At 45.0% G+C, this 121,896-nt stretch overlaps 2 protein-coding genes across 4 annotated transcripts; both read left to right on the forward strand.

Annotated features, from left to right (window-relative positions):
• The first annotated feature begins 28,156 nt into the window (after positions 1-28,156).
• On the forward strand, positions 28,157-52,954 carry TMC8 (transmembrane channel like 8). The gene is made up of 16 exons (XM_063961291.1): positions 28,157-28,231; positions 29,677-29,816; positions 31,501-31,649; positions 32,915-33,061; positions 33,883-33,947; positions 37,861-38,000; positions 38,357-38,504; positions 38,588-38,758; positions 38,839-38,990; positions 45,774-45,894; positions 46,135-46,232; positions 47,279-47,462; positions 47,605-47,735; positions 49,507-49,665; positions 51,342-51,420; positions 52,226-52,954. Exons 2-16 carry the CDS (start codon positions 29,701-29,703, stop codon positions 52,325-52,327), a joined length of 1,962 nt encoding a protein of 653 aa, XP_063817361.1. The 5' UTR covers positions 28,157-28,231; positions 29,677-29,700; the 3' UTR covers positions 52,328-52,954.
• A 6,384-nt stretch (positions 52,955-59,338) lies between these two features.
• Positions 59,339-121,092, forward strand: LOC135056314 (uncharacterized). Of its 3 annotated transcripts, XM_063961292.1 has the most exons (9): positions 59,339-59,444; positions 59,882-59,956; positions 64,690-64,809; positions 75,654-75,767; positions 84,050-84,316; positions 86,733-86,999; positions 89,574-89,765; positions 90,137-90,189; positions 113,183-121,092. In XM_063961292.1, exons 1-8 carry the CDS (start codon positions 59,402-59,404, stop codon positions 90,166-90,168), a joined length of 1,110 nt encoding a protein of 369 aa, XP_063817362.1. In that variant the 5' UTR covers positions 59,339-59,401; the 3' UTR covers positions 90,169-90,189; positions 113,183-121,092. The 3 variants fall into 3 exon arrangements, with proteins under 3 accessions (XP_063817362.1, XP_063817364.1, XP_063817363.1); XM_063961294.1 differs by lacking the exon at positions 86,733-86,999; XM_063961293.1 differs by lacking the exon at positions 75,654-75,767.
• Positions 121,093-121,896: the final 804 nt, after the last annotated feature.

Here is a 121,896-nt window from a genome sequence, read left to right on the forward strand (position 1 = left end):
AAGCTGAAATCTCTTCTGACCATGCTAGACAGTGCTTGTCATATATTGTCACAGCTTCTCACTATATTAAAGAGGTGACTTCTGATGCCGGTATTCTAGCAGCCAAGGTCTCTACTACGTCAGTCCTGGCTCGCAGGATATTGTGGCTGAGATCCTGGTCCGTGGATCTGGATTCTAGAAAAACCCTGGAGGTACTCCCTTTGAAGGGAGATATTCTGTTTGGGGAGGACTTAAATAAGATAGTGGCTGATTTGGCTACTGCCAAAACTGCCTGTCTGCCAAGTACTGCTCCTTCTGTGCCGAAGGCTAAAAGTACAGATGTGTCCACATACAATTTTGCCATATCCCACCATGTATGTGCCATGCCAAAGACTAAGAGATTTAGCCATGCATTGTGTTTTTTTCTTAATTTGCTTCTTTAATATGTTACTTTATACATATTCTATTATGGCAAACTAAAAATTTAAAATTCATCCACTTGCTACTCGTGAAAAATAGCTTAGCCATGTTTTGCATGTCTGTACTTCCTTTCGTCTTTCCGCTAAAGCAAAAGGTCAGGCGTACCACAAACAGACCCGCACTTCCAAACCTGGTAAGCCAAAGCCCAAAAGAGTCTGGGCTGCCCGTCAGCCAGCTTCCAAGACCGATAGCCTGCCGCATGACGGGGCGGGCCTCCCCCTGGGAGACCCCAGGGTGGGGGGACGGCTTCTGGGGTATAGCCAGGAATGGTTGAAGACCACTTCAGATGCCTGGGTACGGGAAGTCGTCATTTGAGTTTACGCCATAGCCTTCAAAAACCGTCCCCCTCATCGATTTTGCCTGACAAACGTCCCTTCGGATCAGGTGAAGGCAAAGACTCTACATTCGGTGGTACAGACCCTCCTGGACACAGGAGTGGTAGTACAGGTGCCTCTTGCTCAGAGAGGCCAGGGGTACTATTCTCCGCTGTTTCTAGTCCCGAAACCGATTGGGTCCTCCTGGCCCATTCTCAACCTCAAGGCATTGAACAAGTTTGTGAGTCTCCAAGTTCCGTATGGAAACCCTTCGCTCTATTGTTCTGGCCTTGGAACCTGGGGATTATATGGTCTCCCTGGATATACAGGATGCTTACCTGCATATTCCTATAGCAGTGTCGCATCAACAATACCTGAGGTTTGCGGTTGGCAACCTCCATTACCAGTTTCGGGCATTACCTTTTGGTTTAACCACGGCTCCGTGAGTCTTCACCAAAGTTATGGCGGTGATGACGGTGGTACTCCGCCGTCAAGGGGTCAGGATCCTACTGTATCTGGACGACTTGTTGATCCTGGCAAATTCCCCAGAAATTCTCCTACGTCACCTAGATCTGACTGTCTGGTTTCTGCAAGCCCACGGGTGGCTCATTAACTGGAAGAAATCCTCCCTGGTCCGTACTCAGAGCATGGTGCACCTGGGAGCGCTATTGGACACTCACAACCAGCGGTTGTTCTTGTCTCAGGAGAAAGACCTGAAGCTTCAGGACAGGATTCGTTGCTTCCTCTCTTGTCCGCAAGTGTCAATACATTTGGCGATGCAGGTGCTGGGCCTCATGGTGTCAGCATTCGACATGGTGGAGTATGCTCAATTCCATTCTCGCCCCCTCCAGAGGCTGATTCTGGCCAAGTGGGACGGCCTGCCTCACCGGATCAGGTCTCACATGATCTCATTGACTCCAGAGGTCCGTCTGTCGCTGTACTGGTGGCTCCAGGACCAACGATTGTGCAGGGGCCGTCCCTTCTGAATATCCGACTGGGTCCTGTTGACGACAGATGCCAGTCTAAGGGGTTGGGGCGCGGTGTTGGAGCAACACTCCCTTCAGGGTCAGTGGACCAAGGAGGAGTCTCTCTCTCGATCAACATTCTGGAATTGCGGGCGCTCTTCAACTCATTGAACCTGGCCCAGCATTTAATTCAGAACCGTCCTGTTCAAATACAGTCGGACAACGCCACCACAGTGGCTTACATAAATCATCAAGGCGGCACTCGAAGCCGCTTGGCAATGAAGGAAGTCTCACGGATTCTTCAATGGGCGGAACGCCATCTACCGGCCATATCGGCGATATTCATTCCGGGAGTCCTGAATTGGGAACCGGACTTTCTCAGTCATCAGTACGTACACGCTGGAGAGTGGGGCCTCCATCCAGAAGTGTTTCAACTCCTAGTGGAAAGGTGGGGCCTTCCAGACGTAGATTTGATGGCGTCTCGACACAATCACAAGGTTCCGGTCTTCGGAGCAAGGACAAGGGACCCTAAAGCAGCATTCGTGGATGCGCTGGCGGTGCCGTGGAAGTTTTGGCTTCTGTACGTTTTCCCTCCGGTGTCGCTCCTGCCCATGGTAATTCGGAAGTTCAAGCAGGAAGGAGGAATCCTGCTTCTCATAGCTCCAGCGTGGCCTGGACGGCACTGGTTTTCAGACCTCCAGGGTCTCTCGTCAGAGTGTCCAATTCTACTTCCACAACGCCCAGACCTCCTCGTTCAGGGTCCCTGTGTCTACCAGGACCTGGCCCGGCTGTCTTTGACGGCGTGGCTCTTGAAGCTTCCGTCTTGAGGGCTAAAGGGTTTTCTGAGGCGGTCATTCAAACTATGTTACGGGCCCGGAAACCGGCTTCTGCTCGGATTTACCATAGGGTCTGGCATTCTGAATTTGGTGCGCATCTAACAATTATGACGCTTCCAAGTTTAGTACAGCCAAACTTTTGGCTTTTCTTCAGCAAGGCCTGGATTTAAGCCTGCGTCTGGCCTCCCCCAAGGTTCACATTTCTGCCTTGTCGGTGTGGTTTCAGAGAAATATTGCGACCTTACCTGTGGTGCATACCTTTACTCAGGGTGTGTTGCGTATCCAACCTCCCTATGTCCCGCCTGTGGCTCCTTGGGACTTGTTGGTGGTTTTGGAGGCATTACAAGAGTCTCCATTTGAACCTCTTGGTTCAGTTGATCTTAAGTGGCTTTCTCTTAAGGTGGTGTTTCTGCTGGCTATTGCCTCGGCTAGAAAAGTGTTGGATTTGGGTGCCTTGTCTTGTAGTTCCCCATATCTGATATTTCACCGTAACCGGGCAGTTCTTAGGACTCGTCCCGGATATTTACCTACAGTGGTTTCTTCGTTCCACCTTAACCAGGAGATTGTGGTTCCGGCACTTGTTTCTCCTGATCTGTCTCCCAAAGAGCGGTATTTGGATAGGGTACGGGCTTTCCGTATCTATGTGAAGAGAACTGCTTCTATTGGGAAATCTGATTCTCTCTTTGTTCTGTTTGGATTTCACAAACGGGGCTGGCCTGCTCACAAGCAGACTTTGGCCAGATGGATTAGAATGGTGATTGCACATGCTTATGTGAGGACTAGTCTGTCAGCTCCTGCTCACATTACGGGCCATTCTACTCGGTCCGTTGGACCTTCTTGGGCAGCCCGCCGTGGTGCGACCCTTGAACAATTGTACATGGCGGCTACGTGGTCCTCAGTGAACACGTTCATAAGGTTCTATGCCTTCGATACTGCCGCTTCCCAGGATGCTTCCTTTGGACACGGGGGTTCTTGTGCCCGCTACAGTGCGTCTCCTCCCATAAGGAACTGCTTTAGGACATCCCCAATGTCTATCCTTGTGGAGCCCAGTGTACCCCGCAGCAGAAAACGAGATTTATGGTAAGAACTTACCTTTGTTAAATCTCTTTCTGCGAGGTACACTGGGCTCCACAAGGCGCCCACCCTGACGCACTTAGCTTCTTTGGGTTGGTGTGGCTATAGCCACTGACACTTTCTCCTGTCGGGAGAGTGTGGTGTTTGTGGCAACTTGCAGTTGTCGTCTCTTTTACTTGCTACTACATTGGGCTGGTTAACAAAACTGAGCTCCTGTGCACGGAGGCGGGGTGATATAGGAGGCGGTGCTATGCATCTTGGGAGGAAGGTCAAAGCTTTTAAGCCTGTTGGTGCTTCGGATCAAGATCCTACTCTACACCCCAATGTATATCCTTGTGGAGCCCAGTGTACCTCACAGAAAGAGATTTAACAAAGGTAAGTTCTTACCATAAATCTCGTTTTTTATTGAAGAATAAAAAGAGTTTTACATTACAGATCTTTCACATCAGTGTAAACATACATATGCAAAATGGCGAGTTGATCGCTCGCTAGCTGCGTTTAGCAGCAGTGCACATGCTAAGCCGCCGCCCTCTGGGAGTGTATCTTAGCTTAGCAGAAGTGCGAACGAAAGATTAGCAGAACTGCACAGGAAAAATGTCATGCCGTTTCTGAGTAGCTCCAGACCTACTCCTATCTTGCGATGACTGCAGTCTGTTTAGTTCCTGGTTTGACGTCACAAACACGCCCTGCGTTCGGCCAGCCACTCCCCCGTTTCTCCAGCCACTCCTGCGTTTTTGCCTGGAACGCCTGCGTTTTTTAGCACACTCCCTGAAAATACCGAGTTGCCGCCCAGAAACACCCACTTCCTGTCAATCATACTACGAACATTCGAGCGACTGAAAAACGTTGCTCGAGCTTGGGTAAAATTACAAAGTTTTGTGTGAAAGTACTTAGCGCATGCACGCTGCGTACCATGCGCATGCGCAGAATTGCTGCTTTTTCACTTGATCGCTGCGCTGCGAAAAACGGCAGCGAGCGATCAAATCGGAATGAGGGCCATTAACATCTGATCTGTAATAGCATAAAAGTAAATAAAAAAGGGAGGAAAAGGAGAAGAAAAGGGAAAGGGGAAATTACAAATACAAGTTCTAAAAATATACGTTATGGTAAGAACTTACCGTTGATAACGGTATTTCTCCTAAGTCCACAGGATAACATTGGGATATGATGACGCAACAGAGTATTTGCACCAATCGGTCAAAGCTTTCGGCTTCCCATCATGCAACGGGCCTGTCCATATATCCCCGCCTCTTGGCTCAGGCAAATCAGTTGTTTTTCCAAAGCTCAAGGCAGGAACATCACAGGGAGCCCTAATCAGGCGAGAAGAACACACATGCACACCCTTCCGTACAAGAAGGAAGAGGTTAGTAATTGAAAGGCTCCTCAAATTCGGTGCATCATGGTGGGATCCCTGTGGATCCTGTGGACTTAGGAGAAATACCGTTATCAACGGCAAGTTCTTACCATAACGTATATTTCTCCGGCAGGGTCCACAGGTTATCCACAGGATAACATTGGAATGTCCCAAAGCAGTTTAGTGGTGGGGACACTCCTGATTGGGGAGGAAAAATTTTCTCCCGAATTCAGCATCCTGAGAGGCAAAGGTATCAAAGGCATAGGGGTATATGCAATTGCGGTCGAATTGCCGCAAATGTCGAAAAACGGAGCATTTTCGACACAAAAAATGATTTAACAATGCAATACAGTACTTTTCGACAAAAAAACGGGCGTTTCAAATTCGACTTTTTGCAATTCGACAGTTGTCAAATTCGACATGTCTGCAATGGTAAAAATGCGTCTTTTCGACAAAAGTATACTCAATTGAAGAATGTCGATTCGACAACAGTGCTTTTCGACAGTCATTTCGTCAAATTTCAGTCCGCCTCATTTTGCTGGCGGGATCTAATAAAATTATTTAAAAACATGTTTTTGGTGTGTTTTTTTTATTGCTAATAGCATATCTATTTATATTAGAAGGGATTATGTACTTGGTTTGTCTATTAGGAGCCACAAGTATTATTTATATATTTTTTAAAAGAATATTTTTTTTTTTTTTACTGACTAAAATAATATGGAGAGATCAGAGCATGTTTTTCAGTGGGAAGGGGTGGGAATGTGTAAAAAATCCTGGAAAAAAATGCGTTGGGTCCCCCCTCCTAAGCATAACCAGCCTCGGGTTCTTTGAGCCGGTCCTGGTTGTAAAAATACGGGGGGGGGGGAAATGACAGGGGATCCCCCGTATTTTCACAACCAGCACCAGGCTCTGCGTCCGGTCCTGGTGCCAAAAATACGGGGGACAAAAACCGTAGGGGTCCCCCGTATTTTTAACACCAGCACCGGGCTCCACTAGTCAGAGAGATAATGCCACAGCCGGGGGACACTTTTATATCGGTCCCTGCGGCCGTGGCATTAAATCACTAACTAGTCACCCCTGGTCGGGGTACCCTGGAGGAGTGGGTACCCCTTAAATCAAGGGGTCCCCCCCTCCAGCCACCCAAGGAACAGGGGTGAAGCCCGAGGCTGCCCCCCCCCCCCCATCCAAGGGCTGCGGATGGGATGCTGATAGCCAAGTGACAAAAATAAAGAATATCGTTTTTTGTAGCAGAACTACAAGTCCCAGCAAGCCTCCCCCGCAAGCTGGTACTTGGAGAACCACAAGTACCAGCATGCAGGGGGGAAACGGGCCCGCTGGTACCTGTAGTTCTACTGCAAATAAAATACCCAAATAAAAACAGTACACGCACACCGTGAAAGTAAAGCTTTATTACATACATCCACGCCGACACACACACACATACTTACCTATGTTCACACGCCGACTCGGTCTCCTTCACCAGTAGAATCCATGGGGTACCTGAAAATAAAATTATACTCACCAAAATCCTGTGTAGATCTGTCCTCTTCTTGTTTGTAATCCACAAACTTGGCAAAATAATAAAACGCAAAAACCCGGACCACGCACTGAAAGGGGTCCCATGTTTACACATGGGACCCCTTTCCCCGACTGCTGAGACCCCCCGTGACTCTTGTCACAGAGGGTCCCTTCAGCTAATCAGGGAGCGCCACGTCGTGGCACTCTCCTGATTGGCTGTGCGCGTCTGAGCTAGAACTTTGCGGTCAGCGGTTGACCGCGAGTAACCTCACCGCTGACCGCAAAGTTCCCACCATTGAAGATAATGGAGCGACGTGGCGAAGGGTGAAGGAGACCGAGTCGGCGTGTGAACATAGGTAAGTATGTGTATGTCGGTGTGCATGTATGTAATAAAGTTTTACTTTCACGGTGTGCGTGTACTGTTTTTATTTGGGTATTTTTTTTACAGTAGAACTACAGGTACGCATGCTGGTACTTGTGGTTCTCCAAGTACCAGCTTGCGGGGAGGCTTGCTGGGACTTGTAGTTCTGCTACAAAAAAGAATATTCTTTATTTTTGTCACTTGGCTATCAGCCCCCCATCCGCAGCCCTTGGATGGGGGGGGGGCAGCCTCGGGCTTCACCCCTGGCCCTTGGGTGGCTGGAGGGGGGGACCCCTTGATTTAAGGGGTCCCCACTCCTCCAGGGTACCCCGGCCAGGGGTGACTAGTTAGTGATTTAATGCCACGGCCGCAGGGACCGATATAAAAGTGTCCCCCGGCTGTGGCATTATCTCTCTGACTAGTGGAGCCCGGTGCTGGTGTTAAAAATATGGGGGATCCCTACGTTTTTTGTCCCCTGTATTTTTGGCACCAGGACCGGACGCAGAGCCCGGTGCTGGTTGTGAAAATACAGGGGATCCCCTGTCATTTTCCCCCCCGTATTTTTACAACCAGGACCGGCTCAAAGAGCCAGAGGCTGGTTATGCTTAGGAGGGGGGACCCCACGCATTTTTTTTCAGGATTTTTTACACACTTTTGTGCTGTCCATGAAGTCGAATCCAGGACGCACACTATTGTCAATTGGTCCGTTTTTCGACAGCGGGACTGTCGAATATGTTTTTTATTGAATATGTCGAATTCGGGTCCCGGCGGGAGGGTGTCTGACTGTCGAATTGTGCCGAATTTAAAAACGGTCGAATTCCAGCCGGAATTAGACCGCAATTGCATATACCCCATAATGTCTAATGAATGTGTTAATGGAAGACCATGTGGCTGCCTTCCATATCTGTTTTGCAAAAGCACCACGTTGTGCTGCCCGTGATGGACCTACCTTATGAGCAGAATGAGCAGAGACATTAGCCGGAACAGAGAGATCAGCTTGAGAATATGCTTCTGAAATTGTCATCCGAAGCCATCTCGCCACTGTCTGCTTGTCAGCAGGTTTTTCTCTTTTGTGAAATCCGTAGAGAACGAAGAGAGTGTCTGTTTTTCTGATGGCACTGGTACGATCTATGTAGATGTGGCATACTGGAATGTTAACAGATATTGGAAAGCTCCAAAAGCCATTTAATTCTTATCAGTGAGTGGGGGAGTTTTATGGCCCCAAAACCAGTTCTGGCAGACCCTGCCACATCTAGGGGGTTAGGACAGGAAGTGCAGGGGGATTTTAGCAAAAGGAACAAAGCACAGGACAGTGCAGTGTGAACTGAGGACTGAGATGGAGGGCACAGGCTAGTGTCCAGGAGAAACGCAGTCTGGGGACTGTGGAACAAGCATCTATAACTCCACAGTCCCTGGCATTATGGAACAGCATGTAGGTGCTGCTAGGAAGAGCAAGAGATATCCAGATTTGCAGTGTGAGAGCAGCTACAGCATGAGCAATCAGTGGAAGAATAAAGGGGATCCTCACCTTCAGGGGTACCCAAGAAGCAGGACGGGAGGTGTGAGTCTGCGGGAGAGGACGAGCTGGGTGAGTGATAGGAAATCACGTTTTGCGGAAGGCCCCCAGTAACGTGTCCATGAGAGATCCCGTTTAGATAGAGCCCCTAGAGAATGGGGGAGAGCACACTGAAATTAATCTCAGTTTGTGGAAGCCGCACTACTGATTCCCAGAGACTGCGCTGGTATGTACTGTACTGTAATGCTGTCACATCACTGTTAATGCTGTTATTGCCAGTGAAGCAAATGAAAGGAGATGTAACCTGATGGAACCCATATGAATATTATGCTGGAGAGAAGAAAAAGAAGTTAAATGTTATTGTCGTGATAACCCTGTCTGAACTGTGAATAAACTGCTTGCTTATGTGATGAAACGGCCTGGTGTGCAATGTTTTTTAAAATCACTGATGGACCGGCCACTGCACGGCTATCACAACTTGGCGTCCACGAACAGGATCGGTACCGAAGATTTATTTGACAATTTGGGGAAAACTTTATTGGGAGGGGCCCATGAAAGCCACCAACCTCTTCTGACCCAGCGAACTGAGGAAGAAAGGGCCGGCACGGGCAGGTTCTAAGTATTTGGCATAATTGCCAGAAGATGTTGGAACATTCATGATCATCTGTGACCCAGGATTGTAATTCACAGGAAAAAGGCAGCAGTATATGTGATTTGTATTTCATGTGATGTTTTGCATGCCATGCTTTCTGCTCATGTGATTGTTATATTGTGTTTGCATGCCATGTTTTTCTGCTCATGTGATTGTTATATTGTGTGTGATATATACTGTAATTATTCTTGTTTATTGTGTGTTATGTTTTGACCTTGCTGTAGAGTATAAGAGACTGTTCCTTGCTAGACTTTTTGCAAGCTCATAGGTATATTGTGTGGGGACACGCAAGATTTTAGCAGGGGTGTATGTGGCATACTGGAATGTTAACAGATATTGGAAAGTTCCAAAAGCCATTTAATTCTTATCAGTGAGTGGGGGAGTTTTATGGCCCCAAAACCAGTTCTGGCAGACCCTGCCACATCTAGGGGGTTAGGACAGGAAGTGCAGGGGGATTTTAGCAAAAAGAACAAAGCACAGGACAGTGCAGTGTGAACTGAGGACTGAGATGGAGGGCACAGGCTAGTGTCCAGGAGAAATGCAGTCTGGGGACTGTGGAGCAAGCATCTATAACTCCACAGTCCCTGGCATTATGGAACAGCATGTAGGTGTTGCTAGGAAGAGCAAGAGATATCCAGATTTGCAGTGTGAGAGCAGCTACAGCATGAGCAATCAGTGGAAGAATAAAGGGGATCCTCACCTTCAGGGGTACCCAAGAAGCAGGACGGGAGGTGTGAGTCTGCGGGAGAGGACGAGCTGGGTGAGTGATAGGAAATCACGTTTTGCGGAAGGCCCCCAGTAACGTGTCCATGAGAGATCCCGTTTAGATAGAGCCCCTAGAGAATGGGGGAGAGCACACTGAAATGAATCTCAGTTTGCGGAAGCCGCACTACTGATTCCCAGAGACTGCGCTGGTATGTACTGTACTGTAATGCTGTCACATCACTGTTAATGCTGTTATTGCCAGTGAAGCAAATGAAAGGAGATGTAACCTGATGGAACCCATATGAATATTATGCTGGAGAGAAGAAAAAGAAGTTAAATGTTATTGTCGTGAGAACCCTGTCTGAACTGTGAATAAACTGCTTGCTTATGTGATGAAACGGCCTGGTGTGCAATGTTTTTTAAAATCACTGATGGACCGGCCGCTGCCCGGCTATCACATAGATCCTTAAGGCACGGACTACGTCCAACGATGCATCTCCCGCAGAGAGGTCCGGTCCCTGGAAGGCCGGTACTATAATTTCTTCGTTAAGGTGGAATTTAGACACCACCATAGGAAGATACCCAGATTTGGTTTGAGAATAGCTCTATCTGGATAAAAAATCAGAAAAGGAGGGCGACATAACCATGCCCCTAAATCTGAAACTCTTCTAGCTGAAGAAATAGCCAGTAGAAAGAGAACTTAGCTGTCAACCATTTGAGATCCACTCATTTAAGTGGTTCAAATGGGGCAACTTGAAGAGACTTTAGGACTAAATTTAAGTCCCAAGACACTGTAGGAGGAACAAAAGGAGGCTGAATGTGCAGCATTCCCTGGAAAAAAGTGCGCACATCCTGTAGGTTAGCAATTTTCTTTTGGAACCATACAGTTAATGCTGACGCTTGCCCTCTCAAGGTAGCCACCCGTAGACCTTTGTCCATTCCTGCCTGAAGGAATGCCAGGATTCTGGAAACTCTGAACGCCTTAGGGTCAAATTTTCCAGTCACTGCACCATTGAATATAGGTTTGCCATATTCGGTGATAAATGCAAGCAGAGGAAGGTTTCCTTGCTCTGAGCATAGTTTGTTTTACCTGTTGTGAGAATCCTCTTGCTTTCAGGATGGAAATCTCAAGAGCCACGCCATCGAATACAGTTGATCCAAGTGCTTGTAATAGCAAGGACCCCGAGCCAGTAGATCTGGATGATGAGGGAGTAGGAATGGAGCATCCATCGACATCCTATGTAGATCTGTAATACTGCCTTCTGGACCAAGCCAGAGCTATTAGTATCACGGCACCCTTACCTTGTCTTACCTTTCGCATCACCCTGAGTCACAGGGTGATTGGTGGAGGCACATAAGCCAGATAAAAGTCTCAATTTCACTGACAAGGTCATCCACAAAGGTCGCTCTGGAATCCTTTGTTCTTGACCTATATGCGGAAACTTTGCTGTTCTGACGAGACGCCATGAGATCTATCTCCGGTAAGCCCAATTGTCTACCAAAGTTTGTAAGACCTTGGGGTGTAAAGCCCATTCTGGCAAGAATGTTGTGTCTACTGTGAAAATCTGCTTCCCAGTTTAGGAGTCCCGGATTGAATACTGCGGACAAGGCTGGATAATGAAGCATGGGCCCACCTTAATGTGTGACTTACCTTCCTCATTGTGTTTTTGGCTGCGAGTTCCTCCCTGATGGTTGAGGTACACTACTGCCATTGTATTGTCCGAGCGAATTTGAACAGGTTTCCCCTGAAGGATGTTCTTTGCCCGAATAATTGCCATATATATAGCCTGAAGTTCCAATATTTTTATTGGTAGGCAACTTTCTTCCTTGGTCCACTGCCCCTGGAAGTAACTTCTTCATCACACTGCTCCCCAGCCCCGAAGGCTGGCATCCGTTGTCAGAGTTTTCCAATCTGATGACTTTGCCCAATTTATGAGCCAATCATGTCACTGCCAACAAGCTATTGTCTGTTGCAGATGACACTGAAGCCATTCCTGAGATTGTGCCAGGATAAATAAGTCGTTGAGGTATGAAAAATCCTTATCCCCTGCTGACAGAGATAAGATGCCATTACCACCATAATTTTGGTGAATACTCTGGGAGCTGTGGCCAGTTCAGATGTTAGGACCTGAACTGAAAAATGCTGCTGGAGGATAGCAATCTTAAGATAGGGCTGATAGGACAGTGCTATAAGCAAATGTAGGTAAGCCTCCTGAATATCCAGGAATGCTATAAAAACATCCAGCTCCATGGCCAAAATAATGGAACATTAAAGTCTCCATATGAACCCGAGGCAGCCAGATTGAGTATGGGCCAGGACGACCCATTTGGCTTCTGGACTAGAACCATGTTGTAATAAACCCTGTCCTCATTGTGCAGGAGGAACTGAATTGTTACTCCTGAATGAAGCAACTGCTCAACTGCCTCGTGCAAAATCCTAACATTCGTTTCCATTGAAGACGGGCTGGTTCAAAAAAACCTTTGAGGAAGGTGTTTCTTAAAAGCAAATGCATAACCGTGAAATACCACTTCTTGTCCCCAGGCATCTGTGGTAGACTGCTACCAAATCTGTGCAACTGAAGAAGTCGGCCTCCCATCCTGGAGTTCCCCAGGTGGAGGCCCGCACCTCTTCTGATTTGGATCCGGTCCTCCGGTAGTCCAACACTTTTTAGTCTTACCAGACTTGTTGGATTGGAACTGTTTGCCATCACCCTTTTTTTGTGAGGAAGGAAACTTCACTTTCTTGGAGTCTGCTTCTGACTCCAAAATACTGTTTAATTATTTTACAAAAAGAATATCTCCAGTAAAAAAGGCTAAGACTCCAGAACCTTCCTGGATTCTGAGTCAGCTATCCATGTACGTAGCTAAACTGCTCTGTGAGCTGCTACTGCTGAAGCTGATGCCTGAGAGGCAGTTGTACCCATATCCAAGGCCGCTCCATAAATGTTGCCGCCTGTTTGTTATGTGCATATGGGATTTTTGCTCTCTAGATGATATTGAAGATCCTCCTCCCGTGCATCAGCCCAGGCTGCCACTGCTTTCGCCAGTCAGACTGAAGCCATGGCTGGTCTTATGATTGCCACAGACAAGGAAAAATGGTTTTAAGAAAACCTTCAATTCTCCTATCCCTGACATCATTTAACGATGTTGACGGCAGAGGTAATGTAGATTTTCACACCAGTTGAATGACATGCGTATCTACTTTGAAAACCAACTCCCTTTTTTTTAAACAGAAAAAATGGTGTTGTGGATAAGATGGCGCTAACGTTCACGCAAAGGTGGAATATGTGAGGGAGTCGAAATACTTAGCTTTGTATATCACCGTGGTAGTCCGGAGAGGCTCTATGTTCGGGTCCCCGATGTTGTGTTCGACCACGGACAGAGTAAAAAAGATAGATAACACACAATGTGTAATATTGTTACATGAACAATGGTAGAAAACTACACCAATCTCATCCGGCGTACCTCACTTACAGTGTGAGTCGTCGGATGATAAATATAAAGGTGTCTTTTTCGCATAAAGGATGATACTTTTTCACATGAACACACCTCACTTACATCAAAGCAGGCGTGTATACTCCTATAAAGGTATCTTTCTTGGCCATAGACACTTCTACACAGAGATATGGTTGAAAAACGTTGGTACTTAGTTAGCGTACCTAACACTCACTGTGATATCTGTATGGCTCCTCGCATCATGGTTTCTTTAAAAGAAGGCTCCGTCCAGAAGAGGTAAATGAATGAAAATTTATTCAATAATAAAAAATATGTATAAAACTGAAAAAGACTTGAATCAGCGTAGGAGTCAAATTCCGTGGGAGGTAGGAACCGTCTTGGAACATAGAAGTGGCCAACTTATGTAAGTCCCAAAAGTATAAATAAGACAAGGTCCTACCTTCCCTTGGAGTGAAAGACTGGTCCGCTGATGCAGAATCCCCTCTTACCCGACGCGTTTCGAGTCAAGACTCTTTTTCAAGGCAACTCAGTTTTGCTCCTCTCCACGGAAATCTTTAGTAACTCTGACTCCAAAATACTGTTTAATTATTTTACAAAAAGAATATCTCCAGTAAAAAAGGCTAAGACTCCAGAACCTTCCTGGATTCTGAGTCAGCTATCCATGTACGTAGCTAAACTGCTCTGTGAGCTGCTACTGCTGAAGCTGATGCCTGAGAGGCAGTTGTACCCATATCCAAGGCCGCTCCATAAATGTTGCCGCCTGTTTGTTATGTGCATATGGGATTTTTGCTCTCTAGATGATATTGAAGATCCTCCTCCCGTGCATCAGCCCAGGCTGCCACTGCTTTCGCCAGTCAGACTGAAGCCATGGCTGGTCTTATGATTGCCACAGACAAGGAAAAATGGTTTTAAGAAAACCTTCAATTCTCCTATCCGTGACATCATTTAACGATGTTGACGGCAGAGGTAATGTAGATTTTCACACCAGTTGAATGACATGCGTATCTACTTTGAAAACCAACTCCCTTTTTTTTAAACAGTGTCCAGCTGGAAGAGGATATTTGCAATTCCGTTCCCTTGGAATTCTAAACTTCTTACTGGGCGTAACCCAAACCTCTAGCATAATTTCCATCAGCTGTTCTGATCCAGGAAACTCAGTCCTAGCTGTTTTAGGATGTTTAAACACAGGTGCCTTGAATTTTAACCCAGGCCCTGCCGCCTCTTCTAAGGAAAGATTGGCTTTCATTGCAATAATCATCTCAGGTATGTCTACCGAGCTGAGTCCTTCCTCCTTGTCTTCGTATGCAGACCCTGAGTGTGATGAGTCCTCATTCTCCGACGAGTCCTCATCTTAAACATGTGTAGACTGTGAAGATGTTGTTTCATATTTATGTGATTTACTTACCAACGGCCTTTCAGCCTGTCTTTGTTGACAGGCTGCTGCTTCCCCTGCAGGTGGAAGGTTGCATGTAAGGGTTAACAGAGTAACCTGTCCCTGATATTGGAGCTGGCATTTTCCGCTCAGCTATACTGAATAATGGGGGGCATTCCGAGTTGATCGCTCGCTAGCTACTTTTTGCAGCCGTGCAAATGCATAGTCGCCGCCCTTTGGGGAGTGTATATTTGCTGTGCAAGGGTACGATCGATTGTGCAGCCGAGCGGTACAAAAATAGTTTTTGCAGTTTCTGAGTAGCTCAGAACTTACTCAGCCTTGCGATCAGCCTGTCCAGTCCCAGAATTGACGTCAGACACCCGCCCTGCAAACGCTTGGATACGCCTGTGTTTTTCCAAACACTCCCAGAAAACGGTCAGTTGACAACCACAAACACCTTCTTCTTGTCAATCTCCTTGCGATCGGCTGTGCGAATGGATTTTTCATTAAATCCATCGCACAGCAACTATCCGCTTTGTACCGGTCACGACGCGCCTGCGCATTGCGGTGCATACGCAGTAACCTGATATGTCTGTGCAAAAGTAGCCCATGGGGGTTCAACGTGAACCTGTGCCTGCCTTGGATTATTTAAAAGGCTTCTGTGAAAGCTAAATCAATTTGCATATAATCCATATTGAACCAGATCCTGAGAGGTTAACCCAGCTTTGCAAGACAAACATGAAATGAGTGTTGGTGCTGCTGTGGAAAGTGTATTTTCCTAACCCTTGCCACTCTTTGACATGATAAATAAATCACACACCTTTACAGTGTTACTACACGATTTGTGACTGCAATCACTTTAAATTTTGTTAAAGTGACACACAATCCGACCCTACCCTGCTTTGCACTAGCATTGAGGATCGGAATACAGAAAAACTGACAGAATTATAGTAAAGTCAGCAATCACACTAGCAATCAGTCACAGGTTATACATTAGTATAATAAGCAATATGAGCACATAATTCAACTACAAATACTGTACATTTCAAGTATGTAGGAGAAACATATTACTGCATTACCTTACATAGGAGTTTTAACCGTATTCAGTCGCACAGCGAAAGAAAACAGCAGCAATAGTTTACAGACTCATATGAATGAAGCACTTATCCAGCTATTCGTACTCACAAGGTAGATAGAGACTCAGTGCTGTATTGCACAGCTCAGTAGAGTGGGATACAGGGAAACTTTACCCCGCTTCCTGGATCAATCAATAAGTTAGCAAATGCTGAGTGGATCTAGACACTATAAGTGTACACACTCGCCCCGTGAACTTACAGTGAACACAGACGCTCAAGTGAACACTGACGCACCAGTTACACAGCCGCCTATGCTGCGACTTGGTCCTTTTAGATACACAGCGTCTCAGACAGCAGCGGTAACTCAGTTCATGGCGGGAAACTCGGAAGAAACTGGTCATGAACCGGGAGAGGGATTACCAAGGGAGCGTCTGACTCCCACTGCTGACATCAACCCTAGGGATCGCGGCCTCATACTATTCCCTGCAGCCTATGATCCCCTAGGGCCTAGTGCTGGTGCACCCTAGGTGGCAGCCGCGTCAGCGAATGTTTGGTAGTCTCCTCCCAAAAGTACGGCTGTGTCCATGTTCCCCGTCTAAGCAGAACCAATGCCTTACCGTCTCCCCGTGCTCCGGCCACAGCCTGGTAACGTCTGCTGGACTTGCTAGTACATCCCAATGAAACAGCACTGTACACGTGGATAAGCGTTGTCGTGATCCAGGACGCTCAAAAAATAGTAAGATTATAAAAATAACAAAAAAGCTTATAGCTGCTAAAACCCAGCAGCCCTTTGACCATTGTCCGGCTCCTGAGGCACCAAACAAAAATCTGATTTGCCTGAGCCAGGAGGCAGCGATATATAGACGGGGCCGTTAAATGCAGGGCGGCCAAAAGCTTTGACCGATTGGTGAAAATCCGCTGTCGCTTCATCATATCCCAATGTTATCCAGTGGATAACCTGTGGACCCTGCCGGAGAAATGTATATTAATTGATGAGTATGCACATGCCCTTAGGGACTGTTTTTTCAGACACTCAGTTAGTGGTGCTGCCTTATTGGCAAAATCACAAATAAATCTGCGATAATAGCCTACTAGACCTAGAAATGTCCTAAGTTGTGACTTACATTTTGGTTTAGGCCATGTGATCACTGCTTTTACTTTTATTAGGTTAAGGCTTAACTTGTCCTCTTCCTACAATATAACCCAAATACTTCGCCTCCACCATTCTGATGACAAACTTCTTTGGGTTACACTGTGAAACCCTGTACCTGTAGAGACTGTAACACGGCCTCCTCCTTCAGAAGGTGTGACTCCCAGTCAGAGCTAAAAATAACAATATCATCTAAATATGCCACAGCATATTCTTTATGAGGTTGGAGCAACTTGTTCATAGCTCTTTGGAAAGTTGCAGGGGCTCCATGTAAACCAAAGGGCAGTACTTTATACTGAAAGATGCACTCTGGGGTGGAAAAGGCTGTCTTGGCCTTGGCAGCTTCAGTCAAAGGAATTTGCCAGTACCCTTTTGTTAAGTCAAGAGTAGTGAGATATTGACTTTTTGCTAAATTTTCGACTAATTCAGCAACTCAGTGCATAGGGTTATTTAATTTTCAGGAAACATTACAGAATCTTAAGGATCCCGAAGGCTTAGGCACTAAAACAATGGGATTATTCCATTCACTGTTTGACTCCTCTATGACCCCTAGACGCAGCATCTCCACTTCCAATTTTACTGCTGCCGTTTAGCCTCAGGTATGTGATATGGCCTTTGTATTATCACCACCCCAGGTGGAGTAATAATATCATGTTGTATGATTTGGGTTTTTCCTGGGATGGCCGAGAACATATCCTGGAACTGTGCTGCCAGGTCTACCACTACTTGTTTCTGGCTGGAATTCAAGGTGATGTCCATAGGAACCTGACAATATGGGGTTTTCATGGCCACTAAAGAGGGTTGACTGGTATTTTCTTTTCAGGGTTTTAATAAATTCACATAGTAGATTTGGACTCCTTCCTGCTACCCTCTTGCCGAACCTTGTATTTAACAGGTCTCACTGCCTCTATGATCTCATAAGGGCTTACATTTTACTTTCAGTAGTGGGTAACGTGAACCAGTATCTTATCTCCCGGTTTAAAGGACCGTTGACTATGTTTTTGATGCTTTTGAGCCCTGTTCATGTGCTTGTTCAGAAGTGGCTTAATTTGCCTGGGTCACAAACTGATGTTAGGCTCTTGGGGTGACTGCTGCTCCCATCCTTCTTTTACCAGATCTAAAATTCCGCTGGGTTGTCTACCATAAAGACATTTGAAGAGGCTAAACCCCATAGAGAGTTGGGGTACCTCTCAAGCTGCAAACATCAGATAGGGTAGAAGTAGGTCCCAGTGACACTTCTCCTGAGACACCACCCTTTTTATAATTTGCTTAAGGGTTCGGTTAAAGCATTCAACCAGGCCATCTGTCTGTGGTAAACTGAAGTATTAATTCAATTCATCCCTAACAGACGACAAAGATCTTTCATTTATTTTGAAACAAAAGGGGTACCCTGGTCCGTCAAGACCTATTTTGGTCTTCCCAACTGGTTCCATAGAATTTGTAATTCCCAGGCAATACTACAAAATTTCATATTAGATAGTGGTATGGCCTCCACAGAGATAATAGGCAGGGAAACCAAGGTGCCCTAAATTCTGGCCAGAGTACAGTCTTTTAAAACAATGGACATTCTTGACAATATTTATTTACTGCCACATAAATGCCTGGCCAAAAGAACCTTAACTGCAAACGCTGGAGAGTTTTCCCCTCCCCTAAATGTCTACCCCACAGATGGATGTGAGCTACCCTGATTATAATTTGCTCGTGTTTCCACGGAACCAACAAATGGACTACCCTTTTACCCTGCAAATAAGCAACACGGTACAATAAATAATTTTTCAATATGAAGCATTGTACATCTTTTGGTGGTAAAGCAGTAATTACATTATCATTTACTTCTGCAACACTTTCAAAGGCATTTATCAAATTTTCATCATTCTGTTGGTCCCAGCCAAAGGTGGTCATTCCGAGTTGTTCGCTCGCTAGCTACTTTTAGCAGAAATGCAAACGCAAAGCCGCCGCCCTCTGGGAGTGTATCTTAGCATAGCAGAATTGCTAACGAAAGATTAGCAATTCTGCTATTCAGTATTTCCTTGCAGTTTCTGAGTAGCTCCAGACCTACTCCTAGAATGCGATCACCTCAGTCCGTTTAGTTCCTGGTTTGACGTCACAAACACGCCCAGCGTCCGGCCAGCCACTCCCCCGTTTCTCCAGCCACTCCTGCGTCTTCTGCTGGCACGCCTGCGTTTTTTAGCACACTCCCAGAAAATGCTCAGTTACCACCCGGAAACACCCACTTCCTGTCAATCATTCTCCGATCAACAGAGCGACTGAAAAGCTTAGTTCGTCCATGAGTAAAATAGCATCGTTTTGTGTAAAATTGCTTAGCGTGTGTGCCCTGCGGTGCATACGCATGCGCAGAACTGCCGGATTTTAGCCTATTAGCAATTCTGCTAAAAATAGCAGCGAGCGAACAACTCGGAATGACCACCAAAGTCCTGTAAAGACACTCTTTCACCAATGGGAGAAAATGTGCCCTAGTCTCATTGTCCGCCTGCTGCTCACCGGCCAAGGAGGATTTTACAGTGACAGAACTTTGACACCATGTAGATCTTGGTTCCTGGGATCCCTCCACCTCTGTCTGCCTGCCATTGCCATGCCAGCTTCTCACCTCCTGCAGTAGTGTAAAGTCACGGCCTAAAATCAGCAGATAAGGAGGTCTTGAGGTTACCACAGCTACCACTTTCACTGGTCGCCCTTTCATCACCACTGGCAGGTGCACTAGTGGACATTCCTCTATATCACCATTTATGCATAGCACCTTTACAGGGGCTGATATCTGGACAGCCCTGGGAGGAACCAAGTTATCAGAGATGATGGTCAATGCACGGCCAGTATCAACTAAGGCCCAGACCTGTCGGTCTTCAATTTGTACCAATAGACAAAACAGAGTTGTATTCCACTGGGGAATTGCTTTCAGCAGCCATGCTGACCACAGGTCGACTGGTTTTCCCTGCGCTGCAATCCATCAGCTCAACCTGCTTTGGACAGTCTCTGCATATATGACTGTCCTATATAAAAAAATACGCGCCCAATGGCATGCTAGAAATGGGGCAGAAGTTTGAGAGATCACCTAGTCCGCACAGATACAGTGCATCCAGAAAGTATTCACAGAGCTTCACTTTTTCCACATTTTGTCATGTTACAACCTTATTCCAAACTGGAATACATTCATTTGTTGCCTCAAAATTCTACACAATACCCCATAATGACAACATTAATTATTTTTTTGCAAATGTATTAAAAATAAAATACTAAGAAATTACATGTACATAAGTGTTCACAGCCTTTGCTCAATACTTTGTTGATGCACGTTTGGTAGCAATTACAGCCTCAAATATTTTTGAATATGATGCCACAAGCTTGGCACACCTATCTTTAGCCAGATTGGCCCATTCCTCTTTGCAGCACCTTTGAAGCTCCATCAGGTTGTATGAGAAGCGTCAGTGCACAGCCATTTTCAGATCTCTCCAGAGATGTTCAATCAGATTAAAGTCTGGGCTCTGGCTGGGCCACTCAAGGACATTCACAGAGTTGTCCTGAAGCCACTCCTTTGATATCTTTGCTGTGTGCTTAGGGTCGTTGTCCTGCTGAAAGATGAACTGTCACCCCAGTCTGAGGTCAATAGCGCTCTGGAGCAGGTTTTCATCCAGGATGTCTCTGCACATTTATTTCTCTGCACTATTATTTCAGGTATTCACTCCCTCACCTCTAATCTTTCGTTTTATGTTGATTCACATTTACAGCCACGGGTCCCTTTCCTTCGTTCTCACGTTAAAGATACCACTCACTTTTTGTCACTAATCTCAGGCGTTAAATGGAAAGACTCATATGCCTTTCTCACCATGGACGTACAGAGTTTGTATTCAAATATACCGCACCAAAAAGGGCTGTCAGTTATATCCAACCGTCTTAAACAAGATGGAGATCTTACTGATATTCACCAAAAATTTATTATAGATTCCATTTCATTTATATTACGTCACAATTATTTTTGTTTTTGGATTCACATTATTTACAAATTCTAGGTACCACCATGGGGACCAGGTTCGCGCCTAGCTACGCCAACCTTTACATGGGTCAATTCGAGAACCAACACGTGTGGGGCGGCGGGCATGGTGCGGCCCTGGTCCTCTATGGCAGGTACATTGACGATTTATTTATTATTTGGGATGGGGATGCACTTTCGCCAAGAGCATTTGTTAATTCACTTAATCAGAACTCTTATAATTTAAAATTCACGCACCAGTATCATCCGCACTCCATTAACTTTTTAGATTTAAATCTAGAGTCACGTGATGGACAAATACACACTACTAATTATGCTAAAGAGGTAGGAAAAAAAGCCTATCTCCATTTTTCCATTGCACATTATCCACCCTGGAAAAAAAGCATACCTCGGAGTCAATTGATTCGTCTTAGAAGAAATTGCTCTGACCTAAAGCTGTTTGAATCACAAGCCAAACTCATGGTAGAGTCCTTTGAACATCGGGGGTACCCGACACCCCTATTACAGAAAACATTAGAAGAGGTGAGAGAGATAGATAGAGATCTTTTATTATTTAAAGAAAAGAAATCAAATAACGACTCTGAAAGAGACAAAGAATACCATCTAGCCTTTATCACTACCTATAATGATTGTTGCCCTAAGATAAAATCTATAATTAAGAAAAACTACAATATATTAAAACAAGATAATTTATTAAGGGATATTCTCCCAGTTAAACCCACATTTATTTTTCGGAAGGGGCGATCTTTAAAGAACTCCCTAGCTCCCAGCCATTTGAGGCCTGAGAAAAGAACAACCCCCAGTAAAGATCCTTGGCTTTCCCCAATAACGGGTTTTTATAGATGTGGCGGCACTAGATGCACTACGTGTCAATATATAGAGAAAACACAGTATGTAAAAACTGATAAAGGGGAAAAGCAATACAAAATTAGGAGTCATATTAATTGTAATTCGACTTACGTTGTATATATTCTACAATGTGGTTGTGGTCTCTATTATGTAGGCCGCACCACCAGAAAACTCTGTATTAGATTTCTCGAGCACCGCAGGAACATTCTAAATCGAGTATCCACACATAGTGTCTCTCAACATTTCAATCACCACCACAATGGTGATCCTAAAAGCCTCAAAATAATAGGGATAGAACATATTCCCATGACAAATAGGGGAGGAGATCGCTTCAAAAAACTGTGCCAACAGGAGGTCTACTGGATGTTTAGGATGGGCTCTATTCACCCAGATGGCCTCAATGAGGCAGTGGAACTAAATATGATTATTTGACATAAAGACTAATTATTATGGATTTATATCCGTCCACTTGTTATAAACATCAATCTCCCTACCTCTCCATAGGCACTCTTGCCTAATATTTCTATTTAATTCAGCCTATTACCCCTATTCCCTCTATCAAAATTTTCCTCTATATATCAAGTTGTTTCTGTCCTCTTTCCCAGGTGTCAATAATCTTGCCAGCCATACAAATATTTCATTGTTATTCCTTGGCTGACCTAGATTTTTGTGTAGTAACCTAAAAAGAAAATTACCAGGCACCAAGTTAGAATATATAAATTTAGTCCAATTTATTTTTCCTGTCCATTCTACTCGGAGAAATAATCTATTTCCCAATATATTCAGTTGTTAGGGATCTAAGCTTATTAGTAATTAAATAGTTTTTTATAATATAAGATGGATTTTAAGAGTTCCTAAGAATAAACCATTAGCTCCCCTAGCTGAGATGTAATGATCTATTATCTGTGTTTTAGTCATGTATAAGATCTGTCTATATGATGTCTGTTGGCCTAATTAGATAAAAGTAGGTTTTCAGAACAGCAGCCACTGAGTTATATACAGATTAAAAATATTAAAAAATATTTGAGTGTTAAATAGAGAACCTATTAGCATTTCAGTTTTATATGATTGCCATGGTTACCGGCTTAAATGTATATACATTCTGCTGTTCACTCAATTATAATCCGCTTGGCAAAGATGGGTTAGCCTAGGTTTCCATGGAGACCGGCCGGAAGTGACATATATATATCTTACACTTAATACCAATCTACCCGTCCTTACGTGAATACCAGCCCGTAAAGGACGAGTTAGCCAGGAAATGACATGTAAGTCTCCCACAAAAACACAAGCCCTCCAGCCGAGGAGGACGCGGCTGAAGGGCGCGTCGTCATGACGACGGGGAGGGGAGGGGAGGAACTAAACCTCCAGTCACGTGGGGACCACCATCCGCCCACCCCAAGCGGCGTCACTATGGCGACGGCTCGGGAATGCCCATTGGCCGCTCTAGACGTCACGTCACTTCCGGTCGCGGTTGCCATGACAACGGTCCGGGAGTAGACGCCGAACCTCCGTGGCACTTCCTCTAGAAGTGCTATGAATCAGAGATCAATCTTATTAGTCAGTAGCTGTCACTGTTCACAAACCCACAAACAAAAAGCACTTATTCATTATACACTGTGTAAATACATCTGATGACATCCCATTTACCATGTGACCTCGGTCACATGACTGATACTGATCACATGATTTGTAATTCAACCTATGAAATGACCTTTTGGAAAGATTTCCATGACTACAAAGTAATAGACAAATCCTCTGATTGGACCAATGTATTCCATGTTAAAATTCTAAGGAAATGAAAAGTATGCAAAAGCAGTTGAAATAACAGTTTTGCATCACTATAAGTTCTTTTATATAAGTAGGTCTGTCTCCTATACACATTTTTGTTGTTTTAATGATTAGAAAGAGATATGTTAGAGTTAAACAGGAAGTGTGCATCCAGGTGCCAATTAAGCCACCATTTTGTCTAGGGTATATAAAGCCAAAACCCAGACAGCAGAGTACACCTTTGAAAAAGCTGCAAGGTCTATGCAGCGAAACGCGTCAGGTACTTACCCTTTGGAACAGGACATCTTTGAATTGGACCCGAACCAGCCCAAACCGTTGACCAGCTATCCAGAGGAGTCCGAGAGAGGCACCAGCTTATTTCCGCATTGCATGAGGTACTCACCATTTATGGGACACTGCACTAATCCTCTAGCGGCATATGGAACTTATCCATGGACTCTCTTTATCACCATCTAAAAGGGACTCTCCATAGTGGATTATAACTGGATGTAATACTTATGGGCAAAATGTGGAACGGATCCTAGAGAATACAAATCATCAAATTTTCTTGCATATACTTGGCATATTATCTTGCACAGAAGTACTGTTTTTTTAAAGAATTATTGTTTTTTAATAAAAAAATTTAAATTACACATTCAGTGATTTATATTGTTCTTTCCTCTGTCAGCACAGCCTCCTTCTTTTTCTTAATTTCCTTCCTGGGAGTGACTTCCCCATATTATTGGCTGCTGCTTAGCTAATCAGCTCGCCTCATAGCGCCCGAATACCTTTGGGTATTTTTTACCTATTTTTTGTCTCTGCACATTGCTGCATTCATCTTTCCCTCTATTCTGACTAGTCTCCCAGTTCCTGCCGCTGAAAAACATCCCCACAGCATGATGCTGACACCACCACGCTTCACTGTAGGGATGGTATTGGCCTGGTGATGAGCGGTGCCTGGTTTCCTCCAAACATGACGCCTTGCATTCACGCCAAAGAGTTAAATTTTTGTCTCATCAGACCAAATAATTTTGTTTCTCATGGTCTGAGAGTCCTTAAGGTGCATTTTGGCAAACTCCAGGTGGGCTGCTATGTGCTTTTTACTAAAGGAGTGGCTTCCATCTGGCTACTCTACCATACAGGCCTGATTGGTGGATTGCTGCAGAGATGGTTGTCCTTCTGGAAGGTTCTCTCTCTACAGAGGAATGCTGTAGCTCTGACAGAGTAACCATTGGGTTCTTGTAACCTCCTTAACTAGTGCCCTTCTCTCCCAATCGCTCAGTTTAGATAGACGGCCAGTTCTAGGAAGAGTCCTGGTGGATCCAAATTTCTTCCATTTACGAATGATGGAGGCCACTGTGCTCATTGGGACCTTCAAAGCATTAGATATTTTTCTGTACCCTTCCCATCTCGAGACAATTCTGTCTAAGAGGTCTACAGACAATTCCCTTGACTTCATGCTTGGTTTGTGCTCAGACATGCATTGTCAAGTGTGGAACCAAATATAGACAGGTGTGTGCCATTCCAAATCATGTCCAATCAACTGAATTTACCACAGGTGGACTCCAATTAAGCTGTAGGAACATCTCAAGGATGATCAGTGGAAACAGGATGCACCTGACCTCAATTTTGAGCTTCATGGCAAAGGCTGTCAATACTTATGTACATGTGATTTCTTAGTTTTTTATTTTTAGTAAATTTGCAAAAATCTCAAAACAACTTTTTTCATGATGTCATTGTGTGTAGAATTTTGAGGGAAAAAATTAATTTATTTCGTTTTGGAATAAGGCTGTAACATAACAAAATGTGGAAAAAGTGAAGTGCTGTGAATACTTTTCGGATGCACTGTATAACTGACCACAATAAAAATAAGAATTATTTTGGAAACAAAAAACCTGGACGTCATCGGTGCCCGTCATATACCACATGCAGTCATCTAGTAAGTGGCCACTTCTTCCAACATCTTCATATGGGAAAGAAAATGTAAATCAAACATGTTCTCACTTGTACAACAAAATTCGTCATCTATATTATCATCTGCCCATGTGGTCTACATTATGCGGTTATGACATCCCGCATGTTTAAAGAACGTATGGCCCTACACTGCTCAGCAATAAAAGCAGCAGTGACTGAATCAAAACTGACAGATCAACCAGTGGCAAAGCACTTCAAGGAACAAGGCCATCAATTATCGACAGATGGCGGTTGGGATTTCGTTCAAACATTTTCGCTCCCCCATAGGGTAGTGAGCACTTTTGGGGTGAACAGAGGTGCAAATCAGCCAAGCATAGAGTGTGATTTGACCTGCCGTTGCTGGCAATTTAAACACCACAGCAATGGTAATTTGCTTCCTTCACTGGCACTTGAATTCCCCTATAATAGCTGAACATAATTAAATTAAGAAAATAAGTAGATTTTTTTATTCCTATTGAGGGGAGGATTATAGGCCTAATTCAGCATTAGTTGTAGTTGTGCAAATAGTCGCACAACTACAACTCATTACACTAACATGCGGGGGGACGCCCAGCACAGGGCAAGTCCGGGCTGCCATGTTTTCAGGTTGCAGCTCTACGTTCTATGTCTGTCTTCACCCCCCTTATGAGTTCTACCCTACTATGTTCCCAGCATACTCCAGGGGAACGTAAGGTCTACTAGTACACTGGAGTTTGCAAGAGCACTTTGTAGCCTGTCCCCAACACTATGGGGTCTATGTACTAAGCTGTGGAGAAAGATAAAGTACCAGTCGATCAGCTCTTAACTGCCATCCTGTATTTGAAAAATGGCACTTAGGAGCTAATTGGTTGGTACTTTAACTCTCTTCACTTTATCTTTCTCCAAGCAAAGCAAATAGACCCCATAGTCCTCATTTCCTGATCATACAGGGAACTTCAAACTTGAGAGCACTGGCAATGAGTATTGTTTTTGTGAAATATCGTCCTTGCTGTTGTCTTTAGAAGCCATCGTAATCACATTTCCAATCTTCTCATTAAAGCACAATGGGTCCGATTCTAATGTTGTTGTTGCTATTGCACAGCCACAAGGAAGCGGGCCCCAAACATCAGAATCGTACGTAAACCAACTGGTTTGCATATGAATCTGAAGGGTTGGGTATGGGTGACCGGCGCTTGGGATCCCGCCAGTCACCATACAGACGCCGGGAACCCGGGGACTAGAATGACGGCGGGAGAGGGGGGCAAGCGCAACTAAGCCTCTTGCAGGCGTACTGCGCTCACCATGCTGCGGGCTCAGTGGCCACAGATTCTATTCCCACTCTGGGTGTCGTGGACACCGATGAGTGTGAATAGTCCCGCTAGTCGGCAAGCCGACTGTCTGGATTTTGAGGTGGCGGGATGTAGGCTTAGGTATCGTGACCGGCTACATCTTGAATCGGAATCAGGCCCAATGTACGTAAAAATTCCATGTTAATTCTACTTTATCATAATCCACCTGTTTGTTGTAACCATTATGCAGGTGCAAAGTAAGAGAGTAGAGGGCCCTAGTGCAGGCTCCATGTAGGCCCCCCACCTCTTGTAGCGGCCATAGGCTGTGTGCCAGAGCATATTTTTCTGGTGATTTATGTCTGCAGCGCTGGCTGCCGTGGGACTCCTGAGGGGTAAGTATAAGCATATGTGTGCATTGCCTGCACTTATTATAGATATGCCAATGTCATGTCTGGCAGTGCTCGTAGTAATAGTAAACTAATATATCTAAAAAGTAATGGAAAAAAAGTAAACTTAAATATTCTGCTTAATAGTTATGATGAATAGACTAGTATGTGAACACACTATGCTGCTAGCGATTTGCACTGGCTAAATCTGCAGCACAGAGTGGACCCTCAGTTTTCACCAAGGACTCCGCAAGGGAGTGTTCGGACTTAGCTGCTGGGAACCCACAGATGTCTGGCTCCCAGAACTGGTCTTGCCAATATTCCTATGTAGAGGAACCAAGAAAGAAATTGGGTTCAATTTATAGTTCAAGATCCGAGCAGGCAGGAAAGTTTTGGAATGGTAAACAAGCCCAGGTCAGGGTTATAAGCAAATGGTCTCAGGCATAAGGAACTGTGATAACTATCAGAAGGTCAGACAGAACTACGTAGACTTAAACACATGGCATGCAAGCACAAAGGCTTCTCAGGCACCAAAGTAAAGTCTGAACAGATTCTATAAGAGAGCACCTGATATAGTGGGCATGAGTGTAATGATGTAATGGGCATTGCTGTAATCACTGGGAGCACCTAAATACACATATAAAATGTCTGGGCATACAGTAGCTACTGTATATAAAATGTTCTTATATTGGTGTCCACACTCAGTGAAAGGAGACAAGCTGGAACATTGCACCTGTGATGACAGGAACACAAGAAACAGTGAGGTTGTATGAGCTGCATTTACTTCTGCAGGTTACAATTTTTAGTTGAATGCATATTCATTTGAAGGGGCCTAGGACGACGCTGTCTAGAAACACAGCCCCACGTTACCCCAGCCTTTATAGCAATATTTCCTTACCTTTTTGCAGCTTGCTTGGTGGGTATACCGTGTTACTCTTTATGTGCTAGTAAATTTTCAGCTGTGTGTGTCAGTCATTGTCTTCAGAATAGACATATTTGGGTTATCTGTGGGCTGTGCTATCCAGAAGCTTGCTGCCAGATCTGCTTGTGAAAGCTACAGCTGTGTTGTATCTCTTGTGGTTTCCTGTACATGTATGTGCATCATAACTTCCTGCCCCATCTCTCCCTTGCCTTCAACCTGCCGAACACACAAGTGTAAACAGAAGGGAGAGGTACCGAAAACGGCTAAACAAGGTAGGGGAGCGTAAAGCAGTCAGTAACGTTTATGCAGCATACTATAAAACCAGGTTTCCGAGGCATTACTGGACAGGTCAAGCCTTACAACTTGTGTACAGGATACACTATACTGGCATAACATAGTACACCCACAGTTAGAATGATTTACAGTTGACATTTTGGCACTAAGCGGATGCATCTCTGCACAACATGTGTGACACAGTCTCAGAAGACATTTGAGGATGATAACCCCACTTATGTATCGTTTTTTAACTTGTTTAAAATGTTATTTATTTGCATTTTGAGTGCACTTGATCAGCAACTGTAAATGTGTAAGACCATAGAATAAGAACGTACACTGATAATTGCATTCAGTATGTAAGAATACAAAGAATTCAAAATATTGAAAACCAGGACATTTCCCCATTGAACTGAAATGTGCTATTGAAGGAACTCTCTGTTTATTACATCCAGCTTGTGCACGCAAATGCCTTGTTGTTGAGATAGATGTGCTCTGCAGTTCCCAGGTGTGGTATACAAGAGCGACAGTGTCTAGGTAGACAGTCATTAGGTCAAACCCATATGGTCGACATGCATTAGGTCGATGGGGTCAAAAGGTTGACAGGGACAAGCTAGACGGTTGGCAAGATCGACAAGTACAAAAGGTCAACAGGGCCAAAAGATTGACGTGACAATGGTCGACACATAGTCAACACAATTTATTTTTTACTTTTGCTTGATTTACTATCCATGTGGACTACAATTGGGAATAGGTGTCAACCATTGTCATGTCAACCTTTTGAACCTATCGACCTTTTGTACATGTCAACCTTAATGCATGTTGACCTTTCATCTGCCGACCTTTTGTACCTGTCGATCTTACCAACTGTCTACCTTTTACCTTTTCACCTTTTGCCTCTATCGACCTTTTGACCCTGTTGACCTAATGCATGTCAACCATATGGGTTTGACCTAATGACTGTCAACCTATATGCTGTCCACCTACCATCTGGAAACCACGGTTCCATTGGGCAAGTCACATAAGTATTGTTTACTTTTTCGCTACAACTTCAACCTAATTAAATTGCGCTTTTCCTAGTTTTGTCCAATCTACTGGTCATATCTTTATGATAAATATATTGCAGAGCCACTACATCATTTCCCAAAGACCCATAGCTCATTCCCTTAGTAGGCTCTGATCAATAGGAACTTCTCATCTTCTTTTCATTTGTAACTATTGTCAGTAACACAGATTATATCTGTGCTATAAAAGATTGCACTAATAATTGTGACTGTCTTTGTTGCACTTTCCTTGATTATTCCGCAATTGTGAAGTTTGCAATAATAAATAGTCCCTGTCTAGTAAAAATTGCTACAATCTTTTTGTGAACCAGCAATTTACAATTGTCAGAAAAGCTCTAATTACCAGTGATAATAGTTGTGGACTGTATTGTTATACGCAGGAATCTGTATGATACAGCTGTGAAATGACTGAGGAACATTCTGGGACGTGGAATTCATCAGACACATGGTGGTGGTCAAAGGCCAAGTATAGTGACCTTCGGGATATGCCTTTACCCATGAAAGATAAGCGCAGACTGAGGTGAGTGTATAATGCCAAGACCCCATATGATCCCATTTCCACATTCATTACATATCTAATAGCCTTTTAAAAGCATTGTAAAGGATGGTGAGAAGGCAAGACTCTATAACATTGGATATTGAAATGACTGGATCATTGCTCAATTTGCCAACAATTGTTAGTGGCAAAAGCAGGCAATAGGTGACTATTCATCACTCCGGTCAAGGGACGGAGTACTTCTGGTTTTGCAGTTTGTTAGTGCAATTGGCAGATAGACAGACATATAGCAGCCATCCACTGACAGCTTTGTCTGCTATGCCTAATAACTGTCCTGTTACTTCAGTAGTATGATTTACTGACATTGCAGTCACATTGAGAACACAAACCTTGCATTAAATGCCAGTTCCATGATTCGAGCTACACATTTGTAGCACATTTGGACACACTTCAATATATTTTTCATGTTCTATATTATTATAGTAATTATTTACTACTTTTATAATTAATTTAATTAGTTATTGCTAATTTTACTGCATTGCTATTTGAACTGCTCTCACACATCCGTAGGCTATACTTCAGTTTCTCGGTGTAAATGTTATAAAATAATGGGGGTCATTCCGAGTTGTTCGCTCGGTAAAAATCTTCGCATCGCAGCGATTTTCCGCCTAATGCGCATGCGCAATGTCCGCACTGCGACTGCGCCAAGTAAATTTGCTATGCAGTTAGGATTTTTACTCACGGCTTTTTCATCGTTCTGGCGAACGTAATGTGATTGACAGGAAATGGGTGTTACTGGGCGGAAACAGGCCGTTTTATGGGCGTGAGGGAAAAAACGCTACCGTTTCCGGAAAAAACGCAGGAGTGGCTGGAGAAACGGGGGAGTGTCTGTGCGAACGCTGGGTGTGTTTGTGACGTCAAACCAGGAACGACAAGCAGTGAAATGATCGCAGATGCCGAGTAAGTCTGGAGCTACTCAGAAACTGCTACGAGGTGTGTAATCGCAATATTGCGAATACATCGTTCGCAATTTTAAGATGCTAAGATTCACTCCCAGTAGGCGGCGGCTTAGCATGAGCAAATCTGCTAAAATCCGCTTGCGAGCGAACAACTCGGAATGACCCCCATTATCCAGACACAGAAATAGCTCATGTTTTTTGGCTATTCTTTTTTCCAGTCGAATATGGAATCTTGTAATTAATTTATCAGGTTTACCCCAAAAAGAGATATAAGTAGTATATGGGGCAGATTCCTAAGCATAATTTACATGAGCACTAGTGCAAACAAACATTACTTCTAGCTGTCCTCCATTCCACTTCTGACTTGTGAATGAAAGAGCTACAGATATGCACGTAGAGATCACTGATCTTATGAAGAGGCGATCATGCAGTGCACATGGCTGTCTTTTAACGGAGGAAGGCAGCTCGAGAACATGGGAAAATAGGACTTTGCTCTGTTTTACCCTGTTCTATTTTACAATGAGCATGTGCACTCAATAGCCATGTACAACTCAATAATCTCTTATATAAGTGTTCATCTCTCCTCTGTTCACATATCAAGAACATAATCTGGCTTACCAACCATGCAATAATGCACTATAATATGTTCTATATAATGTTACCATTATCTGACTTTTAATGGGTGATAATGCTGGCAGTAGTCTGACGGCTTGGAGAGATGGGTCATAATTACTGAATGTTTTTCATAGGGAGCTAAGACAGACCAGAGACAACAGAGATAGTTTCTGGATATTATGGACTCCTAAGCACTGTTTCTGTCTGCGGACAGCCTGGATCAAAGGACTCTATCTCCTGGTAAAGGTTAAATTGTGGCAGAAAACACTAATTGCCATCAGAGGTGAGAAAATAAGCAATATTGTAAAAAGGTAGCACTGGAAATGTTTCTTATGCTATACATTAAATATTGTGGGTTTACTGTAACTTTTGCACACCGTGCAAGCATTTTAAAGGGTTTTTTCCCAGCCTTCTCTGCTGAATGGATGCTGGATGCTTTAATAGGGAGTTATTCTGTCTCACAGTTGACTAACCATGTCTACATAGACAGCCATTAGGTCGACCCTTTATGGTTGACATGCATTAGTTCAACAGCATCAAACGGTAGACAGGCAAAAGGTAGATAGTGGGTATGGACGACAGGTACAAAAGGTCGACATGAAAATGGTCAATACAAAAAAGGTTGACATAAGTTTTTTTATTTTTTTTGGGTGTCATTTTGTATGTTTAACCATATCTAAGTACAATTAGGGGAAACGTATACACTCGTGGCCTCACTTCACTCACCATGCTTTGCTCGCCACGCTACAGGGAACGTGACTATTCCCAATCATAATCTACGTGGATAGTAAATCAAGCAGATGTTGGAAAAAACACAAAAAAACTTGTGTCGACCATTTCTGTGTCAACCAGTGTCACGTCGACCTTTTGTACCTGTCAATCATAAGCACTGTCTACCTTTTACCTGTTGACCTTTTGACCATGTTGACCTTTTAACCCTGTTAACATAATGCATGTCGACATATGGGGTCAACCAAATGACTGTCGACCTATACATTGGAACTCATTTGTCACAGCCCTGCTTCTAGCTTGCTTAATCTCTTCAAACGGCTGCTCGCACCTAGTAGTACCCCGATTACTCCTTTGCTTCCTTACATTTCAGCTGTGTTGTGTACTGAGAATTGTGGCACGATTACCCTTCAACCATGACATGTCCAAGTCATTCTAATCACAACAATGGGGCATTCTGTTGAATATATATGAGAAATGTAGTGTTAAACATGACAGTACTGTACCAAGAAGCAGATATGGCAGGCCACATGGGAAATCCTGATATCATTTGGTCATCACATTAACATTTCCTGCCTTCAGAGGGTAGCCAATGACTTTACATATGTACTAATGGATTGTTTTGCCTGGTGAAAGCCAATCTGTTTTTCATAACACATCACAATCACTGTGCATTGCTGGGCCTATTTATTACCAATAGTTAGATGTGTGGTCAGTTTGAGAAATACTGTCATTATAGGTTTGGGGTGTCACATGATAAATATAGTAGTATCTGCCAATTAATCTCCAATGCATGTTTGTTTTCATATCATGTTCCAGGGAGGTTTGGCTCCAGCATTAGCTCCTATTTCTCATTTCTTCGTCTCTTGCTGTTGTTGAACTTTGCATCCCTCATCCTTACCACTGGATTTGTCATCTTCCCCATTATGTTTCTCAACCAGTCTGAACACAGACAGGGCTATTTTGGTAGGTGTTGTACATTTGTATATGCAAAAATACTTTGATCTAGAAAATGAAGTTACTGTTGTTAATGTTTTTATTTTGTGTGTACCATACTCCCTCCCGCCCTCTCTGGTTGGCCATTGACCGTCACCTCTCCTTTACTCTGGTCACTGCATCCCATGTGCAAATCCCAGATTTTGCAGCTGCTGTCCCCCTTCACTGGAACGAGTTCCTTCATTCTATTAGAGTCTCCTCAACCTTGCAAAGCTTCCAATGGGCACTGAAAACCCATCTGTTCATCATAGTGTACCCTTCCAACGCATAACCTAGTCTTGAGGCCGCTGTCTCATGCCTTAGCTATCTCTGCCTTGCCTGCAGTACCTCCTGCCATCAGGCCACTATCCTGCTTTCTCGCGCCTCATGTCATCTTTCTGTCTCCCCCCTCCCCCTAGATTGTAAGCTCCTTGGAGCCAGGACCCTCTTCCCTCCTGTTCTCATAGTCCTCTTCTCTTACAGCTCTCTCCGACTCAGCGACCGTCTATACCCACATCTCCTCTCGCTCGTAACCATTAATCTCTTCCAACGGCTGCCCGCACCTAGTAGTACCCCGATTACTCCTTTGCTTCCTTACATCTCAGCTGTGTTGTGTACTGAGAATTGTGGCACTAATTATAACTTGTGCTCTGTTTTTCAGTTACTGTAATGTTTACTTCTGTGTACCCTGTATTGTTATAATGTGTGCCATATGTTCGGCGCTGCAAACTTCTTGTGTCACCTTGTAAATAAAATGTAATAATAATCCCTTACCCTCATTCTGTTGATATGCTCCAATATATTCTCATCAGTATCTTGTGGAAACTCCTCAACCTCTCAGAAACAAAGTGCTGTGCTCGACATATTCACAGGAGAAGTGAGTACTACACAAAATAATTTCCTGACCTCCTACCACCTTCAGAAGAGCATTATTAATCTGTATTGATAGAGATCCACTGAATTACACACTGCTTCACAGAGAATTGTTTTTAACCATTCAGTTTACTTCCTGCCCAACTGGAGTTACACTTAGACCTGGTTGTAATAAACAATGGGGAATTGATATCAAATATAATAGTAGGAAAGCGCATGGTAAACAGCGACCACAATATGGCCACATTCAATATCAGTTTTCACAAGCAGCACTATGCAGGCTCAACTAAGACTCTAAACTTTAGCAAAGCTAACTTTGACATGATGAGGGAAGCTTTAACCACTTACAGACAATTTTTTCCCCTAAAAACCGCTCAGAATTTTTTTTGTTTTTTAATAAGTAATTTAAGTAAAGAACATGAATTTAACCCTATCCAAAATGATTTTAGTTAAAAAAAAAGAAAAAAAAATTTAGTAAAAAAAATATACATTTTTCTTTCAAACATCAGAACATTGATCGGGAACATTGTGACCATCGGAACATCGGTAACATTGCAACCATCGCGACTTTAGGTTTTAGAGCCCGGCCAGCTGCCAGGTACACGGGGAGGCTCGGGGGCGATGATTTACACTTACCAGCGTCTGCTATTGTCTGCAGCCACTGGGGGTGGGGGATCCTGCTGTACTGACCGATCAGCAATGATCGGCAGCACGGCAACACTGGAGGCTGGGTGCTGGAAGGCAGAGGGACCTTCCGGTCCCTCTGATAGCAGCAGCGGTGGGAAGTTTCCCTTCCCTGCCGCTTCTAACACTGTTTATCTGACTGGTCGCATCCTGATGCGACTATGCCAGGCAAGTGGTTAAGAGACATTGACTGTGAAATTTTGTTTCAAGGCAAGAATACCACAGAGAAATGGGATGTATTAAAAACGCTGCTCTCTATACTTACACTAGTAAATTCATTCCCATGGGCTGCAAACGAAGAAGTAATAATTCCAAACCAATGTGGCTTAACAATAAGATTAAAGAACCAATGTCCAAAAAGAAGCGAGCATTCATAAAGTATAAAACGGACGGGAAAGCGGAGTCATTCCAGTACTATAAGGATTGTAATGCAAAAAATAAATCAGAGCGTCTAAAATAGAAACGGAAAAGCTAATAGCAAAGGAAAGTAAATCAAACCCCAAAGTTTTTTTAAATACATTAACAGCAAAGATTAAAGAAAAAGAGTATAGGTCCTTTAAAAGGCAAGTTGGGCATCCTAATCAAAGATGACAATGACATAGCGGATAAATTAAACAAGTTTTTATCATCTGTATTCACAAGAGAGGACCAGATGGCGGGATTGACGTATAACTTCAGCAATGATAATGTCCCACTGCTAAATCCCAAGGGTTCTCATGGAGCTCCACTCCGAATTAGCAAGACCCCTATATTTGATTTTCAATGACTCACTTACATCAGGCACGGTCCCCAATACTGGCATATACCGAAGGAGTGCTGATATTTAAAAAGAGTAAAGTAAATCTGAACCAGGTTATTATATACCACTAAGTCTTACATCCATAGTGGGGAAAGTACTAGAAGTTATTTTAAGGGATAGAATACAGGAGTTCCTTGAAACCAATAAGGTTATTAACAGAGCCGTCTTAACAGCAGTGTGGGCCCCCGGGCACAGCAATACACTGGGGCCCCTACCCATCCTCCAGCGGTAGGGGTGCTATCAGCGGCAGCTTTGATGTCCCGCGGGCGGTAGGGGGTGTTCTATCTTCCGCTCAGCATGGAGGCCCTGGAGCACTAACTTCTGCTAATTTTTTCTTTACTGCACAGATGGTGGGAGATGGGGTGGGAGGGAGAACACTACACTGTAGAAGGTGGCATTGGGTTGAATGAAGGGTCCCAGGTACATGACTTCCAGAGTGGTAGGGGGTGTTAAATTACGTAAGGGAGGGGTCGATAGTGGAGTGGGCTTAATTTTCATCATTTTCTGGTGAGAGAGCAGCGTGCTTGACTGCAGATATCTCAAGTTCTTGGAAATTGATTTCTTAGCTTTCAAAGGGGTAAAAAATTAGAGTGTCTCACCTTTCAGGAGGTACTGGGGACTTGGAGATCAGAGTTCAGGAGCCAGAGCAATCCACCAACAAATATATAAAACTGCATATTGGGCGTGTGGAGCTGGAGCAGGGGCCAGCTGCTTGAAGGGTGATATCTCTGGTTCTGGGCATATTAGAGACAAGCTGCTAGTGTCCACCAAAAGTGAAGAGTCTCAGCTTTTGAAACGTACCCTCAGAAAACCTCTAAGTTAATACAGAGCCCGAGATATCTGTCTGGGAAGAGCAATTAACAGGCTTGGATGGGGACCACTGCTTTGAAGTCAGATATCTCTGGTTCCCTAGGGCCGATTTTCAAAAATCTGGTACCCCTGGAAAGAGGGGACCCTCAGCTATCAGCCTAGGGCCCTTATACTCCTAGGACCCTTGGGCAAGAGCCCATTGAGCCCATATGAAAAGACGGCCCCACCTATGAGCGACGTCGCCTAGTGTTTCCCCATCCCGGGCCGGGCGTTCGGCGGCAGTGCGTACACACTGAGCAATATGACGTCCGTATCGCTCAGTGACGTCACGCCGCGTCCGGGCCATGCAGGCAGCTCTTGGACGACAGTCCAAATTGAGCTGCATTCACGACCAACAGAAAGGTTCGTTAACGACTCGCAGGGCTGGTCGGCGGCGGCACACACACTTGCCGAGAAAGTAACCAACGTTGCACAGGAAGGGTGAAAATAAGCGATGTCGTTTACTTTCTCGGCAACTGTGTATGCACTTTTACACCCTTTACAGCATATCTTAAATTGAATTCTGTATTTTTCTGTTACATTCATCCAACATCATTCTGATCAGCCACTGAATGCAGTCTGCATGTGTATACAATCGTTGCAATGCACAGGGTCCCCAAACACTAAAGGCCTATGATCTAGTCATCCATTGGTCTGGTTAAATGACAGGATCTGACCATGTGTGGCAGCTTTCATGTCTGTTCACCATGATTATGCTAGCTAAGAACACGTTGTGTAACTAATGTTTCATGTCTATTAGGACAGCTGAAGTGTCATGCATGACTCAAACAAGCACTTAGGGCCAGATTCAGAGATGTGCAGTAATGCATTCACAGCTACGATCCCGTATGCAGCAGATATGTAAAAATATGCTATTGCTGTAGCCATCTGGAAAAATATTGAGATGTCCACTGGAGGCTTTGCAGATCCAAGCAACTGCGTACAAACACGCAGCGGCAGTCGCAGATCCTTCGATAATTGAGCATCTAAGTAACCTTATTGTTGCGCAGTATGGCTGCTGGAATGGAGATGCTGGTGCCCTCTTTTCTGCATACGAGATCACAGATGTCAGCTGAGACACATCCCGAAAATGGTCAAGAAACGCCTGCGTTTTTTGCTCCACATTACCTGCTCCAAACAGTCCCAGACTGTCAATCGATTTGCAAAGAAACTAAAATTCACTACAATTCCTTGACGCGTGCACAGTCAGATGATAATCGCTGAAATCTGTAAATATCAGCATTGCATACAACTCTTTATCAGGCCCTAAGTGCTGCAGGCACCTAACATTGGGACTTATTCAGATTTGTCAGCAAACCAAAAAAGCACACTAATGGGCAAAAGCATGTGCATTGCAGGTGGGCAAATGTAACATGTGCAGAGAGATTTAGATTTGGGTGGGGTGTGTTCAAACTTGCTAACAAACCTGAATAATTCCCCTTGTCACCATGGCTTAGTGCTACCTCATGTGAGGTATAATCATATAATGCTGATTTTAACTGAGTTTTTGTGTATTTAAGTAGAACTCTGTAGTTTTGTGTAATGTATCATATCTTTGTCCATCCTGTATTTAATCAATTTTCAGGGCATAATGGAACACACTTTTCTTTTCTATGGACATTACACTGACATGACAGTACAAGGCTCCTGGTTCAATATCCGTCTTGCCTACCTGCTTACTCCCCTTATTTTCCTGCTGATCTGCGGCCTTGGCCTCTTGCAGTGGTAAGAGCCTAAAGTCAAAGCTTACTGCATTATTTTCCAGTAGTTGTCAATCTGAGCCACCAATGTATTTATTAAATATAACTGGTACTTTCCATTAACCCTACCATATTCCATACCACGTGTGGGATATTATGCTGGTTTCCCTTTTTCTCTGCATGCAGCACCCAAACCAGCAGAAATCATAGTTAATTCTAACCTAAGGTGTGAGAAGCATTTAGATTCATCCTCTTTTTGCTTCTTTAGATTCTGGCAAGGTTCCTTTATGTTCTGTAAAGTGTAAGATTTCGATGAATCCAGTCAGGGCTATGTCCATATCTATATCTTCTAGCTCTCTAATCTTGACTCTTAACCCTTAGCCTAATAAAAGGTATAACGCAAAGGCGGGTGCGGAGTCGGGACTACAAGACCCCCATCAGCAGCAAGGTGTTTTCAGGTTGGGATTTCTGCGTGCGAGGGTCAGGGACATCTATCCTGAAGCAACAGAGCCTCAGCAATGACCTCAAGGTATGCCTTGCTTTGTATGTGTTACAGTATGCTTCCAGAATGTCATGTTTTGTCTTCTATCCTGATACCTTCCCTCCTCACAGTCTGACCTGGCAGAGAAACGCTGGTATTGGGAGATCGCTGAGCAGTCTCTGGGTAAAAGGGTGCGTGTTATTATCCTTAGTGTAATTCTGAACTGCATTATCCTGGCATTGATTGGTGGAAGCTTCTATTCCATTTACCTGGCGACTGGCATATCACAAGATTATCAAGAGGCGAGTACAATATTATCTTCCAAATGTCTATGGTCTTCCCTAAGTACTGCTTGATCTCTAAATGTAAGTCTGTTCTTCAGAGACCAGCAGGGCCAGCCCTCAGCTTGGTGATACAGTATCTTGTCCCTATTGTCATCTCCCTGGTCCTACTGATCCTGCCACATCTTTTCATGCTTCTTGTGAGATTTGAGGGTATGTCGCCTAGAGCGGAGATAACCCTAACTTTGATCAGGTGAATAACCGGAAAAACTGCTAAACATTCTTCTGTTCTTCATTGTGTTTGTATTTTCTTTACCATTCATATCTCCTCCTTTCCATGCTTCTAGTTGTGTTCTTCAACAAACTCTAACCAGTATATATTGTAGGCCTGACTCTGAGTTGCATGTAAATCCAAATGCGGCCACATCTAGCTATTTGTCACAAACTGTGCACGTGCCGCAGCCGACATGCTCATCTTACAGCAGCTACGAGCATTTCTGAGTCGCATGCTTCTTGACAGCTGAATGGATGTTACCTGGCAATTGCGGGTAAAACCATAATCCCATAGGCATGTAGCCAGAGGTGTGACTTATTCTGGATTGTGTATGCCATATTTAGTCACATCTTCTGCAGCTAACATACGGTAGGTGTAAGTGCCATTAATAGTGATTACAGCTACCGATTGTAGTGAGAGAGCATAGATACATACAGTATTATTATTTTTATTATTATTATTATTGTTATTATTACACAATTGCATTCTCATTATGGGTGGGATATTTTGTGTATCACATTTTGATTGTGATACATCCCACCCCTATTCACTTACATAATGGCATGTTTTTAGCAGTGATATGCATTATAAGTACTTCCGATAGAGTTCATCTGGAAAAGAAGTGACTTCAGGGTTTATAACGCAGAAGTCCTAATGCGCATGGTATTGCCTATTGGGCAAAAGCTCTGTTAAATTATGCTTTCTGGAGCTTGATGCGTTTGAGTACATCGCAACCCCACAGAATTCTATGGGGACTGCTTTGTCGGCGATCCGCAGCAGATATGTCTGATATCTGCTGCATATCTCAGGTTTACTGCTTTATTCATACATCCCATCCTTTATGCTAGTCAGAATCAGGTCCTGTATATATTGCTTTTTATTTATCCGTGTTTGCACTTTAACTTTTTATTGTCCGTCATTGGTTCAGGATCACTTTCCTGAAAATAAACTTGTGAAGGTAGCACATAGGCTACTATAGGCTACCACCATCTGAAGATAGCATTAGCATGCCGGGCCAAGCTCCGGAATGCTTTGCATTGGAAATTCGGCAACACAGCAGCCCCCCGTAGAAACCTATGGAGGCTGCTATTGCTCTCGGAAACGGATGGTCCCTATTGCTGGCCTACTGCAGTGTACTGGTAGAAATTGGGATAGGACTAGGAGTCACTAGACAGAGAAAAGGCTCATGGCGTCTCTTTTATATGTTCACGATCACGTACTGTACATTTGGATTGTCATGATGTGTGACACTGACACAGGGGTTTATTTGTTTAAGTATATTTGCAGCATATCCCCATTATTTTCGGGGGTATCAGCAAATATTATATATCTCCAAGATGTAACAAAGAGGGACCACAGCAAATATGATATATATATATATACAGTATATATATGGTATTGGTATGAGATACCGCCTGCCGGGGTGCCGAACATCAGGATCCCGACATCGGCATCCCGAGCGTCGGAATGCCGGCAGAGGGGTGAGTGCAGCAAAGCTCCATGCGGGCTCGCTGCACTCGCCACGTTGCGCTTGCAACATGGCGGGCTCCTCTATGGGTGTTGTGGACACCCATAGAGGGGGAATCACCTACATTGCAAGTATACCGGCGGCGATATGGTGGCCCTGTCGGGATCCCAATGGCGGTATTTTGACAGCCGGGATACCGACTATCGGTAAGCTGACTGCACACCATATATATATATATATATATATATATATATATATAATAGAGAGAGAGAGTGAGAGCGAAAGAGAATGAGACAAGTGGCACCCGCTACAACATCCACCAACATGGAGTGCCAGGTTTTATAAACGTTGACAAAAAAATATAGAGCAAAAACCAGCAACATCCAAAGATGTCTTTTATGAGACTCTCATGGTTCCAAAGAAGATTCCATAAAGTGCATTGTGCATGAAAAAACAGGAGATCAATTCATAACAATAATGTTGGCAAAGTGCATATTAGCATACTGTTACTTAGCCAAGAAGTGTTTGGATCCTCCTGCACGGTGTGCATCCGGCTCGACGGCCGTTTCGGTGTGTAAATCCACACCTTAACCATGAGCAAGTGATACACTGTGAATAGCCCAAATATATACCTGAGGTAAATCAGACAAATAGACTCACTTGCAACATAATCAATCAAATACAGCTGGGAAGTATAGCGTTCCCTGTCTGCGGCCATGCTCCCAGCAGCCGTTGCTAGGAAACGCTGTCGCCAGACCATGCAATGTGCGCTTAGATACCACGAACACGGGAAGCAGCGGACCCGTCAGGGCGTAATCTCTCTCACTCTCTCTCTCTCTCTCTCTATATATATATATATATATATACACACTGCTCAAAACAATAAAGGGAACACTTAAACAACACAATGTATCTCCAAGTCAATCATACTTCTGTGAAATCAAACTGTCCACTTAGGAAGCAACACTGATTGACAATCAATTTCACATGCTGTTGTGCAAATGGAACAACAGGTGGGAATTATAGGCAATTAGCAAGACACCCCCCAATAAAGGAGTTGTTCTGCAGGTGGTGACCACAGACCACTTCTCAGCTCCTATGCTATCTGGCTGATGTTTTGGTCACTTTTGAAAGCTGGTGGCGCTTTCACTCTAGTGGTAGCATGAGACAGAGTCTACAACCCACACAAGTGGCTCAGGTAGTGCAGCTCATCCAGGATGGCACATCAATGCGAGCTGTGGCAAGAAGGTTTGCTGTTTCTGTCAGCGTAGTGTCCAGAGCATGGAGGCGCTACCAGGAGACAGGCCAGTACATCAGGAGACGTGGAGGAGGTCGTAGGAGGGCAACAACCCAGCAGCAGGACCGCTACCTCCGCCTTTGTGCAAGGAGGAACAGGAGGAGCACTGCCAGAGCCCTGCAAAATGACCTCCAGCAAGCCACAAATGTGCATGTGTCTACTCAAATGATCAGAAACAGACTCCATGAAGGTGGTATGAGGGCCCGACGTCCACAGGTGGGAGTTGTGCTTACAACCCAACACCGTGCAGGACGTTTGGCATTTGCCAGAGAACACCAAGATTGGCAAATTCGCCACTGGCGCCCTGTGCTCTTCACAGATGAAAGCAGGTTGTCACTGAGCACATGTGACAGACGTGACAGAGTTTGGAGACGCCAAGGAGAACGTTCTGCTGCCTGCAACATCCTCCAGCATGACCGGTTTGGCAGTGGGTCAGTAATGGTGTGGGGTGGCATTTCTTTGGGGGGCCGCACAGCCCTCCATGTGCTTGCCAGAGGTAGATTGACTGCCATTAGGTACCGAGATGAGATCCTCAGACCCCTTATGAGACCATATGCTGGTGCGGTTGGCCCTGGGTTCCTCCTAATGCAAGACACTGCTAGACCTCATGTGGCTGGAGTGTGTCAGAAGTTCCTGCAAGATGAAGGCATTGATGCTATGGACTGGCCCGCCCGTTCCACAGACCTGTATCCAATTGAGCACATCTGGGACATCATGTCTCGCTCCTTCTACCAACGCCACGTTGCACCACAGACTGTCCAGGAGTTGGCGGATGCTTTAGTCCAGGTCTGGGAGGAGATCCCTCAGGAGGGGTGGTCTTCAGTATGCCGACTGACGGGATCCCGGTGCACAGTATACCAGCGCAGGGATCCCGACAGCTGGCATACCGACACTTATTCTCCCTCGTGGAGGTCCACGACCCCCCTGGAGGGAGATTAAAATAGCGCGGCGCGCATCATGCCCGTAGCGTGGCGAGCGCAGCGAGCCCGCAAGGGGCTCATTTGCACTCGCCACACTGTCGGTAAGCCGGCGGTCGTGCTCCCGGCGCCGGTATGCTGGTCGCCGGGAGCCCGACCGCCGGCATATCGTAGTGAACCCCTCAGGAGACCATCCGCCACCTCATCAGGAGCATGCCCAGGCGTTGTAGGGAGGTCATACAGGCACGTGGAGGCCACACACACTACTGAGCCTCATTTTGACTTGTTTTAAGGACAATAACATCAAAGTTGGATCAGCCTGTAGTGTGTTTTTCCACTTTAATTTTGAGTGTGACTCCAAATCCAGACCTCCATGGGTTAATAAATTTGATTTCCATTGATAATTTTTGTGTGATTTTGTTGTCAGCACATTCAACTATGTAAAGAACAAAGTATTTAATAAGAATATTTAATTCATTCAGATCTAGGATGTGTTATTTTAGTGTTCCCTTTATTTTTTGAACAGTGTATATATATATATATATGTGTATATATATATATATATATATATACTGTATATATATATATATATATATAAATATTTATTTATATCATACGTATATACATATGCATAGTAGGCAGAGTCAATGGAGCAGCTCATTGCAATGGGGTATAAAATGAACTTGAGGGCATTATAATCTTACATCATTGGAACTGGGGCACTGTTATGTGGCACTATATGCATTGAAGACTTGGAGACACTATAGTATGGTATAATATGAACTAGGTACTGTAATGTGACATAATATGAACTGGGAAAACTGTATTACCTAATGTGAATTGGGGGTGCTGTGTTGCATTATGTGTACTGGCAACCCTACAATGTGACATAATGTGAACTAGGGCACTACTATGGAGCATAAGGCTAAGGCACTACTTTGGTTCAGAAAATGAACTAAGGCACTATTATTGGGCATACAATTAACTAGAGATGAGCGGGTTCGGTTTTATTCGGATTTACTCGGTTCTCAAAACGGCATGTTATTGGCTCATAGACGTCAAGTGTTTTGGATAGCCAATAAGAAAAATCCGGATAAAACCGAACTGGCGTTAATTCTGGCGTTACATCCGAACCCGCTCATCTCTACAATTAACAGATGTGTCTCTAAAAGCATTGGGACAGGGGCCCCTTCAAAATGTTGGGGCCCACGCCCCTGGACATTATACTACATGCAGCTCAACCCTTGCAAAGGACCACACATTGCAGCTAAACCAAGCAGGGGACTGGTCCATGGGCATAGCTATAGTGTGTACAGGAGGTGCCATTGCTATGGGGCCCAGAGGCTTTGGGGCCCCCGAACCAAGGTTCTATAGTTGTCTAACAAGTTCCCAGAATTGCCTGCTAAGCAATATGGTCTAACCAATGCCATGCCAAAATGGGGTGACATTCGAAGTGTGTAGTGGATGTTATAGTGGTAAAGGGTCTTTAAAGTGGCATAGTCTAAACTGGGCACTGTAATGTGGTATAATATGAACTGGATGGCACTGTCATGTTATATACAGTAATATGAACTGGGGCACTGTAATGTGACACAATAGTAACTGGAGGCACTGTAGTATGGCATAATATGAACAGGGGCACTGTAATGTGGCATAATATGAATAGGGGGCACTGGAATATGGCATAATATAAATTGGGGCATTGATATGTTTTACTGTATGAACTGGTGGCACTACAGTCTGGCATAATATGAATTTGTGGCACTACAATGTGACATAAAATGATCTGGAGCCACTACAATGTGGAATAATATGAACAAATGGCACTACAATGTGACAATTTTACTGGGGACAATGTATGGCATAATGTGACTTGGGGGTACTGTGTGGCATAATACGTACTGGCAGCACTACAGCGCGATATATTGTAAACTAGGGTACTCATATGGGGCATACAATGAACTGGTGAACTACTATGGGACATAAAATTAACTAGGTAGGCCTAGTCAACCTGTGGTTCTCCAGCTGTTGTGAACTACATATTATGCATCCCAGCATGCCCTGCCACAGTTTTGTTATTAGGGAATGCTAAAACTGTAGCAAGGCATGCTGGGATGCATAGTTTCACAACAGCTGGAGAGCCTCAGGTTTGGCCAGGCCTGAAGTAGGGCATTACTATGGGGCATAAAATGAACTACTGTTGCAAAGAAAGCAATATTGCTATGGGGCCCACATAGTTTTGGCTACACCCTGGAGCCTTGACTGGTCTGTGGATGATACGTCATTGTGACTATTCAGTCAGGCTCCACTGAAATACTCCACTCAACAAGTGCAAAACAGTAACTATTTACAGGAAACCCAGTATCCTAGGGGCGGCACTTGTTTGGGGGCGGCAGTTGGATGCCTGTGTTGGTACTGTAAGCTCAAAAAGTACCAGTAACTGCAAAATATTTCCACTGTACTGTACCATACACCACCTTGAATGGAGTAGGACATGCACATACTGCCCCAAAAGCTGTTCTGTCCTGGGGCTTTGATGTGGTGGGCAATGTCATCTTCAGAAGCCTATGGACTTCTATCACACTGCCACTCTGAGAGCACCCCCCATGGCATCATCGGAAGCTTGCGCAGATAGGACGCCGGGTCATAAATCCGGAAGTCCTATCATCACAAAGGACAGCTCTTACTGCAAGAGCTGTAGTTTGTGATTTTATTCATGCATACAGCGTTAGTAAATGCCAATATGCATGCGGTGAGTGGCGGGATGCATCACATTGAAAATGCGATGATTGATGCATCCCTCCCAGTGGCGACTCCAGTGGTGGGTCTGTGGTGCAGTCCAATTTTCAAATAAGTAAGCCACACCAAATGCCACCAACTGTCATCCCAAACTTACTCATTGGCAGTTGATGTGGCCCTCATATTTGAAATTTGGATTGCGCTGCAGCCCCACCTCTGGAGCTGCCATTGTTTACTGCTTATTTTCTCTCTTGCTTTTTTCACCAGAATAAGTCTATTTACCAACTCCTCTTGTCTCTACTTGTTGATGTCACTTTTCTGTTTTAATTCCCCATGAACAGGTGTGTGTTCCTCAGGCTTGGTGTCTTGGTGATTTTCTTCTTTTCTCTGGGAAGGAAGATTCTGTGTTTGGGGGGTTCCAGTGCACCTTGTGAGACCTGCGGCTACAATTTACATTTTCAGGTGATGCTCCATATAAACAGTGTGAGATACAGTATGTATGAGTGCACTGCTGGGTGTACAAATCTATCAGTAATAATTAATCATTTGGCTGAACAAGTCATGCTGAGTTGTGTCTGGTTCAAAATGGTATTGCTGCAGGTTATAACTGAATTGTAGATAATTGTGTACCTTTTATCTGCATGTTTTTGTTTTATGTTAATATCTACTTCACACTGTATGTGAACTTTTCTTTCCTTTCAGTGCTGGGAAACATCAGTGGGACAAGAGTTCTACAAGTTGTCCATGTTCCACTTTCTTCAACTGCTAATGGTGTTCTTATTCCTGCAACTGCCCCGCAGGTAGGAGGCACTTATACTTTTCTGGCTCCATAGCATTCCACTACTTGATTACATTGTCTGTACATGTTGGTGTGAAGATAAAGGGCGGGATGTAACAATGGGGCTGATTCAGACCTGATTGGTGCTGTGCGTTTTCGCATAGCAGCAATCAGGTCTGAACTGCGCATGCACCGGCGCCGCAGTGCACCGGCGCATGGCAGACAGCCGATGGCTGTCGTAGCCCTGCGATCGCCTCTGCCTGATTGACAGGCAGAGGCAGTCGCTGGGCGGGAGGGGGCGGGTTGGCGGCGTTTAGCCGCCATTTAGGGGGGCACGATCCTGGCAACACAGGCGTGCCCGGGCAGCGACGAGTAGCTCCCTGCTAGCGCGCAGGAGCTGCACTGGCTGGGAGCTACTCCTGAAGTACAAAAGCAATGCCGCTGTGCGATGCTTTTGTACTTGTGCAACGGGACAGGGACTGAAATGCGGGGCGGGCTAGCCCTGTGCTGGGCGTCCCCCCGCATGTCTGTGTGACTGATCGTAAATGTGCTAAATTTAGCACATCTACGATCAGGTCTGAATTATCCCCAATATTCATTAATTAAAAAAAAAAAGTGAAATATCCCACTTCGATTTGACTTTCATACAGGCATTTAGATCACCTATGTGCTGGAATACTTACCTGCCAGGACAGCTCTTCAGATGCAGCGATGTCCTGGTGTTATACATACTTCCAGGTTTATGATCTGGGAGTCCAAATGTGCATGTGCAAGCCGTAAGGAACAACATTTTGCAAAAAAAGAAGTCCATAGATGCCATTCCCTAAAATGTACAGGCTCTGGAAAGTTCTAAGAGATCTCATTTTAATGTTCAATTAATAATCACAAAAGTTCCAAATATTACAATTTACAGTTTTATCTTCAAATAAAGTTACTCCAGATTAGGTAGCAGCGTAGATGCATTGATATGTATGATTCCTGATTGTGGGACATAATTAGGTCTGCACTATGTAACTCACTCATCCTATATTGACCTATGTTGACTTCTGGCTTTCACTCATATTCCAGAATCCTGGTTTCCAGGTCCCAGTGGCGTGTGGTTCGCTGGCTTGGCAAGGAACAGTTCCAACTTTCCCAGAATGTGCTGGACACCGTGTATGGTCAGACCTTGGTGTGGGGTGGGATGTTCTATGCCCCCCTCCTGCCTCTCTTCAACCTCATCTTCATTTTCATCACTTTCTATATTAGAAAGGTCAGAATGACAAATCCTGGAAGGTTAATGCGTATTTTCAGTAGTTAACGTTGGGCAAATGCTACAACTATGGTAGACCTTAGATGTGTGTAATGACATGTCATTAGAACACATTTAACATTGTGCTTTATTTGTTCCACAGTTTTCCCTGTATCAGCTGTGTGATGTCTCCCAGAAATTATTTCGCGAATCAACTTTGAGGATCTTGTTTCACTTTGTCCTGCTGCTGGGTCTGATGACAGTCTTTTTCCCTGTGATATATCTAGTGACAAGGTGAGAAAATAGAGAAAACACACTGTACTTGGTGGGGACAACAGAGATTTATAGACATGTACATGAATAAGTAATACAGGCAGATCAGTGGCTACATATTACGGGTTCAGTATGATTTACCGACGGACACAATATCGACAGGCATAATCCTGACAGTCAAAATACCGACACGGTCAGAATACGGACATTTGAAATGCAGACATTTAAAAATACTGACATGAGATTTTCTGGTGTCAATGTCGACATAGGTCGACATGGACACCATGTAAGTGTACCGCGTCCCCTCACATGAATCGCTGCGCTCACCATGCTTCGGGCACAGTGCCTCGATGAGCTCGGCACATTATTATATTCCCCCTCCAGGGCCACTGGGATGGTAAAGTATGAAAAACTCTGTTTTTGGGCAAAAATTCCTTAAAAATGCATGTCGGCATTTTGACATGTCTGCATTTCAAATGTCGGTATTCTGACTATGTCGGCATTTTAAACATGTTGGTATAATGAATGTTGGTATTTTGACTGTCGGTCATTTGCATGTCGGGATTATGACCGTCGGTATTGTGTCCATCAGAAAGACAACTGCTATCGCATATTACTTAGAGTAGGAGCAAATAGGGGCATTTAATGATGTACACTGATCATTGGGCAGTACAGAGGTTGGTTAGTGGCCAATGGGTAATAAATATCTATGTTATAGAGTGGGCATTGGCCAGTGAGCCTGTTAGGAAATAGGTCGTGATTATTGTGCAATGCATTGGTGTGTTAGTGAATGGGTAGTGGTCATTATGCAGAACATGGGGTGTTACAACATGGGCATTGGCCACTGGGCAGTACTTGGACCTGTTAATAAATGGGTGAAGATTATAGGTATGTTACTGAATGGGCAGTAGTTTGGGCTGTGCCTATTGGGCAGTACCTCAGTATGTTATTGAATGGGCAGTACCTCAGTATGTTATTGAATGGGCAGTACCTCAGTATGTTACTGAATGGGCAGTAGCCATTGGGCAGTACCTCAGTATGTTACTGAATGGGCAGCAGCCACTGGGCAGTACCTCAGTCAGTATGTTACTGAATGGGCAGTAGCCATTGGGCAGTACCTCTGTATGATACTGAATGGGCAGTAGCCACTGGGCAGTACCTCAGTATCTTACTGAATGGGCAGTAGCCACTGGGCAGTACCTCAGTATGTTACTGAATGGGCAGTAGTCACTGGGCAGTACCTTAGTATGTTACTGAATGGGCAGTAACCACTGGGCAGTACCTCAGTATGTTACTGAATGGGCAGTAGCCACTGAGCAGTACTTGAGTACATTTATGAGCCGGCAGTGACTATTGCACATTACATAAATTTATGTCATTTAGTAAAAGAGCAATAATCATTAAGCAATATTAAAATGTAATAAACATTTCTGAACGAATTCTATGAAGACATTATAGATATTGGGGAAAATGTATAAAGCCTTCTAAAGAGTTAAATTGCCCATAATATCCAATCAGCTTCTACCTATCATTGTATAGAGCTGTAGTTGATAAATGCTAGCTATGGTTGCTATGGGCAACTTATCCACTTGTCCACTCTTTAGAAGGTTTGATACTTTTCCCGCAATGTTACATTTTGAGCGTGGCTCTCATATTCTTACATTTATGTAAGAAGTCGGGCAAATATATTAAAATATATCTGTATAGTTTAAATAGGGAAACTCATAACAATTATTTGATTAATAATATTTTAATTTCTGCTTCTTAAAATGCAACTTGGAAACACCGGCAGTGTTCGCCCATCTCATTCCTGTGGCGTATTTACTGACTACAACACTCCGTGGGAGGCTCTACAGAACAGTACTCGCTCAGCAGTGCCCCCTGTAGTACTGACAGTCCTTGGTTACATGACATCAGATACCAGTGCTTATTGCCTACTCATTGCCCTTTGGTAAGTCAATGGCTGCCTCCACTATATGAATATTGCAAGTACACTGTAACATATAAAGTAAACTGTAAATATTACTAGAATACTGTCAGGAGCTCTTTTAATTCTGCCTTAGTACTGGTGTTCTGTAGTTATTGGTATTGGACTACTACAGTGGTTCCCAAACGTTTTTGAATTATGGTGCCCTAGGGTATCAGAATTTGTTTCATGGCACCCTTGGGTCAGAAGTTAGAAAGAAATACTGAATTAAGTAAATTGTGTTTATATATCATCCTTAGACTCATTTGTGTGATGGGGGACAGGATTCCCTTCTGTTTGTCATATAGTTTGTGACTGACAGCCACCAGCACTTCTTTTGCCTATTACATTGACCATAAATCATTTTAATTGGTCCTGGACCACCATGCCATGGGACCCCTGTAAGTACCCCGAGGCACCCCTGGGTGCCACGGCATACAGTTTGAGAACCACTGGACTACTTTAATAAGACAATGCATTACGGACAGGTAAGGTTGACTATCAGCTGTGGCATTGATGGTAAACATAGATGGCATGAACTAGCAACCATCAATGGTTTACACCCATCAATGAACTTCCCTGCTCTGGGGAATGTCTGACAGGATCAAATCAGGGAAGGAGGCGGGGCTTAGCGGTGCATGCTACAATGCATGCCAAAACTTCTGATGCAGAATGTCAGTGATGTAGGAATTCGGTAAGTGGAAAGCGAAAACCTCTAAATGATTATTGGAGAGAACTATCTTTCTTTATTATGGCATTCCTACTACACCTGATGCTGGGTATATCTCTTATCAATCAGCTGTTTCCTTGGTGTCACTGTGCCTAGAGAATTTGGGAAATATTTTTTTTATGTGACAGATTTGAATTTAATGTTCTACTGGCAACTCAGTATCTTGAGGGGGCATTACAGTATATTTATTGGATCTAGCTTAGTATTACAGCTCAGTTATACAGGGACTGTTATTTAACCACTTGCCTGGCATGGTTGCATCAGATGCGACTACACCAGCAAGTGCTGTATCTGACTGGTCGCACAGGATGTGACCAGTCAGATACACACTGTTTGCAGATGCAGGGAAGATAAACTTCCCTCCGCTGCTGCTCTAAGAAGGACTGGAATGTCCCTCTGCCTCCCCGCACCCTCCCCCCAGTGTTTGCCATGCTGCCGAGCATTGCTGATTGGTCAGCATTGCAGGACCCCCCACCCAGTGGCTGGGGAAGTGTAAACCAGGCTCCCCAAGCCCCCCGTGTACCTGGCCACTGTCCCTGCTGTTAAAACGGAAGTTGTGATGGCCGTGATGTTTCCGATGGTGTCGACCGATTTTCCAATGTTTAAAGAAAAAAAAATTTTTTTTAAATATTAAAAAAAAATATATATTTTTTTTTAAACTAAAATCATTTTGGATAAGGTTAAATTCACGTTCTTCACCTAATTCACTCATTAAAATAAACACAACAATTTCTGAGCGATTTCTGGGAAAACAAATTGTCACTTAAGTGGTTAACCATATACAATATCAAAGCAAAGGGTCCTATTACTAATTATGGCACTTGTTGTGTCATCACTACTATCCTGACACACTCTGAAAGTAAATTAATAAACAAAAAATAATTAAACTAATCTACACGTGGTGTTTTCAAATCCTCTTTCTTTTTCATAGTCTCATGCTCACTTCCTTTGTCTGCCGAGTCCGACAGAATGAACAAGATGTGGAGAGGCTGAAAGACTTCTTGTCAAATGTAAGCAGTGATTGAATTCTGCCGAGACACTGAGGGCTTAAACTGCATATACAGTATGTTTAGGTGTCACATATGTCAGGTCTGTATAATTAAAATCAGAAAATCTACTGCATATATCAGGGGCATCATGTGAAGGAAGGGGACCCACGTGCAGTGTCTGAGCAGGCCCTCCTCCCCCTCATGCCAATGCATGCACATGGTAAACTCTGCCTCTGTGCCAGAGTCTACAGCGCTTTCCTATAAATCTGGGAAAAGGGCACTGCCATTTTTCCGGGGATTTCTCATATCTTCAGAAGTGGCCACAGCCAACCACAGAATAAGTTTATTGAATGTGTGCAGCGGTGTGGTGAGGCAGAGCCTTTCCTGTCATACTAACGTTTGTGCCAGAGTTTTGACTGTATAAATTATATGAAACATACAAAGAATATGTTAGAAATATATTCTTTGCATTATTTTAATCATTTTTATAGCCAAAACTCTAGAGTAAAAAGTCTATGGCAGGTGAGGCAGTGCCTACCTACCTATCTTTTCAGCACATCTCTGATCAAATCTCACCAAATTTCCATGAGTTTATACTGTTGCACCTGTGTATAATGCCCACATTTATCCTTTAGCTCATATTGTGCGTGTAAATCTGTCTCTGGTGCCAGCCAGTGCCTCCTGTGTCATTTAGCCCACCGCATGTCCCTGGTGTGCAGGGTGTGTGCGCTGTGGAACCCCCTACACCCATTATAGATACGCCACTTGCATACATTTAAAAACTATGTGAAACAAAGTTCATGCATTCTTTTTTTTTCCATCTCAGCAAATAGAAGATAAAAAATTTCTGGTACAAAGGCTGAGAGAGGAACAGGACCGTCAGAAGCATAATGCAAAGCATCAGCTAGAAGCTGACTACTGTGATTAACTGGAAATCGTGTGAAAGCCTCCAACCTGTTACTACAGAAATTCATGGAGTCTGTGGTTGAGTCAGCAGCAGAAAAGTCATCACTTTGCTGCTAATTGATATGGACAACTTCCCAGGGCATTAATGGAAATGTCTGGACCTCATTGCAAAATTGTAATTGGGCTTTCTATGTACCAACACAAAGTCATACCCACCACGGTGTGTGCTCCATTTCTTGTTAGTATCTAATAGAGCAGAGAACTAATTGCAATAGTCTGGCACATGAGTCTGAATTATAGATACATGAGTCTCATTACTTTTCAAATCACATGACTGGATAAATTTCATCTGAACTTATATTGTAAGTCTGTATTTAAGAACTAATTCTTTCTTTGGGACAGGGCCCCTGTGCTTCCGGGCCCCATAGCAGTGGTAGGGACACTATGTTATAGTTACAGCTTTTCCATCCTCCATGAAGAGACTCCATTTTATTGTTAGTTATTGTTCTTTACCCTATAATAAGACTAATAAGAATATTAACAGCAAAGATGTAACTCCAGTTGATGGCACCCATGGCAAACCAAAAAAATATTTTTATTTCTTTATGGTATAATATATATATATATATATATATATATATATATCGAAAGAAAGGTGGAGGGCGCAGGTGTAAGTAAAAAGGTTTACAATTCCATTTATTAAGAAACAATGCTCACATACATCTCAGCTTTAATTGGTGAACTCAATCCTCCATACAACGGCCAAGTCTCGGAACCGCTCACTCCCGTATTCGCTCGTACGTGGCCTGTGGAGCGAGCGACGTACTGCTGGAACGGTGTCTGGGTCCCGGTGAAACAACGAGCGGCACCCGCGATTCTTGAGATCTAACGTACGAGCGAGTACGGGAGTGAGCGGTTTCGAGACTTGGCCATTGTATGGAGGATTGAGTTCACCAATTAAAGCTGAGATGTATGTGAGCATTGTTTCTTAATAAATGGAATTGTAAACCTTTTTACTTACACCTGCGCCCTCCACCTTTCTTTCGTTACATGTTCATTGGAATCAGTGGCTCTGATTCACAACGGAGGAAGCTGCAACGTACATCAGAAATAACGGGACGCAGGACATTAATAATGGACGAATATATTTAAGGAAAGTGTGTTTGAATGCGCAGCTTTTTACCTATACTTACAATAAAGGGAACACTTAAACAACACAATGTAACTCCAAGTCAATCACACTTCTGTGAAATCAAATTGTCCACTTAGGGAGCAACACTGATTGACAATCAATTTCACTTAGGGAGCAACACTGATTGACAATCAATTTCACATGCTGTTGTGCAAATGGAATAGACAACAGGTGGAAATTATAGGCAATTAGCAAGACACCCCCAATAAAGGAGTATTTTGCAGGTGGTGACCACAGACCACTTCTCAGCTCCTATGCTTTCTGGCTGATGTTTGGATCACTTTTGAAAGCTGGCGGTGCTTTCACTCTACTGGTAGCATGAGATGGAGTCTACAACCCACACAAGTGGCTCAGGTAGTGCAGCTCATCCAGGATGGCACATCAATGCGAGCTGTGGCAAGAAGGTTTGCTGTGTCTGTCAGCGTAGTGTCCAGAGCATGGAGGCGCTACTAGGAGACAGGCCAGTACATCAGGAGATGTGGAGAAGGCCGTAGGAGGGCAACAACCCAGCAGCAGGACCGCTACCTCCGCCTTTGTGCAAGGAGGAACAGGAGGAGCACTGCCAGAGCCTTGCAAAATGACCTCCAGCAAGCCATGTGTCTACTCAAACGATCAGAAACAGACTCCATGAGGGTGGTATGAGGGCCTGACATCCACAGGTGGGGGTTGTGCTTACAGCCCAACACCATGCAGGATGTTTGGCATTTGCCAGAGAACACCAAGACTGGCAAATTCGCCACTGGCGCCCTGTGCTCTTCACAGATGAAAGCAGGTTCTCACTGAGCACATGTGACAGACGTGACAGAGTCTGGAGACGGCAAGGAGAACGTTCTGCTGCCTGCAACATCATCCAGCATGACCGGTTTGGCAGTGGGTCAGTAATGGTGTGGAGTGGCATTTCTTTGGGGGACCGCACAGCCCTCCATGTGCTTGCCAGAGGTAGCCTGACTGCCATTAGGTACCGAGATGAGATCCTCACACCCCTTGTGAGACCATATGCTGGTGCAGTTGGTCCAGGGTTCCTCCTAATGCAAGACAATGCTAGACCTCATGTGGCTGGAGTGTGTCAGCAGTTCCTACAAGATGAAGGCATTGATGCTATGGACTGGCCAGCCCGTTCCCCAGACCTGAATCCAATTGAGCACATCTGGGACATCATGTCTCGCTCCATCCACCAACGCCACGTTGCACCACAGACTGTCCAGGAGTTGGCGGATGCTTTAGTCCAGGTCTGGGAGGAGATTTCTCAGGAGACCATCCGCCACCTCATCAGGAGCATGCCCAGGCATTGTAGAGAGGTCATACAGGCACGTGGAGGCCACACACACTACTGAGCCTCATTTTGACTTGTTTTAAGGACATTACATCAAAGTTGGATCAGCCTGTAGTGTGTTTTTCCACTTTAATTGTGAGTGTGACTCCAAATCCAGACCTCCATGGGTTAATAAATTTTATTTCCAGTGATAATTTTTGTGTGATTTTGTTGTCAGCAAATTCAACTATGTAAAGAACAAAGTATTTAATAAGAATATTTCATTCATTCAGATCTAGGATGTGTTATTTTAGTGTTCCCTTTATTTTTTTGAGCAGTGTATATCCATGTATACAGTATTTTTCAGTGATGTTAACTCAAGTTGTGAAAAAGTTACATTTTTTTCAAGACTTACAGTATAATATAATAAAATATTGTTTTTATTACTTTTTATTTATTCTGTGTAACTGATACACTAATACACTAGAATTATGATATATTCTGTTCTCATAGTGCCAGCACTATTTCTTGTCTTTCCAACATAATAACAGTAAACTTTTTTCAGTTTCATGGCAGCAGAATGAAACATTAAAATAAATCATGGCTTGCAAAATCTAAAATATTGCATGCTAAAGAATACTTCTATATTCATATAATCATACATAGCCATTAAGTAGTAGATAATAGATTTATAGGTGAATGAAAAGATACCCTATTTAAGTGTAAGCAAAGTTTGTCTGCAACCTGCTTTTCCGCACGTTTTCAGTTATATAGATATCTTATGCACCTTAATGTAGGATATCACAAAGGTGCAACGATCATCATCATCAATGCTAAAGATTTCTGTTTTGTGGCTAAGGTAAGTTCAAGAAATTAGAGAAGTTTCAAAAGAGGGAAACGTCATCTGCACATTTGGGAAAATGACCTTGAAAAGACCTGTCAGGATGGTGTAGACAGAAGGAAACTTCTATAGATGGCCCAAAAATTGCAAAGGACAATTTAATTTCTTTTTAAAGCTTCAGTGGACTCTATTAGACTTTTGTCCAGGGCAATGACATCTCTACGATTTACAGTATGTTTGTGTTAGGCACACCCAAGGATTCACATGAACTCCTAGAACCTGGCTTCACCTATAGCAGCTGCCTTTCCCATAGAGATCAATATTTTCACAGTACTTGGATGCCCCCAGGACTCATAGTCAAGGTACAGTAGTAGGAGCTTTGTAAGGATCCAGGTGGTGTCAGTAAAAGAGACTGGAGTGGATATTGGGCTGAATGCACCCAGAGAGAATCAAAGACAAATGTTCAGGGGTCAGAAGCCAGGGACTGGAGTTGCGTTCTAGGTACAGGCAGTACGGATGGTGTAATGGTTAGCATTACTGCCTCACAGCACTGAGGTCATGGGTTCGATTCCCACCATGGCTCTAACTGTGTGGAGTTTGTATATTCTCCCCGTACTTGCATGGGTTTCCTCCGGGTACTCCGGTTTCCTCCCACAATCCAAAAATATACTGGTAGGTTAATTGGCTCCCTTCAAAATTAACCCTAGCGTGTGTGTGTGTGTGTGTGAAATTAACCCTAGCGTGAATGTGTGTGTGTACATGCGGTAGGGAATATAGATTGTAAGCTCCACTGGGGCAGGGACTGATATGAATGGCCAAGTATTCTCTGTAAAGCGCTGCGGAATATGTGTGCGCTATATAAATAACTGGTAATAATAATAATAATAATAATAATAATAATACTTAGGGTGGGTATACACTATGCCAATATGGGCACGATATGTCATCTCCAGGCAAACTTAAAGGACATATCGGGCAATGTGTAAGTCCGATTGCGCACTCCCATGGGTCGCATGCAATATCTTCCGGTTTGCTGTGCTGCACAGAAGATATCACGTACAATGGCATTGTACATCCCACCGTCACCCCACGCATCGTGCAAGTGTGTATGCACAGCACAATACATGGTCCTTTCGGGTTACAATCTGGACCTGAAACAGCAACTAAGTGCAGACAGACTAGCAGAGACCTAGGAGAGTAGTGCATCTGATCAATAATCAGAAACTGGAGCAGCGGTCAGGGGCCCTCATTCTGAGTTGATCGCACCAAGCAACTTTTTACTGCTGGTGCGATCAACTAATCTCCGCCTATGGTGGAGTGTATTTTAGCATAGCAGGGCTGCGAACGCTTGTGCAGCCCTGCTATGCTAAAAAAGTTTCCTGCAAAACAAGACCAGGGTCAGACCTACTTACCCTGTGCGACGGATCCAGTGCCGAAGGTCCCGGGATTGACGTCAGACATCCGCCCTCCAAACGCCTGGACACGCCTGCGTTCATATCTCCACGCCCGGAAAACGGTGAGTAGATGCCCCGGAACCCCTCCCCGCTGTCAATCTTCTTGCGATCGCCGCTGCGATCACTTTCAGCGATGGCAGACCGTCGCCAGGCAACAATGCGCGTGCGCATTGCGGCCACCATGCAGCCGCAGTCGGGACCTGTTCGCACCGCAGCGAAGAACCGCTGCGTGCGAAGGGGTCGGAATGACCCCCAGGGTCCGGTCAGACATGCTAGGAGCTGAAAGAGAAAGAAAGTTCGGCAGCAGGTAACCACCATGGAGTAGAAAAGAGGCACAGAAAGAAGCATTCTGGCTGCTTAGCAACACCTGGGACCAAAAGTCGACACTGCAGCATTCAGGACGCAGCGGGCAGTCTGAGCTGACGCGGCTAGCACTGTAGCTCATAACAGTTTGTAAACATATTGTTGCTTGATTCTAGATGCAAGCACAGCCTCAAGTGAAAAGAGGTACTGTATCTCTTAAGTTCAGGGAATAAGCCTCAATGCTTAGGTAGTAGCCTCAGCGCTGAGGTTAGTCAAGGATCCAGAGCAGAGAAAGTAGCCACCTTAAAACCATCCAGAGAAAATAGTCACCTGGGAGCCAGGAGTCCAAGACAGAAAGAGTTGATGCCGTGAGCCAGCAGTCACACGCAAAAGTCAGGTAACAACAGATCCAGTGTGCTGATTCTAGATGAGAAACAAAATGGCATTGTAGTTCTCATGAAGCTGCTAATACAGTGATCAGTGGTTTAGGGTGGTACAGGATGTGTAGTGCACACATGCCCCTGAGCCCAGGGGATCTGCGCCATCCACCAGCACTCAGAACAGGGTCTGATTGGATGGCCCACATAGTATTAATTCTGGCAAATTTTTAAGTTGTTTGGAGCCAGCATAATATTTCCAAAACAATCTATAAACAGAGCATACTGGCACTGTGTCAGGGTGTTTGCTATCATTTGCACAGTCGCTAGTGCCATATTTCTGGGGTAGGGGGCTCACAAAAAAAAAACTGCATGTGGGCCCCCTCATTTCTTAAAACACTCTTACCCTCCACACTTTACAGTGCACTGTCCAACTGTTCACCCCTTCCCATTAGTAGGTAAGCTCTCATGCTTCTTGTCAGGTGTGTAATAAGTTTAAGTGTTGACCTAGATTTGCACTGGATAGGCCATCTAGGTCTTCTGGTACAAAACTAAGGTACATGGAAATGGGTATGGGGCGACACAACTTAGGTCGACAGTCATTAGGTTGACCACTATTGGTCGACATGCATTAGGTCAACAGGGTCACTAGGTATGTACTAGTTTGACAGGTCAAAAGGTCGACCTGAGTTTTTTTACTTTTTTTTGGTGTTGTTTTCTTCGTAAAGTGACTGGGAACCCCAATTAGTGCACCGTGTCCCCTCGCATGGCTCACTTCACTCGCCGTGTTTCACAGGTTACTGTTCCCAATCGTAGTCCACGTGGATCGTAAAGTATGAAAAAGTACAAAAATTTAAACTTTTTTTAAAAAGTCGTGTTGACCTTTTGAACTGTCGACCTAGTACATGTCGACCTAATGACCCTGTCGACCTAATGCATGTCGACCAATAGTGGTCGACCTAATAACTGTCGACCTAAGTGGTGTCGACCTAATGACCATATCCCATGGAAATAAATGTGTATGTTCACCAATACGCAGGGTTTTATACGCATCTTTTTGGTCCGCCGCCCCTCTCTGCATGCTTGTTTCCTATTGGTCATCATGAGGGTGCACTTGTACCAGCATATATTTGGTGCCAATTATATTCTTAGGAACAGGCATATATACCAGTAAGGTGCAACAGACGAACGCTTGGGCTGCGTGTCCCCCCCCCCCCCATGCTTTCACTTGCAACCCCCAGTTCCTACCTGCTATTTTTGGTGCAAAGGATCTATCTGTATTCATATAACTCTTGTTTACACACATCTGAGCATAGCCTGCAATCTGCACTTTACTCACGCTCACTAAGCTTAGCCTACATGCGAATGGCCAGTTACCAGCTATACCCATTCAGCAGCAAGCGGAGATACATCTGAGATGCATATAACTGATAGTAGTAATAATAATAATGAATGATGGCTGTCACAGAGGTTGTAAATTAAAATTCTACTATGTAGTATTTTTATGATGGTTTCCACACAGGTTTAGCTGATAAGAAGGTCACTCTCTATCTGTGCACACCATATGTGGGAGCTGTACTTGGGTGAGGTCATTAGTGCTGGTAAATATGACAGAACACTAGTCCTTATAGTGAAAGCAGTGGGAAAAGCAGAGATCTCCGGTTACATACTGCAGCCATGAAGGGTTATTTAGGATTGCTAACTGCATATATGATCATCAGTGAGGCAATATTTAAATTCGGATTTCTCTCCCTTGTCTTCCTTTTTTCTGTCAGCTGACCTTTATTACTTTTTATTATCCTCTTCTGTCTTCATACTCGTCTAGATCATTTGCTTGGTAACTGTCTCCGGAGCCTCTCTCATTGCCTCTGGTTCATTACTCTGCTGCCTTTCTCTCTCCTCTTTCTTTGCTCTCTCATTATTTTTGGGATGTAACGCTCTATTCCTATGTTATATGCTTGTCCCCTCTTTCTCTAGATCCTTTGTCCTATTTTTATACATATTTTGACCTTTTTTTTTTGTCTATTGAAATGAATTGCCTACTATTCTAAATGCTACCTCATATCTGCCTTTCCTTTTGCTCATACTTCTGACAGTATCTCAATGTCTTCGTTATCTCTCCTCTACTTCTTCATACATGTTTCGGGTCATGTTCAGATGGTGCCTTTGCCAGCACAAGTTCTACAATCCAAGGCAACACAGGGGTTTCTGTGGAATCTGTCACCCACGCAGGTAAGATAAGTTTTGTTGTTGCCTAATAGCAAATATGTATTTTACAACCAAAACGTGAAGTTTGTCTAACATAAACTATATGTCACTTGTAAATATTTTTTTAAATGCATTTTACGCCTGCAATTTGGGTTGCAAGTTCCATAGAGGCCAGATTCTAAGTTGGACGCAATTTCAATACTTGCGCAAATGGTTGATGTATTTAGACTGCGCAGATGTCTAAATAGCTTCATAGTTGCACTGTGCATGTATCCCATGGTGTGTACGCACCGAGTTGCAGTAGCGATTAAGACACATTGGCCCTCATTCCGAGTTGTTCGCTCAGTAAATTTTTTCGCATCGCAGAGATTTTCCGCTTAGTGCGCATGCGCAATGTCCGCAGTGCGACTGCGCCAAGTAAATTTGCTATGCAGTTAGGAATTTTACTCACGTTTTTTTCTTCGTTCTGGTGATCGTAATGTGATTGACAGGAAGTGGGTGTTTCTGGGCGGAAACTGGCCGTTTTATGGGTGTGTGCGAAAAAACGCTACCGTTTCTGGGAAAAACGCGGGAGTGGCTGGAGAAACGGAGGAGTGTCTGGGCGAACGCTGGGTGTGTTTGTGACGTCAAACTAGGAACGACAAGCACTGAACTGATCGCAGATGCCGAGTAAGTTTGAAGCTACTCAGAAACTGCTAAGAGGTGTGTAATCGCAATTTTGAGAATCTTTCGTTCGCAATTTTAAGAAGCTAAGATTCACTCCCAGTAGGCGGCGGCTTAGCGTGTGTAAAGCTGCTAAAAGCAGCTTGCGAGCGAACAACTCGGAATGAGGGCCATTGTCTCAGAGATGCTTTGGGCATCCCTAGGCAGTAACTGGGAGGTGGCTTTGCAGACACACAGAGGTGTCTAATGGGAGTGTTACACGTGTCTTACATAACTAGTTGCAAACTCAGGTGCTTAATTGCTCACATTGGATGCCATACTCTACACCTGGCATGTGGCAGGTGCAAGTTTGGATCTGTTTGTAGCCAGGATTTATATCAGCAGCTCAATTTAATCAGCCTCTGGTATTTGACACCCTGTGCATTGTTTGAACACTGATCTTTGGGATTGTTATATGGATTGATTTTTTATGGTTTTATCTACTTACCATTAAAATATCTTTTCCTGCTGACCCTGCTTCAAACATATACCCATCCGTGGTTGTGACATAGGTGGATAAAAGATACCTTTAGGTGCATTTGTGATAGAACACCAATGTAAGTGTCTGCTAAAGGGGGAAAGAGGGTCGTATATATATGAATTCTGACATCCAGTAAAGATACCTTGATATGAATTGAGTCAGAACTGTCCTGTAAGTGTCAGTCTAATGCGTGGGAAGAATCTCCATGACACTGCACTGCGTGGAAATTATTGAACAATCTTCTAACCAAAAGTAATTGCATACAACTAGCGCTGGTTCCTGGTTTCTTTTATCTTGTATGCATATCCACTAATGAGAGTATGGGGTGTACATTTATACTTGGAATCTAGCAGCACCATTCCAGAGAGCGCAAAGCTGTTCCATTTTTTCTGTCTAATAAGTTTTGATGGTGCATTTAATGGTAGTGTATCAAACGTGTACTCCAGGGGATGGGCTTTTTCTCACATTAGCATACAGTCGCAGACACGGCTACAGCAAAATACACTAAGGCAGTCACAGCAATATGACTGTATGAATTCCCACATAACTTGCAGTTGTGGAACTAATGCCTGTAGCGACAGACCAGGGGCGAACAAGCACAAGTTACTTACAGCGAGATACATCTCTAGATACATCTCTTACTACAAGTCCCAGGAAGCCCTGACAGTCATTAACTGCTTGGGCATGCTTCTGCTTGTACAACAGGTGGCACAGAGATTTGCAATGCTGCCTCAAAGTACTGTGGCCTGCTAGAACATGTAGTTCTACAAACGTATATACCGCATGTTCCAATATTTTATTTGAAATAAAGACTCCCACAAAGCATTCGTTTTACACTTTATTTTCCTCTAAAATCTATACAGAATTTGTTTTTCTATCATGAAATAATACCCCTAATGGTGGTGTTGTGTGTCAGTGCAGACCGTGCCTTTTCTTCAGGACCCCCGCTACACAGCAGAGGGAAACTGCCCTCGTTCCCCAAAACAATGTCAAGCCAATTGGTCCAGTGACAACTATTTTATTGTTCAGGATCAGTCCATCACTTTTGGTCTGTTTCAAGTAAAAATAATTCAAAATATGCAGTGCAAGACAATATCAAAAAGGGACACAATGCACATAAATAATTCAATTTATCTCAAATAAATCTTTCATCCCGGCCATTGCTGCTAGCAACTCAAATATACTACTTCAATACTGTAGTGCAAAATAGTATCTCAATAAACAAATCTGTTTCAAGTGTTCGCTTCACTTGACTAAAAATAGTACCATTATGTGACTCAAAGAGTTAACTTTCTCGGTACTTCAACTGTACATGCTGTGGCATTAGCATAAATATAAATAACCTGTATTTTATACTGAATAATTTAGCAACAGCAAAACACAGTAATAAAACAGTGGTATGCAATACAATAATTAGCATGCAATGACCTTATGAGCAAATGAGTCCCACAATGTACATATATAAACGACCTTCAAATAAATAGTCTCATACGGAGTAACCTTGGAATCTTCCTTGGCCAGGCTTTCATCGGTGCATGTCAAATGCAGAGAGAGAGCAAGTAGTAGAGAGACAATTTCACACAATAATACTCTTTAGGGTTTGTATAGCAATTTCAGGTAACTAAAGTGTTAACAGAATCTGGCACAAAAGCAGTGAGGTCCAGAATAGTGCTGTCCCAGATAACAGAACAATGCTGTCTATTGGAGTTGCAGGCACTCTGTGTAGAATAGATATCTTGGTACTGGGGGCCTAATTCAGACCTGATCGCTAGGCTGCGTTTTCGTACAGCGGCCGATCAGGTCCAAACTACACATGCGTATGCACCGCAATGTGCAGGCGCGTTGCACAGGTACAGAGCGGATCGCCGCTCATCGATGGGTTTGTGCGACGGATCCATTCTCACGGGCGTTCGCAAGGAGATTGACAGATAGAAGGCGTTTGTGGGTGGCAACTGACCGTTTTCTGGGAGTGTTTGGAAAAACGCAGGCGTGTCCAAGCGTTTGCAGGGCGGGTGTCTGACGTCAATTCCGGTCCCGGACAGGCTGAAGTGTTCGCAGCTGCTGAGTAATTCCTGGGCTACTCAGAGACTGCACAAAATCTGTTTGTACAGCTCTGCTATACATGCATTCGCACACTTGCAAAGCGAAAATACACTCCCGTATGGGCGGCGACTATGCGAACGCAGGACTGAAAAAAAACCTAGCGAGCGAACAGGTCTGAATTAGCCCCTGTATACACAGGGAAGTTGTCCCTTTAATTGCAACAGCTGAAGATAGGGCTGAGACATGCTTTGCATTGCAAGAAGGCAGGATCAAGTACAAAGTGTTGCTGCTGCTATCTACTTGGCATACACTCAGCCATCTCCCAGCTGTTAGTACGGAGCTGTGTCCTGATTATAATATAGAAAGTGTCTCTTTGCTGCACATCAATTACAGGAAACTTGTGCATTTAACAAACCGCAAAGATCCACAATATGGTCTGAAGTGTGGGCAGTAATCTCACTAGTTAACTCAGCCCAAAGACTGTACTTGTTTAAGTGTGCATCTTAACTGTATCTCCTATTCTGTGATTGGAGTAGGCACATGTGTGAGTTAAATGCACAATCAAGCATTGCTTTTGGTATGATACAGAAAGTTCTCTCTTCGCGCTGCCACTTACACCTTTCTGCAAACAAAAGAGTTTCTCCTCTGATCTGCCAATTCCACCACAATGGCAGCTGCTGCTCTGCCCCACTCTGTCAGCCTGAGCTTAGGTTCCTGCTGCCAGTCCCTTATGCACAGCCACTGACTCTCAGCATCTCCTGCAGCTAGCCTGCCTTGGCGCCTTCTCACTGTTCCACCCCCAACAGCCGCTGTTTCCTATGCAAGAGGACCAGTGGACCTTATTTACTTGGTGTCCCCTGGGTGTCTCAGCTTTTGCCCTATCCACAGGGTCCTAGGGACGTCCATGTCTCTCTGTTCTCTAGCTCTCTAGCTGCGGTATCACAATAGTAGTAAAAAATATAAACATCTACTTGCACAATAAGTTTTTGTTTCTAGCTGAGCCATGACCTGAATGAATGACAGTAGTCATTAGTCGAATAGCCAATCAGTGTGGATTGTCTCTGGCTGGAGTATAAGAAAACTGTTGTGAATAGCTAGTTACATATTGGCCCCTTCTGATATCTGTTCTGTCCTGCATGAGTCCTCACGCCCATAACCATTGTGAGACAGGCAGGTCGCATAGACTGGCAGTGATATAGAATGATCCACCTGCACTGAGGTTTGCTGCCATTATACTTTGGAGCTAAGTATTGCAACTGATAGAAGATCAGTGGTTGTTCTGTGCCCGTGGCCACCCTACCTGCACAGGTAAGTAGAGAAATGATAATAATACAGACAGTGGCATTTACCAAGGATATATAAATGTTCTGCAGGGGATGGCAAGGACACAGCCACACCCTGTTATGTCTACAAGAAATTTTTCACCAATATCAGAAGATATGACATAATTGTAAAACAGTTTCTCTATTCCTGTAGTAAATTCTATGTATTTTACAATTTTAATCAAGTTGGTGTCTCCACACACAAATAGGAGGTACCATGGATGTAACAACCGCCAGCAACATCATTGGAACACTCAGCCCTGCAGCTAAGACACTTCCACTGGTAGCCACCACTATTGGAGAGCACCACAGTCAAGGAATAACCAAAAGTAAGTACACCTTGTCATTCCTTTAAAGGGACATAATAGGGCCCCTAGACCTACATATTGCATCATATACAAATATACACATCGGAAGACCACTGGGCAGATAGGATGAGACATAGATGTAGCTGGGGAAAGTAAAAAGAACCGTAGAGTATTTCTGCACATACAGTGTGTTGAGTTGGCAGTATATGCACATATTTTACTAATCGTCATTATTGTCATTAGTGTATACTTGCACCAGCTCTGTAGCGAGTACAAAAGATACGCTTCGTGCCTATATTTTGCACAGTGCAAACTGCATTGTATCCAGTAGAAGAGTTAATAGTTTATTTTTATCAATGCAAGGTGAATAAACATAAGGGAAATCTAAATCAAATCAATATTTGGTGTGACCACCCTTTGCCTTCAAAATATTAACCAATCATACCAAACAGGTGATAATGATCATCATTTTCATGTGTTGGTTGAAACACAGTCATTAACTGAAACAGAAACAGATATGTAGAAGACTTAAATCTGGGTGAGGAACAGCCAAACTCTGCTACAAAGGTGAGGTTGTGAAAGACAGTTTCATGACACAGGTCATACATCATGGCAAGACTGAGCACAGCCACAAGGTAGTTATACTGCATCAGTAAGGTAAGAGGTTTCTAAGCAGGCTGAGGTTTCAAGATGTGCTCTTTTGAAGAAGCACAAAGAAACAGGCATTATTGAGGACCGTAGAAGAAGTGGACAGCCAAGGAAACGTAGTGCATCAGGTAAAAAACACAACATGCTTATTTCAGCTCAGAACTGGCAGAACCAGTGGAACCCAGGTATACCCATCTACTGTTCAAATAAGTCTTGCCAAAAGTGGTCTTCATGTAAGAATTGTGGCAAAAAAGCCATACCATTGACCTGGAAACAAGGCTAACTGACTCAACTATGCACAAAAACATGGGAATTGGTGTGCAGAAAAATGGCTGCAGGTGCTCTGGACTGATGAGTCAAAATGTTAAATATTTGGCTGTTAGAGAAGGCAGTTTGTTTGCTGAAGGTCTGGAGAACAGTACAATAATGAGTGTCTGCAGGCAACAGTGAAGCATGGTGGACATTCCTTGCAAGTTTGGGGCTGCATTTTAGCAAATGGAGTTGGGGATTTGGTTAAGATTAATTGTGTCCTCAGTGCTAAGTAATACAGGCAGGTACTTATCAATCATGTAATACCTTCAGGAGGCGTGGACTGGCTCCAAATAATTTCTGCAGCAGGACAAGGACCCCAAACATACAGCTAATGTCATTAAGAACTATCTTCAGCATAAGGAAGAACAAGGAGTCCTGGAAGTGATGATATGGGCCCCACATAGCCCTGATCTCAACATCATTGAGTGAGATTACATGAAGAGACAGAAGAGTTTCAGCAAGCCTACATCCACAGAAGATCTGTGGTTAGTTCTCCAAGATGTTTGGAACAACATCCCTGCAGAGTTCCTTCAAAAACTGTGTGCAAGTGTACCTAAAGGAATTGATGCTGTTTTGAAGGCAAATGGTGGTCACACCAAACATTGATTTGATTTAGATTTCTCTTCATTCACTTTGCATTTTGTTAATTGATAAAAATAAACTAACACTTTTACTTTTTAAAGCATTCTTACTTTGCAACATTTTTCAACACCTGCCTAAAACTTTTTCACAGTGCTGTATATCTGCCATGTTAAAGCATAGATCACATTTTGCATGTGTTGTCAGCAACAAGATACATACATAAGAATGCAGAGATGATAATATGTGTGCATCAACTTACAACATTGCTAAACTTTTAATTACAATGGAACTGGATGCTCATGGTAGTGTGCTGGGATCTGTTTTGATGTATCTTGCTCATCACTGCTTGTAATATTTTGTATTTATGACTTGTGTCTATGACTTGCAAAACTGTATACTGTGTTTTTGCTTTAAAAAAAAAGTATTACTATGGAAAGCACATTTTTATTTCCCAGAATTGCTATAATATAAACCCAAGTAATAAGAAAAGCGATCTTATCTGTTACTTGTGTAGTTGCTATCACTTCCTTAACTTGTTTTTACCAGCAGAATGGAGGACGTGGGTACGGTACGGAACGTTGCTAAGTACTGTAGTCACACTGGTGTGCCTAGTTTTGAGAAGCATTGAAAAAGATTATTGAAATGAGATACTGATGTGGAAGGGTGTGGATCATAGGGTCGACCACACTTAGGTCAACAGTCATTAGGTCGACCACTATTGGTCGACAGTGACTAGGTCGACATCTGAAATAGGTTGACGCGGTCATTAGGTTGACATGAACAAGGTCAACATTGAAAAAGGTCGACATGAGGTTTTTTTAAAAACTTGGTGTCGTTTTCTTCGTAAAGTGACTGGGAACCCCAATTAGTGCACCATGTCCCCTCACATGGCGAGCGAGCTTCGGGCAAGGTGCCTCACTCCGCTACAGATTACTATTCCCAATCATAGTCCACGTGGATCGTAAAGTATGAAAAAGTTCAAAAAATAAAAAAATTTTTTAAAAACCTCATGTCAACCTTTTTCCATGATGACCTAGTACATGTCGACCTAGTGACCATGCCAATCTATAAACCATGTTGACCTAATGCATGTTGACCAATAGTGGTCGACCTAATGACTGTTGACCTAAAGACCGGATACCATGTGGAAATGTGCATCTTTAGGATTGCTATTTGCTGTGTGCAGTGATGTACAGACTATTCCAGTGGCAAACGCAGGTTTTCTAGATAGGGGTTTCCAGCTGCTTGATGTTAGAGTGCATGTGGCCAGTCCATAAAGAGAGCATAATTAGCATGAAGCAGCTATAACATGCATCATACAATCATAATTCCGACATATTCAGGGCCAGCAATCACAGAAAGCCTTAGTTGTGGCAGTAGGGACATCCTGCCTGAGCTGAATGCGTTATATCAGATGTGGGCACCAATCCAGAGCATTGGAGCACGGCTGGGGAAGTAGCAGAAGAACCTAGAAACTGCCCTGGATATATATGTACACATTTCATTATTAATAATTAAGATATTCTTCATATATATCAGAATGTACCGATACCCACATTCTGATATATATGCAGAATACCTTTTAAACAATACAGAAATAAAGTAAATAATTTAAATAAATAATTACATATTATCATATGTGACAGGGAAAGAGTGCACCCATTTGTAAACTGGCTCCTTGTTCTTCTCACTATTTCTATTTATCCATTGAATCCGTGGGTAGCACCAGTAGTGAGTATACCAATTAAGATGAAAATATTTATCACACTATAATAGGATATATGTATATTCTCTATAATTATCGCTGTAAAACATATATTCTCAGTGCTGGATTTCTCATTCCTTCTAATTATTTTATTTGTAATACTGAGGAGATATTTAAAACATGTAGTCAAATTGTATTACAGGTTGAGTATCCCTTATCCAAAATGCTTGGGACCAGAAGTATTTTGGATATTGGATTTTTCCGTATTTTAGAATAATTGCATACCACAATGAGATATCATGGCGATGGGACCTAAATATAATCACAGAATGCATTTATGGTTCATATACACCCTATACACACAGCCTGAAGTTAATTTTAGCCAATATTTTTAATAACTGTGCATTAAACAAAGTGTGTATACATTCACACAATTCATTTATGTTTCATATACACCTTATACACACAGCCTGAAGGTCATTTAATACAATATTTTTAATAACTTTGTGTATTAAATAAAGTTTGTTTATATTGTGCCATCAGAAAACAAAGATTCCACTATCTCACTCTCACTCAAAAATGTCCGTATTTCGGAATATTCCGTATTTCGGAATATTTGGATATGGGATACTCAACCTGTATATACAATTGCTATAGTGGTCATGGTGTGGACTAGCGAGGGGGGTTTTCAGGCAACTAGAAACCCCCCTGCATTTGCCTATGTATTCTACTCCAGATTGTGTAACTAAAGAGGCTCAGTGCAGTGTGTCAGAAAGGTGACCATCTTTTTGTAGTGCACCTTTCTGTATTCTGGCAAGTGTCAGCCATTTTCTTGTAGGGTACATCTTTTTATGTGCTGTGAGTGACATCCAATTTCTTGTAGCACAGCGGGGACTCGGGAGCTTCACCTATCGTTCTGGGAGATTTCATAATATTCTGGAAGTCTACAGGACATTCCGGGGGAGTAGGAAACATGAGAGGCACATTTTTTTTTTATAAGGCAGGCACAACTCTAGTTTGCAAAGATGTCTCCAGAAAGATAAGTGTAAACCTTAAAGTACACTGGACGCTGGTGGTGTTGTTGTTTGCAGTGTGTGTCTAGTGCTTTGCTTAATGTATCTATTATAGTAATAATAATGAAACCCTTTCACAAGACCTTTTTCTATGAAGAAAGGTGATTATACTCAGAAAAAAGATGCTAGTACACATCTATAGTCACATATTTATATTTATACAAGTTTTATAGTACCTTCTGTACTTTAGATAAGTGTGCAGATACAGTGCATCCGGAAAGTGTTCACAGCGTTTCACTTTTTCCACATGTTGTGTTATGTTACAATCATATTTCAAAATGGAATAAATTATTTTTGTCCCTCAAAATTCTACATACAATAACCCATAATGACAACGTGAAAAAAGTTTTTTCACGTTATCATTATGGGTTATTGGCCCTCATTCCGAGTTGTTCGCTCGGTAATTTTCTTCGCATCGCAACGATTTTTCTCTAATTTCGCATGCGCAATGTTCGCACTGCGACTGCGCCAAGTAAATTTGCTATGCAGTTAGGTATTTTACTCATGGCATTACGAGGTTTTTTCTACGTTCTGGTGATCGTAATGTGATTGACAGGAAGTGGGTGTTTCTGGGCGGAAACTGGCCGTTTTATGGGTGTGTGTGAAAAAACGCTGCCGTTTCTGGGAAAAATGCGGGAGTGTCTGAAGAAACGGGGGAGTGTCTGGGCGAACGCTGGGTGTGTTTGTGACGTCAAACCAGGAACGAAACTGACTGAACTGATCGCAGTTGCCGAGTAAGTCTGGAGCAACTCAGAAACTGCTAAGAAGTGTCTATTCGCAATTCTGCTAATCTTTCGTTCGCAATATTACTATGCTAAGATTCACTCCCAGTAGGCGGCAGCTTAGCGTGTGTAAAGCTGCTAAAAGCAGCTTGCGAGCGAACATCTCGGAATGACCACCATTGTGCGTAGAATTTTGAGGGAAAAAATTTATTCCATTTTGGAATACGGCTGTAACATAAGAAAATGTGGAAAAAGTGAAGCGCTGTGAATACTTTCCGGATGCACTGCCCTTTACAGAGACAAGTTTAGAAATCCACCAAAAAGCATTTTTGACAGGTTATGCTGATAGGAAGGCCATTCTTTATCTCTGCACAACATATGGAAGAGTTGTGTTTGGGTGACGTTATTAGTGGTGGTAAATGTGACAGAACACTGTAGTGACAACAGTTTTGAATTTCACCTTCAAACAGTTGTGTTTTCTTTCAAGGGGTTTGGAGGTGAAGACTGAGGGGTATATTTACTAAAGCTTCTAAAACAGAGAATGGTGAATAGGCAGCAACTGATTGGTTGCTATGGGCAACATCTCCAATTCTCTGTTTTTGAAGTTTTAGTAACTTTACACCTTAGAGGCGAACTCCAATATGTGAAACACGTGCATTACACTCGTATCTCACTTTCATTTTGTAAGTGGGTGTCTGATTAACATGCAATTCAACTGTAAACAGTTATTTTGATAATGTGATAGTGAAAGCCTGACACGTACTGGTTGGAAACCATTTCCAAAGAATTCCTGCCCTCATTGTATTGTGCTTTCTCTCATGTTCTGAATGACCAGATAGATCAAACAAATCCCCAAAAGTTTATCTGACTGTTTATCACAATTTTTCCTAAAGCACAACTGCTCTTGGGATTGTGAAACTGCCACACATTGCCAGCTGTTTCAGTTAGGGTCAGAAAGGTTGTGAATATGCGGAGATAGCTTAATGCGAGAAAACACCCGTGTGTAAATATTGGGGTCTATTCATAAGGCAGTGAAAATAGTTGAGAAGTGAGCCAGTGGAGAAGTTGTCCATGGCAACCGATCAGCATTGAAGTAACATTTATCAAGTCAATTCTTTAAAATGATATGTAGCAGCTGATTGGTTGCTATGGGCAATTTCTCTACTGGCTCACTTCTCCACACTATTCCCTGCTTCATGAATAGACCCCTTAAAGCACAATGCAATTGCTATTATTAAGGCACTTTAACATATAACCCATAAAAATCTAGCAATGGTTACAAATTATTTTTCAGATTTATCATTTATATGGAAGAAAATATATTTTTTTAACATATATTATTTATTGGTTAAGAGGGTAGAGACAACAATTATCATATATCATTTATACATATATTAGGGAGCCAAATGTATGATTATATCAAAGTTAAATATTTAATAATTGTATTATGGGGAGCAATATAAATGTTTTATTTTACAGTGTGGCCACCATTTAGAATGCTATGAAATAACAGATATTGCCCCCATTAATAATCAAAAAGTATTGCTCCTATAATATAACAATTACATAATATTACTCTCATAATATAATATTAAAATAAATTTGCCATCTTAATATAATCATGCATTAATTTGTCCATCTTTTGAATTTTGACTGTCTACTCTTCTGTTATGTGCTTACCCTATCTCACTAACCCGAGTCCTATTAATGTACGCCATCTTTCTCTCTCTCTCTTCTATTGACTTGCTTGCTGATCTTATTCTCAACCCTAACTGATAACTGCCCTTTATTTTCTTCACACATGTTCAAACGGGTGGTCTTCAGTATGCCGACTGACGGGTTCCCGGCGCACAGTATACCGGCGCCGGAATCCTGACAGCCGGCATACCGACACTTATTCTCCACCATGCCCGTAGCATGGCGAGCGCAGAGAGCCCGCAAGGGGCTCATTTGCGCTCGCCACACTGTCGGTATGCCAGCAGTCGGGCTCCCGGCGCCAGTATGCTGGTCGCCGGGAGCCCGACCGTCGGCATACCATACTGAACCCGTTCAAACTTGTACTCAGATGGTGCCATTGCCACCTAAATGTCTGCAATCCATGGCAGCATGGCGGCTCCTGTGCTCTCTGTCACCCATCCAGGTAAGTTGGATGTCTTTTCATTTCATTTTGGCACATTTATCAGTGGTAAAAAAAAAAATGAAAACCTCCACAGATGAGACTACGGAGATCTCCACTAATTCCAAGTCTTTAGAAGCAATAAATAATATTTGTTAATAATATGGGAATATAAAGTGTATCATAGGCATGCTGGTGTATATCATATAAAAGGAGCCAGTGGCCGCTGAGTCATCTCAGCTGCTCTTCCCTCTCCCCCTCACATCCCGTTATACTTACCCCTGTTCCTGGTTCTCTTCTGTACGGTCTCTGTGGCTCGTGCAGTAGGACCTCTTAACTAATTTTTATCAGGCTACAATTTTGTAATAACAGATACTACATACCATAGTGATGCATATTGTAGTACTGCAGCTATTTGTCATGGCGGAAATTTGCCATTCCAAGGAAATTTCCATGTGCCAGCAGCCTAACTCTATTGACGTAAGCAACAAGTGTGTATTCACTTTCTTGTTTGCACTATGCACATCTAAAGTTGCCACATGCATATAGTACTCTTACTAGGAAGGCCTATCCCGGGTGTTGGGATTGAAAAAAGGTAAATCCTGGGATTACCGGGATTGGGCTGAAGACCTGCCCACCCCAGCCCACACAAATACTCTCCATCGTGGGTGGAAGCCGGGCTCAGAGGCTGCAGGCGGCGATGTGCCACGTGGGCTGCTGGTATCAAACTCATCATCGTAGGTGGGAGGGTCTGTGGGCTACGGGCGGCAAAGTGTGGTCCGGGCAGTGCAGGCGGCTGGTTTCAGATTGCGCAGCGTGACCTCTGACATCGTGTAATGCTGCACATTATGCACTGCGGGGGGGCAGAGAGAGCCGGGAGGAGGGAGCCGGGCAGCGTCTGAGCCTCCTGAGGACACTCAACGCTGCCCGGCATTAAAAAAAACAATGAGGCAGGTAAATCCTGCAATCCCAGGGATTGGAGCTTCCAATCCCGGGTTTGAATCCTGGCCATTTTTTGGTCTAAATCCCGGGATCCTGCCAATCCTGATCCTCCCTAACTCTTACTCTTACTCTTACCCAACGCTGGATCACTTGTTAAACTTGCATAATGTCATAAATCTCCATCTCCATAGAGGTCTATGAGGAAGACATAAAGCACTGATAAATAGGTTAAGGCCTGTTTATTGAAGCTACACATATGGAGGGCTCTGCTGCAGAACATTCTAAACATAGATCCAATATCCTTACACAACTTTTTCAGGCGCTAGTGTATAAGTACTTTTCAAAAATGCTTGTATTTAATAATATATCTTAAAATACATCAAGCAGCAATCAAGTCTAGCTGTGCTTGTGTGCACACGGCTAAATTAAGTGTCAACTAATGACACCTACACTCCAAGACAATATATTTTACTGGTGACTTTTATGCGCTAATGGAACTTCAGGTGCATAAATAACTGAACACACACTGCTTCATTACATTTATATATCTTTATAGTTTGTATAAAAAAAAGTAAAGAAAAGTATTTTCATTGTATACACAAACAATTCATATCATATAAAATAGTTAATGAACGGCATCCAATGCTATAGATAAAAAATAACGGTCACATGACTGATGATGTGTCTAATCTAGACACACCAAAATATAAAAAATGTATATATATATATATATATATATATATATGTATCCTCCTTTATATTAGTATAACATGAAGATTATACTCTATATCGTGATTAGAGTCCAGAATGATACATTGTGTTTTAAAGTATCAATAGTTCACACTGTCTCCACTAATCGTGGGCTCACGTGCCACCATTCACTACCAATTGAAAGTCCCCTCCTGAGACCTCCCGTCAGGAGGCTATGGATGTGAATTACCGTGCTCTCTTGTGACGAGAGTGGACCAGCTTCCAGCGAGATGAATAATCGTGCAGGTAAGCAGCCGGGTGTAATGTATCGTTTCACTGCTGTTGTGACAGAGGAAGCACCCAAGGGTGATTGTGATCTTCTGATTGTGCCGCTCTCTGCACAAGCAATCGAACCCCTGCACAGCGACTACCCCGTCCCCCTGTAGGCGGCAACTAGCTGATCACAGCACTGCAAAAAAACGCATCCTGGCGATCAGGTCTGAATTAGGCCCTGTGTCTGCATTCAATGCATTCTTCTCTAAAGATGCAGCAAGCTGTGACAAAGACATAGCACTTGCCATAGTGTTAAATATTTAAGCACAACAATTCATTTATTAATGATAGTGGCACTAAACATATTGCACACTTGTGGTGGCACTATATGCTTTGATCATTCATTAAATTAACCATGGTTAAAGTAAAGTTATTGGCAGTCTTATTTAATGAAATAATATTGGTTGCACAGAGGAAGAGGGGAGGGGGGGGGGGGTAGCCAGTGGCGCATGCCTGGTCAATTGGATCAGACATATAGTGGCTGATGCAGAGTTGAATGGAAGTTGGCCTTAAATGGGTTATTTCGTCCATATGCAAAGTTGTACACTTCTTTATTGCTGGACTGCTCCTATCCATACCCTGGTGGTAGATTTACTAAAGCTTCTAAAACAGACAATTGGTGTTGCACATAACATAGAGACATTTTAACTAGAATATGACTGGTTGCTATGGGTAACACTTCCATTTGACTCTTTTAGAAACTTCAGTAAATGAACCCCTTGGCTGAATACCTGTCTTCATTATCAGTGTGCCAATGCACCAGCCCCATCCTTTTTGAAAAAGATACATCTGAAATCATATTTACACTTATGTACAACTCTGCCTGGCCCCAAATTCTGCAACGCGCCCTTACTGAGCTCTGCCTATGTGAGAACGCCCCATTATAGCCCAGTTCCACCTACTCAATTGCAAGTGGAGATGCAGCTGAACTGAGGCTAATTCTGCATTACCTGTACTAGTTTCAGAGCACACACAGGCGTGATGTACTAATGCCAGATATGCAGCCAAAACTCCAAAAATCATCCTGTTTTCTGAGTTTTGGTCACATTCCCTTTGTATCAAGCTTTGTAATGCGATATATTCCAGAGCTTGGACCATGTGGGTAACTCCATATTTACATGGCATTACCCAATAGATGTCTATGGGCTTCTTTTCATGTTTCACCCTCTGCGCCGCTTTCTTCATTCTGTGCATGCGCAGAAGGACTCCCGGGTCCTAAACTTGGAAGTCCAATGGTTGCAAAGGGCTGTTCCTATTGGGAGAGCTGTCTTTTGCAATACTGATCACATTTTTAGGTACATACCGCCGGTATGTACCCAATAAGTGGTGGATTTATGACATCGCAGATGCAATGCATAGTACATTCCGCCCAGAGTGCCAAAACCCACAAACATACATGCATCAGGCCCACAGAGAGTGGAGCTGGGTGAAAGGAAGTAGGCATAAAAGTAAAAAAAAAAAAGTCTGGCTAGTGATATTGATTATGTATCTGACACTGCCTGAGAGCCATTCCTAGTACACAGAGTCAATGTGTTAATGCACACAGGGGGCCTATGACTGGGCAGGAGAAATGGGCTCAAGCAAATGACTTTGACATAACCTTTAACAGTTCTATCCCTACAGGGACGTTCACAATATTAAGACAGGAATAGCATTGCTGCAAAACATGCTAGTAGTAATCTCTACTGTTGTAAACTCTGTGTATTTATATTTCTAAACAAGTTATTGTGTCCACACAATAGAAAAAGAAGGTGCCGTTACTACTGTGAGCGCCATCCATCAGAAACACAGCACTGCTGCTGAGAAACTCCCATTCACCACTATTGGACAGCACCACACTCAAGGCACAGTGAAGAGTAAGTACACCTTGCCATTCCTTTAAAGAGGCCTCCAAGCCTACATCTTGCATCATATAAAAAATATACACATCAGGAATCACAAAGTAGGACACTCCGGTAAGCTTTGTTTAGGACCTATATTCGTGAACAGGGAGGTATGCACAGCATCAACTTATGCCAACATAATGTTCTATTCATCACTACAGGCGTTCTGTGTCTGCATTCAATGCATTCTTCTCTAACACTGAATGCAGCTACTGTGTAGTGTGACAGACATAGCATTTTCCATAGTGATACTTTACAAGTTTTGCATGCACTATACTCTGGACCACATGGTGGCGCACCACAAGCCAGTGCACAAATGATGGTTCTTATTTATTTATTTTGTTTATTTATTAACAGTTTCTTATATAGCGCAGCATATTCTGTTGCGCTTTACAATTAGAACAAAACTGGGTAAAAACAGACAGACATAGAGGTATGTACAGTACAATACTTTCAGCCTCAATAGCTTGTACTCATAGAGAATAGTTGCCAATTTCCAAATTAATTGCTGAGCGCATATTCTTCATTTTAAGTCCTAGCTACAAAACCACAATTCTCAACACTATATAACCAGTCTATGGGGGTCATTCCGAGTTGATCGCTCTCTAGCTACTTTTTGCAGCGCTGCGATCAGATAGTTGCCGCCTATGGGGGAGTGTATTTTCACTTTGCAAGTGTGTGAACGCTTTTGCAGCCGAGTGGTACAAAAAAGTTTTGTGCAGTCTCTGAGTTGCCCAGAACTTACTCAGCTGCTGCGATCACTTCAGCCTGTTCGTGTCCAGAATTGACGTCAGACACCCGCCCTGCAAACGCTTGGACATGCCTGTGTTTTTCCAAACACTCCCAGAAAATGGTCAGTTGACACCCATAAATGCCTTCTTCCTGTCAATCTCCTTGCGATCGGCTGCGCGAATGGATTCTTCGTTAAATCCATCGCTCAGCAACGATCTGCTTTGTACCCGTACGACACGACTGCTCATTGCAGTGCATACGCATGCGCAGTTTTGCCGAATTTTGACCTGATCGCACAGCTGCGAAAAAACCTAGTGTGTGATATCAGGTCGGAATGACCCCCTATATGACTAATTTACAATTATACTGTATTTAGTAATATTAAATAATAATATTTTATGTTGTCATGCAAAATAAGTATCCGTGTAGAGTTATAATAAAAAAACATAAAGTTACAATACAGAGAAGTGTGGAAAAAATGGCCAGTCATTTTCATAGCATTTAGCCTACATATGATACACGTATGAGGGCTGCTTGTATATATGGGATGTGTTTTGTTGACATTTGAGTCCCCTTCAGCATTATCACTGTGTGGTACTCTATCCTACTCCATCTTACTGAGGACAACCTGTTGTCTTCTCACAGTGCAGACAAGCGGGGTCATTTTGTGGGCTGCACTAGTATTCAGCAGAATAGTGAAGTCAATTGGATTGAGTGTAACAAGACTTGTGCCTAGTGAATTGACATGTTACATTCAGGTAAATATTTAGTCAGACAACCTAATGGGGTACTTAACTGACTAGCTTTTTTTTTTTCTTTTTCTTTATTGAAGCAATAAAAGTATATTACAACAAATACAATCGTATGAGTGTGAGTCGATTAAAAATGGTAAATTACATCAGAATTTGCGGTACAATACATGAGAAGATAAAATGTACACAAATGTTACATATAATACTTAATATAGACAAAGAAAAAGGAATAGAAATAACATAACTACATATATGCGTGGCAAAAAAAAAAAAGCGGGGTTAGGGGGGGAGAGAATCAGAGACCATGGCTGTCCAATCAACACCGGCAAATTGAAATAGGAGGATCCTGAAGGAAGATTTGAGTTTCATACCATATGGCAGTGGTTCCCGAACTGTGTGCCGTGGCTCCCTGGGGTGCCGCGGGACACTTGCAGGGGTGCCTCAGGTTGGTGGTCAAGGACCAATTCAAACTATTTATTGTCAATGTAATAGGCAAAAACAGTGCTGATGGCTTCCAGTTATAAAATATGTGGACAAACAGAAGCAAATCTTGTCCCTCACCACATAACTGACCCTAAGGATGACATATAAACATAATTTACTTAATCTAATATTTTTTCTAAATTTCTCAATAAGAAACTTGTGGCCTAGGGGTGCTGTGAAATAAAAATCTGACACTCCAGGGTGCCGTGACTCACAAAAGTTTGGGAACCACTGCCATATGGTATTACGGAAGCAATTTAGGATGGCCTCTTTAGTAGGTATGGGGAGAACCTCAATAAAACTCTCCCACGTAGCAAAAAAAATTCAGTACGGGATTCTTTTTGGAGGGAGGCCTCCAACCAATCCATGTGACAAATATAGAACAGTTTGTCTTTAAACATATCTAAAGTTGGCACCCAGCTTTGTATCCACATATGTAAAATTGATTTACGGGCAGCAGAGGATATTGCTAATAGTAATCTCTTTACCTCTTTGGGAGCTTGAGTATTTGATGGTAATAGACCAAAGAATGCCCATTCAGGCGTATGAGGAATATAGTTCACCAAGTGTTGAGAAGCAAAACGCCAGACTACTAGCCAAAATCGTCTAAGGGAGAGACACGTCCAAAAACAGTGGTAAAGGTCAGCGGGCTGTTGTCCACATTTAGGACAGGAGGGATTGTTAAGGAGACCCGTTATATAGCCCCTATGTGGCGAATGTATGAACGATGAAAAATATTAAAATTTATTTAGCCGCTGGGAATGTGGTAATCGAGGTTTGTAACATTTTTAACAAATTCTCCACAGTGAGGGATGGGAAATGTTCCAACCAAGCAGCAATACCAGTTTTGAGGGAATAGTGTTCCACTAAGGTTCTAAGAGAAATATAATAAGAGGAGATAGCCACTTTAGACAGGGGCAATTTTAACAACATGTTATCCAGAGGGTTGCCTCAATCACCCACCGGGATTAGTTTAGAAATCTGACTAGCATAGTGTTGAGCTTGGAGAAACGCAAGGTTGTGAGGACCAAGAAATGTGAAGTTAGTCACAGCATCTGAGTATGAGAGCGGTTTGTGTGAGTCAGAATAAATTAATTGGTCTATTCTACAAAGTCCCTCAGACTTCCACAAAGAGAATGGTTGAACGGCTTCACCGTTTTGGAAATTTGGGTTCTGTAAAAAGGGTAGATGTATGGAGAAATTTTGGTGAATTTTATATTTATGCCGTAACAAGAACCATACTTTCCTAGTGGTGAGAAGAAGAGGATTGTTGGTTAAATCTAAAGGTATTTCTGCGTCCGTTATGTGTAAAAAAAAAAAAAAAAGCTGCTAGTGATAGTGTAGGAATAAAATGTTGTTCCAGGAACGTATCAGTATATGTTTGCTCAGTATGCAACCAATCCTTAATATAATGGACATGGGCAGCATAACTATATGTTACGATGCCAGGAAAATTAATTCCTCCATTAGATTTGGGTTGACAGTGTTTTATCAATCCAATTCGTGCCCGTTTGATATTCCAAATACATTTTCGGAAAAGGGAAGTTATTTGTAGTAAATCTGTTCAGGGTATTAATATAGGAAGAACCTGTAATGGGTATAAAAGTTTTGGAAAATAAATAATACGAATTATATTAGCTCTACCCAAGAAAGATAGTTGAAGATGGCTTAGTCCTTCACTCCCCACCTTGAAGCTTTTCTTTTTACAAAAAAATGCTCAGACATTTTTAATAAGGTTTAAAAAGTATTTTTAATAATATATTTAAATATATACCTAGGGGGTGTTTTACACTCCCCCCCCCCCCCCCCATCCTCCTGTGTTCATAGGCCTCCATTGTAAAACTACTTCCCACCCTCCCCATCAGAAATAGCCCCCCCCCCCTCCTCAGTGGCAAAATATCCCCAGCATTATCTACACCCACACCTCTAGTGGCAATAGATCCTAGTGGCAGAGCCCCACCCTAACCCCTGGTGGCAATGGGATCCCCACTGTATAGTCCCCCACGCCCTCTCCATGTGTCACTGTACATGTCATTCCTTCTTTTTTTCTTAAATACAATCCCCCACATTACTCCTCCCCCCACCCATCACCTGATTGCAGAGCCGTGGGTCATGGGGACTGATCATCCAACCCCCTTCTGCAGCTGATCTCTGACCACGCAGATATAAGCATACTTCCCCTCCTAGCTAGCACACGGACCTGGAATGCTGCCTGCAAGGCATTCTGGGGTGTGATTTCGGGAGTGATGTCGCCAGTCACAGACCGTAACATTACTCCCAGGGAGCTGCAGGAGGAAGTACGTTCTGCATTTGTGCAGAGTGCATTTCCTTAATAAAAGATGGGGGGACACAGCAGGAAGGCACAGATGTATGTGATGCAGCCTGGCCAGGTAATTCACTCCTGGCTGCGGTCGTATCACGTTTATGCCAGGCAAGTGGTTAAGATGATGGCAGAGTTGGAAACACCCCAGAAAAACAGTGAAATGTATGTATGGCAGAAGACATTCAAGCTTATCAATACAGAACTATTACTGAAATTACCAACATGGTACAAATGTGCACTATCCCTAACTAAACATTTGCTTTAATTATTTTAACTCCACTGGACAGATACCAGGATACTGGCGGCGGCGGTATGGTAACCCAGTCGGGATCCCGGCATCGGTTGCCATGAGTAACTTCTCCTTTGGCTCACTTCTCCACTCTTTTCACTGCTTAGTACATCTCCCACTATGGTCAAAGTCATGTGCAGTGATGGTCAGTAACAGGTGGTCAGGATGGCATTAAAACAGCAAACACATGGATGGCCAGCATCAAGCCAAGTCAGTGATGGATAGTCAGGTTGTCACAATCTTGTAATAAAAAAATAATACTCCCCGCAGGACTTGATACCAGGTTATGTGAATTCAGGATCAGTGTTCCTACCAGTTTAGCCAGAGCAGATGATGTTTATTTAGGCTCCTGCTCAGAAATATGTCACCATCTTGGATTTGCCTACTCTCTGCCCATTTCCTGGCAGCAGCCAATCGTGTGCAACCTGGGAGTATATAAGGCTGAGAAACTACAGCATCACTGCCTGATTATTGTGCTTGCACTCAAGTTTAGCTGCTCTCGGTTTCCTGGCTCTGCTGTTTGATCTTCTGTACTTTGTTGACGTCGCCTGATTTCCTCTCTGGCTATGATTTTCCTGATTGTCCAGAGATTTCTTTTAAAGCTCCCAGACATTGTCTCAGTTCATCGTTCAGCCTCAGAGGCTAATGTCAGCCTCTATATTTTCTGGTACTGCCTGTAATCACCTAAGGAGTCTACTGTTCCCAGTAAAATTTTGAAAATTATGCTGAATATACCAAAACTCAAGGTCCTGCTCAGTAGCCTACTAAGGTTATGTTGATTTGGGCTGCACAGACTCTTGTGATTAATTAGTACAAAGAGTTCTGGACTCACATATTTGGGATGTAGACATGCGTTCCTGGAATTGATTTCCAGAAGAAAATACTTGGGAACCAATCTATGTCATTGATCATTCTCTTCTCAAAGAATTATCTGCTCCCTGGTAAACCAGGATGAGATGGTGTCTGATAGTTTCCTGTGGAGTATGGAACAGTGTCACTATCTTGTAAAGAAAATGGCAGTGCACTTTGTGGGGCTTGATTCAAGGTATTGTGAACTCAGGACCAGTGATCCTACCAGGTGACCCATATCAGGTGCTGTTTATTTAGTCCTCTGTTCAGAAACACCAGCCTATATGTGCCTACACGGCCACTAACTTGCTACAGTCAGTCCCCTGCAGGGGCTATATAAGGCTGCAATACGACATTCCTGATTATTGCGCTTGCACTATCAGTGGTGGATTTCCCACTAGTTACCTGAGGCCTGCACCTAGGGGTGCCACTTGTTGGTTGGTGGCACAGCTGGCTCTCCTACATCCTACATTAGAGCCCTGCTAGGCCTCTGGTCATATGAGGCTAGGAGATTTTTTTTTTCTTTTTGTCATTACAACTTTTTTTTCTTCTTCTTTTTTTACTTTTTTTTTTGGGGGGGGGGGATGTAATGGGCAGTAAATTGTGGTGTGTGAGGTTGGTGCGGCTTTGGGAGGTGACCGATACTGTTGTGCCTAGGGGCAGATATGTTCCCTAAATTCTTCCTACGTGCACTATCAGTGCCGGACTGGCCCACAGGGGTCCAGGGGAAACCCCCGGTAGGCACCACTGCCTGGGGGGGCCCACCTCCTCCTCCTCCTCTTCTAGATATCCGGTTGTAGACTGTGCACTTGAATTATACATTATACGTATGTTATCTTGTACTGCACAGGATTATGGTGTATTTTCTGTTGTGCATTGCTGTTATTAATCTGATACATTATCGTGCATGCACTAGCAGTATTTACTATAGAAATATATCAAGGGGCCCAGACAATGCGCTCTCTAATAATTAGTTGAGCCTCTGTGGTAGCTGGCCACACCCCTAAACATGGGTCCCTACCACTGCATTCCCCTGGTTGGCCTTCATGCCCCAGTCCGACACTGTGCACTATAGTCTAGCTGTTCCTGTTTTCCTGGCTCTACTGTTTGATCTTCTGGGCTTTGACTCTGGCTTCATCTGACTTTCACTCTGGCTCTGATTTCATTTTCCCTGGCTTGTTCCTGACTGCTCACCTACTGTATGTACCGGACTTTTGGTTTGACCCTGATTAAACTCCATTTAACACCTCAGCTATCAGCAACTGGGATCTAACCGTACACTGCAGCATCCTCTGTGCTGTAATTTATGTGACACAGAAGCACACAAGGCCAGATGCAAAGATTGTATTTCTGATAAGTGCTGGGTTTCTCTATTTGCATTGTGTGCTGTGTATGGGATTTCGTAGCAAAGTCTGATTACAATCTTTTTTTGTGATTTTAATGACCAGATTCAAACATGTATTATGTACTGTATGTTCACAATTACTCTTTCAGTTTCAGTATTGCTCAACATCATGCCCTAACTATGGGGGTCATTCCGAGTTGATCGTACGCTGCAACTTTTTGCAGGCCGTGTGATCAGATAGATGCCTCCTATGGGGGAGTGTATTGTAGCTTAGCAAGTGTGCGATCGCATGTGAAGAGGAGTGGGGCAAAAAAGTTTTATGTAGTTTCTGAGTAGCTCTGTACATACTCAGCCACTGCGATCTCTTCAGCCTGTCAAGTCCCGGAATTGACGTCAGACACCCGCCCTGCAAACGCCTCGACACGCCTGCGTTTCCCTCACCACTCCCAGAAAACGGTCAGTTGACACCCAGATCCGCCTCCCCGCTGTCAATCTTCTTGCGGGCTCCGCTGTGATGGCTTCCCTCGCTGTTCTTGTCACTGCCTGACGACGGCCGTCGCCGGACAACGACGCGCCTGCACATTGCTGCCCATGCGCAGTTGTGACCTGTACGCACGGCTGCGAAAAATTGCAGCGTGCGAACGGGTCGGAATGACCCCCTATAAACCTTGCTCACACTCCGATTGTTACACTACAAGTAATAGAAAAATTTGAGTCCCTGTAATTTGCACTTATTAGACATGTATGTACAGCGCCCTCCCTGTTTATCATGGGGCAGAAAACCAATATACTGTATACATATACTGTGTGTGTGTATATATATATATATATATATATGTGTGTGTGTGTGTGTTAGCTTGAATAAGGTGGTACTCTGCAGTCTCCTCTTAGGTAGTAAGAATGTCCTTTATTGCCTACGTTTCAGGGCTTTCCCCATCGTCTGGGATAGCATTCAGTGAAATGGACCAATACAGATAGTGATAAACAGGGGGATGATAGGTAGATTTGAGTATCATCTGCATACAGATGATACTGAAATCCAAAAGAGCTGATTAGTTTGCCAAGAGATGAGGTGTAGATTGAGAAAAGCAAAGGGCATAAGACTGAGCCTTGTGGTACTCCAACTGATAGAGGCAGCAAAGAGGAGGTAGATTCAGAGAAGCGGACACTGAAGATGAGAACCAAGAAAGAGCTGTGTCCTGAAGACCTAGGGATTGTAGTGTTTGTATGAGAAGAGAGCGGTCAACAATGTCAAAAGCAGCAGAGAGATCTAGAAGAATAAGAAGTGAGTAATGGCCTTTGGACATAGCATTAAATTGTTGACAATGTTTTTTTCATGAAATATGATCACTTATTTCGAAAAAATGTTAAATCACAATTTCTGTATGAACTCTGTCCTTTGTAGTTGGAATTTGGTCCTCCATAAATTAGCCTCTAATACCCATAAGTGACCACCATTCGTTTTTTTTTTTTTTTTTGCAGACGATCTCTCAAAACTGATAATAAGGTACAACAGCCTGCACAACAATACAATGCATATAACATGCTTCTTAGAAAATGGACCACTCCCCATTCAATATGAACTCATCCTGGGTGACCGGAAAGTGCAGGAGATTACAGTCCGTAATAAAGAACCTGCTAACTTCACCATTCTGATGACTCCTGGAACCAATGTTCAGGTCAAGTGCAAAGCTAGAAGCTCCTCTGGTGGGGAGGTGTGCAGTGACATTGTATCACAAAGTGTAGATGGTGAGATCTCAGTCATTTCTCATTACACCAATGACCATATTATAGAATTATGGAAATAAAGGGAAAAGGTATCCATAGAAGCAGTAATCACTCTACAACCAGCTAATTCGCAGCATATTTATGGGGATCCGGATAGGATCACGAAGGTTGGGATCCCGCCAGTCGAAATACAGACACTGCTCGGAATCCTGACCGCCGGGATCCTGAATGAGCATTTACCGGGCCTGCATTGTTAATCACATATTATTTCCTGGTCACTCCCACATTCACATAGCAGACCATATTGTCAAATTGGTCTGATATCACAAAGTGTGAAGCCCAAAACCATCTGAAATGGCAGAGAGGGATGCAGGCAGGACCCTGACAGTCAGAATCAAGGTGGATCCCTCACTAGGGGGGGGTGTTAGGGTTAGGCTGCAGGGGAAGGGGGGGGCACAGGTTGGTAGAAGTTAGTTGCGGGAGGGGATGATTAGGGTTAGGCTGTGGGGGGGGTAGGGTTAGACAGCAGGAGGGGACCATTAGGGGTACAGTTAGGCTGTGGGAGGGGATGATTAGGGTTAGGCTGTGGGGGGGTAGGGTTAGGCTGCAGGAGGGGACCATTAGGGGTACAGTTAGGCTGTGGGAGGGGACAGTTAGGGTTAGGCTGTGGGGGGGTAGAGTTAGGCCGCGGGAGGCACCATTAGGGGTACAGTTAGGCTGTGGGGGAGGACAGTTAGGGTTTGGCTGTGGAGGGGGTAGGGTTAGGCTGCAGGAGGGGACCATTAGGGGTACAGTTAGACTGTGGGAGGGGACAGTTAGGGTTAGGCTGTGGGGAGGTAGGGTTAGGCCGCAGGAGGGGACCATTAGGGGTACAGTTAGGCTGTGGGAGGGGACAGTTAGGCCGTGGGAGGGGACAGTTAGGGTTTGGCTGTGTGGGGGGGGGGGGGTATGGTTAGGCTGCAGGCGGGGACCATTAGGGCTACAGTTAGGCTGTGGGAGGGGACAGTTAGGGTTAGGCTGTGGGGGGGGGGGTAGGGGTAGGCTGCGGGAGGGGACAATTAGGGGGACAGTTAGGCTGTGTGAGGGGACAGTTAGGGTTAGGCAGCGGGCGGGGGGTTAGGTGTTAAATGTAGGGTTAAAATACAGGATCCGTTGAGACATGACTGTCAGCATGCTGATCATCGGGATATTAACTGCCAGGGTTTTGTATCAAACCCGCAGAGAATAAATTAAACATATTTGATAATATTTTTGGGCATGCTTGTAAATGCAGTCAGCTGTTTTATGACCAAAATACTCTAATTTTACTATTCAAATAGATTTGAAATGTATGTTAGTATAGGGCACACAGACATACTGTATGTGACCAGCTTTCCATTTTGTTTATTCACAAATATAAAGTTTTTTTTCTTTTGCATATGCTTATTAAGTTCACCTGATGCACAGCTTTTAGGATTCATATATATATATATATATATATATATATATATAAACAGACAGTCCCGGCACTCTTCTGTATGAATGATGTTACTGCGGTGCCCTCCCGGAGGAATTACCTCGTATAAATGTAGAAGAAATGAAGGTGGCACTCACGCAGATTTTTGCAAAGGTAAAAAGGTCAGTTTTAATTTACCGACATGTTTCGGGGACTAGCCCCGTCCTCAAGGCCCTGAGGACGGGGCTAGTCCCCGAAACATGTCGGTAAATTAAAACTGACCTTTTTACCTTTGCAAAAATCTGCGTGAGTGCCACCTTCATTTCTTCTACATATATATATATATATATATATATATATGTGTGTGTTAGCTTGAATAAGGTGGTACTCTGCAGTCTCCTCTTAGGTAGTAAGAATGTCCTTTATTGCCTACGTTTCAGGGCTTTCCCCATCGTCTGGAATAGCATTCAGTGAAATGGACCAATACAGATAGTGATAAACAGGGGGATGATAGGTAGATTTGAGTATCATCTGCATACAGATGATACTGAAATCCAAAGGAGCTGATTAGTTTGCCAAGAGATGTGGTGTAGATTGAGAAAAGCAAAGGGCATAAGATTGAGCCTTGCGGTACTCCAACTGATAGAGGCAGCAAAGAGGAGGTAGATTCAGAGAAGCGGACACTGAAGATGAGAACCAAGAAAGAGCTGTGTCCTGAAGACCTAGGGATTGTAGTGTTTGTATGAGAAGAGAGCGGTCAACAATGTCAAAAGCAGCAGAGAGATCTAGAAGAATAAGAAGTGAGTAATGGCCTTTGGACTTAGCATTAAATTGTAGACAATGTTTTTTTCATGAAATATGATCACTTATTTCGAAAAAATGTTAAATCACAATTTCTGTATGAACTATGTCCTTTGTAGTTGGAATTTGGTCCTCCATAAATTAGCCTCTAATACCCATAAGTGACCACCATTCGTTTTTTTTTTGTTTGTTTTTTTGCAGACGATCTCTCAAAACTGATAATAAGGTACAACAGCCTGCACAACAATACAATGCATATAACATGCTTCTTAGAAAATGGACCACTCCCCATTCGATATGAACTCATCCTGGGTGACAGGAAAGTGCAGGAGATTACAGTCCATAATAAAGAACCTGCTAACTTCACCATTCTGATGACTCCTGGAACAAATGTTCAGGTCAAGTGCAAAGCTAGAAGCTCCTCTGGTGTGGAGGTGTGCAGTGACATTGTATCACAAAGTGTAGATGGTGAGATCTCAGTCATTTCTCATTACACCAATGACCATATTATAGAATTATGGAAATAAAGGGAAAAGGTATCCATAGAAGCAGTAATCAGTCTACAACCAGCTAAGTCGCAGCATATTTATGGGGATCCGGATAGGATCATGAAGGTTGGGATCCCGGCAGTCGAAATACAGACACTGCTCGGATCCTGAATGAGCATTTACCGGGCCCGCATTCGGGTACCGTGCGGGGGGGGGGGGGGGGGGGTGTTAGGCCCCGGGAAAAGGAGGGTTAGGCTGCGGGGAGAGGGGCTTGGTTTTAGGCACCCGCAGGGAGACTTTGGGTTAGGTTTGCGGTGATGGGGTGCTAGGTTTAGACACCCACAGAATCAGGGTTTGGCTGCTGTGGGGGGGGGGGGGGAAGGTAGGTTTAGGCACCACCAAGGAGGGTTAGGCTGCGGGGAGGGGAGGGGAGGGGGCAGGTTTGGGTTCCAGAGAGGAAGGGTTAGGGGAGCATTGGGGACAGGATAGTATACTTACCTAGCCCCTGTCAGGATTCTACGCATCGGTATGCGACAGTCGGTCTTCTGACTGCCGACATCCCGAACACCAAAATATTGTACCCAACCCTATTTATGACCCTGCAGACAAAGTTTGCAGATTGTAAAGAACAACTTCAAGCGATATAGTTAAAGATATAAAATATGTGTACTTTATTCTGAGTGTGATGGAGTTATGTGGGTCTGGAGGAAAAGGTGTTCATTTTTTTAATTAGTTTAATCAGGGTGACATTCATTTGAATGGTTTCCCCATTAGCCGACACTAATAGATTTATAGTAAACTGGGCCTACTAACTACTAATAGCATTGCTTCTATTAAATCTGAGTATCATGGAACTAATAGTATTGCGTGTTAGATGAGGTCTGATTCAGATATTGAAGTCTCTTGCGCTTTGCTATGTGATACATACAGCATTTAGATTATATGCTTTATGCCAGAAAGTGAAGCATGTGTTAATATCAGACAACTGGTATTCTCCAATGTGATATAACATAAATGGGCCAGACAGCAGGCTAGTAGCAACTTTCACCAACTTTCTTCTGTGCAAACTTCCCATACAACGTTTATTTGGGAAATGGGGCATCGTAGGGCTTCCCATGTGCACTGCACTAGAAGCCCAGTCTCAGGCTTCCAGGTGCAGATTCCATAAATAAAAAAGTATTAAAAAACAGAAAAAAACATTATTTTAATATGTCCATAAGAAAACTTTTTTATTTGACTGTTAAAGCATTTTTCCTGCTTACCACATCTGCTATTGACATAGCAAAATAGCAATTGCATAGAACAGCCAGCATACTTGTACCACTGCTGTCCTTGCTTTGTATGGGGGGCCATTGCAAGAGAGCCCCAGTGGCTACCTTCAGCTATAGTAGGGGTGGGCAACATGCGGCCCGCGGGCCGGATGCGGCCCGCGGACCGATCCTGCCTGGCCCGCTGTGCCCCACCAGAGTGCAATGACAAGAGGCCCGACAGGCCGCTTGTCATTGCACTGCTCGCAGACGCGGCGCCGCTGAGGAAATCCCGGTCACGTCACATGGTCAGCTGACAGGGATTTCCTCTATCTCATGCGCTGGGCGTCACGGGGGGCGGCGCTGGGCGGGCACTGCCGTAATGTGTAAAAACGGGGGCGCTGTCTGCCGTAATGTGTAAAAACGGGGGCGCTGTCTGCCGTAATTATAAAAACGGGGGTGCTGTCTGCCGTAATGTGTAAAAACGGGGGGTGCTGTCTGCCGTAATGTGTAAAAACGGGGGCACTGTCTGCCGTAATGTATAAAAACGGGGGCGATGTCTGCCGTAATGTGTAAAAAGGGGATGCTGTCTGCTGTAATGTGTAAAAACGGGGGCGCTTGCTGCCGTAATGTGTAAAAACGGGGGTGCTGTCTGCCGTAATGTGTAAAAACGGGGGCACTGTCTGCCGTAATGTATAAAAACGGAGACGCTATCTGCCGTAATGTATAAAAGCGGGGGCGATGTCTGCCGTAATGTATAAAAGCGGGGGCGCTGTCTGCCGTAATGTATAAAAGCGGGGGCGCTGTCTGCTGTAATGTATAAAAGCGGGGGCGCTGTCTGCCGTAATTATAAAAATGGGGGTGCTGTCTGTCGTAATCTGTAAAAAGGGGACGCTGTCTGTCGTAATGTGTAAAAAGGGGGACACTGTCTGCCATAATGTGTAAAAAGGGCACGCTGTCTGCCGTAATGTGTAAAAAGGGATCTCTTTTTGAGTATTTTGTGTGTGGCCCTCGAATATTCGCTGGAAGTGTTAAGCGGCCCCCCAGCTGAAATAATTGCCCACCCCTGAGCTATACAGTACCTGCTGATAGCAATTGGCAGCTGCAGGGCTTGACGAATATAGGAAGAAGCCCTGTAGCTGGAGAAAACGTCCCCAGATATAGAAGCAGGAAGTGCCTCAGTCGTGTCACAAGTTCCTAACTACAGTAATGCATAAGCTGTTGTGAATAATAGTTCAGTGCTCACTTGAAATAGAGTATTTTCTAGAGCTACTTAACAGTTCCCCTCTCCCCCCATTCCTATACAGACGACACCCCAAAAGTAGAAGATGAGGAAGATGATGGGGATAAAGATTCTGGACCTAAGCATCTCATTGCACTGCATTATATCCTGACATCTGTGGACCCACAAGTTCAAAAAAGAAATACTCTGTTATTATGCATTTGTGGCCCCACCATCCTGTTGGTCTTGGTTTTTGTCATCCTTCTTACATATTTACGTGAGTCTTCCTTGATTTAATCCTGTTTTTCCATAATTGTGCAAAAAAGTATTGAGGTTATTTCTGTACGAACATAAGCTACAGTAGTTGCTAAGAGTGCAGGCCATGAGGGTTACATAAGGAAGAAATGCGTATAGTATATATGCCACATGGCAGAAAATGGGAAATATATGCATGAAAAAGTTAATAAACCATCAATTTACAGTAATTAGAAGTGTTACACACATTAATTTATCTTACATAAAATTTGTCTGACGATTTATACAGTTCCAGCTATATTTGAGAAGCAATTTCCTGTGAACGACTTTTCGAGCATATTCTGATGTGATGACTGTATGTCATTATAACGTTCTTCTTTGAAACATTTGTAGGTAACCGGCGGGAACACCATGTGGAAGTATGAATCCTAAAAGCTGTGCAGCAGGTGAGCTTAATAAGCATATGCAAAAGAAAAAACTTTATATTTGTGAATAAGCAAAAATGGAAAGCTGGTCACATACAGTATGTCTGTGTGCCCTATACTAACATACATTTCAAATCTATTTGAATAGTAAAAATAGAGTATTTTGGTCATAAAACAGCTGAATGGATTTACAAGCATGCCCAAAAAAATTATCAAATATGTTTAAATTATTCTCTGCCAGGTTCGGTACAAAACCCTGGCAGTTAATATCACGTTGATCAGGATGCCGACAGTCATGTCTCAACGGATCCTGTATTTTAACCCTACATCTAACCCCCGCTGCCTAACCCTAACTGTCCCCTCCCACAGCCTAACTGTACCCCTAATAGTCCCCTCCTGCAGCCTAACCCTAACTGCCCCTCCCACACCCTAACTGTACCCCTAATGGTCCCCTCCTGCAGCCTAACCCTAACTGTCCCCTCCCACACCCTAACTGTACCCCTAATGGTCCTCTCCTGCAGCCTAACCCTACCCCCCCCCCCCCCCCCCCACAGCCTAACCCTAACTGTCCCCTCCCATAGCCTAACTGTACCCCTAATGGTCTCCTCCCACAGCCTAACCCTACCCCCCCACAGCCTAACCCTAATCATCCCCTCCCACAACTAACTTCCCCCAAGCCATGCCCCCTCCCCTGCAGCCTAACCCTAACACCCCTCTAGTGAGGGATCCACCTTGATTCTGTCAGGATCTTGCCTGCATCCCACTCTGCCATTTCAGATGGTTTTAGGCTTCACACTTTGTGATATTAGACCAATTTGACAATATTGTCTGCTATGTGAATGTGGGAGTGACCACAAAATAATAAGATTTTAAACCTACCGGTAAATCTTTTTCTCGTAGTCCGTAGAGGATGCTGGGGACTCCGTAAGGACCATGGGGATAGACGGGCTCCGCAGGAGACATGGGCACTTTAAGAAAGACTTTAGGTCTGGGTGTGCACTGGCTCCTCCCTTTATGCCCCTCCTCCAGACCTCAGTTAGACAAACTGTGCCCAGAGGAGATGGACATTACGAGGAAAGGATTTTTGTTAATCCAAGGGCAAGATTCATACCAGCCACACCAATCACACCGTATAACTTGTGTATCAATTAAACAGTTAACAGTATGAAAAAATAACGTAGCATCAGTCCAACCTGATGGAACTATAACATAACCCTTATGTAAGCAAAACTATATACAAGTCTCGCAGAAGTAGTCCGTACTTTGGACGGGCGCCCAGCATCCTCTACAGACTACGAGAAAAAGATTTACCGGTAGGTTTAAAATGTTATTTTCTCTAACGTCCTAGAGGATACTGGGGACTCCGTAAGGACCATGGGGATTATACCAAAGCTCCCAGATGGGCGGGAGAGTGCGGATGACACTGCAGCACCGAATGAGCAAACCTTAGGTCCTCCTCAGCCAGGGTATCAAACTTATAGAACTTTGCAAAGGTGTTTGAACCCGACCAAGTAGCAGCTCGGCACAGTTGTAGTGCCGAGACCCCTCGGGCAGCTGCCCAAGACGAGCCCACCTTCCTAGTGGAATGGGCCTTGACTGATTTTGGTAACGGCAATCCAGTCGTAGAATGCGCCTGCTGGATCGTATTACAGATCCAGCGAGCAATAGTCTGCTTCGAAGAAGGGGCGCCAACCTTGTTGGCTGCATATAGGACAAACAGTGCTTCCGTTTTCCTGACTCTAGCTGTTCTGGCCACATAAATTTTCAAAGCGCTGACTACATCAAGGGACTCAGAATCCTCCAAATCTCGTGTAGCCACAGGCACCACAATAGGTTGGTTCATATGAAAAGATGACACCACCTTAGGCAAGAATTGAGGGCGAGTCCGCAATTCCGCCCTATCCATATGGAAAACCAGATAGGGGCTTTTATGAGACAACGCCGCAAACTCCGACACTTGCCTAGCCGAAGCCAAGGCTAATAACATGACCACCTTCCAAGTGAGATATTTTAACTCCACCGTTTGAAGTGGTTCAAACCAGTCCGACTTAAGGAAACTCAACACCACGTTAAGGTCCCAAGGCGCCACCGGAGGTATAAAAGGAGGCTGAATATGTAGCACTCCCTTTACAAAAGTCTGTACTTCTGGGAGAGAAGCCAATTCTTTTTGAAAGAAAATGGATAAGGCCGAAATCTGAACCTTAATGGATCCTAACTTTAGGCCCAAATTCACTCCAGTCTGTAGGAAGTGAAGGAAATGGCCCAGATGGAATTCTTCCGTAGGAGCATTCCTGGCCTCACACCAAGAAACATATTTTCGCCATATACGGTGATAATGTTTAGCTGTCACGTCCAACCTAGCCTTTATCAGAGTAGGAATGACCTCATCCGGAATTCCCTTTTCCGCTAGGATCTGGCGTTCAACCGCCATGCCGTTAAACGCAGCCGCTGTAAGTCTTGGAACAGACATAGCCCCTATTGTAACAGGTCCTGTCGTAGAGGAAGAGGCCACGGATCTTCTGTGAGCATTTCCAGCAGATCCGGATACCAGGTCCTTCGTGACCAATCTGGAACAATGAGAATTGTTCTCACTCCTCTTTTTCTTATTATTCTCAATACCTTGGGTATGAGAGGAAGAGGAGTAAACACATAGACCGACTGGAACACCCACAGTGTCACTAGGGCGTCTACTGCTACTGCCTGAGGATCTTTTGATCTGGCGCAATACCTCTGTAGCTTTTTGTTGAGGCGGGATGCCGTCATGTCTATCTGGGGCAGTCCCCACTGATTTGCAATCTGTGCGAAGACTTCCAGATGAAGTCCCCACTCCCCTGGATGCAGGTTGTGTCTGCTGAGGAAGTCTGCTTCCCAGTTGTCCACTCCCAGAATGAACACTGCTGACAGTGCGCTTACATGATTTTCCGCCCAGCGAAGAATCTTGGTGGCTTCCGCCATTGCCACCCTGCTCCTTGTGCCGCCTTGGCGGTTTACATGAGCCACTGCGGTGATGTTGTCTGACTGGATCAGAACTGGTTGGACGCGAAGTAAGTTCTCCGCTTGACGTAGGGCGTTGTATATGGCCCTCAGTTCCAGGATGTTGATGTGAAGACAAGTCTCTTGACTTGTCCAAAGTCCTTGGAAGTTTCTTCCCAGTGTGACTGCTCCCCACCCTCTGAGGCTCGCGTCCGTGGTCACCAGGATCCAATCCTGAATGCCGAACCTGCGTCCTTCCAAAAGGTGAGCACTCTGCAGCCACCACAGGAGAGATACCCTGGCCCTGGGGGACAGGGTGATCCGCTGATGAATTTGTAGATGTGACCCGGACCACTTGTCCAATAGGTCCCATTGGAAAGTCCTTGCATGGAACCTGCCGAAGGCGATGGCCTCGTATGTTGCCACCATTTATCCCAGGACTTGAGTGCAATGATGCACAGACACTTGTTTTGGCTTCAATAGGTTCTTCACTAGAGTCATGAGTTCCTGAGCTTTTTCTATCAGGAGAAAAACCTTTTTCTAGTCTGTGTCCAGAACCATGCCCAAGAAGGTAAAGACGAGTTGTAGGAACCAGCTGCGACTTCGGGATATTGAGAATCCAGCCGTGTTGCTGTAACACCTTCACTGAAAGTGACACGCTGTTCAGTAACTTCTCTCGTGATCTCGCTTTTATGAGGAGATCGTCCAAGTACGGGATAATTGTGACACCCTGCTTGCGCAGGAGCACCATCATTTCCGCCATTACCTTGGTGAAAATCCTCAGGGCCGTGGAAAGCCCAAATGGCAACGTCTGAAATTGGTAATGACAATCCTGTACCGCAAATCTCAGGTACGCCTGATGAGGTGGATATATGGGAACATGAAGGTATGCATCCTTTATGTCCAGGGATACCATAAAATCCCCCCCTTCCAGGCTGGCGATGACCGCTCTGAGCGATTCCATTTTGAACTTGAACCGTTTTAAGTATAGGTTCAGGGATTTTAAATTCAATATGGGTCTGACCGAACCGTCCGGTTTCGGAACTACAAACAGGGTGGAGTAGTATCCCTTCCCTCTCTGAAGTAGGGGAACTTCGACCACCGCTTGTTGAAGACACAATTTGTGAATAGCATTTAACACTATCTCCCTTTCTAGGGGAGAAGTCGGTAGAGCCGATTTGAAAAACCGGCGAGGAGGCACCTCTTCGAATTCCAGCTTGTATCCCTGAGAAACAATGTCTATTGCCCAGGAATCCACCTGTGAGTGAACCCAGATGTGGCTGAAAAGTCGAAGACCCACTGGGGCGGACTCCCTCAGCGGAGCCCCAGCGGAGCCCCAGCGTCATGCGGTGGGTTTTGCAGAGGATGGGGAGGATTTCTGTTCCTGGGAACTAGTTGTGCTGTGCAGCTTTTTACCTCTGCCCTTACCTCTGGCAAGAAAGGACGATCCACGCACTCTTTTGCTTTTATTTGAACGAAAGGACTGCATTTGATAATGTGGCGCTTTCTTAGGTTGTGAGGGAACATAAGGCAAAAAATTCGATTTACCTGCCGTAGCTGTGGAAACCAGGTCCGAGAGACCTTTCCCAAACAATTCCTCACCCTTGTAGGGTAAAACTTCCATATGTCTTTTTGAGTCGGCATCACCTGTCCACTGCCGGGTCCAGAGGACTCGTCTAGCAGAGACTGACATAGCGTTTATTCTGGAACCCAGTAAACTAATGTCTCTTTGAGCATCCCTCATATCAGTGGCGTAACTAGAAATTTTTCTCCCCCAAGCCAAAAAATTCTTCGCCCCCCCCCCCCATCCCCCATAATTGCCACTATTAAAAGGGATAAATGTGCGCGCGCCGCAAAATAGGGTGTGTGGCTTCATTGGGATGGGCGTGGCTTCGCATGAAGGGGCGTGGCATTACAGAAAAAGACTACGTTATACCCCAGTTTTCCAACCTGCACGCCCAGACGTTAGCCACCACGGGAAAGAAAAATAATCCTGATTCATGCCCCTTACATTATTTGTCATTTTTCCTCCTTATAGTAATGCCCAGTATACATTATGCCACATACTGCAATGGCCCTTAGACATTATGCCACACACAATAATGCACATGACACAATATGCACACACCATAATGCCCCCGACACATTATGCCACAAACGGTAATGCCCCCGACACATTATGACAGGAATCGCAATGCCCGTTATACATTATACTACACACTGCAATGCCCCTGATACATTATACCACATACCACAATGCCCGTGATATAGTATACAACACACCGTAATGCCTGACACATACCGCAATGCCCGTTATACCCTATGCCACACACCGCAATGCCCGTTATACATTATGCCATACTGCAATGACCCTGAGACATTATACCACATACCACAATGCCCGTGATATAGTATGCCACACACCGTAATGCCTGTGACACATTATGACACACATTGCAATGTCCGTTATACATTATACTACACACTGCAATGCCCCTGATACATTATACCACATACCACAATGCCCGTGATATAGTATACAACACACCGTAATGCCTGACACATACCGCAATGCCCGTTATACCCTATGCCACACACCGTAATGCCCATTTCACATTCATTAAGTCCTACAGTAAGGCTTCTAATTACTTTTAAATTACCTGCTCGTTGCCAGGGGTTTCATGCACTGGGTGTCATGCTCATTGCCAGGTGTTTCATGCACTGGGTGTCATGCTCGTTGCCAGGGGTTTCATGCACTGCGTGTCATGCTCGTTGCTAGGGGGTAGTGCTTGTTGCTAGGGCTGTGCTCCCAGTGCCACATATGTCCCAAGTGCCAGATATTACCCCACGGTGCCAGGTACTCACATGAACCCAGTGCACAATATAGCCCCCCCCCCTATGTGCCAGGTACACATATACCCCCCCCCCCCCCAGTGCCACATATGCCCCCAGTGCCAGATATTCCCCCCAGTGCCACATATGCCCCCAGTGCCAGATATTCCCCCCAGTGTCAGATATTCCCCCACAGTGCCACATATACCCCCAGTGCCACATATGCCCCCAGTGCCAGATATTCCCCCCAGTGCCACATATGCCCCCAGTGCCAGATATTCCCCCCCAGTGCCAGATATTCCCCCACAGTGCCACATATGCCCCCCAGTGCCAGATATTCCCCCCCAGTGCCACATATGCCCCCAGTGCCAGATATTCCCCCACAGTGCCACATATGCTCCCAGTGCCAGATATTCCCCCACAGTGCCACATATGCCCCCAGTGCCAGATATTCCCCCACAGTGCCACATATGCCCCCAGTGCCAGATATTCCCCCCCAGTGCCACATATGCCCCCAGTGCCAGATATTCCCCCACAGTGCCATATATGCCCCCTCAGTGCGTGCCCCCCCCCACTCCCCCGCTGTTTGGTGTAAGGAGGGACACGGAGGACACAGCGCGCGCCTCTCCTGTGTCCCCTCCTGCATCTCCGGCGGCCGCTGGTCTAATAGAGGAAGTGCCGGTTCGTGAGCCAATCAGAGCTCACGAACGGCACTTCCTTTATTAGACCCGCGGCCGCCGGAGATGCAGGAGGGACAAGCCACTGCGAGGACTGCGGGGGCAGTAGTTACGCCACTGCCTCATATATAAGACAGCATCCTTTATATGTCCTAGGGTCAGTAAAATGGTATCCTTATCTAGGGTCTCAATCTCCGCCGATAAGGAATCTGTCCATGCTGCTACCGCGCTACAAACCCAGGCCGACGCAATTGCCAGTCTGAGTAATGTACCAGAATGTGTGTAAATGGATTTCAAGGTAATCTCCTGCTTGCGGTCAGCAGGATTCTTGAGGGTAGCCGTATCTTGTGATGGCAGCGCTATCTTTTTTGACAAGCGTGTCAACGCTTTGTCCACCTTAGGGGAGGATTCCCACCGTATCCTGTCCGTTGGCGGGAAAGGATAAGCCATAAGAATCCTTTTGGGAACCTGCAGTTTTTTGTCTGGAGATTCCCACGCTTTTTCACATAATTCGTTCAACTCATGTGAGGAGGGAAAAGTTACCTCGGGTTTCTTTCCCTTATACATGTGTACCCTCGTGTCAGGGACAGGGGGTTCCTCTGTGATATGCAACACTTCTTGTTTTGCAATAATCATATATCGAATACATTTAGCCACTTTTGGCTGTAACTTTACATCATCGTAGTCGACACTGGAGTCCGAATCCGTGTCGGTATCAGTGTCTGCTATTTGGGATAGTGGGCGCTTCTGAGACCCTGAAGGTCCCGGCGACATAGGGACAGACACGGGTTCACTCCCTGACTGTTCCTTAGCTTCAGCTTTGTCTAATCTCTTGTGCAATAAGTTCACACTAGCACTTAAAACATTCCACATATCTACCCAGTCAGGTGTCGGCACCGCCGACGGAGACCTCACATTCATACGCTCCACCTCCTTTATTTCTCGTAGACCGTAGTGGATGCTGGGGACTCCGTAAGGACCATGGGGATAGACGGGCTCCGCAGGAGACATGGGCACTTTAAGAAAGAATTTAGATTCTGGTGTGCACGGTTTCCTCCCTTTATGCCCCTCCTCCAGACCTCAGTTAGAGAAACTGTGCCCAGAAGTTCTGACAGTACAAGGAAAGGATTTTGGTAATCCAGGGCAAGATTCATACCAGCCACACCAATCACACCGTATAACATGTGATAACAACCAGTTAACAGTATGACAAATAACAGCATCAGGTCCAACCCTGATGCAACCATAACTTAACCCTTATTGAAGCAATAACTATATACAAGTATTGCAGAAGAAGTCCGCACTTGGGACGGGCGCCCAGCATCCACTACGGACTACGAGAAATAGATTTACCGGTAAGTAAAATCTTATTTTCTCTAACGTCCTAGTGGATGCTGGGGACTCCGTAAGGACCATGGGGATTATACCAAAGCTCCCAAACGGGCGGGAGAGTGCGGATGACTCTGCAGCACCGATTGAGCAAACACAAGGTCTTCCTCAGCCAGGGTATCAAACTTGTAGAACTTTGCAAAAGTGCTTGAACCTGACCAAGTAGCTGCTCGGCAAAGCTGTAATGCCGAGACCCCTCGGGCAGCCGCCCAAGAAGAGCCCACCTGCCTAGTGGAATGGGCCTTAACTGATTTTGGCAGCGGAAATCCAGCCGCAGAATGAGCCTGCTGAATCGTGTTACAGATCCAGCGAGCAATAGTTTGCTTTTAAGCAGGAGCACCAAGCTTGTTGGAAGCATACAGGATAAACAAAGACTCTGTTTTCCTGACCCTAGCCATTCTGGCTACATAAACCTTCAAAGCCCTGACCACATCAAGTAACTCGGACTCCTCCAAGTCAGTAGTAGCCACAGGCAGGAGCGGATCTTGGTGCGGGCAAGCAGTGCCTTTGCCCGGGGCGCTGTGGCCTGGGGGCGCGGCCGCAGTCACCCCGCAGGCACCGCCGCCTATCCGCACCCCGCTCCACGGCTGCAGCAGACGCCGTGGGCTGTGTGGGCGTCCGCTGCAGCCGGCTCCAGGCACAGACACTAGAGGTCGTTATTGACCTCTAGTGTCTGTGCAGCGCTATGGGAGAGACGTCATTGACGTCTCTCCCATAGAGAGGAGCGGGCCGCCAGACTGACGGAGCAGCAGCAGAAGAAGCAGGAGCGGGGCAGTGGTAAGTATTGTTTTTATTATTTTGTGTGTGTGTGTGTTTGTAAGCGGGGGGCACAGCGACAGGGGGCAAATAAAGAGGGGGCACAGCTACTGGGGGCAAATAAAGAGGGGACACAGCTACTGGGGGCAAATAAAGAGGGGTCACAGCTACTGGGGGCAAATAAAGAGGGGGCACAGCTACTGGGGGCAAATAAAGAGGGGGCACAGCTACTGGGGGCAAATCAACTGGGGGGCACAGCTACTGGGGGCTCAACTGGGGGGCACAGCTATTGGGAGCATAACTGGCCACGCCCCACCCCTATGAAGCCTTTCCCCCCCCCCCCCGCACACTAACTGTTTTGCCACGGGGGGGGGGGGGGGGGGGGAGGAAGCGCCAGTGGAAACTCTCGCCCTGGGCGCCACAAGGGGTAGAACCGGCCCTGGCCACAGGCACCACAATAGGTTGGTTTATATGAAAGGATGAAACCACTTTTCGGCAGAAATTGTGGACGGGTCCGCAATTCTGCTCTATCCGCATGGAAAACCAGATAGGGGCTTTTATGTGACAAAGCCGCCAACTCTGACACACGCCTAGCCGAAGCCAAGGCTAATAGCATGACCACCTTCCACGTGAGATATTTCAACTCCACCGTTTTGAGTGGTTCAAACCAGTGGGATTTCAGGAAACTCAACACCACGTTAAGATCTCAAGGTGCCACTGGAGGCACAAAAGGGGGCTGAATATGCAGCACTCCCTTTACAAACGTCTGAACTTCAGGTAGAGAAGCCAACTCTTTTTGAAAGAAAATGGATAGGGCCGAAATCTGGACCTTAATGGAACCCAATTTTAGGCCCAAATTCACTCCGGACTGCAGGAAGTGAAGGAAACGGCCCAGCTGGAATTCCTCCGTAGGAGCATTCCTGGCCTCACACCAAGCAACATATTTTCGCCATATACGGTGATAATGTTGAGCTGTCACGTCCTTCCTAGCCTTTATCAGCGTAGGAATGACCTCACCCGGTATGCCTTTCTCTGCTAGGATCCGGCGTTCAACCGCCATGCCGTCAAACGCAGCCGCGGTAAGTTTTGGAACAGAAAGGGCCCCTGTTGCAACAAGTCCTGTCTTAGAGGAAGAGGCCACGGGTCCTCTGTGAGCATTTCTTGCAGATCTGGATACCAAGTCCTTCGTGGCCAATCTGGAACAATGAGGATTGTTCTCACTCCTCTTTTTCTTATTATCCTCAGCACCTTGGGTATGAGAGGAAGAGGAGGAAATACATAGACCGACTGGAACACCCACGGTGTCACCAGGGCGTCTACAGCTATCGCCTGAGGGTCAGCAATACCGCTGTAGCTTTTTATTGAGGTGGGATGCCATCATGTCCATCTGTGGCAGTTCCCACCGACTTGTAATCTGTGCGAAGACTTCCTGATGAAGTCCCCACTCTCCCGGGTGGAGGTCATGTCTGCTGAGGAAGTCTGCTTCCCAGTTGTCCACTCCCGGGATGAACACTGCTGACATTGCGCTTACGTGATTCTCCGCCAAGCGAAGAATCTTGGTGGCTTCCGCCATCGCCACTCTGCTCCTTGTGCCGCCTTGGCGGTTTACATGAGCCACTGCGGTGATGTTGTCTGACTGAATCAGAACCGGTTGGTCGCGAAGCAGGGTCTCCGCTTGACGTTGTATGTGGCGCTTAGTTCCAGGATGTTGATGTGAAGGCAAGTCTGGACCCAGTCCTGAATGCCGAATCTGCGGCCCTCGAGAAGGTGAGCGCTCTGTAGCCACCACAGGAGTGACACCCTAGCCCTGGGGAATAGGGTGATTAACCGATGCATCTGAAGATGTGATCCGGACCAATTGTCCAGTAAGTCCCATTGAAAAGTCCTCGTCATGAGTTCCTGAGCTTTCTCCATCGGGAGATAAACCCTTTTCTGGTCTGTGTCTAGAATCATGCCCAGGAAAGGCAGATGAGTCGTAGGAACCAACTGTGACTTTGGAATATTTAGAATCCAGCTGTGTTGCCGTAACACTTCCAGAGAAAGTGCTACGCTGATCAGCAACTGCTCTCTCGATCTCGCTTTTATGAGGAGATCGTCCAAGTATGGGATAATTGTGACTCCTTGCTTTTGCAGGAGTACCATCATTTCCGCCATTACCTTGGTAAATATTCTCGGTGCCGTGGAGACCAAACGGCAACGTCTGAAATTGGTAATGACAATCCTGTACCACAAATCTGAGGTACGCCTGATGAGGTGGATAAATGGGGACATGAAGGTATGCATCCTTTATGTCCAGAGACACCATAAAATCCCCCCCTTCCAGGCTTGCGATGACCGCTCTCAGCGATTCCATCTTGAACTTGAACCTTTTCAGGTATATGTTCATGGATTTTAAATTCAATATGGGTCTGACCGAACAGTCCGGTTTCGGGACTACAAACATGGTCGAATAATAACCCCTTCCTTGTTGAAGGAGGGGAACCTTGACCACCACCTGCTGAAGATACAATTTGTGAATTGCAGTTAACACTATTTCCCTCTCGTGGAGGGAAGCTGGCAGGGCCGATTTGAGGTATCGGCGAGGGGGCATCTCCTCGAATTCCAGCTTGTATCCCTGAGACACAATCTCTATTGCCCAGGGATCCAACTGGGAGTGAACCCACTTGTGGCTGAAATTTCGAAGACGCGCCCCCCACCGGTCCTAGCTCCGCTTCTAGAGCCCCAGCGTCATGCAGTGGATTTTGTAGGGGCCGGGGAGGACTTCTGTTCCTGGGAACTAGCTGTGTTGTGCAGCTTCTTTCCTCTGCCCCTGCCTCTGGCAAGAAAGGACGCACCTCGGACTTTCTTGTTTTTCTGTGATCGAAAGGACTGCTTTTGATAATACGGTGCTCTCTTAGGCTGTGAGGAAACATATGGCAAAAAATTTGACTTTCCAGCAGTAGCTGTGGAGACCAGGTCCGAGAGACCCTCCCCAAACAATTCCTCACCCTTGTAAGGTAAAACTTCCATATGCCTTTTTGAGTCGGCATCACCTGTCCATTGCCGAGTCCACAGGACCCTTCTGGCAGAAATCGACATAGCATTTATTCTAGAACCCAGTAGACTAATGTCTCTTTGAGCATCTCTCATATATAGGACAGCGTCTTTAATATGCCCCAGGGTCAATAATATAGTATCCTTGTCTAAGGTATCAAGTTCCTCAGACAGGGTGTCCGTCCATGCTGTTACAGCACTACACACCCAGGCCGACGCGATCGCCGGCCTCAGTAAGGTACCTGAATGTGTATAAATGGACTTCAGTGTACCCTCCTGCTTTCTATCCGCGGCATCTTTGAGGGTAGCCGTATCCTGTGACGGCAGGGCTACCTTCTTGGATAAGCGTGTTAAAGCTTTGTCCACCCTAGGGGAGAATTCCCAGCGTAACCTGTCCGTTGGCGGGAAAGGATACGCCATAAGAATCCTTTTGGAAATCTTCAGTTTTTTATCTGGAGATTCCCAAGCCTTTTCACATAACTCATTTAGCTCGTGTGAGGGGGGAAAGGTTACCTGTGGCTTCTTTTCCCCATACATATGTACCCTCCCGTCAGGGACTGGGGTTTCCTCTGTGATGTGCAACACATCCTTAATTGCTATAATCATATAACGGATGGCTTTAGCCAATTTTGGCTGTATTTTTGCATCATCGTAATCGACACTGGAGTCAGAATCCATGTCGGTATCCGTGTCAACAATTTGGGATAGTGGGCGCTTCTGAGACCCTGTCGGCCTCTGCGACATAGGATCAGGCATGGGTTGGGACCCTGACTGTCCTGAGGCTTCAGCTTTTTCTAACCTTTTATGTAAGGAATTAACATTATCATTTAAAACCTTCCACATATCCATCCAATCAGGTGTCGGCGCCGTCGGTGGAGACACCACATTCATTTGCTCCCGTTCTGCTTCCACATAGCCTTCCTCATCAGACCTGTCGACACAAGCGTACCGACACACCACACACACAGGGAATGCCCTTTTTGAAGACAGTTTCCCCCACAAGGCCCTTTGGAGAGAGAGAGTATGCCAGCACACACCCCAGCGCTATAACCCAGGAATAACACAGTAACTTAATGTTAACCCAGTAGCTGCTGTTTATATAGTTTACCCTCTTCTACTGTGAATCTGCAGGGGAGAGCCTGGGGAGCTTCTTCTCAGCGGAGCTGTGCAGAAAAAATGGCGCTGGTGAGTGCTGAGGAAGAAGCCCCGCCCACTAGACGGCGGGCTTCTGTCCCGCTAAAATATGCATTTTCTTGGCGGGGGCTCATACATATATACAGTGCCCAACTGTATATATGTTTATTTTTGCCAAAAGAGGTCCAAATGCTGCCCAGGGCGCCCCCCCCTGCGCCCTGCACCCTTACAGTGACCGGAGTATGTGAGGTGTGTGGGAGCAATGGCGCACAGCTGCAGTGCTGTGCGTTACCTCAGTGAAGAACGGAGTCTTCTGCCGCAGATTTGAAGTCTTCTTTGCTTCACATACTCACCCGGCTTCTGTCTTTCGGCTCTGAGAGGGGGACGGCGGCGCAGTTCTGGGATCGGACGGCGAGGGTGAGATCCTGCGTACGATCCCTCTGGAGCTAATGGTGTCCAGTAGCCTAAGAAGCAGGACCTAGCTTCTGAGAGTAGGGCTGCTTCTCTCCCCTCTGTCCCACGATGCAGGGAGTCTGTTGCCAGCAGAGCTCCCTGAAAATAAAAAACCTAACAAAATACTTTCTCTCAGCAAGCTCAGGAGAGCTCACCGAAAAGCACCCAGCTCGTCTGGGCACAGTATCAAACTGAGGTCTGGAGGAGGGGCATAGAGGGAGGAGCCAGTGCACACCAGAACCTAAATTCTTTCTTAAAGTGCCCATGTCTCCTGCGGAGCCCGTCTATCCCCATGGTCCTTACGGAGTCCCCAGCATCCACTAGGACGTTAGAGAAAAAACACAATAATTTTATGTTTACCCAGATAGCGCTGTTTTCATATACAATATGCGCCTAATTTTGTGCCCCCCCCTCTTCTTTAAAACCCTCTGTCTACCGTGGTATAAGCAGGGGAGAGTCCGGGGAGCTTCCTCTCAGCGGTGCTGTGGAAAAATAAGAATTTACTCACCGGTAATTCTATTTCTCGTAGTCCGTAGTGGATGCTGGGGACTCCGTAAGGACCATGGGGAATAGACGGCTCCGCAGGAGACTGGGCACACTAAAAGAAAGATTTGGTACTACCTGGTGTGCACTGGCCCCTCCCTCTATGCCCCTCCTCCAGACCTCAGTTAGGATACTGTGCCCGGAAGAGCTGACACAATAAGGAAGGATTTTGAATCCCGGGTAAGACTCATACCAGCCACACCGTATAACTCGTGATATTTAACCCAGTTAACAGTATGAAATACAACTGAGCCTCTCAACAGATGGCTCAACAATAACCCTTTAGTTAGGCAATAACTATATACAAGTATTGCAGACAATCCGCACTTGGGATGGGCGCCCAGCATCCACTACGGACTACGAGAAATAGAATTACCGGTGAGTAAATTCTTATTTTCTCTGACGTCCTAGTGGATGCTGGGGACTCCGTAAGGACCATGGGGATTATACCAAAGCTCCCAAACGGGCGGGAGAGTGCGGATGACTCTGCAGCACCGAATGAGAGAACTCAAGGTCCTCCTCAGCCAGGGTATCAAATTTGTAGAATTTAGCAAACGTGTTTGCCCCTGACCAAGTTGCAGCTCGGCAAAGTTGTAAAGCCGAGACCCCTCGGGCAGCCGCCCAAGATGAGCCCACTTTCCTTGTGGAATGGGCTTTTACTGATTTAGGATGCGGCAATCCAGCCGCAGAATGCGCCAGCTGAATTGTGCTACAAATCCAGCGAGCAATAGTCTGCTCAGAAGCAGGAGCACCTAGTTTGTTGGGTGCCTACAGGATAAAAAGCGAGTCAGTTTTCCTGACTCCAGCTGTCCTGGAAACATAAATTTTCAAGGCCCTGACTACGTCCAGTAACTTGGAATCTTCCAAGCCCCTAGTAGCCGCAGGCACTACAATAGGTTGGTTCAAGTGAAAAGCTGATACCACCTTAGGGAGAAACTGGGGACGAGTCCTCAATTCTGCCCTATCCATATGGAAAATCAGATAAGGGCTTTTACACGACAAAGCCGCCAATTCTGACACACGCCTGGCCGAAGCCAAGGCCAATAACATGACCACTTTCCACGTGAGATATTTCAGATCCACAGTTTTAAGTGGCTCAAACCAATGTGATTTCAGGAAACTCAACACCACGTTGAGATCCCACGGTGCCACAGGAGGCACAAAAGGGGGCTGAATATGTAGCACTCCCTTTACAAAAGTCTGAACTGCAGGCAGTGAAGCCAGTTCTTTCTGGAAGAAAAGCGACAGAGCCGAAATCTGGACCTTAATGGAACCCAATTTTAGGCCCATAGTCACTCCCGACTGTAGGAAGTGCAGAAAACGACCCAGCTGAAATTCCTCTGTTGGGGCCTTCCTGGCCTCACACCACGCAACATATTTTCGCCAAATACGGTGATAATGGTTTGAGGTTACTTCTTTCCTGGCTTTTATCAGCGTAGGAATGACTTCCTCCGGAATGCCCTTTTGCTTTAGGATCCGGAATTCAACCGCCATGCCGTCCAACGCAGCCGCGGTAAGTCTTGGAACAGACAGGGCCCCTGCTGTAGCAGATCCTGTCTGAGCGGTAGAGGCCATGTCTGATATTATTTCTTTAAGTTCTGGGTACCAAGCTCTTCTTGGCCCATCCCTAACCACGAGTATCGTTCTTACTCCTCGTTTTCTTATTATTCTCAGTACCTTTGGTATGAGAGGCAGAGGAGGGAACACATAAACCGACTGGTACACCCATTGTGTCACTAGAGCGTCCACAGCTATTGCCTGAGGGTCCCTTGACCTGGCGCAATATCTAGTTTTTTGTTTAGGCGGGACGCCATCATGTCCACCTGTGGCCTTTCCCAACGGTTTACCAACAGTTGGAAGACTTCTGGATGAAGTCCCCACTCTCCCGGGTGTCGGTCGTGTCTGCTGAGGAAGTCTGCTTCCCAGTTGTCCACTCCCGGAATGAACACTGCTGACAGTGCTAAGACGTGATTTTCCGCCCATCGGAGAATCCTTGTGGCTTCTGCCATCGCCATCCTGCTTCTTGTGCCGCCCTGTCGGTTTACATGGGCGACTGTCGTGATGTTGTCTGATTTTATCAGTACCGGCTGGTTTTGAAGCAGAGGCCTTGCCAGACTTAGGGCATTGTAAATGGCCCTCAGTTCCAGAATATTTATGTGTAGGGACGACTCCTGACTTGACCAAAGTTCTTGGAAATTTCTTCCCTGTGTGACTGCCCCCCAGCCTCGAAGGCTGGCATCCGTGGTTACCAGGACCCAGTCCTGTATGCCGAATCTGCGGCCCTCTTGAAGATGAGCACTCTGCAGCCACCACAGTAGAGATACCCTGGTCCTTGGAGACAGGGTTATCAGGCGATGCATCTGAAGATGCGATCCCGACCACTTGTCCAAAAAGGTCCCACTAAAAGGTTCTTGTATGGAACCTGCCGAATGGAATTTTGCTTCGTAAGAAGCTACCATTTTTCCCAGGACTCGTGTGCAGTGATGCACCGATACCTGTTTTGGTTTCAGGAGGTCTCTGACTAGAGATGACAGCTCCTTGGCTTTCTCCTGCAGGAGAAACACTTTTTTCTGTTCTGTGTCCAGAACCATCCCCAGGAACAGTAGGCGTGTGGTAGGAACCAGCTGTGACTTTGGAATGTATAGAATCCATCCGTGCTGTTGTAGCACTTCCCGAGATAGTGCTACTCCGACCAACAACTGCTCCTTGGACCTCGCCTTTATAAGGAGATCGTCCAAGTACGGGATAATTAAAACTCCCTTTTTTCGAAGGAGTATCATCATTTCTGCCATTACCTTGGTAAAGACCCTCGGTGCCGTAAATGGGGATATGTAGGTAAGCATCCTTGATGTTCAGGGATACCATGTAATCCCCCTCCTCCAGGCTTGCAATAACCGCCCTGAGCGATTCCATCTTGAACTTGAATTTTTTTATGTATGTGTTCAAGGATTTCAAATTTAAAATGGGTCTCACCGAACCGTCCGGTTTCGGTACCACAAACAGTGTGGAATAGTAACCCCGTCCTTGTTGAAGTAGGGGCACCTTGACTATCACCTGCTGGGAATACAGCTTGTGAATTGCCTCTAGCACAGCCTCCCTGCCTGAGGTAGTTGTCGGCAAGGCAGATTTGAGGAAACGGCGGGGGGGAAAAGCCTCGAATTCCAGCTTGTACCCCTGAGATACTACTTGAAGGATCCAGGGATCCACCTGTGAGCGAGCCCACTGATCGCTGAAATTTTTGAGGCGGCCCCCCCCACCGTACCTGGCTACGCCTGTGGAGCCCCCGCGTCATGCGGTGGACTCAGAGGAAGCGGGGGAAGCATTTTGATTCTGGGAATTGGCTGACTGGTGCAGCTTTTTTCCTCTTCCCTCGTCTCTGTGCAGAAAGGAAGCGCCTTTGACCCGCTTGCTTTTCTGAAGCCGAAAGGACTGTACCTGATAATACAGTGCTTTTCTTAGGCTGTGAGGAAACCTGAGGTAAAAAATTTTCTTCCCAGCTGTTGCTGTGGATACGAGGTCCCAGAGACCATCCCCAAACAATTCCTCACCCTTATAAGGCTCTATGTGCCTTTTAAAGTCAGCATCACCTGTCCAGTGTCGGGTCTCTAATACCCTCCTGACAGAATGGACATTGCATTAATTCTGGATGCCAGCCGGCAAAATATCCCTCTGTGCATCCCTCATATATAAGACGACATCTTATGTTCGCAAAATAGTATCCCTGTTTGACAGGGTTACAGACCACGCTGCAGCAGCACTATCTGCAGGTCTCAGTCTAGTACCTGAGTGTGTAAATACAGACTTCAGGATAGCCTCCTGCTTTTTATCAGCAGGTACCTTCAAAGTGGCCGTATCCTAAGACGGCAATGCCACCTTTTTTAACAAACGTGTGAGCGCCTTATCCACCCTAGGGGATATCTCCCAGCGTAACTTATCCTCTGGCGGGAAAGGGTACGCCATCAGTAACTTTTTAGAAATTACCAGTTTCTTATCGGGGGAACGCACGCTTTTTCACACTTCATTCACTCATTTGATGGGGGAACAAAACACTGCCTGCTTTTTCTCCCCACACATAAAACCCTTTTTTAGTACTTGGGTTAATGTCAGAAATGTGTAACACATTTTTTATTGCCGGGATCATGTAACGGATGTTCCTAGTGGATTGTGTATATGTCTCAACCTCGTCGACACTGGAGTCAGACTCCGTGTCGACATCTGTGTCTGCCATCTGAGGGAGCGGGCGTTTTTGAGCCCCTGATGGCCTTTGAGACGCCTGGGCAGGCGCGGGCTGAGAAGCCGGCTGTCCCATAGCTGTGACGTCATCCAGCCTTTTATGTAAGGAGTTGACACTGTCGGTTAATACCTTCCACCTATCCATCCACTCTGGTGTCGGCCCACAGGGGGCGACATCCCATTTATCGGCATCTGCTCCGCCTCCACATAAGCCTCCTCATCAAACATGTCGACACAGCCGTACCGACACACCGCACACACACAGGGAATGCTCTGACTGAGGACAGGACCCCACACAGCCCTTTGGGGAGACAGAGAGAGAGTATGCCAGCACACACCAGAGCGCTATATAATGTAGGGATAAACACTATCACTGAGTGAATTTTCCCCAATAGCTGCTTGTATAAACAATATTGCGCCTAAATTTAGTGCCCCCCCCTCTCTTTTTAACCCTTTGAGCCTGAAAACTACAGGGGAGAGCCTGTGGAGCTGTCTTCCAGCTACACTGTGAAGAGAAAATGGCGCCAGTGTGCCGAGGGAGATAGCTCCGCCCCTTTTTCGCTGACTTTTCTCCCGCTTTTTTATGGATTCTGGCAGGGGTAATTATCACATATATAGCCTCTGGGGCTATATATTGTGATTATTTTGCCAGCCAAGGTGTTTTTATTGCTGCTCAGGGCGCCCCCCCCCCCAGCGCCCTGCACCCTCAGTGACCGGAGTGTGAAGTGTGTATGAGGAGCAATGGCGCACAGCTGCAGTGCTGTGCGCTACCTTGGTGAAGACTGAAGTCTTCTGCCGCCGATTTTCCGGACCATCTTCATGCTTCTGGCTCTCTAAGGGGGACGGCGGCGCGGCTCCGGGTACGAACACCAAGGACGGGTCCTGCGGTCGATCCCTCTGGAGCTAATGGTGTCCAGTAGCCTAAGAAGCCCAAGCTAGCTGCAAGCAGGTAGGTTCACTTCTTCTCCCCTTAGTCCCTCGTTGCAGTGAGCCTGTTGCCAGCAGGTCTCACTGTAAAATAAAAAACCTAACATATACTTTCTTTCTAGGAGCTCAGGAGAGCCTCTAGTGTGCATCCAGCTCGGCCGGGCACAGAAATCTAACTGAGGTCTGGAGGAGGGGCATAGAGGGAGGAGCCAGTGCACACCAGGTAGTACCAAATCTTTCTTTTAGTGTGCCCAGTCTCCTGCGGAGCCGTCTATTCCCCATGGTCCTTGCGGAGTCCCCAGCATCCACTAGGACGTCAGAGAAAAAATTCTGCTGATGAGTGCTGAGGGAGAAGCCCCGCCCCCTCGGCGGCAGGCTTCTGTCCCGCTTAAAATCTCAAAATTTGGCGGGGGCTCTTATATATATATATATACAGTGCCCAGCTGTATATATACTTATTTGTGCCAAAAAGCGGTCTATATGCTGCCCAGGGCGCCCGCCCTGCACCCTTACAGTGACTGCCGTGTGTGAGGTGTATGGGAGCAATGGCGCACAGCCTTACTGCTGTGCATTACCTCAGTGAAGATCATGAAGTCTTCTGCCGCCTCTGAAGTCTCCTTTTCTTCTCATACTCACCCGGCTTCTATCTTCCGGCTCTGCGAGTGGGACGGCGGTGCGGCTCTGGGACGGACGGCGAGGGTGAGACCTGCGTACCGATCCCTCTGGAGCTAATGGTGTCCAGTAGCCTAAGAAGCAGAGCCTTGAAACTCACAGAAGTAGGTCTGCTTCTTTCCCCTCAGCCCCTCGATGCAGGGAGTCTGTTGCCAGCAGGCTCCCTGAAGATAAAAAACCTAACAAATATACTTTCTGTCAGGAAGCTCAGGAGAGCTCCCTGAAGTGCACCCATCTCCTCTGGGCACAGTATCAAACTGAGGTCTGGAGGAGGGGCATAGAGGGAGGAGCCAGTGCACACCCAGACCTAAAGTCTTTCTTAAAGTGCTCATGTCTCCTGCGGAGCCCGTTTATCCCCATGGTCCTTACGGAGTCCCCAGCATCCTCTAGGACGTTAGAGAAAATATGTGATTAAGAAATGGGCTTTGAAGTAGGTCATGTCATGATACTACTTTATTAATTTTGTCTAGTGGCACATAGTGAGGTCTAATGTCATAGGACATGATTGGCAGGGATCCTGCAAGACTGCAGAGCTGTATACAATGCTATCTTGTGCTTGGGCACCTAAGAATAAAGTTCCTTCTGTAAAGTTAAGGAAGTCTGCTATGTCGGATTGCTTACGTAATCCCGCCGGTTGGGATGCCGCCTGTCAGTATCCCTACAGCAGCATCCCGCCTGGCAGAATGCAGACAGTGGGGCGAGCGGTACGAGTCCACTTGTGGGCTCGGTGGCGAGCTGAGCTCACCACAGGTTCTATTCCTACTCTACGGGTGTCATGGACACTCACGAGTGGAAATAGCCCCTGTGCGCCAGTATTCTAGCTGGTGGCATTGAATGGTTTTCAAGATTCCGGCATCGGCATCTTGACTGCCGGGATTTCGACAGCCGGCAAATTGACCGGATCCCGTTATGTCAGCAGGACCTGGTCAGTATGCTGGTGGTCGGGCAGTCAGAATACCGATGGTGGAGTGGGGGAATTCCTGCGGTGGGGTGGGGGAAGGTTAGGTTCAGGTTGCGGTGGGGGCAGGGGAGAGGGTCAGACTTAGGCTGAGGGGAGGGAGGGTAAGGCACCACCAGGGAGAGTTAGTGTTAGGCTGTCAGGATGGGAGGGTTTGGGTTAGGCTGTGAAGGGGGGGGGGGGGGGGGGGTTAGGCTTAGTGGGGTAGGTGATGGGTGTCGGGATTCTGAGCTTTGGGATCCCAAGCATCGGGATCACAATACCATCCCATGTCAGACACCGCATAACAGCAATTCTTTTTAAACCACTATCTTTGTTAATAAATTAAACAAGTGAAAATTGAGGGTAAGACTTCCTAAGTGTATTTTTCACAGTGTGGTATTTCTGTTAAATTTTGGTGGGCAAGAGTAATGTAGTGAACCACAAAGTGTGCCGTGATGCAAAACTATACTTGGTGTGTCCGGGTGCATACAAAATGTAAGTGCTGAATATAAATAGTGAAATATAAAAAAAATGGAACACTGTGCACATAACTCCCAATTGTCCAGTATATCACATAATCCCATACACACATAGGCGTGCGCAGGGGGGGTGCCTGGTGCGCACAGGCACCCCCTAATGTCTGGCACCCGATATCACATGCCTGATGCAGCGATCGCCGAACAGGCTGATTACTGTCCCCTCTGTGCTGCACCCTGTCAGGACTGCATTACTGACTGGACGCCTGGGTTAATCAAGGGTGCCACTGCCACCGGCTTTCAAACTGCCGGCTCCACCTCCATGTACAAAAACAGCGCGATGTGACGTGATTACGTCATGCTGCTCGCATGCCCACCACTTTCCTTCTATGCTATGCCAATGCCAGCCACTGATGAGGAGCAGCATGCAGCCAGTGTTCCTCTTAGGAAGACACATTCAATACTGGCAGGCGGCCAGCAGCAGCATTGACGCGTCACTCGTTTTTCCAGCAGCAGCAGTACTAGTCTGTGACTGTCAGTGTTAGTGAGTGACTGACTTGTAAGTAAGCTGCTGCAGCTTGCAGGGGAAAGAGAGGGGGAGCCAGACCAGGCTGAGGAGGAGCAGTGTAATTGCAGTGAGTGCCATCAGGGGTGTTTGGTGCACACCACAACATCTGACAATGCATCTACATTATTAGGATTGGTACAAGGGTGGATATTATATTGCATTGACCGTCAATAGATGGTACTAGACACGCCCAAAAGGCGGTGCTAGACACACCCCTCTGATGGTGCACCCCCTAATAAAATGTGCTGCGCACGCCAGTGCATACACATCATAAGCAGTTCCATGACCAGTATATCATATCATATATTATATCATATAAGGATAAAGGCCCATACACACTGGACGATTTTGAGCTGAGAGCAGGTCACTTTTGGTGTTTTGAGCTGCTTTCAGCTCAAAGCCGCCCAGTGTGTATGCCCAAACGATGAGCGGTGAGCGCTGATGCGCGCTCCCGCTTCATCGCTGGCGGCCGCCGTTCATCTACTGGTATTATACCAGTAGCTGAACTGCAGGATGAGCGGCTTTCCATAGCGTCCTGCTATGGAAATCCGCTCACCCCTGCTGACATTGCTGGGCAGGGGGGAAAAGCGCTCAGTGTGTATGGACCTTAAGCCAGGAGTTCCCAACCACAGTCCTCAAGGCACACTAACATACCATACTTACGCACAGGTGACTTAATTAGTACCTCAGTTATTTTGATTTAACCATCTGTTCTCAAGCATGGATATCACTAAAACCTGGACTGTTAGTGTGCGAAGATTGGGAAACACTGCTGTAAGCAAACATAGGCCCTCATTCCGAGTTGTTCGGTCGCAAGGCGATTTTAGCAGAGTTGCTCACGCTAAGCCGCCGCCTGCTGGGAGTGAATCTTAGCATCTTTAAATTGCGAACAAAGTAATCGCAATATTGCGATTACACACCTCGTAGCAGTTTCTGAGTAGCTTCAGACTTACTCGGCATCTGCGATCAGTTCAGTGCTTGTCGTTCCTGGTTTGACGTCACAAACACACCCAGCGTTCGCCCAGACACTCCTCCGTTTCTCCGGCCACTCCTGCGTTTTTTCCGGAAACGGTAGCGTTTTTTCCCACACGCCCATAAAACGGCCTGTTTCCGCCCAGAAACACCCATTTCCTGTCAATCACACTACGATCGCCTGAGCGAAGAAAAAGCCGTGAGTAAAAATCCTAACTTCATAGCAAATTTACTTGGCGCAGTCGCAGTGCGGACATTGCGCATGCGCACTAAGCGGAAAATCGCTGCGATGCGATGAAATTTACCGAGCGAACAACTCGGAATGAGGGCCATTGTCTTATCGTAAAGCATTTGCTCAGTTAGCAATAAGGAATATTATAATTTCTATGCTCTCCACATCAAAGACAATTTTACGAACATCTCCTTTTTTCTCCAGCATTTTTATAGGAATATGGAAATACTTTTCAACAGCAAGAAGAACAATCTGGAGACTGGAACGTTGACTTTTGGAAATATTTCAAGAAGACGCTGAGCAAAACCATTCACTCAACACATGAGGCCAGTACAATTGGTGCAGGAGGCTGATTTACATTCTTTTATATGGGTCTTCTCCAGGAGTTTTTGAATTTCCAGACTTTCTACTCCACCTTTGCCTGTTTTATTCTCCTGATGCTTTCCAAGCCATGTTTTTATGATGTAAATCTACCTTGTTGGAACTTTACTCTCAGGATTGTTTTCAGCCAGACCTCTGACTTTGGGACCATATTCTCAGGCTGTTTCTTTTGAAGCATCTGCCTTGGTCTTGTTTTCAAGTTTGTTATTTTACTGTCACAATTAATTTACACTTATGGGCAAAATGAATGTATAAAGACAGAATCAAAGATAGACCCAACAGGAATTTCAAATAATGTATTCTGTCACTAGTACACAGGTCCTCAAACTCGGTACTGGGGACACCACACAGTTTACGTTTTCCATGTCACCTAGCAGGTGCACAGGTGTATTCATTACTCACTGACCCATTTTAAAAGAGCCACATGTGGAGCTAATTATTTCACTAGTGATTCTGTGAGGAGACCTGGAAAACATGCACTGTGTGGGGTCCTGAGGACAGAGTTTGAGAATTTGTGCACTAGAGATAAATTACAAAAGAAATATTACAAAAAGACATTACACTTTAGGAATGCACCTTTGATTTTATACATGAACTTAATTCAGGAATGAACAATACTTATAATGGACTAATTATGAGGTATTGGACCCTAGTCGCACGCAATGCTGATGGTCATGATGTTGATCGATGTTTTGCTACTGTGCATGCAGAAGCGCAGTTGCAATTGAGACGGACAGTATCAGAAATGCATTGGAAATATGTGGGGCGGGTGGCTATTCAGACCTACAAAAATTATCTGTCTTATGGTAGTGTTGTTGTGGTTACTTAATCGCTCACATGGAAAACAAACACCCATCATAGCGCTGGTGTGACCGATGGTGACGTACCAAGCGGTACTACAGGATCTAAAGAAACTCAAAGTGCGCATTTCAGTCCTTGCACAATGAGACACAGGGTTGTACATTATGGAAAGTTATGCTACTAGCATAAGCATATAGTCACAGACGCAACTATGGTAAAAGACGCTAAAATGGTTGCAGCAGCATAAAACAAAGAATCAGGCCTATTATGTGCCATAGTAAATCTGTGGGTACTTCGGAACTGAGGGGGAGATGTATGAAGCTTTGAAAAGAGTGGAGAAGTGTGCCAATAGAGAACCAATCAGCTTTCAAGTAACATTTATCAAGTGCATTCTATAAAATTATACATAGCAAGTGATTGGTTGCCATGGGCTACTTCTCAACTGGCTCATTTCTACACTCTTTTCACTGCTTTATGCATATACTCCTGAGTGTTATTTACACATATTTCAAATGTATTTTTAATTTCCGCTTTTACAGATGTTTGCAGATTATGCATGTAAGGGGAGAGCACCTTAGAGATTGTGAAAAGTGACAATATGTTTTATTTGCACCACTACAATTTTTAGGTTAAAAAATAATAGCTCTCATTACAAAAGTCAGGACCAGGCTCCACACAAACACGTTTTTAGCCACTGGAAAATATGTATGTTTATTTTTCTTAATGGAAGGGATGTACTAAAGCAAAAATGCGGTAAAAAATAAGATTTTAAACCTACCGGTAAATCTTTTTCTCCAAGTCCGTAGAGGATGCTGGGGACTCCGTAAGGAACATGGGGTACAGACGGGCTCCGCAGGAGACATGGGCACTATAAAGAACTTTTAGTATGGGTGTGCACTGGCTCCTCCCTCTATGCCCCTCCTCCAGACCTCAGCTAGAGAACTGTGCCCAGAGGAGATGGACAATACGAGGAAAGGATTTTGTTAATCTAAGGGCAAGATTCATACCAGCCCACACCAATCATACCATATAACCTGGAATATACGCAACCAGTTAACAGTATGAACAAAAAACAGTATCAGTCAAAGACCGATTCCAACTGTAACATAACCCTTATGAAAGCAACAACTATATACAAGTCTTGCAGATGTAGTCCGCACTGGGACGGGCGCCCAGCATCCTCTACGGACTAGGAGAAAAAGATTTACCGGTAGGTTTAAAATCTTATTTTCTCTTACGTCCTAGAGGATGCTGGGGACTCCGTAAGGACCATGGGGTTTATACCAAAGCTCCCAACCGGGCGGGAGAGTGCGGATGACTCTGCAGCACCGACTGAGCAAACGCAAGGTCCTCATCAGCCAGGGTATCAAACTTGTAGAATTTTGCAAAAGTGTTTGAACCCGACCAAGTAGCTGCTCGGCAAAGCTGTAATGCCGAGACGCCTCGGGCAGCCGCCCAAGAAGAGCCCACCTTCCTAGTGGAATGGGCCTTAACCGAATTTGGTAACGGCAATCCAGCCGTAGAATGAGCCTGCTGAATCGTATTACAGATCCAGCGAGCAATAGTCTGCTTAGAAGCAGGAGCGCCAACCTTGTTGGCTGCATACAGGACAAACAGAGCCTCTGTTTTCCTAACCCTAGCCGTCCTGGCTACATAAATCTTTAAGGCCCTGACTACATCCATGGACTTGGAGTCCTCCCAGTCCCTCGTAGCCACAGGCACCACAATAGGTTGGTTCATATGAAATGAAGAAACCACCTTAGGCAAAAATTGAGGACGTGTCCTCAACTCTGCTCTATCCACATGAAAAATCAAATAGGGGCTCTTGTGGGACAAGGCCGCCAATTCGGACACCCGCCTTGCAGATGCCAAGGCCAATAACATGACCACTTTCCACGTGAGAAATTTTAATTCAACTGTTTGAAGAGGTTCAAACCAGTGAGATTTCAGGAAACTTAACACCACGTTAAGGTCCCACGGTGCCACTGGGGGCACAAAGGGGGGCTGGATCTGCAGCACTCCCTTCACAAACGTCTGGACTTCTGGGAGAGAAGCCAATTCCCTCTGAAAGAATATAGATAGGGCCGAAATCTGTACCTTAATGGAGCCTAACTTCAGGCCCATATCCACTCCTGTCTGTAAAAAGTGGAGAAACCGGCCCAGATGGAAATCTTACGTAGGAGCATTCTTGGCTTCACACCAAGATACATACTTCCTCCAGATACGGTGATAATGCTTTGCCGTCACCTCCTTCCTAGCCTTTATCAGAGTAGGGATAACTTCCTCCGGAATACCTTTCCCAGCTATGATTCGGTGTTCAATCGCCATGCCGTCAAACGTGACCGCGGTAAGTCTTGGAACACACATGGCCCCTGCTGTAACAGGTCCTCCCTGAGAGGAAGAGGCCACGGATCTTCTGTGAGCATTTTTTTTAAGATCTGAGTACCAGGCCCTTCGAGGCCAATCTGGGACAATTAGTATTGTCTGCACTCTTCTTTGTCTTATGATTCTCAATATTTTTGAGATGAGAGGAAGAGGAGGAAATACATAGACCGACTGAAACACCCATGGTGTTACTAGGGCGTCTACTGCTACTGCCTGAGGGTCCCGTGACCTGGCACAATACCTCTGAAGCTTTTTGTTAAGGCGTGACGCCATCATGTCTATTTGAGGAATTCCCCAAAGACTTGTTATCTCTGCAAAAACTTCTTGATGAAGTCCCCACTCTCCCAGATGGAGATCGTGTCTGCTGAGGAAGTCTGCTTCCCAGTTGTCCACTCCTGGAATGAAGACAGCTGACAGAGCGCTTACGTGATTTTCCGCCCAGCGAAGAATCCTGGCGGCTTCCGCCATCGCCACTCTGCTCCTTGTCCCGCCTTGGCGGTTTACATGAGCCACGGTTGTGACGTTGTCTGACTGAATCAGAACCGGTAGGTCGCGAAGAAGATTCTCCGCTAGTCGTAGGCCGTTGTATATGGCCCTCAATTCCAGTATGTTGATGTGTAGACAAGCCTCCTGGCTTGACCATACTCCCTGAAAATGTCTTCCTTGTGTGACTGCTCCCCATCCTCGGAGGCTCGCGTCCGTGGTCACCAGAACCCAGTCTTGAATGCCGAACCTGCGACCCTCTAGGAGATGAGCACTCTGCTGCCACCACAGGAGAGACACCCTGGCACTGGGGGACAGGGTTATTTTCTGATGTATTTGTAGATGGGACCCGGACCACTTGTCCAAAAGGTCTCACTGAAAAGTCCTCGCATGAAACCTGCCGAAGGGGATGGCCTCGTAGGCTGCCACCATTTTCCCCAGAACTCGAGTGCATTGATGAACAGACACTTTTTTTGGTTTTAGCAGGTCTCTGACCATGTTCTGGAGATCCTGGGCTTTTTCCAATGGGAGAAAAACCCTCTTTTGTTCCGTGTCCAGAATCATGCCTAGGAATGATAGCCGAGTCGTTGGAACCAATTGTGACTTTGGCAGATTGAGAATCCAACCGTGCTGTTGCAGCACTTTCAGGGAGAGCGACACGCTCTTCAGCAATTGGTCTCTCGATCTCGCCTTTATCAGGAGATCGTCCAAGTATGGGATAATTGTGACTCCCTGCCTGCGCAGGAGCACCATCATCTCCGCCAATACCTTGGTGAAAATCCTCGGGGCCGGGGAAAGCCCAAACAGCAACGTCTGAAACTGGTAATGACAGTCCTGTACAGCGAATCTCAGGTACTCCTGATGAGGGGGGTATATGGGGACATGAAGGTATGCATCCTTTATGTCTAATGACACCATCAAATCCCCCCCTTCCAGGCTGGATATTACAGCTCGGAGCGATTCCATCTTGAATTTGAACTTTTTCAAGTACAGGTTTAGGGATTTTAGATTTAAAATGGGTCTGACCGAACCATCCGGCTTCGGGACCACAAACAGGGTTGAATAATACCCTTTTCCCTGTTGGACCAGGGGAACCTTGACCACCACTTGTTGTGTTGACACAGCTTTTGAATTGCAGCTAACACTACTTCCCTCTCCGGGGGTGAAGCTGGCAAGGCCGACTTGAAAAATCGTCGAGGGGGCACCTCTTCGAATTCCAGCTTGTAGCCTTGGGAAACAATTTCCATCGCCCAAGGATTCACGTCTGAAAGAATTCAGATCTGGCTGAAAAGTCGAAGGCGCGCCCCCACTGGTGCGGACTCCCTTAGGGGAGCCCCAGCGTCATGCGGTGGATTTTGTAGAAGCCTGGGAGGACTTCTGCTCCTGGGAACTAGCCGAAGCAGGTGTTCTCTTTCCTCTTCCCTTACCTCTGGCAAGGAAAGAGGAGCCCCTTTTCTGGACTTATGCGACCGAAAGGACTGCATCTGATACTGTGGAGTTTTCTTTTGCTGTTGGGGAACAAAAGGTAAAAAGGTAGATTTACCCGCGGTAGCTGTGGCAACCAGGTCCGCGAGCCCCTCCCCAAACACCACTGCACTCTTGTAAGGTAAAACCTCCATATGCTTCTTTGAGTCTGCATCACCCATCCATTGACGGGTCCATAGAGCTCGTCTCGCAGAAATAGCCATGGCATTGGCTCTGGAACCCAGCAGCCCAACGTCTCATTGTGCGTCCCTCATATATAAGACTGTGTCATTAATGTGGGCTAAGGTTAATAAAATGGTATCCCTGTCTAGGGTATCAAGGTCAGCTGACAAGGTATGTCTCTGCTGCAACTGCGCTACATACCCATGACAATGCTATTGCCGGTCTAAGCAAAGCACCCGTATGCGCATAAATAGACTTTAAAGTAGTCTTCTGTCTGCGATCAGCAGGATCCTTGAGGGCTGCCGTGTCCGGAGACGGCAGCGCCACCTTCTTGGACAGGCGCGTTAAAGCCTTATCCACCCTGGGAGAGGATTCCCAACGTACCCTGTCCTGTGCAGGGAAAGGATACGCCATAAGAACCCTTTTGGGAATCTGCAGTTTTTTTATCTGGAGTTACCCAAGCTTTTTCAAATAACTCGTTAAGCTCATGAGATGGGGGAAAGGTTACCTCAGGTTTTTTTTCCTTATACATGCGCACCCTCGTATCAGGGACAGAGGGGTCATCAGTGACATGCAAAACATCTTTTATTGCAATAATCATACACTGAATACTTTTTGCCACCCTTGCGTGTAATTTTGCATCATCGTAGTCGACACTGAAGTCAGAATCCGTGTCGGTACCAGTGTCCACTATTTGGGATAGGGGACGTTTTGAGACCCAGAAGGGCCCTGTGACCCAGTCCAATCCGCGGATTGACTCCCTGCTTTCTCCCTGGACTCTGCTTTGTCCAGTCTCTTATGTAATGAGGCCACACTCGCATTTAACATATGCCACATGTCCATCCAATCATGAGTCGGCGTTGCCAACGGAGACACACCACACATCTGCTTTACCTCCTCCTTGGACGAGCCTTCCGCTTCAGACATGCCGACACGCACGTACCGACACCCCCACACACACAGGGATATATCTATAAGGGGACAATTCCCCAACAAGGCCCTTTGGGGAGACAGAGAGAGAGTATGCCAGCACACACCCAGCGCCAAACTGACACTGGAATAAAACCCAGATAGTGCTTTTATATATATATATATATATATATATATTATTAATGTTATACACTCACTGCGCCTTAAACATGCCCCCCCCCCCCCTCCTTTCAGCCCTCTGTCACCGAGTTCAACAGGGGAGAGTCCGGGGAGCCAGCTTCTCTGCAGCGTTCTGTGGAGAAAATGGCGCTGTTAGTGCTGAGGGATCAAGCTCCGCCCCCTCCAGAGGCGGGCTTCGGTCCCGCTTCAATATTCAAAAAATGGCGGGGGATCTCTTCATTTACTGCCTCCGCAGCCTAATGTACCCTTATATGCCAGACCAGAGGTTTATTGCTGCCCAGGGCGCCCCCCCTGCGCCCTGCACCCATCAGTGCCCGTTCTGTGTGTGTAGTGTGTGGGAGCAATGGCTGCGCGCTTACCTCAGTGAAGATCTGAAGTCTTCTGCCGCCTTGAAGTCTTCTTTTCTTCTTATACTCACCCGTCTTCTATCTTCCGGCTCTGCGAGGAGGACAGCGGCGCGGCTCTGGGACGAACGGCGGGGTGAGACCTGCGTTCCGACTCCCTCTGGAGCTAATGGTGTCCAGTAGCCTAAGAAGCAGAGCCTATCATTTAAGTAGGTCTGCTTCTCTCTCCTCAGTCCCACCATGCAGGGAGCCTGTTGCCAGCAGTGCTCCCTGAAAATAAAAAACCTAACAAAATTCTTTTTCAGAGAAACTCTGAAGAGCTCCCCTTTAAAGCACCCTATCTCCTCTGGGCACAAAATCTAACTGAGGTCTGGAGGAGGGGCATGGAGGGAGGAGCCAGTGCACACCCATACTAAAAGTTCTTTATAGTGCCCATGTCTCCTGCGGAGCCCGTCTATACCCCATGGTCCTTACGGAGTCCCCAGCATCCTCTAGGATGTAAGAGAAACACAGTTTTCTGGGATTTTACTGCATTTCCAAATGTACTAAAGCCCCGGCACTGGGTCTCTGATGCAGAGGGTGGCGTTACCCTATAGAAGATTATGGGCTTCTTACCGTGCTGTGTGAGAAATCCAATCAGATCCCTCCCAGCATGCCTTGTGGCCATCGCTACCTTCTGCGCATACACAGTCAGACTCCCGGGGTAATAAACCTGGAAGTCCAAGGACCGGAGCACATCGAAAAAGGGCAGCTCTTTCCGGAAGAGCTGTCCTCCGTGACACTAATCACATGTGGTAGTGCATATGCGATTGGTATTGCTGCAATATGTGGCATATATCATGATATTTACGTACTTATATGTCTGTTTTCTGAATCAAGTTCAAAACAAGATGGTATTAATAAATGTCCCTCTGTAAAGTTGTTTTTGACATAGACTATATAATAAATTTAATAGAAATTAAATTTTAGATATTATTCTTCAGCACCATGAATTCTTCAAAACAAACTGGAATCTAAAAGTAATAAAATCTGTAAATTTTATAATCACTGGCGTCCATGCTTGGGACTGTCTCCGTTAGGAAGAAACAGTACTTCCCTGCCAGCTCTGTTTCTGTATTTATCCCGGTCTAATAACAGGGAGTATTAATGTAAATACAGGGCATGAAAGTCAGCTACGCAGAGACTGATTCTATTGCATAAAAATAAATTGTTACCTAAAGCATAAAATACAATTTAAAAAGATATTATTTTTAACCTTACCTGGATTTTGCAATGACTACACTACTTATAAAAAGCATTTACCCCCTTTGCCTTCTTCCAATTGTATTTTCTGACATTGTGGAATTCAATTGCATTACGTAGCATTACCACCTATTCACGGTTGGTAATGTAAATGCACTTGAGATGGCATTGTAGATATTTTCAGAATTTTCTCATTTGTCCTTTATTTAAATCAAATGGAATCCGTTAGAATTTTTCATCCTGACTGGTAAAATAATCCAAAATTAAATTGATGATGAAAGACTAATTATTCTGTAATAAACTGAGGCACTGCATTTTACAAATAACTCAGATTGCTGTGCCTTTACGAATAGACACAGGATGATGGGCTCACTGTAATAGAAATCGCCAATCTTTTAAAATCTTGTTAGAAGCCAGTCATTCTTTGCTCCAATAATGTACATGCATTCCTTCGGGGAATAACTCATACGAGCTAAAGACGCAAAGAAGATGATCGGTGGAAACACTTGTCTTGAATTAGGATAG

The sequence above is a fragment of the Pseudophryne corroboree genome, chromosome 3 (genome assembly GCF_028390025.1).
Source record: "Pseudophryne corroboree isolate aPseCor3 chromosome 3, aPseCor3.hap2, whole genome shotgun sequence".
Taxonomy (NCBI): Eukaryota; Metazoa; Chordata; class Amphibia; order Anura; family Myobatrachidae; genus Pseudophryne; species Pseudophryne corroboree.

What these genes read in the sequence shown, in the direction of transcription:
- TMC8 (XM_063961291.1), top strand. Translation starts at nt 29,701, where the DNA reads ATGACTGAGGAACATTCTGGGACGTGGAATTCATCAGACACATGGTGG. An exon ending in AAAGATAAGCGCAGACTGAG is followed by an intron (nt 29,817 to 31,500) that starts GTGAGTGTATAA and finishes TGTTTTTCATAG; the next exon opens with GGAGCTAAGACAGACCAGAG. An exon ending in TGAAAGACTTCTTGTCAAAT is followed by an intron (nt 51,421 to 52,225) that starts GTAAGCAGTGAT and finishes TTTCCATCTCAG; the next exon opens with CAAATAGAAGATAAAAAATT.
- LOC135056314 (XM_063961292.1), top strand. Translation starts at nt 59,402, where the DNA reads ATGAAGGGTTATTTAGGATTGCTAACTGCATATATGATCATCA. An exon ending in GGAATCTGTCACCCACGCAG is followed by an intron (nt 59,957 to 64,689) that starts GTAAGATAAGTT and finishes ACACACAAATAG; the next exon opens with GAGGTACCATGGATGTAACA. An exon ending in TGTATCACAAAGTGTAGATG is followed by an intron (nt 87,000 to 89,573) that starts GTGAGATCTCAG and finishes ATTCCTATACAG; the next exon opens with ACGACACCCCAAAAGTAGAA.